The 144179-nt window shown below is 37.6% G+C and overlaps 1 pseudogene; it reads left to right on the forward strand.

The window, feature by feature from the left end:
• The first annotated feature begins 36859 nt into the window (after positions 1-36859).
• On the forward strand, positions 36860-113427 carry LOC103352044 (RNA-binding protein PNO1-like; annotated as a pseudogene).
• Positions 113428-144179: the final 30752 nt, after the last annotated feature.

Below are 144179 nucleotides of genomic sequence, written 5' to 3' on the forward strand. Positions count from 1 at the left end.
CTTGTTTGTTTCTGAAGGCAGATATACTGTGGTCTCCTTTTTAAAGCTGAGAAAACTGAGCTGCAAAGTAAATAACTTATTCTAAATGATTCCTACTTTGTCTTCTATAATAATTTCAATATTGAATACTTATTAACACATACTATAGAAATTAGTTATTTTAATAAAGTAAAATGTTGAAACATATGAATGGTTTTCAAATAAGTGTATTTGTCTTATTTTTTATTTAGACAATAGCACAAATCATTAGTCAGTAGGGATATCAAAGCTTACAGGAATTTTTAGTAAATATATTAGACATGATTATCATAGTTTGTGAGATTTTTAAAAATGTATTTATTTATTTGAAAGGCAGAGTTGCAGAGAGGCAGAGGTGGAGAGAGGAGAGAGAGAGAAAGAGAGAGGGCGAGAGAGAGAGAGAGAGAGAGATGGAAGTTGAGAGTTCTTCCCACAAATGGCCACAGTGGCTGGAGCTGGGCCAGTCTGAAGCCAGGAGCCAGAAGCCAGGATTCAGGAGCTTCTTCCAGGTCTCCCACGTGGGTGCAGGGGTCCAGGGTTGGGCCATCTTCTACTACTTTCCAGGCCAATGCAGAGTCTTAGATCAGAAGTGGAGCAACCTGGACATGGCCCAGTCCCCATATGGATCCTGGCACTGTAAGCACCATCTTTATACACTCTGCCACAGCGCTGGCCCCCACAAGATTTTAAAAATCATTCTGTTGGGGTTTTTAAAAGTCTCAAAAATACTTTGATCCCAGGAGAGAAAAAGTGTCATATTGCTAATGTGCTCAATAAATTCTTCCTTTGGCCTATCTTCAGAAATTTATATTTTTGATATAACCATTGATTAACCACACTTGAGTCCTGTGTTTTCCATAATAATTTGTGTTTTTTGCTATACCTTGAATCACCTTGTCTCTGAATATCAGAGATAGGATCCTCATTGTCCAGGATCTTACTCAGAATGCACCTCCCTTTTCTGATTCAGATGGCAGTAATTGGAAACTCACTTATGATCCCATAACACTGTGCAAACATTTCTGCTATACCATTTTAGTCTATGATACCCCAATTATTTCCTTCTGTTTCTGTGTTAAATGTGTACTCCCTCCCCGATTTATCCACTATAATCACTGCTGACAAGAATAATAAAAATAATAACTCTGATATGTTAAGTGCTAATAACATGACTATATTACAGACTATAAGAATTATCTTGTTATAACAACTCAGCTATTATCATATCCATCTTAAAAATTTAAAAAAGCTGACATTTAGTCACGTTTACACAGACACTGTAGTTCTGGGATGCAAATCCAGGTAAGCCTGATTTTATAGCCTAGAGACTATTAAATTATTATACCAGAGACTATCTCAGTACTTGGCTCTCAGGCTTTGACCAAATATTTATTGAATTCAATTAAAATTAAACTTAGTGATCACATGGGGAGCACTTTGGTCTAGTTATAGTCAAATAAGTACACATTGCAAATTAGTGACGACCAGATTAATGAGGCCTAGGCTGAGTTCTGGTGGTGCTGCTAGCAGATGCTAATATGATCTATTATTATAGTTAATAATCATCATAATTACAATCTGAACTATGTGTCTTGGTTAAATAATTTTTTCTGACTCAGTCCAGAGCTCTATACTGGACAAAGGAATGGTGTTCTCTGCTGATTGTAGTTACATTTATTTTAGACAAATTGAATAAGTGAAAGAAAACTAAAAACCTTGTATCCAACTCTAATTTTGGCAACCTAAAATGAAATATCAATAAGAACAAGGCCATTTTAGTAATTGTCTAGCCATGACTTAGGGTCGTGTCATCTAGAGGAAGACATACTTACATTTATTTAGTACCTGCTCTGTGATAAATTATTTAATTCTCAAAAAGATTAGAAGAGCTAGTAATTATTATTGCTAATGTATAAAATGAAGAAACTGAAACTTAAAAGTGAACAGATGTAATGTTAATGGGAAGAAGGGCAGATGAGAGTTGAGAAAGACTGACTGTACTGCACTGATGTAGACCACGTTGTATGTCCTTGTTCCTCTCTGATTGGAGAACAGAGCGACATGAGGGGGTCGGGGGTCATACCTCTAGAGGCTGCATTATGGAACTTTGTTTACTGATAGGCAGGGTCAGAGCGTGCCCATATATAAGCTCTATCTCTGTCTTTTGCCTTTTTTTGCATCAGCCAAAGCAATTCCTGGCCTTTTAATATTTAAAAAACAAGGCCGGCGCCGCGGCTCACTAGGCTAACCCTCCGCCTTGCGGCACCGGCACACCGGGTTCTAGTCCCGGTCGGGGCGCTGGATTCTGTCCCGGTTTGCCCCTCTTCCAGGCCAGCTCTCTGCTGTGGCCCGGGAGTGCAGTGAAGGATGGCCCAGGTGCTTGGGCCCTGCACCCCATGGGAACCAGGAGAAGCACCTGGCTCCTGCCATCGGATCAGCGTGGTGCGCAGGCTGCAGCGCGCCAGCCGTGGTGGCCATTGGAGGGTGAACCAACGGCAAAGGAAGACCTTTCTCCCTGTCTCTCTCTCTCACTGTCCACTCTGCCTGTCAAAAAAAAAAAATTAACAAACACTTTCTGTTTCCTTTTACTCAAATGGGACATGGGACAATTTTTTTTTCTTTGTCTCATTACCAATGGTCGAAAAAATTAGACTCTAGGAGAAGGACGATAATTTGCGCTTGAAGTTAAGGGACATGTTTTTGCTTAACTTGTGAGTCCTAAATTGGGAACCTTTCAACTGGCTAATAATTATGTTGCCCAACTTCTCATTTTCTGCACACACACACACACACACACACACATTCACACATGTGCAATTTGTGGAATTATTATGGAGAGCAGTTACTGATTCTAACAAGATCTAGGTGCTTTGGATCCTCCTGCAAAGGATTACAGAGCTTACTGGTTTCTAGTTTCACCTCTTGTGACCCCATCCTAATACTTGATACAACTTGAATACAAATATCCTATGAAGTGTTCTGTTTAGGAAATCTTGGATCTGTTTAGCATCCTTGTTCCTATAAGTGTGACCTTGGTTGAAGGATGGAATAAAACTTTTAAGAATATGTCAATGTCTGTGATAATGTGGTTTTAATAGGACAAGAAACAAAACTTATAAGAAGTTGAGGGATGTTTTGTTTCCATCCAAAGATTCACTTCACAGCTTGATTAATTTAATCTCTCTAATACAGATGGTAGCCTACTCCCCACTATGGTCTCTCATATCTCCAAATTTTTCTCATTTACCACTTATTCTTCTTGGCCTATGAGTGTTCACCTTATTTAAGATATCATCCAGGTATAATCTATCCAATAACAGTAACTCTTTTTGTTTCCCATGTCAGGTATATTTTACCTGCTTTTTTATTTTTTTTATTTTTTTATTTTTTTATTTTTATTTTTTATTTTTTTGACAGGCAGAGTGGACAGTGAGAGAGAGAGACAGAGAGAAAGGTCTTCCTTTGCCATTGGTTCACCCTCCAATGGCCGCCGCGGCCGGCGCGCTGCGGCCGGCGCACCGCGCTGATCTGATGGCAGGAGCCAGGAGCCAGGTGCTTTTCCTGGTCTCCCATGGGGTGCAGGGCCCAAGCACCTGGGCCATCCTCCACTGCACTCCCTGGCCACAGCAGAGGGCTGGCCTGGAAGAGGGGCAACCGGGACAGAATCCGGCGCCCCGACCGGGACTAGAACCCGGTGTGCCGGCGCCGCAAGGCGGAGGATTAGCCTAGTGAGCCGCGGCGCCGGCCCCTGCTTTTTTATTTTTAGATATGAATTCAGATTCCTTAATTTTGCGTTTAAGGTTCCATTTGTCCCTATCTCTTTCTTCAGTTGTATTATAAACGTTTTAAAATCAGGGAGCCAGAGCTGAGCTGACCTGAAGCTAGCAGCAGCCAAGAGTTCTTCTGGGTCTCCCACGTAGTTGCAGGGGCCTAAGGACTTGGGCCATCCTCTGCTGCTTTCCCAGGCACATTAGCAGGGAGCTGGATCAGCAGTGGAGCAGTCAGGACTCCAACCAGCACCCATATGGGATACTGGTGCTGCAGGCTGGGGCTTTAACCTGCTGCACCACAGCACCAGCCCCTTTCACATAACATTTTAAATTTACATTATAGTGTTTTGTCAAAATTTGTTTTAAATCTTTACCAAACAAATTAAAAATTATACACTACTACAGCTTTCATGGTCTGTGACTCTTTTAACATTTACTTTATATGTGTGAAGTTGAACATCTTTTCATTTGATTGTTGTTTATAGCCTATGTTTCTGCTGAACTATGGTCTATTTACTTTTATTTGTTGAACTCTTTCTTTAATGGAACTTTAAGATACATATCTTAAATGTTTGTATCTATTACAGAATTTTACCAAAAGGCCGACCTTATAAGATTCATAACAGTTAGCAAAATTCAAACTATTAATTGTTCATATATAAGTTATCATAAGGAAGTCACTATCCTAAGCATTAGATTGTTTTTACATGGCAAACATCAATAGCTTATAGAAGAACAGATGATTAATCATGCCTTTTGCTTCCCTTTTTCTCCCTACCTTTGTCTCTTCCCTGTAACTTGCAATTTTTGACCTTGGCACAGACCAAATTGCCTATTGGATTCATGAATAAACAGTTTCTTTAAGCTGTCAAACAATGAGCATTCAATTTTCTCTCTCTGGAATGACTTTCATATGACTTTAGAGTTAACATTAGCCTTCGTAAGTCCCTCAATTCAGATTAGGGATGTTTCTCCTAAGAAGCATCACTGATCACCAGTAGCAAACAGCATCCCACCTTTTACTATCACCATTTGAAAAACAGTAACTGTAGCAAAAAGTTCTCATTTTTTTGGCATGTATGAAAAACTGGGCAAAGAAATAGCAGCCAGCTGCAGATCAGCCCAGGATGCTCTCAGCTACCATCTCATAATTGAAAAGCGGCACTCAAGGCAGTGGCTCCAGCAGACTGGTGTTTGTAAAACTGCATCTTGCTTTTCTTTTTAGACAAGTTCCCTTTGAACGTCTTCCTTTCCTTCTTATAGATTTTCTGCTGCCTACAAACATCATGGAGATGAGTATGGCCACTTTGTTATTGAAACACCATGGTTGAAACTTCTTTCTTTATGCCTTTTTTTCCCTAAGGAGGAGAAAGCTGAACATGGCAACATGGCACACAAATCAAAGAATGTAATCCAATAAAATAACCCAACATGGCAATGATTTGTTTTTACCAAAGCTGTAGGTATTTTATTTCTGTGTGTGTTTTTTTTTTTTTTTTTTTGACAGGCAGAGTGGACAGTGAGAGAGAGAGACAGAGAGAAAGGTCTTCCTTTGCCGTTGGTTCACCCTCCAATGGCTACCATGCTGTGGCTGGCGCACCGTGCTGATCCGATGGCAGGAGCCAGGTACTTATCCTGGTCTCCCATGGGGTGCAGTGCCCAAGCACTTGGGCCATCCTCCACTGCACTCCCTGGCCACAGCAGAGAGCTAGAGAGCTGGCCTGGAAGAGGGGCAACCGGGACAGAATCCGGCACCCTGACCGGGACTAGAACCCGGTGTGCCGGCGCTGCAGACGGAGGATTAGCCTAGTGAGCCGCGGCGCCGGCCGGTATTTTATTTCTAATAAAAACTTCTAGAAGAGATATTTTTTCTTTCTTAATTTGTTTCTGTTTATGGTCCTGTAGTAGAGATTCCTACACCCATCTGGTAGAAACAGGTTAGGGAAGTCAGCGCTATGAAGCCAACAGGAAACCAAGAGCTTTACAACTTGCGTGTTTCCAAGCCTGAGTGTTGTACACAACTGTCCGCTTGCTCTTCAGTCGAGGAATGCCACAGCTTGCTTTGCCTGGAATCTACTTTGACTTTTCCTGTCTCAGGTTTTACCTTGAAATCTAATACAGTATTGATCTATTGTCTGTTCCTAATAGATGCCGATTGACCTGGATTCAAGCTTTTCTCCGTTGCTTTCTAGTTGGCTGTTAGTAGTTTCTTGTCAGCCTTTCCTTTTTCTCATGAAAATGATAACTAGCTCACAAGGAAATCAACGATAAATATTCATAGTGTTGCTCAAAGTGTCAGATGGATAATCAATGTTAAAATGTTTAGTAATGTTAAATACTAAACACAAATCTTAAGATGTTTTTGCTGTGTTGATAGTTTTTCATCTGATTATAAATGCTGTTTACTTCAAGTTATGAACGTGTTAAGTATCAAAGACAGAGCTCAACAAAATGCTCATTTTACTCTTAGTCCCCACATTATGCTGTTTTTCAGTGTTCTTTCAAAATAGATATATAGCTTTATAGGGTTATAGCTTAACTGATATCCTTACTGAAAACTGAAAATCGTGTGAGTTCCTGTACTTTTCATATTTGTTCACACCATTTGTCCCTCCTGTCATACTTTCTGAATATTTTTACCTAAATTATAGCAATCCCTTGCATATTCAGGCAAACTCCACTTCTGTGAATCATCTTCTGTTTTGTCTTTGTACATTATAGAAATCAGATAATGGTGGTAATGGCAATGATGTTGATGATGGTGGTTGTGGCAGTGATAACAGTGGTGATATTGTTAATAATGTTGTGTGTTTTTTTTTTTTTTTTTTGGACAGGCAGAGTTAGACAGCGAGAGAGAGAGAGAGAGACAGAGAGAAAGGTCTTCTTTTCCGTTGGTTCATCCCCTAAATGACTGCTACGGCCGGTGCACTGTGCCTATCTGAAGCCAGGAGCCAGGTGCTTCCTCCTGGTCTCCCATGCGGGTGCAGGGCCCGAGCACTTGGGCCATCCTCCAGTGCCTTCCCGGGCCACAGCAGAGAGCTGGACTGGAAGAGGGGCAACCGGGACAGAATCCGGCGCCCCAACTAGAAACCAGGGTGCTGGCGCCGCAGGCGGAGGATTAGCCTAGTGAGCCCCAGCGCCAGCAATAATGTTGGTTTTAATAATAGTTCTAAAACCTGAAAGCTCTAGGTCCTTAGTGGTAATGGAAGACTCACATACATCAGAAAAATGCAGATGGAAGATTGTTCAGTTACTGGAGAAAGAAGGAACACGTGGATACTAAGGATCCACATAGTGAACTGAGGGTCAGAGTCCATGTAATTCAATGTATTCTGGAGTAAAAATGGTTAAAACTGTTGCAATACATATTGCCAAAAAGAGAATCCAGAAGGCAGTAAGAGAGGCTGTGGGCATGAGCCTGATTGTTGAGGCATATCCTTACAATATTCTGGAATGGGAAGTCATGTGATTTAAGGTGGCATCTCTTAGCTTCAATTGATAAACATGAACTTGGGAAGGTACAGGACTGTATTCTGTTCCTAGTTTACTCTTCCAGATCATATATTCCCCAGTTACTTAATGCTGCTCAGTGTGTGTGTGTGTGTGTGTGTGTGTGTTCTGTTTAATGGGTAATAAGCGATAGAACTGTACATATTCATCAGACAGAAAAGTGATTACAGTCAACAATACTGTGTGATAGTAAGAAAGGCATAAGAGAGGATTTTGAATGTTCTCCTCACAAAAAAATGATAAAGGCTGAGACGCATTATCTATTATCCAGAGTTGATCCACACACAATATATAAATATACTGAACCATCATACTGTACCCTATAAGGATATCCAGTCATTAGCTGTCAATAGAGATTTTTAAAAACAAGGAACTATTGTTCATAAAGTGCTTTCTCAGGGTGCATGACACCCTATGAATCTCCTATTACGGCAGACAAACATGCTAAAGATCAAACAGCAGACGAGGCAGTATAATGAGGTCCTCTAGCAGGTGCAGGCAGCAGACATTCTTTTTAAAAAGGATACATTGTTTTATAGCAGGAAATTCAGGAATTGGGAATCATAATCCCTAATAGTCAACCAACAAAACTAGCAGGGTTTCAGGACCACAATCAAATGGATTGAGGCAGACAGCAGGAATTTAGATACATGATTAACTTTAAGATTGGATAGGAAAGCAGAGGCAGCATCCCAAGACTACAAATGGGGGAAAAAAAAAAAAAACAGAAGGGAAAACTGTGAAAAATTCAAAGCAAAACATGAGTTTTGCGAGTGTGTCCTAAACTTCAGACACCAGGTGCATATTTAAAGCAGCAGGATTCATTCCATGCCACATACTCTGGTGGGCCTGAGGCTAGCATACCATCTGCCCTTGTCAGATTACTCAGGAACTAGATGATGCCAGGTTTACAAGTGAAAAAGTAGCCACGACTTCAATTGCTTTGCCCCAAGGAAGATGGGATGTCCCCACAAAAGTGGGAAAGTGTTCAGATGGGCAGTCACAGTACCAGGCTAATTATGTTCCCTAAAGTTGGGACCAGATCTGAGGATGGTTGCAGACATGAAGTACAAACATACAAGAGTATCAGGAGCATTTTGATTGCGCCATGGAAGATGCACAGAGGAAAGAAGCACTACAGACCCACTGAGACAAAAAGTCTTGAGATCTTACATCAAATCTTGACATTACCAGTTACACCATCTTGAGAAAATGCTGAGGAAGGCCCACTTTGTCTTTATCTGCGATATTAGCAAACGTAACTGTCATGTATTGAGCAATGACCAGGTGCCGCGCTTACATTGCTAAGAACCTTGTGTATATAATCTTATTTCACTTCCATAACGAGTAATGAAAGACAAAATCTTATTTTCTCAATCCTCTGATGAGGTCAGTGAGAGCTAGACAAGGCAGAATGAGGTAAAAAGGATGAAGAGTCCAGAAATCAAAAAGATTCGTTGGAGTCTGGATTTCAATTTTTGTCTATTCAAACTCAGACACTGCAACCTTAATATACTTTACAATGGAATTCAACTTTGTATGATTTTGCTTTTTGGAGGGGGAGAGCATACAAACTTCCTTGATACATTTTACATATTAAAGGGATCCAGAGTGTTTTTGTTGAATGAGCTTAAATTGAGGACTTTTTTATTTATTTATTTATTTTATTTATTTTATTTTATTTATTTATTTGATAGGTAGAGTTACACATAGAGGAGAGACAGAAAGAAAGGTCTTCCCTCAACTGGTTCATTCCCCAAATGGCCGCAGCGGCTAGAGCTATGTCAATCTGAAGCCAGGATCCAGGAGCTTTCTCCGGGTCTCCCACATTGGTACAGGGTGTGTGGGGGCGGGGGGGGGTGGCTAAAGCACTTGGGCCATCTTCCATTGTTTCTCCAGGCCACAGTAGAGAGCTGGATTGGAAGAAGAGCAGTCAGGAATAGAACCGGTGTCCATATGGGATGCCAGTGCCACAGGCTGATTACTAAATCACCACACCACAGCACAGGCCCCAAAGTGGTGGAATCTTCCATCTGCTGGTTCACTCCTCAGATGGGTGCAACAGACAGCACTGGGCCAGGCAAAAGCCAGGAGCCAGGAGCATCATCCACGTCTCCCATGTGGTGGCAGGGGCCCAAACACTTGTGCCATTTTCTGTTGCTTTTCCCAGGCTTTAGCAGAGAGCTGGATGAGAAATGGAGCAGCTGGGACACAAACAAATCCCATATGGGATGCTGGCTTCACAGGTGGCAGCATTCCTTGCTACACTATAATACAGACTTCTAAATGATGATGTTTTAAAATTATACAAGCAGACAGCCATGATTAGCACCTTAGACTTCAGTATATGTTGTAAGTATAAGCTTGATAGTGATGTTATTTCCTGTAGAGCCACAATTCATTTTTACCCATCCCAAGATTTCTCTAGAGCAACGCTAGTAACATATTGATCCTTTATTGTGAGGGGCTGTCCTGGGCATCATAGGATATTTAGCTTCTACTTGGCCTCTACTCTCTAAATGACAGTAGCATACACTACTACCCCCAGTTGAGACAATAATCAATGACATTACCAAAGGTACTCCAGGAGCAGCAACTCACGAAGGTGATAAGAAATCTTGCTAATTTATAACCCATCTTCTGTTCGAGGGGGTTTCTCAAGAGAAAAAACAGGCACCACATGGTGGATAATTATTTTATCCATGTAAAGAGTTTGCTAGATCCTATATGTCATTCAATAAAAGATTCTAAAAGCAGGCAATGTTACGTTCTGTTGAAAAGTGTAGTCTGTGCCTTTAGTACAAATGTAACAACTAATATCACAGAACATGCTTTTTTTTTTATTTTAAGGAGATTTATTTATTTGATAGGCAGAGTTACAGAGAGGCAGAGGCACATACACACAGAGAGAGAGAAAGAGAGAGAGAGAGAGAGAGAGAGAGAATCTTCTATCTGCTGATTCACTCCCCAGATGACTTAAACGGCCAGAGATGCACCGATCAGAAGCCAGGAGCCAGGAGCTCCTTCCAGGTCTCCCACAGGAGGTGCAGGGGCCCAAACTTGGGCCATCTTCCAGTGCTTCCCCAGCCATAGAGCTGGATCGGAAGTTGAACAGCTAGGGGACTTGAACTGGCACCCACATGGGATCCTGATACTACAGGAGGCAGCTTTACCAGCTATGCCATAGCACCAGCCCCATATGCTTATTCTAATGCTAGTTCAAATCCCAGTTGCATCATTTCCTGTCAACATGGCCAAGTTTTCCAACCTCTTGCAACCTATTTTTTTTTAAATCTGTGAAATAAGCATACTAACAATTTATTTCAAGAAGTAATCTGGGGGCTGGCACTGTGGCGTAGTGGGTAAGGTCACTGCCTGCAGTGCTGATATCCCAGATGGCTGCCGGTTCAAGTCCTAGCTGCTTCACTTCTGATCCTGCTCTCTGCTATGGCCTGGTAAAGAGTGTAAGATGGCTCAAGTCCTTGGACCCTTGCACCTTTGTGGGAGACCCAGAAGAAACTCCTGGCTCTTGGCTTGGAATTGGCCCCACTCTTACTGTTGCTGCTATCTGGGGAGTGAACTAGCAAAGGGAAGACCTCTATTTCTCTCTCTCTCTCTCTCTCTCTTTCTCTCTCTTTCTCTGCCTCTCTCTAACTCTTTCACATAAATAAACAATCTTAAAAAAAAAGAAGTAATTTGTAAATTGGAGATAATGGTAAGGTTGATCTCATAAAAAGACAATAATTTAATATTCATAAAGCCCAGTGTCGAAAAGGAATAAGCTAAGTAAACATCAGTGATTACTTTTAACAGTTCTTGGCCTTATTGTATAATCTGTTGCCTTTTTTCCTGCCAACTGAGCTGCTAATGCAATTAGAAAGTAAGCTCTTTTGAACAGGGGCCATGTTGAAGCTGTTTATTGCTGAGTTCCTAATACCTAGGGCATAGCCTAGAATGCAATAGCTGCTTAGGAAATATTTGATGAATGAATCAATGGATTGAATAACAAAGCAATATTCTAAGAAGGACCAAATGCAGCCAGTATCATTAAGCACTGGTTGTAATGCCAATGATTGCTAGCAACTGAATTAGGAGGAAAAATTATATACCTCCCAAGGAGAAAGAGAAAAAAAAAATGGAACGCATTTGCAAGCTATCTTTCAAAATTGGCTGAAAGGTCATTTGAATTCGGAAGTTGATTTAGCTAGCCTTCTCCTTCCCCTACACAATGCAGATTTTAATTGAAACATACACCCCCAGCAGCAGAGAAGTAATGAGCTAAAATGTCACTGCTGTGAAGTAGAGCAAGAGTGGTCCCTTAAAGGATACCTCTCTTTGCTGGGTAAAGGAGACTTAGCTGTATCAATTAAGAGAGGAGAACTAAGGAGTGACATGGGGCATATACAGGAAAAGAATGATTTCTTCTGGGGAAACCTGAGCAGCCGTTGTGAAGAAGGTAGTATCTGACCCGAGCTCTTCACCAGGAGTAGAGAAATAGCCTAGTGATTGCATGTAGGTGTTTATAATAAACAAAGGTTATAGATCATAATTCTGCAACCCAGTCCCTAGGCGTGTGAAGTTATTTGTATTTTACTTTATTCCATCATCACTTTTAAAGCTCCAATTTCCTTATATACCAGATGGGGGAAAATAATACCATGCCCTTCATAAGGTCCTTGTGAGCATGACATGAGATAAATGCATAAAATTTTGGCACTGTTCCTGGCACACAGTAAGTATGGAATGCAAGTGTCTGTTATTGATGTTATTATTACAGGTGAGTTGGGCTTCCAGCAGATGAAGCAACATAAACTTGGGGTGTAAAGAGGCTATAAAGTGCAGAAGTTAGGGGTGAGCTTGTTTTTGAGAAAATGCAGAGGGAGGTTGTGATGGGCAATCAGGTAGGGATCAGATAGATGAGAACATGCATTATGATTTTAAATATTTGAGGCTTTTGTGACAAGGTAGAGAAAATAGAGACATTTTTGGTTTTCTGTCAGTCATAGGGGTTATGTAGGCAAGAAGTGGCCTTTCAATCCCTGTAAATCAATTCATGTAGGTGACCTGGACCAAATTCTCTGTCTAAGAAGGAAATGTTGCTTGTGGCAGGAGTTATTCCCTAGCCAATCTTCTCCATTTTCCTGCCAAAATGAGGGCCTCTTTCATTGTGTGATGGAGAGAGAATGCCACATGTAATTAGAGAGAATGAGCAGAGAGGAAGAGAAAAGGCGGTAAGCATGCCACTGCGCTGGCGGAAGTCTCTCAGGAACAGAAGGCGATGTGTTGTGACAGATGCCTTTGTTATGTTGTTTGTTAAACACCGCGTGGCTGCATTTCACAACATTTCTGAGTCTGCCCCTGCATTCTCCCGGCATTTTGACAGCAGAATGCAAACTCTTGGGGCTGAGGTCAGGAAGTGGATGGGATCATGTGAAAGGCAAGGAGGTTTCAGACAAATCGATGCAATGACATTTGTGTTCCAAATCACCCTCATCCAAATATCCTACCCCTATCCAATCACTGCCTGTTTTGGGGTCTGATAGTCATAGTTTGAGAAGTCTATTCATTCTATTCAATTAGATTCAAATCTAATGAACATTTGAGTCCCAGAATTGCAGCTAACTATTCTGAGCTCTGGGGAAAGAAATAGGATAAAACACTGCCCCTACTCTCAAGAGATCCACAATACAGTGGAGACAATTAGATAAATGCATACCATACATATGCCCGTGCCCAGACGCGTTTACATATTCGATCCAAAAACTAGGGTGTAATGAGATTTCAAAATAGTCATAATTTGTTCAAGTTTGAAGGAAAGAATGGTAGCAGAAATCATTGAGAAATGTAATAAGTCCTTGTGAATCATGAAGGAAGAGGAATAGGTGTTGATTGGTGAATAGCAAGTACATGGATAAAGACAGGGAGATGAATCCTTGGGAAACAGTGCATGATTATATTGATCTGGAGCACAGGATTTTTAGATGAGAGGGTAAGAGAAGAACATAAAGATGCAACAATGGAAAGTTTCTCTAGTATTGTGGAAATCCTTAATAGCAGAAGGGGAAGAGAAGGAGATACAGAGAGACAAAAAAGATTTGGCAAAGGAGAGTCATTGAATGATTTCTGACAATTTGCATGATACTTCAGGTTATACTTTGAAGTACAGCTGAAATTTTTCAATTATAATGAACTTTACATGAGGGGCTTTATAACAGCATGATAATCTAACTGCTGTCTTGTCTTAGTTGGTTTTTTGCTGCTGTAACAGAATGCCACAGTAGGAAGATCTTTAATAAAAGTATATCAGACTCATAGCTCTGGAGGCTGCAAGGTTCAAGATCATGGCTCAGGCATTGGGCACCATCCCATGAAGGAAGGCAGAACAGCAAGAGTATGTGAGAACGAAAGACACAGTACAGGTAATCCTGCTTTCCTAAGAAATCCACTCTCACAGTAACTCACCCAATCTCACGACAGCAACATTGATCCATGCATGAGCCAATAACCTCTTATTAGGCCTCATCTCCCAACACTGTTACACTGCGGACTAAACTTCTGAAATATGAACATTGTAGGACACATTCCAACCCTTGCATTCCATTCCCAGGTCCCAAAATTCACGTCTTTCTCACAATGTGATCTGCTTTTATTCCACGTGAATTGTTCCACAAGTCTGAACTTGTTCCAGCAGCAACACATATGCCCATGTCCAGAGTCTCTCCTAAATCAGGAATGTGTGAGACTCAAGGGACAATGTATCTTGAGGAAAGTTTTGCACAGAATTTGAGAACTGAGTAAGGATGTAATTAGCATTTATATATGAGTATAAATATCACTATGAGAAAGGCATCAAATTTTATTTTAGTTTTTAAAGATTTACTCATTTATTTGAAAGGCAGAGTTACAGAGAGAGAGGGAGAGATTTAGGAAATGATTTTGCATCCACTGGTTCACTCCCCAAATAGCCACAATGGCTGGGGATGAGCCAAGCTCAAGCCAGGAGCTTCATTTGGATCTCCCACATGGGTAAAAGGGGCCCACATACTTGGACCATCTTCTACTACTTTTCCAGGAACCTTGGTAGGCAGCTGGATCAAAAGTAGAGTAGCTGGGACTTGAACCATTGCTCACATGGATGCCAGCATCACAGCCCAGTGACTTAACCTGCTGCACCACAATGCTAGCCTCAAGAGACAGGTGTTTTTCAAAATTGAAGAATTCTAACATAAAACATGTAATTGGACTTGGAAAAACATATAAAATAGTAGGCACACTTTTTTATGAGAGAGAAGTAGAAAAGAACCTACTTAGTATGCTTTATAAAATATGTTTTATTTAAGTAATATAGTGTTTGATTATATTTTAGCTAGAAACAAATTCTTTAATAAAAACGAGAGTTAACTTGGTCCACATTTTCTCATAACAACCTAATTCCACTATAAACAAATTATTAAACAGTTGACCAAAGTATCTTAACTACTTGAACATTAAGTAAATTAAATTTATATAACCTTTGGAGCAAAGGGAAACCAAAAAAAAGGTTAAAAACCATTAGAAAGCAATATAAGGAATATAAGAAACTTATTTGCATATGTCTTCACAATTAAAGAAAATAGTGAAAAACTAGAGACAGCATTTATCTTGAGGAATTAAGCAAATAAATTTGTACAAGGAATTAATAAAGATAAAGCTTAAAATTAATGAAAGTGAATTAAAAATGGCACAAAAGGGACCGGTGCTGTTGTGCAGTGGGTTAAAGTCCTGGCCTGAAGCGCCAGCATCCCATGTGGGTGCTGGTTCTAGTCCCGGCTACTCTTCTTCCTATCCACCTCTCTGTTATGGCCTAGGATAACAGTCCTTGGGCCCCTGCACCCATGTTGGAGACCCGGAAGAAGCTCCTGGCTCCTGGCTTCGGGTCAGTGCAGCTCCAGCCATTGTGGTCAATTGGGGAGTGAACCAACGGATGGAAAACTTCTCTCTCTCTCCGTCTCTCTCTCTCTCTCTCTCTGCCTCTCCTCACTCTGTGTAACTCTGACTTTCAAATAAATAAAATAAATAAATAAATAAATATCTTTAAAAAATGACAGAAAAATACATACAAGCTGGTTGATTAAAAAGGAAGTGAGATAGATAAAGCTCTTTTTAGCTTGATAACAATTAAAAGATATATAAAATATTAAAAATTAAGAACTATTAAGGAGCTATAACTACAAACACATGTGGTCAAAGGATCACTGTATATATACATAATAGCAAAATTTTGAAAACCTAGATGTAAAAGGATGATTCCTGGGAAAACTAAATAACTATAATCGATACTATAATTGATCCAATTGATCCCAGAGACAAAGAAAATGAGAAAAAAACAAGTCCAATAAAAGATACATAAAGCATAATTATGCAGCTACCATTAAAAGTAGTCATAGGGTAGAGGTGGGGTCAGGTATGAGTGTTGTGGCTCGGCTGGGTCAGCTGCTGCTTGGGATGCCTGCCTCTCAAAACCCAGTGCTGGATGAAACACTAGTTCCTCTGCTTCCTGTCCAACTTCCTGCTAAAGCATCCTGGAATGTTGTGGATAATGACTCCAGTCCTCGGGCTGCTGCCACCCATGTGAGAATTGTAGATGAATTTCCAAGCTCCTGGCTTTGGCCTGGCCCAGTTCTGGCTATTGTTAGCGTTTGGGAATGCAACCAGAAATTGGAAGCTCTTTCTCTCTCTCTCTATCTCCCTCTCCTCATTCTGCCTTTCAAGTAAAATAAATGAATAGACATTTTTAAAAGCCACATGAAACAGATTCAAATCTGACCTTAATAAAGAATAAAATTTCAATGTTATTTACAATATGCTATTCCCTAGAAAAAGACATCATCTCAATTTATTTTATGAAGGCAGTAGGACTTTAAAATCAAGAGGTCACAAAAGATGACACAAGCACCTTCATAGATTGCAGGATTTGTGTAGAGGACCTAGAAATGGATCTGCATGTATACAATGTGTTAATTAAAAGACATTTTCTTGGAATGGGATATAAATGCAAATAATATATACGGTATACAGTTTGAGGAATTTGTAAGTGAACGCGCTCATGTGAGCACTATATCTGTTAGATTTGTCATCATTACCTCACTCCAGGAGTCCCATTTTTGCATTTTTTCAAGAACTACCTCAAATTCTTCTCCAAGAATAAACTCTATTTATAATAAAATCATAGATCTAATTTTCCATGGAATGTCTTGAGATGCTATAAGTCTTTTGGTTAAAATTGTTATTATTATTATAACTCCTCAGCTCAAATGATCCTTAGGTTATAGGTTAAATCATCATCATGTTCATAAAAATTATGAGTAGATTTCATGTAATTATTATAAGGTAAGTGTTTTACTCTTATTTTGAAATTTGAATCACATAAAACTAATCTGAATATGCACTATTATTTTGTTGAAAAAATAAAGAAATTGAGACATAGAGAAATGAAACAATTATCCAAATTAACATATGAAGGAATTGGTAGAACCAGGGCTGAACTCATTTATGGGATCCTTCCACAGGATATTTCTACACCAGAAATTATTAGTGGAATTAAGTCAAATAATAATCATAAAGTGTTTAAAACACTACTCACTACAAAATATATGCATAATAAAAGAATAATTACATAGCAATGCTAAAAAATACTCAGCCTTCACAACAGTATCAGGTGGATTGATTAACCTCCCATTTGCAGGTGAGGAAACCATGGCTCATGGTAGGTAAATTATCTGTCAAGTTCACACAACTACCTGGGAAAGACAGAGGCAACATTGGCCGTTTATTTCCAAATCTTGTGTTCTTAAACATTGAAAAGACCTAGGATCAGCTGCAACTACATTGACCTTAGGCAATTCATCTAACCTCTCTGTGTCTTGTCTGTATAATCACTACTTTTGAGAGCCTTAACTACTGTTCTAGTTATCTCAGAGTGATGGGATAAGAAAGGTGAAAGGGCTTTGTAATAATAACATCATAATACAGAAGATTATTGCCTATTCCTCCCTTAGCAGCATAAAGTGGCAGAGATAACAGCCAGGTCACCATTACTGCCAACAAATAATCATTTCAAACTAAGAAGAAAACTATGTGCTTTGACATATATTACCATAATAATTTCATAATATGTTTAATTTTCATGAAAATGGAGTTTATATTGCCCGGCAAATGGTACTTATTTCTGCATCCCACAACATTAATGGCAAAAAAGCAGAGCAAGCTATTTTCATCATTTGGGAGAACCGAGGTGGGGTGGATAACTGAGCCTTGGGGAGATAATGAGCATTGTCATGATTCAAATTGTGAATTGCCACTTAAACAAAGGCAAGAATCTGTATTCACTGATGTTCAAGATTCCGTGGGTTCTTGCAAGGAGAAGTGGGGGCTAGCACTTCAGAAGATGCTCACAGCATAACACTCTACTACTGCAGCTGCCAAAGATTCTCTACTGACTACCAGACCACCTGTCTCTCCTGTTGTCATCAGTTCTCAATTCATCCCAAGCTTTCTGTATTTGCTCTCTATTTTTCTAACTCGACTTTCTTCCCCCAATCTCTCTTTTTTTATATACACACTCTACTTATCAGTAACCATTACAAAAGTCATGCTCCTCCCAAAATTTCTCTTTTTTTCTTCATTAGGTGTCATATTTTTCATTTCCTTTAATTAAATTTTATTTTCATTGGTGGCATATTTCCAGTTTTCCATGAAAAATCAACTATTTGTCACTACAACAATAAAATATCCAGTTTATTAAGTGTGACAAATATATAATTGGTAAATGAAAGTGTTATTATTCCTACTTGTGTCCTATGCTCTTCTGCCAGAGTACTTCATTTTACTATTATTCTTTAACTTATAGTTTTCCAATTTTTTATATACATGCAAATACTCTATTTATCCTAAAGGTACTTTGAAATGAAAGCCACTGTTCTAATTATAAATATGCTGTCAAGTAATAAGATCTATAAAGAAAAATAAAATGAGGTAAGGAGATCAGGTTGATAACAATAGATTTTATGTGGGATGACATCACCCACATACATAAAGCAGGAATGTTCCTGGAAGTTATAGAAGCTATTGGAATAACTACTGCAGAAAAGGTAGATTCGCTGAAATGTGAAGTGTGGGAATTTAAGATTGTAGGAGCATGATATGCGAAGATGCAGAAGTGGAAATGAACAAAGGGAATAGCAAAGGGATTCTCTCCAACTTTCTCCCATGTCATCTGCTGCCAAGTCATGACCATCCTAATCCAATGATACCTTTAAACAATAGCTTATTTATTTCCTTATTTATGAGAGAGAGAGAGAGAGAGAGAGAAACTCCCATCTGCTGGTTCACTCCCCAAATGTCTGTACTGGCTGGGTTGGGCCCGGCCAAAACTGCAAGGTAGGAACCCAACCCAAATCTGTCATTCTTGTGGCAAGGACCCAATGATCTTAGCCATCATCTTCTGACTGCTACCTCCCTGAGTGTGTTAGGAGGAAACTGGAATCAGGAGGGAAGCCAGGGCTTGAACCCAGGGACTCCAATATGGGATGAAGTTATCTCAAGCAATATTTTAACTGCAAGGACTAACACGAGCCCCTCATTGGTACTTCTTAATTTCTTCATTCACTTAATCAACACCTACACTAAAACAAAGGCATTCAATCCCTAGAGGTGTACCAAGATCCGTGTTGCCTATCTTGCTAGTGCTTCCTCATGGAAGCTACCTAAAACAGACCACAAAGCATGTACATGCACACACACATATACACACGCATATATATATATATACATGCACATACATACAAATATATATTTATTTAAAAGTAGTGCATGCATAAGAGATGCCATTAATTTTTTTAAGATTTATTTTATTTGTTTGAAAAAGCCACAGAGAGAGGTAAAGACAGAGAGAGAGGTCTTCCATCCGCTGGTCTACTCCCCAGATGGTCGCAGTATTAGGAGCTGAGCCGATCTGAAGCCAGGAGCCAGGATCCTCTATGGCTCTCCCACACAGGCGCAGAGGCCCAGGCACTTGGGCCATCTTCCACTGCTTTCCCAGGCCACAGCAGAGAACTGGATCAGAAGAGGATCAGCCAGGACTAGAACCGGCACCCATATGGGGTGCTGGTGCCTCAGGCCATGGCTTTAACCCGCTGAGCCACAACACAGGCCCCAGTGTCATTAATTTTTGTTTTTTAAATCTACTAACATTATTAAGGAAGTTGAGGATCTACTTCTCTTTCATCGTTCTAAAAATTCCATTTCCCACTCTCTCCAATAAATATACTTATATTTTCAATGTATTTATTATTGCATTTAGTTTTACAAAACAGATGCTTTATATTAGTTCATCATTTAAACAATATACACAATTGAGCTAGGCAGTCGACTCTGTTTATTATGTCCATATGTGTTCCTCTAACAGATATCTGAGATCAGGTAATTCATAAACAACAGACATTTATTTCTCACAGTTTCAGAGTCTGTGAAAGCCAAAATCAAGGCACTGGCAGGTGTAGTATTTGCTGAGGGCGAACTCACTGCTCACAAGATGCAATCTTGTATGTTGGGTCATCAGTAGAGACACATGCTGTACCCTCATATGCTGTTAAGAGACAAAAATTAAAAGGACCTAGTTAATTCCCTCCAGCCCTTTTATAAAGCCTGAGTCCATGTGTCACACAGCATGCATGGCTTCCTTCCTTCCTTGAGGCCCTACCTCCTACACTTGATATTGGAGATTAAGTTTCAGTATGAATTTGGGGAGCACAAAATCATGCATAGACCTATGATTAAATTTCTGTACTTTTCATCTATTTTCCCCTCCTGGAATTAATAATTGCTTTTTTTTATTTCTCTTTGCTTTGATTTCAGACATTAATTCATCTACAAATTTCCAACAAAACCAACCACAGAACTCATATGGTAGCCACACACCATAGTCTGTGTGTATCTGCTGACAAATTAGCCCCTGTGGAACACTTGATCCTGCTCAATTCTGGATTTAATTATTGTCTAGCAGGAATTCACAGCTGTTTTCTGGGAATCTCTTTCATTGTAATTTTAAAATTGCATTATCCTTTCCTCTGCCCTGCTTCTGTTGGGGATTAGCATCTTCTCTTGATTTGTACTTTCATATTGCTGGATCATCTCTCACAATATTTTCTCTAGTACTTCCAGAGTCACATTTTTGAAACCTTGTTTTCGATAGTGTCTTTATCATTGTTTATGGTGTTGGGAGTAGATTGGGTGTAGGAATGCTGCTTTTCTTTCTGGGAGATTTTAGTGTTGATTCTTTCATTTTTTTTTCTGTGAAAATTTTTCAGATTTTCCCTGGTGCAGGAATTATTTTTTTCTTTTTGGAATGAAAATTTGTTGGAATTCTTGCCTAGGATCTATGGTCTTCATTTCTTAGAGAGAGGTACATTCACACACATATGATAGGTTTATGCATATGAGTGTATGTGTGTATTTATAACGTCTTTCCTGTATATCTTCCATATTCTCTTTCTTTTCATTCATAATATAATTGTCTTTCAGTATACACAGGCATTGGTTCCAGGACCCCTAAAGATATCACAGTTGGGCAATGCTTAATTCCTTTAGTTAAAAAAGGAGTAAGAATTGTATAAAGCCTCATATACATATACTTTCCCTTATACTTTTGTCATTTTAAACTTATTCTTAATATTATTACTGCTATAATTAGGGATGTAAAAGACATGAGGATAAAGAGACAGCCTACGTTTCCATCCACTGAGTCATCTCCCAAATGTTCATAAGAGCCTGGAAGTGAAGAACAGAGTCCAGGTCTCCCATTCAGTTCTGGTCTCCAACATGAGTGTCAAGGGTCCAGATATTTATACCATCAGGGGCAACAACAAGGGCAACAACAAGTTGCTATTATAGTTTGATATTATAGCTCTTCTGCCCTTGTTGTTGTTCTTTGATATCTCTCTAAGGAATATAGTGAGGTACACATTGCTGTCTGCGACATATATGGAAATGTATATATGAGTAGAGAGACAGATAAAATTATGATGCTATTGGCACTTTTGTTAATTATTCTTTAATTTTGTATGTTTGTGGTGTGTGGTTTAATGTCTTGACACATGTATACACCACAGAATGGCCAAATCAGGTGTCACTCCATCTCTCTCTCTCTCCCTCTTTTTTAGTGAAAGCACCAAAATTAATTCCTCCAATAATCAACATTATATTGTTGATAGCTTTGGTTGGCCAGTGCCACAGCTCCCTTGGCTAATCCTCTGCCTACGGCGACGGCACCCTGGGTTCTAGTCACAGTTGGGGCACCAGATTCTGTCCCAGTTGCTCCTCTTCCAGTCCAGCTCTCTGCTGTGGCCCAGGAAGGCAGTGGAGGATGGCCCAAGTGCTTGGGCCCTTGTACACACATGGGAGACCAGGAGGAAGTACTTGGCTCCTGGCTTCGGATCGGCGCAGTGCACTGGCTGTGGGAGCCATTTAGGGGACGAACCAACGGCAAAAGGAAGACTTTTCTCTCTGTCTCTCTCTCTTTCTCATTGTCTAACTCTGCTTGTCAAAAGAAAAAGAAAAGATAGCTTTGGAGATTTTCAACAAATCCCTGAACCCAGCCCTCCTCGTCTGAAATTTTACCTTTGGACAAATCACCCAGTCCTCTCACCCCCAACCTCTCGTGAGCACCAGGATATTCTCTGCTGCTGTGAATTTTACTTTAGTAGATTCCACATAAAAGTGAGGTAAGCAGTGTTTGTCTTCATGCACGGGGCTTATTTCACTTGACATCTTTTTGCACTAGATTATTTTACTTAACTCTTAACAGTAAGAAAAATAAATTGAAATAAATATGAAAGAACTGATAAAAGCAGACAAATACTTTCCACCATAAAGAGATTAACACTTTTAGTATATCAAGAGTTAAGGAAAAATTGTAACAAGAAAGTTTGAGTTCTTAATACTTAGAAAAACAATGTATGTGTGTCCATTTACGACCTATGCATCATCTCCTTCTTTGAGGAAACCAGCTCTTAATTCTCAATCGCCGTCCAGTTCTCCTCTGTCAAATGCTATTATTAGTAAAGTGTACAATGTTTACATATTCTGGTCTGAAACTATAATTCTCACTGTTGTTTCATTTAATTGTATATTGAATTAGGATCTGAATTCACCCCTGATCCCGTTCCCATGGCTTCCTCATTTCCAATTACTTTGTCATCATTTATAATTTTGTTTGCCTGATTTCATTTTCCAGAATCTTTTAGTTTTTAAAATTCTAACAGTATATTTTATTTAACCCCATCTATTCAAAATGTCATCATATCGACATATAATCCACACAAAATTATTGAGATCTTTTATTTTGTCTTAGTCACTTTATCCCTATGAAGTCCTCAATGTCTGGTGTGTGTCTTCAGTTAGAGACTTTTCCAATCACATTAACTGCAATTCAGGATTTCAGTGGCACACATGGCTAGTGGCTGCAGCCTTGGAAGCACAGTCCTAGACTTTTTCCTTTCTTTTATCCATTTCCTACTAAATTGTGATTCTACCCCTGCAGCTTCTAGAGGGATTCCCGGAGTGTCAGTTTTTTAGTTATCTGTTTTTTCTTATTTTAAAAAACTTTTCAGCTGAAGCTCCTGGCTCATGGCGTTGGCCTGTCCCAGCCCTGGCTATTGCAGCCACTTGGGGAGTTAACATGGAGAATTAACCAGAGGTTGAAAGGCCTCTCTGCCTCTGTCTCTATCTCTCCTCTCTCTGTAATTCTAACTTTCAAATAAGTAAATACATCTTCAAAAAAAAAAAAAAGCTCTCAATAGTGTTTAGTTAAAATAGCTTACATTTATTATCACAACCATGCCAATAATTATGTATTCAAGTAGTCTCATTTTTCAGATGAAGAAACTGAGCTCCCCAGTGGTGCAAACACTTGTTCACAAGATGAGTGATTTTTGAAGTTGGGTTGTGTCCCACGTTCCTCTGGTTGCAGATTCATATTCATGTTCTTTTAAATCTGTCCAAAAACATTAAAAGTTTGCCAGATGAAGGAACAAATGTAAGTAATACACTGCTTTTAATCTTCCGTTCTTTTAAAAAAGATTTGTTTATTTGAAAGGCAGAATGACACAGAGAAAGGGACAGAGTCCTCATCTGCTGGTTCACTTCCCAAATGCCTGCAATAACTAGGGTAACGCTACACTGAAGCTAAGATCCAGGAAATAAATGTGGGCAGGAATCCATGTACTTGGGCAATGATCTGCTGATCCTTCCAGGCATATTAGCCAGAAGGTGGATCAGGAACACAAAGGAATCAGGAATTGAAGAAGGGACTCTGATATGGGATGTAGGCTCCCCAGAGGGGTCTAATCATCTGTGCTGCAATACCCATACTAATTTTTCCTTCTCTAATATCTAACCCCTTCTTCAATATTTCTTAAACTTAAATACTTCTTGTATAATTTGACTTGGATATACTTCTTCCAGTGAATTTAAGCAGTTAGGAATCAACAACATTTCAATAACTTGTACATTGACTATTTTTTTTGATTGTTGTCTACATTACTCCAATTTATGGAGTAATCAGCACTCCATCCTACTATCCTACAATCCTGTGAGCTCTCCCACTGTCATCAATCATTCCTCCTGTGTGTATTTTATTGCAACCTTCACTTGGGGGCCCCAGCTGCCAAATAAAAGGTCATTTAACAGGCCTGTTATCTTTTTGAGCACCATTCAAGGCCACCTCTTCAATGAGCTCCTCAGAGAGAGACCCAGGTGGGAGCAGAAGGGCAGGTCACTGCAACAGTGTTTCCATGGTGACCCCTACATGAATGTGATGTTAGCTCATGACTTTGGACATAATGACCACTAATCACATCCTCTATGCCCCTCAGGACTCAGTGACTGCTTCGGCAATTTCCTGTGACTTCCTATAATGGCACGAGTTTCAGAAAGGTAAACTTCCTACCTCAAGCAGGCAGGGCCAACCAGCAATTACTTCGGGGCAGAAACTTAGAACAGAGTCTTTGCAGGTATCTCCACTAGGGTAGGAGATAAAAAAATCTTACTAGGATCTGAAGTGCCAAATAGACCACTCTAGATGGAGTGTTTCAGCTCCTAATTAACCTTGACTCAATTCAGTTCTGACCTACTTCCTTTCTGAATCCCACACAAAGATAATGTAGATAAAGGAAACTATTTCTAAAGTAAAATCTTTGAAGGAACAAAGAATGCTGGAATAAGTAGGAAGAGGATATACTATAAGGTCAAAGTTAACAATCTTCAAATATATCAAATATTGTCATGAGAAAGAAAAATTAAGGTGTACTGTCTAGAAGTGAAATCACTAAGAGGGAGTTACAGGCAGCCATCTTCTCCTTGGGAGGCTCATATATCATTGTGATCAGGGTAAAATATGAATCATGCTTCTGCCTTTGACCAACAGTGTGGCTGTGTGAGAATGTTGGTTTTCCTGTACTTGTATTTCCTTTTTTTATAAAATAAGGATAATATTGATATTTCTACATTTTATATTTATTGAGACCCTGTGTGTATTCATAGGGGCACTGTGAGGATTAAAGATACTGACTCATAGAAAACATTTGACCTAGTTTATGGTAAATGACACACATGCTAGAAGTGGTCAAGACTGCTGTTATTATCATCATTCAAGCAATTACTAAAAATAAATTTATAAAATTCAGAATTGCTAGAAAGATCCTAGAGGTATTCAGTATCTCATTGCAAGCCAAATAATGACAAACAAAACATGGGAAAAGTGTGTGTGTTTGCAGCATTGGGGCAGGGGTTAGCATATAGTAAAGGGTTAAAATATAAGGCAATTAGTTGAACTATAGATATTGAATTATTGGGTTGCTAATTGTGAAATACCATTACACTGTGGTGTTTGGACACCCCTCACTATTGCCAAGTGTCTATGTAGGGTTTCACTTCCTTTTACTGACAGCCAGTAGGTATGGAGTAGAACCACCACTTGTCACCAAAGCAAACTGATAGGAAAATCACAACTTTCCTTTATAAAGCATTCCTATGCTTTCTGCATCCCAGTCTCATGAATTGTATTTGATTTTTTTTCTTAGATATGTCACTGCCAGGGCATTGTATCTCCATATAGGCTCTTAAGTTCCTACCTTCATGGGTTTTCTTAATCCGTCTCTGAAAAGACAGAACATATTACGAAAGTTAAACTTTGAGTGTCATCTTCTCTTCCCACAATTCCCACTTGAATGAATTTCTTTTTCACTTTTCAATATGTTAAATCATTCAGCACATGGTTACTGACTGTCCAATGTAAATACAGAGAGGAGAACAACCTAATTAGGACCATCATGGAGATTTGGTGCTGGAGTGGGGGAAGAAGAAAATACGCAAAAAACTACATGGGTAACCCCTTTGCCAACATGAAATACCATGCAACAGAAAAACTGACTGGTCTAAATTTACATCTATTAATATGACTGCACCTTAAATACTATTATATGAGTGAAAATAGGAAATGTGATGTTAATACACAATAGTGGCACTTTGTAATAGATTTTGCAGTATAGGCAAAGAGTATTAGAAAACAAATTTAAGAGTGGTGAATCCACTATGGAGTAGAGAGTGAAAAACAGGAAAGGGATTTAGTAAGAACAAATAAATACTTCAACTTCTTTAATGAATTCTATTTTTTTCCTTTGGAAGGTAAAAATAAGGATATGTGTTTGAAGTGATTCCTAAAATAAAATAGTGCTACAAAAGGTATTATAAATCATAAAAGGGATTTTAAAATATTCTATGATATTAAATCAAAATAAGGAGTGATTGATTTAGTAGGGACATAGGACAAGACTGGCTTCTCTGTCACAGTGGCAACACCATTCAAAAATGAAAATTAATAAGGTATAGAACAGGGAAGAAGGGAAATGTGCTAGCTCTATCTATCTCCTTCAACATGAAACCTATTTCATCTCCACAATTGAAAAGGAGACTGATTAAAACTCTGATTATTGTTTACCTTTGTATCCAGTGAAACACTGAGCATTTTGTTATGTTGAACCCTAAAAAAAGTAGAATCTTGGAGCTCATGTAACCTGAGAATAACAAAGAGGTTAAGAATGCAATGCACATTTAATTTTTGTTGATACTTCTTTGGCAACTAGTCTAACAAAAAATCTTTAAAAATATTCTTATTGGGCAATTTTCTACCCTATCTGTTCCATATAATATCTCCTCTTTGTTTCCAATTAAGTAATGGATGATGTCTGAATTGCAAGCTTCCCCCTATGAAATATACTTTCCTCACTGTCCTTTATGTAGTTCACGCTACGATATTCTTTAAGGTTTTACTCATATACCTGTGCCTTCATGAAATCTTTACTAATCAGTTGACTCCGAAGACTGAAGTCACTTCTCTGTACTCCTTTATAACTTCGTGATATTCCTTAACATGAGCTTTCTGGATATAAATTAGTTAGGTTAAAATATATGAAATAAATAACATGATTCATCTATGTCTAGTGCATTAGAGAGCTCAAACTTGCCATGGTTCATGAGTCACTGTAGAGAGCAATACATTATAGTCATTATTATTATTATTATTAAAAGATGTGTCCCACCCTCAAAAATGTATATCCCATCATGAGAGATTGCAATGTTATAGGTGTAACACTATACACATTATTGCTATTCTTTATGTCTCATAGTCTAACAAATTCATTTTTGGCACACAACAGCTACTCAAGTATGAAAGAAAGAGATAAATAAATAAATAAATCCGTGAACTAACCAACATATGAATTCTGTTTATCTAGCCACATGGATATCTCATTCTTGCAAACATCCACCTTGTGCCCTAAGGGGTGGTGTTATTTATTATTTGCATAGGATAGCTCTTTGACAAATGAACAAAAGTCTGAGCTGGCTTCATTAAGAAGGATGGATATAAAACAGCAACATGTCTGTGCTGAGCCATTGAAAGTGAAATGGGATAATTGCCGTGGTTACAATGAGACTGATCAAGCTGAGAGAAACAAGTTTCAAATTGTTCCAATCAGTCCTAATCCAGCAGAGTTATTAACAGTGTTCTACCCTGGTGCGACTGCATCTGCTAACTCGAGATAATGATTTATATCACAGTTTATGAAAGTTCCAATTTGTCCTAATTCAATAAGTGAAACCCAGCAAGGCAGGCAGGAGACATACATTGCACTATGGCTGGAATCTCCATTTCTTCCTCCTCCTCTGCCACCCCCATGCAATCATAGCTGAATGTGCATCTGTTTGCCAAGCACCTGTTTTTGTAGTCTTTGAAAGTGCCAAGGGAGACAGAGCAGCAAGCTGAAGAAGTTCTTGATCATACCCTATGTAGGAAAGACCACACAGGAAGAAATGTTTAGGGCAAAATTGCCATGGTAGAATCACATGATTAGGAGGCTATGTGCATTCAAGGTAGGCAAATGCGTAGAGACAGAAAGTAAATATGAGATTACCCCAGGGCCTGCAGGTTGGAATGAATAAGGGTTAGGGAAGGATGGAAAAGTAAAATGACTAGTAATCATTATGAAGTTTCTTTTTATGAGATGAAAATGTTCTGAAGTTTATGCTGGTGGTTGCACAATTGTGAACATATTAAGAATCATTTGTGAACTATGAAGGGGTGAGTTATATGATATGTAAATTATATCTCAATAAATCTGTTTTAAAATGAATACACAAATAAATGAAAACAACAAATGGAAATGCTTTAGAGACTCATAGTTTAGAAGTTCTCTCTCTAGAAATCAATGGCCCTTAGATTAGAGAGCGGTGACTTCATCAATGATTCAATACTCTTTATTTATGTTTGCTTCTGCAGGTGTGTGTGTGTGTGTGTGTGTGTGTGTGTTTGCTTACATGCAAGTTTCTCTTTTGGGAAGAAAGTACAGAGCTTCTCTTAGATGTCAAATTGCTTCTGTGATCTAACAAGTTTATGAACCACGAACAGGTTTGATTCATTAAGCAGAAAGTGGGTTGTTCAGACAATTTCCCTAAGTCACTGTTAGATGAAGAACTAGATGGCAGGAATTCCAGAGCCAGTCAGGAAGTAATTTGCGTGTTGAGATCTCTTGGACACCAGTTCTTGGCTCCTAGTCCTCCTTTGAAGCAATGTTTTTCTCCCTCCAGCAAGTAGCTGTGTGTCTCCTTCATAGCCCAAGGTGATATATACAGACGTCAGATGACACTATGGAAAGCACACTGAACTAGCTCTCTTCCCTAATAGAGAGTTGGATATAGGATAACACAAAGTGTGTGGTTATTGAACCAATGAATAAAATGAGAGCCATGAAATGCTATCAGTTTACTTCATTGACATTAATTTTAATCATTGGAAAAATAAAAAGATAGGTCTTTAAAATGCATGACAAGAGTCTTGGGTGAATACTGACATCATAAATAAGAGTGTCAATTGTTAAATCAACAACAGGAGTCACTGTGCACTTACTCCCTATATAGGATCTCTGTCCTTAATGTGTTGTACTAGGTGAATTAACAGTATAACTAGTACTCAAACAGTACTTTATACTTTGTGTGTTTGTGTGAGTGCAATCTGTTGAAATCTTTACTTAGTATGTATTAAGTTGATCTTCTGTATAAAAAGAGAATTAAAAATGAATCTTAATGAAGAATGGGATGGGAGAGGGAGTAGGAGATGGGATGCTTTGCAAGTGTGAGGCTGGTTATGGGGGAGAGAAGGACCACTATAACATGAAATTTGTATTTCGAAATTTTGAAATTTGTATTTATTAAATAAGAGTTTAAAAAAGTGCCTGTTTCAGGGCCAGCACTGTGGCACAGCAGATTAAAGCCCTGACCTGAAGCGCCGACATCCCATATGGGCACCGATTCTCGTCCTGGCTGCTCCTCTTCCAATCCAGCTCTCTGCTATGTCCTGCAAAAGCAGTAGAAGATGGCCCAAGTCCTTGGGCCCCTGCACCCACGTGGGAGACCCAGAAGAAGCTCCTGGCTCCTGGCTTCTGATCAGCACAGCTCCGGCCATTGCGGCCATCTGGGGAGTGAACCAGTGGATGGAAGACCTCTCTCTTTGTCTCTACCTCTCTCTGTAACTGTCTTCCAAATAAATAAAATAATCTTAAAAAATAAATAAAATGACTGTTTCAATTGCCTTAATATTTGGCAATGATGGTCATTTACTTGAGACTATATTCTGCATGACAAGTTAAGGATATACCTGATTTCAAAGATTCTATCCTCTGTGTTTATGCTGAGGATGGGAGAACTTCATGTCACCTCTAACTCAAGTACACAGCTAACCACTCAGTTCAGCTGTGAGTAATGCCCTAATGACCCTCATTGCATGACAAGCAAACTCAATCTCCCAATGCTGACTAACCCAGCCGGTTATTAAAATAAATACATAACACTTCTTGAGTGTCCTTGTTAAGCAGATAAGATTTATAGCTAAGAACATACAAGTTCAAATTAAAAATGAATCCTTCCTTAAAGATCTCACAGTCTTTGGGGAAAAGAAAAACTATCTGGAGACAACAATCAAGAAGTCAGTTCAGGTGATGAGCATTTCATACAGTGATGCAGATGAACTTGGGGCACCCACATCCCTTATCAAAGTGCCTGGTTGAAGTTGAAGTTCAAGTTTCCATTCAACTTTCTACTGATGTACATCTTGAGAAGGCTATAGGTGATGGTTTAAGTCCTGAGGTCTCTGCCACCCACAGGAGAGACCAGGATTGAGTTCCTGGCTCCTGGCTTCCACCTAGCCCAACTTTGACAGGAGAGTGAAACAATGGATAGAAGATTCTGTCTCTCTCTCTCTCTCTCTCTCCATCTCTGTCTCTCTCTCTCTCCATCTCTGTCTCTGTCTCTCTCTCTCTGCCTCTCTCTCTCCCTTCCAAATAAAATAAAAATTACTTAAAAATATTTTTAGAAAAAGATGACAGATTATAACTATTGAAGTCCTGGACTGAACAGATTATTTGAACTATCTAGGGAAAGGTGCTATGAGTATTTGTAGGATTAGCAATGGTGTTGGAAGAAACCTGGTTACTCAGTCTTGGGAGTAAATAAGAATAAATTTATCAGAGAGAGAAAGTGTCCTAAATAATGATACTGTAAAAGCACATTACATATTTCTGGAATACTGATTATTCTGGAATGAGCCTAGGATAGTATCTGCTATTTAAGGAAAGCTCAACAAATATTTGTGGAGTTAATGAGTCAATAAACAGCTAAATATTAAACTATTATTACTAATGATACTAAAAATGAAAGAAATATCTATATGTATCAGCTTGGCTGCAAATACAGTGTTTGGTCAAACTTTGTTTTAAAACTTTGCCAAATAAATTGATAGGAATTATATACTGCTACAGTTTTATAGATTTATTATTTTAAAATTTATTTTATATGAGTGAAGTTCAGCATGTTTTCATTTGGTTCTCATTGCCTATTTTGCTGGACTATGGTCTTTTTTACTTTTTATTTGTTGAACTCCTTTAATAGAGTCATTAAGCCTTTCATTATAATGCAAATTAAAACATACTATTTCAAAAAATAATAAATATTAATTTGGAAAAAAGAAAAAATGATATCTGCACTATTAAATTTTAACTGGGGTTAGACTCAATATTGAACACGTTTCTTGAATTATAACCATTTTCATAGCAACTGATGAGGTAAGCTTTGCTATGATTTTTGTTTTGTAGATGAGTTTCCTAAAGCTCAGAGAGGCAGAGAACTTCTCCAGTGTTACACAAGAACTGGGCTACTGTAGTGTTCATGACTTTATATTTTGTGCACTTAATTATTTTACTATAAGATATACAGTGTGTTGAAAAGTGGGTTAGGACTCCTAACATACTTGGAAAGACACATTACAGCCATACTGTGGACAGATTTGAACATTCCATTAGAGAACTTGGGTTCACCCTAGTAGGAAAGAAAGCTGTTTAGAGTTTTTAAGAATAGGTGAGGCAGGCAGGAGCTAATCTATATTTGGGAAAGACAACAAGAGTGTTGTAAAATATGGGCCAAAATGGCAAGAGTCAATATGGTTTAAAATCAGTTGAGAGAAAATAAATAAGGCATCTTCCACATAATATTTTCTAACCTACTTTTATTTTGCTTAATAATATACCATGCATATAGTTCCACATGAATACACCAACATATATCTCAATCATCATTTTCAGATAAAGTTTTTTTTTTTTATTGTAAGAAATTATAAATGTAAAAAATGAAGGCCAGTGCCGTGGCTCACTTGGCTAATCCTCCACCTGTGGTGCCGGCACCCTGGGTTCTAGTCCTGGTCAGGGCGCCAAATCCTGTCCTGGTTGCTCCTCTTCCAGTCCAGCTCTCTGCTGTGGCCCAGGAAGGCAGTGGAGGATGACCCAAGTCCTTGGCCCTGCACCCACATGGGAGACCAGGAGGAAGCACCTGGCTCCTGGCTTCAGATCAGCGCAGCATGCCGGCCGTAGTGGCCATTTTGGGGGTGAAATAACAGAAAGGAAGACCTTTCTCTCTGTCTCTCTCTCTCACCGTCTTACTCTGCCTGTCAAAAAAAATGTGAAAAATGAAAATAAAATCCTAACTTCATGTATCTAGCATATACTTTTCACAATGATCATACTATCTAATTTTATCACACCCTTATTATGAAGCAAATTTTGAAGCAATTTTGTGTTATTTATTAAAGATTTATTTCTATGTACATTTCTAAAATAAAGAGCCTTTTATCTTCATTCAATCAAAATCCTCTAAAGTGTTATTCTTGAACTACAACCCAGACCAAATGCCACCTGCGCCAATTTCATGTGTGATTCAACCTAATAATTATTTTGGCATTTTTACATTTTGACATAAGTAAAAAGAAAACAATATTTCATGATAAGTGAAACTCTATGAAACTCAAATTTTAGTGTCCATTAATAAAAGATTTTCATTATTTAAATTTTAAACAAGTTAATTGACACATAATTTACATATTTATGGGATACAGTAATAACTCAATACATGAATACAATGTGTAATGATCAAATCAGTGTAATTAACAGTTCCATCCCTTTAAAGATTTAACATTTCTTTGTATTGGAAATCTTTAAATTCTTCTTGTTCATTATTTATAAAATGTGAGAAGTCTTAAGCATTCATGGAAAATTGTATTATGAATAAAGCTATGCATGAATTTAAACATTTTTGCTTTGAGATGAATTTACCTGTTAATTCTATCTTTCATGAATTTTTGAAATACCCTCTGCTGTGGCCCGAGAAGGCAGTGGAGGATGGCCCAAGTCCTTGGCCCTGAACCCACATGGGAGACCAGGAGGAAGCACCTGGCTCCTGGCTTCAGATCAGTGCAGCACGCCGGCCGTAGTGGCCATTTTGGGGACAATATCCTCAATTTTGTCTGTAGACCCCTAGAACCTAAAATCTTTAGTGAGAATCACTTAGAAGGCTTCTAAAACACACATTCCTGAGACCCAGCCCAGTGACTCTGATTCAGTGCGTCTGGGACAAAGTTATGAATTTAAATCTCTTTTTTTGATGTGTCTTTTTAAACATTATGTTATTATTTGAAAGCCAGAGCTACCAAGACAGAGAAGGAGAGGCACAGAGAGATCTTTCCATCTTCTGTTTTGCTCCCTAAATAGCCACAAAAACCAAGACTGAGCCAGGATGAAGTCAGGAGCCAGGAGTTTCTTCTGGATCTTCCATGTGGGTCCAAAGCCTCTGATGCTTTCCCAGGCACGTTAGCAGGGAGCTGGATCAGAAGTGGAGCAGCCAGGACTCGAATTGATCACATGAGTTGCCAGTGCTGCAGGCCTTGGCTTTAATCCGCTGAGCCTCTGCGCTGAATTTCTTATAAGCTCCCAAGTATTGATATCACTGGTCAGCACCCACATTTTCTCTGACCTGACAAGAAAATGAGCAGGGATTCAGGGCAGGGGGAGTGATGAAATCTTACTGTTCAGTCCTTCACTAAATTCCTATCCCAGTATTTCATCTGAGAGGCTCTCCCTATGCCCACAAGTCACAGCCTGAGCCTCATATGTGAAATTTCATCTCTTCTTAGAGAAAATGAGGACAGCAATCCTGCCCATGTGGATCACATTAACCAGGCAGATATTTATACATTAGATGCACAGCACACCTTAACTAGGAGTCTGGATCCTAAGCTTAAAATATAGATAATTACCCAGTCTCAAAAATAACCTCTCTGCACTGAGCCTTTAAACAAAACGAGGGAGGAGGGTCTGAAGAAATTGAAGGTATGAAAGAGAAGGACTAAAATAAAATAGTAATGAAAGCCTCTATTTTAGAAAACTTGAACATCAATTTTCCAAAATAGAACATTTAACTCCCATGTCTTTCCCAGTCTAAATCAAATGTGTTTCTTCTCTTGTACTGCCTTTTCTGGATTGTGCCATCATCTGTCCTTTGGTGTGAACTTTGGATAAGAGAGGATAAAGCTTGGCTCTGCTCATTCCAAGATGCGTGACTTTGGCCATATTACATAAACACCCTGAGTTCAGGTGCTAGAATGATCCCTTGCTGTCATTTGGCTGGAGCTATCTCTGATATAGCACTGAAATTCCCATGTCTCTGGGACCTCTTAGTCCCAGGCAAACTAGAAAGTTTGGTCACATACCACAATTGTTAAGATACAACAAAACAAATTTTAAAACCAAGCATATATATTGGCTAAATGATTAGGTTATCATGAACATTCAAGAGCAAAAAATCAAGCACTGAAGATGAGTTTATTCCTCCCTCCCTCTTCAGGTACCCATGCTACAAAGTTCAGCATACTACTTGAGTATCCACACTCAAGGACAATCCACACCACTCCCATGGCACAGCATCTTTCATTTAGCTCCTCCCACTCTTACAGCCCATTCGCCCTGCTCAATATAATGCCTCACCTGTCTGTATAGAAAGCACTAGTCATCTGAGCTTCTCCATTGGGTTTCATACCTCTATTCTCAGCATCTCCAACAAATCTCACAGGTATCTCTTTCTCAGTTCTTAGTCATACAAGTTATTTTAGCAGTACATCTCCTTCTGTGACTCTCTTTTGCCCAACTAAAAGTGATGGCCCAATTCCTCTGTAGGAGTTTGTGGTCACCCCCTTCAGTGGCCTTAACACCTATTAGAAGTCTCCACTTTGGTTTACTGATTTGTTTGCTGTTGTGAAGTGGCTTTGCTTAAACTGTTTCTTCTGCCAGAAATACTCTCTTCCTCCTTGATTCAGAACAGTGTTTCTCAAACTCAGTGCTATTGATATTTCGGATTTGCTGTGTGGGGAGGGAGGGAGATTCCTGTGCATTGTAAGATGTTTAGCAGCATCTTTTACCCCTTACTAGCTTGATGTCAGTATTGCTTCCAACTTCAGCAATTATGAAAATCAACAATCAACTTGTAGACTACGTCAGATACCTCCCAAAGGACAAAGCTGCCTGCCTTTGAGAGTTAAATATGCCTAACTCTGCCTACCACCCAAAACCTAGTTTTCATTGTCCATAAAATCTTCCAAAGGCAGATTTATACCTTGCATCAATTGTTTATGAATATGTCTTTCTCCCTCATGAACTTGAGAACTGTTGAAAGGAAAGATCTATTTTTGATTTTCATCTTTTTACTCTCTCCACTCTCCAGGATAAATGCTTTATTAACAAGCCCCCAGTAAGTATTTCTTAAGTGAACTGTGAAGCCAAGCAGATGGTTCTTTCGCTGAGGCTTTATATTTCTTATTGAAAGTTAAGCCAGGGTTTCTTAGCACACTGAGATCATCTAATGCCTTTAAATAAATATATGAGGAGATCTTCAAAAAGTTCATGCAAAATTCACATTATGAAAAATTGTACATGGCTCTCAAATATTTTTGCACCAGAATAAACTTGTCTCTGAATTTCTTTTTCAGCAAGTTTTCTTTAAGTATCATCACACTTGTGTGTATATGTACTTATTATTAAATTTTTAAAGGTTGGATTTTCCAGTATCTTCTTAAGTTTGACAAACGAAAGGTTCACCAGTCTTTTCTAATTTTCTTTTATATTTTGGCTTTGTTTGTTTTCTCTTGACTGTGCTTTTGCCTCCTTGGTCCCATTTTACACAGAGCTCTTCCTTTGCTTAGCTTGCAAGCCTTTATTGCTGCGTTAGCCAGTTATACAGTCACATTTGCTCCTCTTTCTATCCTGTCCCTTCTAATCAGCTGCTTCACTAACTGGTAGCTGGCATAAAGAAGCCGTGCTAAGTGCACATCTGTTCACATCTGGCACATAAAGGGCTGTAGGTCACATTTGTACAGGCTGCACAGATGATTTCACAGCAGTCTAGGGAAAAGAAAAGAAAAAATCTCTGGCCTGAAAGTTTTCTGTATTTGATAGACCACAGTAACTGGGGCATTTCCAGCTGGCATTCAGCTTGGCACTTGGAACAAAGAATGAAGTGGGTTAGGAACAGGGAGCTGGCTGTTGCCAAGACCTTTTTTTTCCTTTTAGTTCCTTCTGGACTTGAGCGTAAGCTAGTTGGAAAGGATTCTCCATCTCGTCTCCTCCTGCAGTGTGCCCTCTTTCAGTTTGCATGGACCAGCCAGTCTCAGACCATTGTTTTTAACTACATCCTGTCTTCAGCTTGCAAACATTAATAAAGGCAATGTTTTTACAAATAGTAGGCATTATGATTGTCTTTCCTCACTCTGTTCCTGAATCTACAATAACAGATTGGAAAATGAAAGTCAAGGTTCTGAGTCTCATTGGGAAAGTCAGAGTCTCCTTCTGAGTTAGTTGCTGGGACCAAGAAGCAAGGGGCACCTGGGAAGTAGCCAGGAAAACACAGGCTGGTGTAAATGTAGTCCAAAATGAACTGAGATTTTTGCCTACAAAAATGGAAATGAAAGTAATTTGTAAATGCTCTTTTGTGATACATTTTTTGAAAGAGCCAAATAAGCAGCTGTCAGGGGCTGCAACTAGATGTTTTATAAGGCACTTTTGAAATGCTGACAAATCTGTCATGTTTTTATCAACTTACCTACCGCTACTCCCAGATTCTATTGTTCATTTGTTTGCATTCGGTTTCCCCTTCTGTATTCTCTTCCCTCTTCTCTTTCTCCTGTCTTAACTTTTCAACAGACACAAGGCAGATGTCTCCACAGGAAGTGAGTATAACATAACCAGCAGATCACTAGTACCTTCTCTTAGCAGTCATGGAGGCTGACATTCACCATTAAGGACTTTGAGAAAACAAAAAGGTAAAACAGAAAGTTTTGATCCTTCAGTGTTCTTGTAACCTAATAAGATAATAAGGAAAGAAGCTATTAGTAAATCCTTTGCTGGCACAATAATACTTTCTAGTATGTTTAGTTCCTGGCCAACTTGTCAAGGTGTTCAATGCATAAGAATTCATTTAACTTCCACATTCACCTTGAGGTATAAGCAGGTGTGCATTATTTCATCCACTATGTAGATGAGGGAACTACTGTACCGGGAGGATGAGTGATGTATCCAAGATTATGTAGTGATGAGTGCTCGATGCAATCAGGCTGCAAGCCTCCTACAACAAATCTGATGGGATCTTCCACCATTTTATCCTCAGAGCCAGTGAATCCAGATCAAGTTGATGTTTATCTCAGCAGCAAAGGTGACTGTTTCATTCCATCATTTGTTTAAATGAAGTGATCGTTGTTGTTTGAATCACAGGCATAGATGAAACAAATCAAGTTCTGTTGTGAAAGTCTGCTTGCAGACATAGAGTGTTCATTTTTGGAAACTAAATAAAAAGTGAAATAAAAATGTGATATAAGCAAATAGTGTCACTGACTTCTGGAGGATAAAAGGAGAGGTCAGAAAATACTTCTTGGAGAAGATGGAGGATAAGGTGAGCTTTAATCTCATTTAAATAGTAAGGGGGATGTCTCAGAGAGGTAATAACATCCCCAGGAACTTAGCAAGGAAATCAATTGCTTTAGGTATGGATGTATGTATGTATAGACGGTGAAAAATATGGTTTATTGTACCAATACCACCACTTCACTCGTGCTCAGAATTAACCTCATTGTTTTGTTTTCTTCATCTTTATTTTTATTTATTTATTTATTTATTTGGACAGGCAGAGTTAGACAGTGAGAGAGAGAGAGACAGAGAGAAGGTCTTCCTTTTGCCGTTGGTTCACCCCCCAAGTGGCTGCTATGGCCAGCGCGCTGTGCCAATCCGAAGCCAGGAGCCAGGTGCTTCCTCTTGGTCTCCCATGTCGGTGCAGGGCCCAAGGACCTGGGCCATCCTCCACTGCCATCTTGGGCCACAGCAGAGAGCTGGACTGGAAGAGGAACAACCAGGACAGAATCCGGCGCCCCGACCAGGACTAGAACCCGAGGTGCCGGTGCCACAGTCGGAAGATTGGCCTAGTGAGCCGCAGCACCAGCCTTCTTCATCTTGAGAACAAAAATAATGGTACATTCTGTTTGCCAAATATTTTTAGGAGACATCAGAACAAAAAAGAAAAATATAATAAAGCCAAATTGCTCTACAAATGTGAGCCCAGTGGCTAAACATAATCACTGCTATAAGACTATGTTGTTAATAGATTATTTTCAAATTGAAATATAACTCCAAAGAATAAAATGTGTAATGCAAAATATTATATGTTTAAATAGCTGAATAAGCATATCCTACATATAAAGAAGAAAGATACGGAGAGGTTATTAGGTAGATGATGGAACATTTAAAGAGATATCTCAAGAGCAGAATGTGTTCAATCTCATTAGTTATTCAGGAAATACATATTCAAACCAAAAAGTGGTATCACTACACACACTTCAGTAGAGCACAATAAAAATAGCATCGAATGTCAAATATTAGCAAAGATATAGAGTAATAGAAATTCCCTATATTGCTGATAAGGAAGTATATTGTATCAATTTTTTTGGAAAAACTGCTTAACACTGTTTGCTAAAGCTGATCATTTATATATTTATATACCCCATGACCCAGGAATTCTGCTAGTAGGAATAACCAACTAAAATGTGTATTTTATTGCAACTTGATGCAAAAGCAAAAGATGCATGGCAGGATATTTATAGCGGTAGAAATATTTTAAATCTCAACACAACAAAATATCTCTCAATAGTAAAAGGAATAAAGTATCAAGTACTCAAACAATAGGGTGCTAACTAGTTGCATGAACACACTTTGCTCCACCCAAGAATATAGAAGAATCGAAATAAAAATAACCTGAACAAAGAACCCATATATAAACCGTTGTTAATTCATGATAACTATTTATGTAAAGTTTGAAAATATGCAAAACATTGATGGTAATAGAGGTGAAGAACAGTGGTTACTTTGGAGTAGTGGGAAGAGGGATCAGGACATGGCTGGCATGATGGTCCTCCTGCTGTGTTGATTATGTTCATTTTCCTGATTTTGGTGATAGTCCTATGTTATAAAGGTGAGTTAACTTTGTTAAAATTCAAACCATTAAATCCCAGCCTCAATACCTATGAGCAATGTAAATTTGAACATGTTTTAATGAGTTTTCACTTTTATTTTTATTTTTATTTATTTGAAAGACAGAGTTACAGAGTGAGGTAGAGAGAGAGAGAGAGGTCTTCTATCTGCTGGTTCACTCCCCAGATGACCACAAGGGCTGGAGCTGCGCTGATCCAAAGCCAGAAGCCAGGAGCTTCTTCTGGGTCTCCCACTTGGGTACAGGGGTCCAAAGACTTGGGCCATTTTCTACTGCTTTCCCAGGCCATAGCAGAGAGCTGTATCGGAAGAAGAGCTGCCAGGACTAGAACCAGTGCCCATATGGGATGCTGGCACTTCAGGCTAAGGCTTTAACCCGCAGCACCACAGTGCCGGCCACACAAGTTTCCACTTTCTAAATATCACAGGACCATTCAATTGTTGAGAAGGTATATATGTAAGACATGTAGAAAATTGCCAATAATATAGTTAAATGCTCAATAATCATTAAAGTCAAGGTTATTATCTACAAAGGGAGTGAATAAAACTTCTTACTCTATAAAGTTCTTATGAATAGTCTCTGGAATGGTCAAACCTTAACATAATTGTTGAAAACTAAAACATTTCCAAAAAATGTAAATTTTTATGAATTAATCAAGCAAATTTGTGTTTGAGTTTGAGTTTATGCAATCCCTGAGTGTATCCTAACACACCTTGGCATTCTGAGAAACACACTCACCAAGTGAAGCCTATCTGAGATATGACAGTTATACCTCATTTGGAGACATCAACTATATCAATCTCTTCTCCCTTTCATTCTGCTTATAAGTATGCATTACTATCTGCCTAACCTGTAGAGTGTGGCTTACCTGAGAAATGTTCCATTTCTAGCCATATGGAAACTATTAAAACAAGAGGCATTAAATATTTAACAGGATCATTTATTTTATTTTTTATTTTTCTTCCTTCTTATTTTCAGGTCAGCAAGGGAATGCAGAGTGTGATGCTATGCATGTAGCTGCAGACTGGCTTGCTAACTTTCTAGTCTGACAGAACTGGCTTGTTTCCTGCCACTACCACTCATCAGATGACATTGGGTCAAGTCATTTCAGCTCTTTATGCTTCATATTGTGTGCCTGTGAAAGAAGATGATTATAAAGGACCTATTTTTGGCTGGCGCTGCGGCTCAATAGGCTAATCCTCTGCCTGTGGCACGGGCACCCCAGTTCTAGTCCCAGTGGGGGCGCCGGATTCTGTCCCTGTTGCTCCTCTTCCAGTCAAGTTCTCTGCTGTGGCCCAGGAGTGCAGTGGAGGATGGCCCAAGCACTTGGGCCCTGCACCTGCATGGGAGACCAAGAGAGGCACCTTTCTGGCTTTGGATCAGCGTGGTGCGCCAGCCTCAGCACACCAGCAGCAGCGGCCATTGTGGGGTGAACCAACGGTAAAGGAAGACCTTTCTCTCTCGCTTTCTCTCTCACTGTCCACTTTGCCTGTCAAAAAATAAACAAATAAATAAATAAAGGACCTAGTTTTTAGTGTCAGCCTAAGAATTAAGTGAGATAGTATACTGAAATATTGTAAGTTCATTGGTAGTAACTGGCAGTTTTTATTTTTATTTTTATTTTCTTTTATCCTCCCTCAGTCCTGACTGTATTCCTTTTTCCATAAATTGAGATGGAATTTACATATGATAACTTCACAATTTTAAAATGTGTAATTCAGTGATATATATTCACAAAATTGTGTAACAGTTAATATTATGTCATTCTAGAATATTTTTTTCATCCTTAAAACAGTCTCATTCCCATTAGAAGACACTGTTTTTACCTCCTTAAATTCCCTGACCACTATGAATCTGCTTTCTGTTTCTATACGTGTGTTTCTTTTGGATGCTGAATATTAATGGAATCATAAAATACGTGGTCCTTTGTGCATGGCTCCCTTCATAAAGCATGTTTCCAAAATTCATTCATGTAGTAGGAAGTTAGTACTTAAATCCTGGTTGATAGCTGAATAATAGTCCATTGTGTAGGAATAGTGCATTATGTTTACCTTCGGGTATATTCAAATCTTGAAATTATATAATTTATTGCTTAAGCAATCACACTTTGCCTTTCATTTTAAGATTCCCAAAGAACAAGTTTGCATCAGACAAACATTGAGAGACGCTATTGCATATTGCATATCAAAGTTTAGAATTTGATGCCTAAGTTTAATGGTAGCTTCATCCGTTCTTTTTTGAATATATTTAGCTCAGATATATAATTTCATTTTAGCTTATTTTTCTAATTTATAAATGAGAATAGTAATGTTGCTCATATAATTTCTTTTGGAGTCAAAATTAGACATTTTCTGATGCAAAGATGCAAAATTAGGTCCTCTTTCCTAAGACATAGTCTCTTCTGTTTGTGAGGAATGCTTACTCAGATTTTCTGGGAATTTTTCTCTCCCATGTCAATGGACATAGACTTCCACAGCAACCCCATCTTTACTATTTAAGCATCATAGATAAACAAATGTTCCAGGTAACATTCGCTACCCTGTGCCCAAAATTGTATGACACAATAAAATAGTTTTTTTTTTTTTTTGGAGTATCAATGCATATTTAGAATCATAAGAACCAATTTATTCAACTGAACTGAGACTTTTTAAAAAATATTTATTTATTTGAAATTCATAGTTATACAGAGAGAGGGAGAGACTGAGTGAGTGAGAGAGAAGAGAGATACTTCCTTCAACGGGTTAACTTCCCAGATGGTTGCAATGGCCTTGGCTGGGCCAGACTAAAGCCAGAAGTTTCATCTGGATCTCCCATGTGGATAGCAGGGGCCCAAATGCTTCAGCTGTTGTTGGATGATTTTTCTGAGACCATGAACAAGGAGCTGGTTCAGAAGTGGAGCAACTGAGACACAAACTGGCATTTGTTTGGGATGCTGGAGTCTCAGATGGAGGCTTTACTTGTGGTGCCCCAACACTGGCCCCCCTGGTGACTAGCGTGCTTTCATTGGCTCAATTTTGGCTTCAAGTAGTTTTATAAAAAGGTTATTTCAATGTAGTTCAAGAAGACAGTTACTAATGATGCAATAATACAAAAGGTAATGACAGATATAGGCTAGTTTAAGCATACATAAATATGCAAGTAATATCCATCTCTGATTTTCTTCCATTCTATCTATCATCTATTTTTTCCCACCACATCCTAAATTGGAACCAGTCATCAAAATCTGCTGAAATCAATTGAAAAAAGTCATTATGCAGGAGCTCAAGAGTTGTATAGAAGTCCTTGTGCATGATGGATTCTCCGGGGAGCCTCATTCATTCCCTTTCTTTTCAGCAGTTTGTTCCATTGGTCCAGATCACCAGACTGGGAGTAGATATCCTGAAGATCCATTCTCTGCAATCATCCATGGAGGAAGCAGTCACCTGTTAAATTTAGATTTCTCGAATCTGCCAAGAGTCTGACACAATGATAAACAGCCACCATTTCTGGTAAAGATTGGGAAAGCTCACTTATTCACTGCTAATTGCTTTGTGGTACTGAACCATAAAAAACGGCAGCAACTCAGTCCACAGCAACGTGTGATCATGTAAGGATGGCCACCCATCTTGATGACACTAAAGTCATTTCATCCATCTCCAGACTGCTGCTTAATTGGTTACTACCAGGTTTAAGACACAGCTTTTTGAGTAATTGAGGGTCTGCAGGAACTTTTTGAAAAATTACTTAAAGAAAATTATTTTCTTCCTCACTACCTCTAGAGTTATATAGAGAAGAGAAGCACTCAGACTTCTTTATTTTTATCTTTAGTTTCTTCATTTTCATTCTGTTTAGGTTATTCCCAAGAAGATGACATACAAACAGAATTGATTGACTACTGGTCAGTGGGTGTAAGGGTTCTCTCTTGCTCTTTCTCTCGCTCACTCTCTCACTCCTCACATCCTGTCCTTCTCTCTGTGTGTGTCTCTACCCTACCTTACAAGGACTGGGTCATATTTATAAGATCAAAAATCTGAAAATCAGGGGGCTGGCGCCGTGGCTCACTTAGTTAATCTTCCATTTGCAGCTCTGGCATCCCATATGGGTTCTGGGTTCTAGTCCCAGTAGCTCCTCTTTCAGCCCTGCTCTCTGCTGTGGCCTAGGGAGACAGTGGAAAATGGCCCAGGTGCTTGGGCCCCTGCACCCACATGGGAGACCAGGAGGAAGCACCTGGATCCTGGCTTCGGATCAGCGCAGCGCCATCCGTGGCGGCCATTTGGGGAGTGAACCAACGGAAGGAAGACCTTTCTCTTTCTGTCTCTCTCTCTCACTGTCTATAACTCTACCTGTCCAAAAAAAAAAATCTGTAAATAATTTCTGGAGGGAAAAATGAAGGAACAGTAAGCTTTTACTAAAGTGGATGTCTCATGTGTTCACGTTGTGCTTATCAGAATTTCTGTGGTCAGAGTTCCCGCTAAGCATAAAATTCCATATTCGTTTTATACAAAATGTGTTGCACATGGAGACTTTCTCTAAGAACCTCTTTGCAGGGAGTTCCTATCTTATTGTAATATATTAATTTCCTTGCAGTTTGGTTTAGTCCCATAATGACATCAGTCCCACTATCACCCCATCATCTTACCTTTACTTCTAAAACCAGCTTCCTGGAAAGTGCCCCCAGAATATTTTATTATGATATGTTTTGTAGTATTTTATATGGATAGACAATGCAGTAAATTCAGTAAAAAATTGAGTAATGTAAGAGAAAAAAACTACTACCATTCCAACACTTATTCAAAAATATTTACTGAGCACCGACTTTCTGCTACTTATTGTTCTCGAAACTGGGATTACAATAGTGAATAAAACACATCCCTGCTATTGTGGCTGTAAAATTTTGGAGTAGTAGGCCAATAAGTAAATATATAAAACATTCAGCCTGCTGAATGATAAGGGCTATGGAGAAAAGTAAAATAAAGAAAGAGACTAAGATATTTGGGGTTCAGAAGGGAGGTGGGCCTTTTGAATAGAGCTTTCAGAGAAGATTTCACTGAAAATATGACATTTGAATGATGTTCTGGAAGAGGTAAGAAAATGAGGCACTTAGCATTATGGTCAGAAGTTATGGGGTAGTGATGCAGTGAGAAGAAACAGAAGAGCAAATCGTACGAGGGGAATAAATGCAATCAATCCTGTTTAGATATTTTCCATTTAATACTATTGAAGACTGACTGACTTATAATCAGAGGTATCTTTTTTTTTTTTTTGACAGGCAGAGTGGACAGTGAGAGAGAGAGACAGGGAGAAAGGTCTTCCTTTGCCGTTGGTTTACCCTCCAATGGCCGCCGCAGCCGGCGCGCTGCGGCCAGCACACTGCGCTGATCCGATGGCAGGATCCAGGTACTTATCCTGGTCTCCCATGGGGTGCAGGGCCCAAGCATTTGGACCATCCTCCACTGCACTCCCAGGCCACAGCAGAGAGCTGGCCTGGAAGAGGGGCAACCGGGACAGAATCCGGCGCCCCGACCGGGACTAGAACCCTGTGTGCCGGCGCCACTAGACGGAGGATTAGCCTAGTGACCTCAGCGCCGGCCAGAGGTATCTTCTTAAGCCTACAATTCTCTGAGTTTTGACAAGTCTTACTAAATTTATATTCATATATTCATCAACATAATCACCAACAAGTAGAATTTGCATTTGATTCCCCTAAATGTTCCTTGTGTCCCTTTCTTCAGCTGCAGCACCAGTAATGTCCAACCTGCTCTTTGTCACAGTAATTTGACTTTTCTACAATGTATCCTATGGTTTATAGTCTTTCATGTCAGGTTTATTTTACTTAGCAAAAAAATAAAATAAAAGAATATGCAACAACATGGATGAAACTCAAAATGTGTCATGCTAAGGAGAATTCCATTAGAAGAAGATGCTAAAATATGTGTATCTATATTCATCTACTGATAGAACTGTGGATTATTTCCAGTCTTGCATTACTAGAAATTAAGAAGCTATAAATATGTGTATCAAATTTTTATGGAGACATATGTTTTAACTTTTGTCAGATAAATACCTAAAAGTGGAATGGTTTCATTATGTGGTATATGTGTGTTTAGTATATAAAAGCTGTCAAATTATTTTTAAAAATGGAAATAACCTTTTGCATTCATACTAGCAATGCATACATTTACAGGAACACCATATATTTAAGGATGTTTTACATGGTCAGGCCTTTACTGAGATACTGGCAGTATCTAACTGTTTTTCTATGCCCATTTACATATTTACTACTGAGGTCCAAAATCCTTTTGTATGCTTACTGGAAATTTATATATTTGCTTTTTAAGAGAATTTGCAAGTAAGCTATTTTCAAAAATTTAAATAGGTTTTAACATTATTAAATTATAAAAGCTCCCTATATACTCATATTCTAGATATCAATCTTTTATCAGTATGCATATCAACTTTTAATTTTCTTAATGGTATATTTTTAATTTTGATGAAATCCGACTCACCAATTTTTCATTATTTTTGACAACTGTAAGTTTGGGTAGATTTTCTTGTAGACTTATAATTTAATTTTATGTTTAGGCCTATGATCATTTACAGGTGTTCTATTTTTCTATATATAATTTCAAGTCAGCATCAAGACTTACTTTATTCCATAAGAGTATCCATTGCCCTGAAATTTGTTGCACATACCTTAATTTCATGATCTCAATGCTTTAGCAGTAGTGTGAAAACCAGTTAGTTTTGTTAAGTACATCTCTATTCCATTCAAATCTCTCTAGCCTTGTGTGAATGATACACTTTTTCATTCACTGTAATTTAAGAACATGTCTTAAATCAGGACATTTGTTTATAATTTCCAGAATTATTTTAGCTACCCTTGAGTTTTTAGTGTCAATTTTAAAATCTGTTTGTCAGTTTTTGCTGGATTTTAATTGTTGTGGTATCAACACTATAGTTAAATTTGGGATTACCAGATTAACACTGTTGGGTCTTCCATTTTAGTAATATAACACATAGGTCTCATAGACTGTCCTTTTTATATGTTCCCCCCAGAAGTAGGTTGATAATGTTTTGCCATATTTTGTCCATATTTTGTGTGCCCCAGTACCACATTGGCATACACATAGTGACCAGAATATATATAAAGCATTGGAAAGTGAAGAACCTACTCTTGGTTTGGCCCAACAATGCTTAAAGTTGGGTAAACTGGTTTGTTTTATAATTCTCAATTTCACCATCTGGGAAACATAAAACATCCCTCCTTAACTAACTTCAAAATAGTTTAATTAATATAAGACAAAATTAATATGAATTTTTTGTAAACTTTAAGGAGATTTGAATAATAGTATAATATTACTAATATGGTACTATAAATTGTGGTGCATTAAAATCTATAGATCTTTTTTCGGAATGGTTTTCTTGCACTCCAAATATTTCCACAAACTCAGGGTAGCTAACTGGGTTTCTTGGATCTATCATAGTGAGATGTGGAAATTTGGCAGCATATGAGCAGGCACTTGGTATAGCAGTTAAAATGCCTCTTGGGAAGCCCACATCCCGTATCAAAATGCCTGATCTTAGGTTTGGGATCTACTCCTGATTTTAGCATCCTATTAAGTGCATCCTGGGGGGCAATGGGTTGTGACTCAAGTCATTGCATCCCTATCACCCATATGGGGCACTCAGATTGACTTCCCACTTCCTGCCTTCAGCCTGATCCAGTCCTGACTGTTGGAATTATTTGAGGAGGGAACCAGTGAATGGAATATCTCTATCTGTTTGTCTCACTGCTTTTCTGTCTGATATTAAAATTAATAAAATAAATTTCAAAAGCATTTCAAAAACTTTACAAAAAACTCAGGGTAACCAGAACATGCATGTATGAACATAATCAGATATATATATCTATTCATGTGCCTGGTTGCATGTGTGTACATGTATGTGAACATGTACATGTATATCGCCTGACTCAGCCTATTTGAAACGTTAATTGAAAAAATATCCATGACAATCAGAAAACTCTCTAACAGTAGTAGAGTTATTAGGAAAAAATAAGGTCAAAATATGTTTACCACTAGTCTAAATATAGAGCCAGTTGCTTAGAAAGAGCCTTGTTCATTCCAACAGAGAAATATCCTGGGGAAATGAGTTGATGATTTTTAACTATCTTGATTCCCCATGTGTTTTATAGAGACAAAAATGGAACTTTCAGTATCAGCATTCACTTGTTAGGATTTGTGGCACAAATGCAATACTTTTCTTATATATGAGTATATTATAATGAGGACAGGGAATAATTATTTCCAATTGGGACTCCTTTTGATGACCACTGGATTGTTAACAGTGATAATTAGCAGCCAGCACCGCGGCTCACTAGGCTAATCCTCCGCCTTGCGGCACCAGCACACCAGGTTCTAGTCCCAGTCGGGGCGCTGGATTCTGTCCCTGTTGCCCCTCTTCCAGGCCAGCTCTCTGTTGTGGCCAGGAAGTGCAGTGGAGGATGGCCCAAGTGCTTGGGCCCTGTACCACATGGGAGACCAGGATAAGCACCTGGCTCCTGCCTTCGGATCGGCGCGGTGTGCCCGGCCACAGCGCGCTGGCCACAGCGGCCAGTGGAGGGTGAACCAACGGCAAAAGGAAGACCTTCCTCTCTGTCTCTCTCTCTCACTGTCGATTCTGCCTGTCCAAAAAAAAAAAAAAAAAAAAAAAGTGATAATTAGCACAGTATGAAAAGGAAGGAATAATGTAGAGATTAGAATCACTGCATCAGATCCTAACATTGCCACTTACTAACTTTGTGAACATGCTAAGATAAACCTGCCTCTGGATCAATTTCTTTGACCATGGTTGGGAAGGACTGCCTAGATGGCTTATGTTCTAACCCAATTTAAGGTTGCACCTAAGCCAATGTTATGGAGAAAGTCCTTGTAAAACACGTATCAAAGAGATCTACCCCACGGTACCTAACATTCTGGGATTTTGGAATTATTTCTGTGGATTAAACATGAGTGATGCAGATTAAAACTTTTTGAGTTTTAAATGTACCATGAATGCTCCCAAGTTCCAATACTTTATTGAGTATTTGTTAAACAAAGCAAGTACTGTGTGCATTCCAGCTTGTCAAAGATTTGAAGTATGCTTCCTCCTTCTTTAATATAGACATGTGAAGGTCCTCAAATCTTGGATTGAAGCCTCACTGGAATTTTATTCACAGAGATGTTTCTGATCTACTCTACGCAGTTCCTTCACAGTTTTTCTCATTGGACACTCTGTGGCTTAAACTTAGGCATCTCTAACAGAATAGTTGTCATAGAAAAAGGGCACCACATGTGACAATAGTCAAGATGGGACATGGTAAAACTGTTACTGGAAACAAATTATGTTTTAGGGTGAAGGTAAATCTGAAGATAACACATATGTTTTATTAAACAGTGGAGAAAACCTAACATAACCTAGGTCCTAAGCAGTTTATATCTCACTATTATAATATCTCATTATATAATTTAGTTTATATGTTTTTTACTATTATGCTATAATTCTATTGACATGTCTGCATCATGATAAGCTATTGAAATAAATCACTGTAGAACAAAAGATGACATTATAGGTTAATGGAAGACTAAATGTCACAATCTGTAGACAAACCTCTTCTACTAAGAGGGGGCATTTACTGTTAAGTTTCATCTCCGTAGTACTGTCTGGTTTCTATCATGTTGTATAACTCAGTGACTCTAAAGAGTTGAAGTCTGTGGTTAACATCTCAGGAAAAAATCTTCTGAATATATAAAAAATCTGATCAACATCATCTCCAGTTCTACCACCCTGGTCTATCTCATCATTGTCTCAAATTTAGTAGCCCCTAGAATGGTCTCTGCAATTTATGGCAGCTTGAGTGAACCTATTAACGTCAGATCATGCAACACCCCTTTCTGAAGCCCACCAAGGACTTCCTTTTATGATCCAAAGAAAAGCCAAAAATGTAAAAATTCCATGCGTAATCTGGCTGTTAGCTTCTCCTTTGACATAATCTGCAGCCCCCTCTGTTAAAGCAATACATCTGCCCTGCTTGCTACCATCAAGTCCACAGGACACGTCCTGTCTCACAATGTACACTTGTTCTTTCTTCTCCCAGATTCATTATGTCTTACTTACCTCCTTAGGGTCCTGATTCACTCCGTTGAGCCTTTCTCTAACCATCCACTTAGAATTACGGTGTTTCCAACACTCCTGACACCCTTTTCTAGCTCAAGTTTTCCTCATAGCTCCTATTACCTTTTAAAGCATATATTTTATTTATTTGCTGTTTTTAATAGTTGTTTTGACTGCAAGCAATTAATGAAATGGAAAATAAACTCTATTATAGCCATAGCTTTTTGGTCTATTTTGACTATTGAGATCTATTATCTAGAAAAGTCATAAACTCATGAAATATAGCTAATGAATTTATTTTGAATAAATGAAACAATGGAAAAAAGGAAGCAGGAAAAAGGGAATTGAAGGATGGGTAGTTAGTTACAACTAGCACTTTGAATTATTCCAAGAAGAATAAACTTCATTTGGGAACATAAATTGAAATTTGTATTGGAACAGTGCCCTGCCAGGACAAAGCCAGTTCACTGGAGTCAAAGGTTAAGCAGCTTGCTTGAGATTATTCAGTGATTTATGGCCAAACCAGGCCTACAGTCAACCAGCGTACTCATTTACTGCCCCAACACCCATTCTCTCCTCAGTATATACAGAATCACTATGAACAATCACTTGCCAGCAGGGATTTCTTTTCCCCAATCATGAGTTTTCACTTAAAAAGTAAAAAAAGAAAGAAATTCAGATTATGAATATGAAGTAACAACTGAAATGAGACCTTCTATGTATACTTTTCATCCTTTGTTCTTGATGACAGAGGGTCTTTCTAAGACTCTCTTCCCAAGATTAGTAATCAATATCGAGGAAGTTGAATATGGAGACATTAAGCCATGACTGAGTGTCCCCAACTCCACAGCATGATGGAAGATACAAAGGAACTTTCTGCCATATTTCTGGCTCTTTTTATCTTATAGCTGAGCCAAAACTAATAAAACATTTTTAAGTTGTGAAAAGTACAATATACAGTCATTTGTCTACTCTCTTACAAAGTATTTCCAATATCTTTCCTTTTAGGATAAATACTACTGTGGGATGAGTAGAAGAAGGCGACTCTCTTTCATGTTCTCTAGGGAGAGAGTGTGGTATTGAGGACATAGTGAAACTAAAACATTTTTAGAACTATCGATTATCAGTAATGAAAAGGACTTTGGAGCTCTGTTCCCTCCTGCCAGTACCCTATTTCAGAATGCAGTAATAGAAGCATGGAGCAGTGATTCATCTACTGTCACACACACTGTGGGCAAACTGGGATATGAAGGCAAATCATGTGATTCTCAATTTGGAACCATTTCTTGCTTTTATGCTATTTTTGTACACTAAGCTGCATTTATCTCTAAAAACCAATATTCCATGTTACATTCAAAGAAAACCAGAAGTGCCAGAGCAAAGAGTCAAATATGTATTTTAGTGATAAAATTGTATAAACCCAAGGTAGAGAAATGGAGCTGTTGAAAGGCAACAGATGAGAGCCTAAGTAGTTGAGAGAATCAGGTTGTTTTGAGTCTAGAAACCAACACTTTGTCAATAATCATGTTGCCTACAGACAGAATTTCAAACATGGATGCTGATATTTCATTAGCAATGACTATATCTGATCAAAACACTTAGGGAGGGTGTGCAATATGCTGGGGGATATGGTCTATCCAAAAGATAACAGTGCTTTGCCACATTTGTCAGATGAGGAACCTGAGTCTCCCACTAAAAAACGGATAAGAGGATGCAAATTTGACTGTAGATCTGTTTAACTCCTATGCCCAGTTGATACAAAGAAGATTATTGGCTGCCTTTTAGAATGTACACTAGAGAGTGGAGAGAACTATACATCATTCTTGGAGACTGAACTTATCAAAAGCACACCTCACGTTTCAATTAAAATGCATTTAAATGTTTTTGTTTATTTTTTCATTTATTTGAGAGACAGAGAGACAGAGATTGAGATAGTTAGAGATACAGGCTGGCAGACAGAGCTACCATCCACTTGTTAACTTCCCAGATGCTCACAATAGCTAGGGCTGGGTCAGGTTAAACAAAGGAACCAGGAATTAAGGGTTTCCCACCTAGGTGGCAGAAACTTAATTATCTGAGTCATCATGGTGACCTCCCAGATTCTGCATTAGCAGGAAACTAGGCAGGAGCTAGAGCTGAGTATTGACTCCAGAAATCCTGATGAATACAACCAGTCTGATCTGGAACTTGCCCAACTTAATGTGTGTCTTAATTGCTATTCTAAATACCTGTCCCTGCATTACATAAGTTTTAATAGAGGTGGTACCTTTCATAGTCAGGTAGATAACTGTTGTATTCAGCATATACTAAGTGATCAATTAATAATTTTAAAATTCAATTATAATAATGCTATAATTACATAATTTTACTGTAAAAATTACTCATTAATATTTTACAAATTCGTTATAATATTAAGTAATTTTCTTTTTTTTATTTATTTTTTTATTTTTTTTTTGACAGGCAGAGTGGACAGTGAGAGAGACAGAGAGAAAGGTCTTCCTTTTGCCATTGGTTCACCCTCCAATGGCCGCCCCGGAGGCGCGCTGCGGCCGGCGCACCGCACTGATCCGATGGCAGGAGCCAGGAGCCAGGTGCTTTTCCTGGTCTCCCATGGGGTGCAGGGCCCAAGCACTTGGGCCATCCTCCACTGCACTCCCTGGCCACAGCAGAGAGGGGCAACCGGGATAGAATCCGGTGCCCCGACCGGGACTAGAACCCGGTGTGCCGGTGCCGCTAGACGGAGGATTAGCCTAGTGAGCCGCGGCGCCGGCCATATTAAGTAATTTTCATATACCTCAGAAAATTACCTCTGGAACCTAAAATCATGCTATTAATATTATTTATTTGTATATGTTTCTCTCTTACTAAACTTGAAGACTCTTTTTTTTTTTTATTTTTGACAGGTAGAGTTATAGGCAGTGAGAGAGAAACAGAGAAAGGTCTTCTTTCCGTTGATTCACCCCCAAAATGGCCACCACAGCCAGTGCTGCGCCTGCCCAAAGCCAGGAGCCAAGTGCTTCTTCTTGGTCTCTTATACAGGTGCAGGGGCCCAAGCACTTAGGCCATCCTCCACATCCTCCACATCTCCTGGGCTACAGCAGAGAGCTGGACTGGAAGAGGAGCAACCGGGACTAGAACCTGGAGCCCATACGGGATGCTGGCGCCACAGGCGGAGGATTACTTAGTGAGCCACGGTGCCTGCCCCAGAAGACTCTTTAGGGGCAAAAAGAATGTCATTTCCTCTCAAGTGTGGTTCTGTGAGAAGCTTTCATCCACTGAAGGGTTAAGAAAAAAAGAGTTCATGACTCTTTGAGGCAGAGTAAATATTATTTCTAGAAAATTAGGGCTCTGAGTGATTAGCTTTCTGCTAAACTACCATTGGTGAAATAGGCATTAGAATTAGAGTTTTCCTTAGTAAATTCAATTTTTCATTATTTGTATTTCATATTTCAGTATACCTTAAGTTTCCTATCTAGGAGAAATTAGAGTACTTCTCTTTTTCTTATCTGGTGATTCTAACTTGTAATCACTTGGGTAATATTTTTTAAAATACGCCTGGACACTATGCAGCATTTAATTCTTTCTCTTTCTCCTTTCCAAGTCTCTCAGGTCAAAGATTTCACAAAGTCCCTATAATTGTCAGATAAATAAAATCACATTGCTCATAATTACCAGGAACAATTCTGTGTAATTAGATGTTAACTCTAGTGTCCCCTCTCCTTATGACTCTAAATAAATACCTATTCCTGTCTCAGTCTGGGAAAAAGCTTGGTTGAAAATGTAACTGCTTTTTGCTCTCCATGTAATTAACTACCATTAAAAGCTACTAATTAGATCGTAAGTTTTAAATAAGTTGCCCTAATTACCTTTGGTACACGGTGTATTGAGTCAGAAGGGCAAGTCCTTCAGAGCCAAGAAAACTTGGCTCTGTCACTAAGAGAATTAACAGGGCTATTGGGCTTCTGTTTTTCCTCCCATTCATAAATGGGTAAATGAGAAGATGGGGGTGGGATGGATAGAGGTGGGGTAAGAAATGTGGGTGAGATATGCAAGGCTTGGCAAAGCCAATCTCATACCGTCATCCTGGAAATTCGCTTACCTGTGTGCAAGGTGGATTGATCCTTAACACTGCTTTTGGACAGAGCCTACCACGTAATAACTGTTCTTGAGTCCTGAATGAATGAATGGCTGAATAAACAGGTAAGTGTAAAAATGAATTAGAATCAACACAGGATGTCATATAAGATTATAAATTTTGAAATATAAACAATTTATAGAATTGAGTTCAATACTGATAATTACTCTTAGAAAAAGTCTCCAATGGTAATTTTAATAGAGTAATAATTTTTACTAAGACCCAGTTGTCATCATTTAATGATTCTGATTGGTATTTCCACATAATAATCACTCAATAAATGGTGATGAATATAGTGACGATGATGATGATAATGATGATGATGATGATACAGCAAAATGTACAATTTAGATTTCAGTGGTTAGTGCTGTGGTAATAGGCTAAGCCTCCACCCACGATGCCAGCATCCCATATAGGCACCATTTTGCATCCCAGCTACTCCTCTTCCTAACTAGCTCTCTGCTTGCGGCCTGTGAAAGCAGTGGAAGATGGGCCAAGTGCTTGGGCCCTGGCACCCAAGTGGGAGAACCAGAAGAAGCTCCTGGTTCCTGGCTTCAGATTTCCCCAGCCAGTGGATGCACGACCTTTCTCTCTGTTGCTCCCTTTCTGTATAACTCTGCCTGCCAAATAAATAAATAAAATAAAAAAGAAAGTCCACCACAAAGAAGCATCTCCTAAAAAAAAAAAAAGGCAAAGTTGCAAAGTTTCAAATGAACAAATGAGCTCTATTGCTGATATTATGATGAGAACCATTTTATTTTTATCTGTTACATTATTAAGTCACTCCTAACAAACTCACCCTAGAATATTTTCTATATCCTTAATTGGGTCTGGAGCAATTAAAGAAGAAAATTCAGTTGTTGTTGTGGCATAGTGGGTAAAGCCACTGTCTGTAATCTAGCATCCCAACTGGAGACCAGTTCAACATCCTGATGTTCTGGTTCCAATTCAGATCCCTATTAATGTGCCTGGAAAGAGCAGCAGAGGACGGCCCAAGTTGTTTGGGACCATGTCACCCATGTGGGAGACCAAGATGGAGTTCCATGCTCCTGATTTCAGCCTGGTGCAGCCACATCTGTGTCAGGCATTTTGGAGTGAACCAGTGGATGGAATCTCTGTCTCTCATTCTCTCTCTCTCAATCTCTCTGCAACTGCATTTCAAGTAAAATAAAGAAATCAGGCCGGCGCCACGGCTCAATAGGCTAATCCTCCGCCTGCAGCGCCAGCACCTTGGGTTCTAGTCCCGGTTGCTCCTCTTCCAGTCCAGCTCTCTGCTGTGGCCCAGGAGGTCAGTGGAGGATGGCCCAAGTGCTTGGGCGCTGTACCTGCATTGGAGACCAGGAGAAGCACCTGGCTCCTGGCTTTGGATCAGCGCGGTGCACTGGCCGCAGCGGCCATTGAGGGGTGAACCAACAGAAAGGAAGACCTTTCTCTCTGTCTCTCTCTATCTCTCACTGTCCACTCTGCCTGTCAAAAAAAAATAATAAAAGAAAGAAAGAAAGAAAGAAAGAAAGAAAGAAAGAAAGAAAGAAAGAAAGAAAGAAAGAAAGAAAGAAAGAAAGAAAGGAAGGAAGGAAAGAAGGGAGGAAGAAAAAGGGGAGGAGGAGGGGAAGGAGGAGGAGGAGAAAACACAGGCTACTCTCTAAGGAGCAGACATTCTGATGAGGCTACTAGTGTGTAAAAATAACACCACTGTGCAATAGCAAAAACCTTTACAAAGTACTGCAAGAAGTCACCTCATAGAACACATAATATCATTGATCCATTTGTTCAATCATTTCTGTCTTAAACACATAATTTAATATGTAACAGTTGTGACAAGTAGTGTAACAGCAATAATAAGAAAGTGAAGATAACAGCTAAGGTTAACTTAGCATGTATTTATGTGACACAATCTGTTCATAACGTTTTATGGAGATTAAGTATTCACCACAGCAAACCTTCAAGTAGAGACAAAACTGGGGACCCACAGTGATTTCTTTACTAGTTCACATTAATGCAGTATATTAAAATTTGAAAATGGCAAAGTCAGCACACAAATATGATATTCTTGTTACAAAACTAAAATTCTTAAGTATTGGATAATATGACCATGTTTAGAAAGGAAATAATTGAGGTTTCTTCTACTGTGACCTGAAAATCATGAGTAAACTTTTCTACATGTATCTCCTTTCACTTTCTTTCTCTTTGCATCTTCATTCCATCATAACAAAGGAAGGAATAGATTATCTATCAGGATATTTATAACTACACATTTACCTAGTTGATATTTCTTATAGCACTAAGAATCTGATTGAGTGGGACTGGCACCGCATAGTAGGCTAAGCAACTGCCCACGGTACTGGCAATCCATATGAGCACAGGTTCCTGTCCCAGTTGCTCATCTTTCTATTCATCTCTGCTTATAGCCTGGGAAAGCAGTGGAAAGATGGACCAAGTGCTTGTGTCCCTGCATCCATGTGGGAGACCTGGAAGAAGCACCTGGCTCTAAGACTTATATCAGCCCAATTCCAACCATTGCAGCTAACTGGGGAGTGAACCAGTGGATGGAAGATCTCTCTCTCTCTCTCTCTCTCTCTCTCTCTCTCTCTCTCTCCTTTTCTCTATCTGTAACTCTGTCCCTCAAATAAATAATAATAATAAATATTAAAAAATAATCTGAGTGAGTAAGCTAGACTTTCAATATGTATCAGTCTCTCTGACATCAAGGTCAAGTTTTCTTAGAGTTTCAAAATCACCTGGCATAAAGTCAAATTCAAAATGATGTCTTCTGCCTCTGTCTCTGCCATTGTCTCTCTCCCCATTTCTATGCCTATGTTTCTCTGTCTGCCTGACTGCCAAACCGGTGAGGAGACTTCAAAACTCATGGAAAAACAGAGTAAAAGGATAAATTTAGTGCAAAAACTTTTGAAATTCACACTTAGTTTTATAATATGAATTTTCCATGAATTTTTGGAAATCCCTATATGAGATACATATGAGAATAATATACAGTTATAAATGTATCTATGCATTTATGTGTACATATAAGCATACATATGGTAAATATATATACATACACATACATATACATATACATATACAAATACATATACATATAAATATATATATGGATGTTCTAAAATGTTCCTGGAAAAATTAAATTAAAAAGATTAGTTTATTTTGGTGCAAAAATATTTTAAATTCCATGCCCAGTTTTCATATGATATGCATTTTCTATGAACTTTTTAAAGATCTCTTGTATTTTTTATAATTTTTTGCACCAAAATAAACTTATCTTTCAATGTCCTTTCAACAAACCTTTTGAAATATTCTTGTAGGTGTACAAACAAATATGAACATTTAAGTGCACACATACACATAATATATCTATATAATTAAGATGTTTGTACTTATTAAAATAGTATAGGAAAATTATATTTATACATGAATTATATCTTATAAAACTACTATCATTAATATCAAAGTGATTAACAGCACAAAACAGGCAAAGTTTTTTCCCTAAACTCTAAAAAGCATCATCTTCCTCTGAATAGTAATGCATTCTTTTCTTACCCTGAAGTTTATTTTTATCACGACATGTAATTGCTTTATAGTTACTCACTTTTGACAGAAAAGAATCTATTGAATTCAGTGTTTTTTCCAAGATGTGCATGCATTACCCTTTATCTTGTTCTCTTTCCACCTGTGTTTTGGTTATCCCATATCTCAGATTTATAGTATAAAGTTAGATTTATGCACAGAACCCCTTCAACAGTGCTCACAGTTAGACACATTTACACCTACTTTGGCTCTATGGAGATGAAAGGATACTTTTTCCTATACCCACTGGCTGGCACTCTGACATTCTAAACAGATGGAGAGCACTGAGCATTTTCATTATTCTAAATTGCCTATTAGCCAATGACTACTAGTGCATTACCCAAAGTGCTTCAAAGAGAACCTAGGAAGGCACAAAGTTTCCTACCTATTTATATATGTGTGATTACAGATGTCAAAATGGGCGATGGTTTGAGTCCCATCCAGCTCTCTGCTATGGCCTGAGAAAGCAGTGGAAGATGGCCCAAGTACTTGGGAACCTGCACCCACGGGGGGGGACCCGGAAGAAGCTCCTGGCTCCTGGCTTTGGTTCGGCCCAGCTCCAACTGTTGCAGCAGTTTGGGGAGTGAATCTGCAGATAGAAGATCTCTCTCTCTCTCTCTTTCTCTATCTCTCTCTTTCTTTTTCTTTGCTTCTGCTTCTCTGCATCTTTACCTTTGAAATAAATAAACAAATAAGTCTTAAAAAAACACAGCAGTATTCTGAGTTCACAATTGGAGTGTGCTATGAGAAATTTTGTTTGTAAATGCCCAAGTTTCTAATACAGATAATCTAAGAAACTCAATCTGATCAAGATGGGACGTGGGCAAGAAAGGTGTTATGGAAGATATTAATGCTAACGTAATCCGTAATGAAAAATGATAACTAGTCTGGCAGAAAAAGTTGTAGGGAAGAAATTTCAGACACAGGAAAAAGAATTTGCAAAATAGATTAGCCAATGTTTAGTTTTAAAATATTGGGTATAACCTTATAAGATAGGAAATAGAATCCAGCATCAGCCTCTAAGATATATACATTTATTTATTTCTTAGTGTTTTATTCAAAACTATGAATGGACATCAAATTAGCTTGGTCTTTCTTATGCAAGTCATCTAATAGTAGGAGAATTCTGACATGAGAAGGAGGTTTTTGGAATCGTCTACATTTTGTTTTACAGCAAACATATAACTGTTTAAAAATGTTAAATAAAAGGAGGTATAGATGACCTACAGTGGTTCAATATTAAAGCAATTAAAAGCTTATCTGTTGGGGAAAATACTACTTTTTGCTGTGAATATCAATTCCCATCCAAATAGAATGATTCTGTCCAGCATGAAACAGTAAGATGTTTTCTGTTTCCTGATTCTTCCTCACTTTGGGACTTAGAGAAAAACTATGGGGGTATTTGCAATGGTCTATCTGTCTCTATCCTTTTCTAGGTCTGAATGACAAGTCAAGCAGAGAAATTGAATTTTTCACTTCTCTAAACACTTTTGGCCCTTAGGAACGCTGGAAAAGGTCAAGAATTTTGCAGTATGTTCCTCCCTAGGCTACAGGATCAAAGCTTCTTTTTTAAAAGGTTGCTGCAGGCCCAATGAGACAGTCAGTCGTGACGGAGAATATAAACAACAGTTTGTGTCTTTCGTGGCAGTGCATGCTACTCTTGGGGGGTTGACTGTGAAGACAATTTCTCCAGAGAAATGTGTTGCTCTCATTAGGGAAACAATAGGAACAGAAAACAGACACATGGGCAGTATGTGGGTAAAGATTTGTGTTTTGCATTCCATATCCCCATTTTTTCTTTTACTTTGCTCTCTTATTTCCCTTTTTTCTGTCTTTTTTTTCTATTGGTCCTCTCCACCAGTTGCCTTCATAGTTTTTCTTAAATTTTAGATCAATCTCACTTATAAATTTTCTCATTGTATTGTGCTTACTGTTGTTATAGACATTCTTCAAACTGGCTCACTCACGTGGGGTATTCCTGTCCGTGTGCAGTTGCCTCCCCTCTATTGTAAGCTGCAGATACTGACTCGCTTTTAATAAGCACAATAGAGTAGCAATTATCAGATGTCATTCCAAGATGAAATTACATAAAGCAGACATATTTCATCTTGCTAGTCTTTTTGTTATCAGTTTGGAGCCATCTCTCTGCCTATGAAGAGGCTCAAAAGGCAAGAGATTCATTTTCTTTTTTAACCAACAGCCATGAGAGTGTCCTTAGATGAGGGTCCTTCCCCAGTAGAATCTCATATTGACAGAAACCTTGTTTGGTATTTTTTTACGGCACTGGAAGAGACCTTGTGCCAGAAAATCTTAAGTAAACCGCCTTTGATTCCTGACTTACTAGACACTGTGAGATAATGGTTATTGTGTTAGGTCACTATGTTTTGAGACATTATGCTTTACAACAATAGATAATTAATGCAATTCATATCCTTCAACATCCCCCATATTTATTGAATCTTTTTGGAACCTCTTTTGTTCCCTGTTTAGTCTCTATCTAAGTTCCAAGCTGCCCAGATTTCAAGTTTGTCCATGACACAGAAAATTAAAAGAATCAGAATGGTTTATTATTAGTAACTTTCAAACTAAATTAGATGTCTGCAAACATACCCTGCATATTGGACAGGTCAGCTTTTCTGGCCTTCCTTTAATTATACTATTTGTTAAATATACATCCATTTGTCACTTTGGAAAACTATTTAATGGGTACCTACTACCTTTAATATATTGTTTCAGGTGCCATATATAACAGGGCAAGGATATACATTTCCTGTCATCAAAAATATTTTGAATAAAATTTTAAAAGTAGTAAATGAGGCATTTTATGTTTTAGGAGGGAGAGAATACCTTCTACCTGGAAGATCAGGTAAGGCTCTCTAAGGGAACATATTGTGCTGAACTTTGAAGACTGTGCTTGATTTGTATATGCCCATTCCAAATTTTGTTCACTTCTCTCCATTTGAGAGTCCATCTGTCTTACACTGTGTCTATAATCAACTCCTACATAATATGCAAAGACTTAAACATGATAGAAAAGATTCCCTTTGGATGTCTGCATCACACGTTGGAGTGCTTGTTCTGAGCCCCAGCTCCTCTGTTTTCAATCAATCGAGTTCCATGTTAATGTATCTCTCTCTCTCTCTCTCTCATTCTTTCTGCCTTTTTTTTTTTTTTGACAGGCGGAGTGGACAGTGAGAGAGAGAGAGAGAGAGACAGAGAGACAGAGACAGAGAGAAAGGTCTTCCTTTTTCTGTTGGTTCACCCTCCAATGGCCGCTGCGGCCGGCGTGCTGCAGCCAGCGCACCGCGCTGATCCAAAGCCAGGAGCCAGGTGCTTTTCCTGGTCTCTCATGTGGGTGCAGAGCCCAAGGACTTGGGCCATCCTCCACTGCACTCCCTGGCCACAGCAGAGAGCTGGACTGGAAGAGGAGCAACCAGGACAGAATCCAGCGCTCTGACCAGGACTAGAATCCGGTGTGCTGGCGCGGCACCGCAGGCGGAGGATTAGCCTATTGAGCCACAGCGCCAGCCACTTTCTGCCTTTCAAATAAAAGAATGCAAGGGCTAGCCTGATTTCTACTTTTATTCTACTTCATCCTCAATATTCTTACTAGCTAGCTATGTTTATCTTTTTAATGCTTCTACATCCTTCAATAGCTATGTATATTCAAGCATTTTATGAATATTTGACTTTTCCCTTAACAGCAAAAACAGTATAAATCATGGTGTAGGGACAATTCACCATGTTCCTGTCTTAGGACTAGTGTATCTAGATAGTAGAGGCCATGATGGTTGGCAATATTTAGAATAATAAAAAATTATTTGTTGTGAGAGAAACAAACCATTGGTGAGACAAAGTGATTTCTTTCTATAGAATGCACAATTGTTTGTTTGCAAAGTGGAATATCAGAGTGATTGTAATTTCCCATTTTTCCTTCCTTTGTGACTTGGAGTAAAACTAAGGCAATATTTGAAATGCCTATTGAACCATCGTACTCAGTCCTGTATCTTCATTTCAGTTTAAAATGCATGTTTCTTTGAAAAATTAGAGGGCCAGCATTGTGGCATACAGGGTAAAACCACTGCCTGAGACGCCATCATTCCATAGGGGCACCGGTTTTTATTCTAATAGATCTACTCTGACCCACCTCCCTGTTAATATGCCTGGGAAAGCAGCCAAAGATGGCTTGAATGTTTGGCCCCTCATTCACATAGAAGACCCAGAAGAAGTTCCAGGATCCTGGCTTTGGCCTGGCCTAGCCCCAGTCATTGCAGCCATTTGACGAATGAACAGTAGACGGAAGATCTCTCTCTCTCTCTCTCTCTCTCTGTATCTTCCTCTCTTGCTATAACTTTATCTTTCATATCAATAAATAATCTCAAAAAAATTTAAAGAGCTATGTATAGCACTCTGGAGTTATTCTCTCTTTTTTTTTCAAAAATAAATATATTTCTTCAGATTAGAAAAAGGTATATCATAGCAGATTTTTTATTTTGTTCTTCCAAATTGTACTATGTGAGATACACAAGAGATAAGTAGTTAAATTTGAGCTATGCCATTGCCATCTATATTTTTTTTATGGGACCTTCCTCAAATTCCCTAAAAGATGTTCAAATTTTTAATATTAAATTTGGAACCCAAAGAATTCAAAACAATAGTAATGATGACACAATAATTTGCATCCCAGAATATTTATCATAAAAAAAATCCTTAAATTAAAGGAATGTTTTGGAAAGAACATACAAGATAAACAGCACAAATATGGTGCTGTATATTGCAGTAGATCAACCCAATGGATTTTTAGCCAGCCATTAAAATGATGACTAGTAAAACATAAATGTAAGTGCGGAAATGTTTAGAATGTGACATTAATAAAAAGAGAATACTAAGTTACATGTAAATCATAATTATAACTATAATTTATATTTACTTATGAAAGAAAATAAAAAATAACAGAAAATAAAACAGCTGCTATGTTAGAATACACATCCTTTAAATTTTAATATGGGTTTTCTTGACACTGAATTTAGGGTCTGATCATTTATTTGGTGGAATGAAAGGGCATCTTATCCATGGTAGAATGTTTAGTCATATCCTTGGCATCTACCTAGTAGATGCCAGCAGCATTTTCCTGGTTGAAACAAACAAAAATGGTTTTAGACCTTGTGAAATGTCCTGGGAGGAAAGAGGACACACACAGTTACTTCCAGGTGTAAACCACTGTTTTAATGAAGGGTTTATCATTATTTTCTTTTGTTTTTAGAAGATAGAACATGCATAAATAAAAATGATTTAAAAAATCTTTGCCCTTGACCTGGCATTCACTTCAGCAACTTACCTAGAGAATAGTTGATATCAGCAATGTTCTGGTTTTAACAGACAAGGGAGCAAAGCATTAATGCATATTGACCTGCTTGGGGATGTCAGCAAACCCCTCCAATCCTCTGAGTACTTGAAATTGGGGAAGAGAAATCAGTGCACGTTATATAAGAATATCTTCTACTGACAGTGCAGAGTATTTTTATCCTAGTGGAATTTGCCTCTGGGCTCTGAAGCCCTCTGTCAGGGAGTAAAGAAAACTAATTGCAGTGAAATATCTTTTCAGGCAACCTGCCCATCACCAAACTCTATATGTAGGGGAAATACACATTTCCTTTAAAGATGTTTCAATGGAAGTCAAACCCCAGAGGAGTCTTTTCAGTGCCAGGGAAACTTCTACACAGTATAGGACTTTAGTTCAATTGAGGAAATGCAAAAATTTCAATAAACCATTAAAAATTTCTCTAAGATTTCAAGAACCCATATTACCCAATCACCTGTCTTGACCTCTTATTTTATATTCAGGGAAACTTGAATCTAGAGGAGCTAAGTCACATACCAGTTCAACACACCTAATTGGGTGCACAGCACACTATTAAGCCACGTATATCTAAACTTTCTTAACCTTCAAGCAAACTTTGTCTTTAGTATTTTCTATTTCTATAATTGTTTATCATTGGAAAATCATCTATTTCTAGGTAAGTAATGTCTTCCACTGTTTGGCATATGGGTTGATCTTAAAATAGGATATCAAATTCAAGCACTTACTGAATAAACATTTGTTGAGTACTGTGTGCCAAATGCTGTGTCACAGAGTGCGTTTGCAAGATTAGAATACCAATGTTTTATACTTTTTCTGCTGTTTTTTTTTTAGATCTGCACATTATGCCACTCACACAAAGAACATTCAATCAATGCAGACTGGTGATCTGTACAGTTTGGCACACATTCCCATGGACTTACTGTGAAGGGTAAAGCTAAAAACTTGTCATGGGACTCCAATCCCATTAGGCTGGGTGATACTAATGTTATCTTTTATGTTAAAGTCATGATATTAAGTGTTCACTTACTTAGAGGAGTCACTGTACATTTACTCCCCCTGTAGGACCTCTGTCCTTAATGACTTGTACTATGAGAATTCACTGTAAACCTTGTTTTCAAACAGTACTTTATACTTTGTGTGCGTGTGTGGGTGCAAATTATTGAAATTTTTACTTAGTATAGAGTTGGTCTTCTGTACATAGTTAATTAAAAACAAATCTTAAAGAGGAGGTGGGACGGGAGTGGGGAGTGGATATGGGGGTAAGAACCACTATATTCCTGAAGTTGTACCTATAAAAATTGTATTCATTAAATAAAAGTTTTCTTAAAAAATAGAATAGCATTAACTTGAATCTCTATTCTTGAGACCCTACTTCCATATGCCTGGGAACAACTCCTGCAATCTTTCCTTTCTATGACCTTCTCAGGCTCCTTCACTATCCATATATATTGATATGTGTTAATGCATACACAGTAACCCTTCCATGGAAAAATATGCCATTTTTAAAAAAAAATTGCTTTGTTTATTTGAAAGGCAGAGTTAGAGAGAGAGAGAGAGAGATTGATTTTCCATTCTCTGGTTCACTCCCCAAATGGTCTCAACAGCCAGGGCTGGGCCTGACCAAAGGCAGGAGCCAAGAGCTTTTTCTAGGTCTCCTACACTGGTGTAGGGGCCAAAGGACTTGGACTATCTTCCATTTCTTTCCCAGGTGCATTAGCGGAGAGCTAGAGTGGAAGTGGAGCAGCCGGGATTCAAACCAGCACCCAAATGGGATGATGGTATCTGGTATCCTGGGCAGCAGCTTTATGTGCTATGCCTCAATGTTGGCCCCAGAACTTACCATTTTAATTTTGAGTAAAGGAAATTCTAGTATCCTGTGTAACAACTGTAGCAAATATAAACAATTCCAACTTTGCACAAGAAAGGAAGTGTGAATTTAAAAAGTGGCTTAATGCCAGAAATTCTTGAATGTGCTTGGGGTTTCCATGGGAAGAATGTTTACTCACATAATCCTCATGGAATTTTTTTCAGCAATTCATATTTTTTCTGTGAACAAATGGCCGTTTTACTTTTGGCAGTTGCTCATAGAAATCAGGCTTTTGGACTTGTCTTAACTATTTTGTGCATTGTTTGTTTGTTTTCCATAATGCCTTTGGGATAGCAAGACCTAAAGTTTCTGATTTGCTGGGATAGCCAAGTAGGGATCAAAATGCTTTCTCACTGTGAATCACAGAGGGAGAAAAAGAAAAAAACAAGAGAAGACAAGAAAAGAAAGAATTGGCAGCAAGGACTCTCAGCATTTTCCTCCCCAGTGGGTTAGTGGAAAGCAAACCACATGTGGCTGAAAATCAAGGTATTTTAATTTGAATTCTGGTTCTATGATTGTGTTAGAAGACTCATGGACATCTTAGTGCTACCAATTTTGTTGCCTGTTTTACAGAGATGTAAATACGTTCCTTAAAAGCAATATGCAAGAGCAGGAAAGTGACATTAAGTTAATATGCTATACTATTTCTTGGATTGGCCATAAAATTTTATATATAATTAAAGCCATAAGATTTTAAATGCAAATTTAAATATGTATGTTATTAATGCAATAAGCATTCAGTTTGTCCTTTAAGATGCATAGATGCAACCAGATCAAGTAATCAGTGCATATGCATGATAAGAATTTTATGATGTGTGCATTTAAACAATTGAATTCCAGTTGAATGATCTTTATTCCAATCAGAGGACACAAACTAATTTTTAAGTTATGGGAAATGACTGGATTAGAGGAAAGAAACAGAAATAAAACTTAGAGTCAGTAATGCATAAGTCAGGAAAACCTGAGATGAGATTGATGTATAAGTTGCTTACTGTGGGAGATATCACAGGGATAATCTGTAAAGGAATAGAGGAAACAGGAGAGGAAATATTATTCATTAAAAAAGGTGTCTTTTCATCTGAATCTATCCTGGGATCTTGGGAGTGTGAATATCATCACAAAGCTAGGTCCACATTTTGGTGGGAGTGTCTGATATTTTTTCCCAAGAGTCCTATTATGCATCAAGGTGACTACAGTTAATGATGAGATATTATATTCTTAAAAATGCCTGCCATTTTATCTCAACATATCAATCAGTGATTTTACTCAAGCCACTCTTGGGGGAGATGTCTTTCTCTGTTTCTTCAGGCTGTGTGACTTTGAGTAGCTATTATAAGAAAACCAATGACAACAGGAGTCACTGTGCACTTACTCCTCATGTAGGATCTCTGTCCTTAATGTGCTGTGCATTGAGATTTAATGCTATAATGAGTACTCAAATAATATATTTCACTTTGTGTTTCTATGGGGGTGCAAACTGTTGAAATCTTTACTTAATGCATACTAAACTGATCCTCTGTAAAAAAAAAAAAAAAGAAAAAAAAGAAAAGAAAAGAAAAGAAACTATCAACTCCCAACTTGACTCTCACTGGGATTAAACATGACAATAGGTCTGATCTGATTTCATCATCATTAAAAAAATCATCTATTATTTTTCACTTTATGTTTCTGTGTGGGAGCAAACTGTTGAAATCCTTACTTAATGTATACTAAGCTGATCTTCTGTATATTAAGATAATCAAAAATGAATCTTGATGTGAATGGAAGGGGAGAGGGAGTGGGAAAGGGGAGGGTTGTGGGTGGGACGGTATGGGGGGGAAGCCATAGTAATCCATTATTCGTACTTTGGAAACGTATATTCATTAAATAAAAGTTAAAAAAAAAAAAAAAAAAAAGAAAACCAATGAGTCATTAATGGCCCACACTAATGGCATCTGTAGAAAGCATGCACTAGCCAGGTCACAGCTTTGTGAGTTTGACACCGATAACAACTCTTAGTTACAATAAGGCATACCTATACCTGTTTCTTCCACATCTAAACCCTTCCCCTTACTAATATTGAGACTTCCCGCACATTCTTACAGACTCAAGACAACCTTCTTCCTTTCAACCACAATGTGAGCTGAATGTACAAAGGTTCTCTTCCCTTATTCTTACTCAACATTATAACCCACAAAAGTCAGTTCTCGACCTCCCAACCCTGTAATTGCTGTCCTTCCTCTCAAGACCAGTGCCTGTTTATTCATCCATGTTTCCCAAGGGACTAGAAGAGTGATTGGAATATAGTTGCCAATAAATGATACGTTGTCTTCAGATAGAACAGAAGCATGGATATTCTAATAACTAAAAATATTCTCTCCAACTCACCTTCACTGTAAGAGGTGAAGACAGTGACTATGCCAGATGTAGTTCTCATCCTCTCCAATACCTAGGATATTGTCTATTGCGTAATGGGCTCTTAGTAACTTCTTATTGATTGATTAATATTGATATTGTTACCTTGAATTAGTCCACAATTTTCAGCTAGGAAAGTAAATTGATTAATGGATTTTGCTCTAACTCCAGATTTGAAGTTATGAAGCTTTAGGACTGAAAATCATCAAAATAGTCCTCATCATTCATAAATGAATTGTCTTTACATCACATTGTGGGTGTAATTGTACCGTGTCCATGTGAAATTCTCTCATTTTGGAGAACTTACTACAACTGAGGAGAGGATTCTCTGTTATTGAAAACGCAAGAATTTCAGCACATTGTTTCTCATTGAATTGAGATCTGCTAGGCAGGGAACTTAGGGTGCTATCAGTAATTCAGTGGAGGGCAAGCTGACTTTATTCTTGCTTTACTAATCTGTGTTTCCCCTCCCTGAATTCTAACTGAAGGACCTTTGAAAACCTCTCACCTTGGGAGGAGTTGGCACAGTGGGGGTGTCCGGAGGGAATCTCGATGCCTTGCTTGAAATGTCCCTCATAGCAATCATTGTCCAGTGTTTTTGGCTTTAGCTCAACCTGCCTATGTGATAGTCCATTCTCCCTGACTCAGCCTTCTGTGCCCAGACAAATGATTCACTCCCACTGCATTTTTTCTGCTCTTGCTAAATAGGCCCTCGAACCATCACTGTATCTTTCAATTCCAGCTAACAGCTTGGACAGCAGTTTTTAAAAAATGTTACTAAGCAAGCATGCTCAGCCAAAGAAATCATGCAGACTCCTTTCCAAATGCTTCCTCATTCCCTCTGGGCTCACAGAGATTGCTGTCTTCTCTGAACTCAGTACAAAGTCCACTTCACACATTGTATTCAATGACACATTGTTTACCAACCTGAGCAATTTTGTGAATCTTAGCTAAAATTTATCACATATTAGCTATATGCAAACAGTTTGCAAAATCCTTTGGACACATCATCTTATTTAATTTCTACTAAAAACCTTTGAGCTTACTACTGTTTGAATTCAGATTTTACAGAGGAGAAAATGGAGGCACAGAAAAAGTAGGCACAAATAATTAAGTCGCTTGCCAGAAAGGGCAAGGTGAAAAAATTTTTTTGACACCACACATCTGACTACTGTGTGAAACTTCTGTCCTAACCCTATATTTTTATGCTAAGATGTCTTGAATAGCATAGGTTGATTTCTTCCTTTAAGTTTTTCAAGAGCAGTGACATAACACCTGAACTCTCTGGAGTTCATTTTCTTCATATTAACAAGGAAGAATATTGAGTTCAGTGCTTCCCAATCTAATAAATTCCACATAACAACTATATCATTTCCCAAAGGACAAGTTAGGTAAGAAGATAAGGAGATTGGATGGAAAAAACAATTGCTTACCATGGAAGACATAAGAGAATGATATGGGCCATGGATGGGACTATACCCGATTAATATTTCTGCAATAGGAAAGACAAGGATTAAATCAGCAAACTAATTCTCATCCATCTGCAGCTAGAAATACTCTCAGAGATGACATGTATTTCAGTTATCAAACTCCCCAAAACTCTGGACTTAGAAACTGAGTAGAATTAAAAATATTCCATTTTCCGCCGGCGCCGCGGCTCACTAGCCCAATCCTCTGCCTTGCGGTGCCGGCACACTGGGTTCTAGTCCCGGTCGGGGCGCCGGATTCTGTCCCGGTTACCCCTCTTCCAGGCCAGCTCTCTGCTGTGGCCAGGGAGTGCAGTGGAGGATGGCCCAAGTCCTTGGGCCCTGCACCCCATGGAAGACCAGGAGAAGCACCTGGCTCCTGCTATCGGATCAACGCGGTGCGCCAGCCGCGGCGGCCATTGGAGGGTAAACCAACAGCAAAGGAAGACCTTTCTCTCTGTCTCTCTCTCTCACTATCCACTCTGCCTGTCAAAAAAAAAAATAAATAAAAACATAAAAAATAAAAAAAATTCCATTTTCCTTGGGAAAAGAGGGAAAATGAAGGTAAGCAAACTGTACCAGGCTGGTATTTGTGAGTGTGTGTTTGTGTATGTGTGTGTGTGTGTGTGTGTGTATGTGTGTTTAAAAAGGCAGCTCCAGAAACTGCCCATGTGAGTGAATGGTTGCCTATGTTGCCATCCATCTTACAGTCTCTATTTTTTGCCTCCTGAAACACAGGTATGATATTAGAACTCTAACAGATTTCTTGGTCTTGGGAACAGGGCTTTCTTTGCCACAAACCAGTTATGGCATAATGGTGGGCTAAAGAATGTTGAATTACAGAGGACTTTGTGCATTTTCCATGCCAGTTCTGGCTGCCTAGCTTCAACATCTCTATGTGAAATGATAAAATTTAAAATTAATAATCCAATAAACATCAGAATTTGGATTTTCTTTTCTTTGAGGATGCTAAATTGACTATTAAAATGCATTAAAGAGGAATTTGAAACTAAGAGCTAATATAGCCATTTGGCCTTCCAATTAAGATGTCAGAAAGGATTCCCCTGTTCCATATTGGTACCCGTGAATTTGATACCTGGCTCCAGTTACTGCTTCCAGCTTCTATTGATGATGGCCCTGGGAGGGCACAGTGATGGCTCAAGTACATGTGTTCCTGCCACACTTCCAGCGGGAGAACTGGACTGAGTTCCCAGTTCCTAGATTCACCTCATTCTTTCCAGTCTTTTTAAGTGTTTCAGGAATGAACCAGAGATGGGCTCTTGTTCTCTCTTTCACTTGATCTTGTTTTCTCTCTTCTTTCTTTTGACCTCTCTCTCTTTTGACCTCTCTCTCTCTCTGTCTCAAATAGTTTTTATTATTTTTTAAAAAGTATTTAGAGCTGAGTTTTCTGGCAGCCAAATTAAGGAAGGAATGACAGAAGTATTAATGAATTTTCTGCAGAAAAACAGAAATAATTGTATGTTCTCTGTGTGTATGTGTGTGTGTATAATTAAAAGATAAATGCCACGAAATTCTGAAATCTCTCTCTCTGTGTGTGTGTGTGTGTGTGTGTGTGTGTGTGAGAGAGAGAGAGAGAGAGAGACAGGAAGAGTTTTTTAAGTAAATTGACTGAAATAAATACATAGGCCAGGAAGTTCCACAATACGCTGTCTGCAAGTTGGAGAACAAGGAAAGCTGGTGCTACAATTCAGTCCATGTGTGAAGATCTGAGCCAGTGATTTAAGTTCTAGAATTCAAAGTTCCACAAACCAGAAGCTCTGATGTCTAAGGGCATGAGGAGGTAGATATTCCTGCTCAAGAAGAGACAGATTTGGAATTTGACCTTTGTTTGACTTGTTCTATTTGGGCACTAAGCGGATTGCATGATACTCTCCCACATTGATGAGGAGAGATCTTCTTCACTCAGTCTAAATATTCAAATATAAATCTCTTCAATAGCTGCACAGACACACCCAGAAATAATGACACAAAATTAACCTCATGAGGATTATCAGAGAATGAATCCTGGATTAGATGAATCTGATACAAGATTATATATCTTTTTAAAATGAGAAAATGATGGATGAGGGATTACATGAGTGCTACAATAGAAGTTTCTAAGCATCTACGCTCCATATCCAATACTGAAGATTTTTGTAATTAAGTTCAGTGTCCCCATGCTGAGTCACGTAGGAAAACTACTTGTTAAGACAGGAGCTTGCATGCCCCTACATCTCTCATAACCTTGCCCATATCTTATTTATTATTTATCTCATGGGCTAAATGTATCACAGTCATGAAGTGTGAATCTTTGAGATACTCCATGCTTCAATATTGACATTTAATTCCTCTATGATGGTAAAACCACAGATTACCTTTCCTGCTTGTCATATGCCACTCATTATCCCTTCAGCTAGACAATGTGTCCTTTGATAGAAAGTGGATGTAAGTAAGAAACACGGGGCATGCAGTAGGGTCCATAAATCAGGAATTATGACCACAGTCACATTACTAAATAATTAATTTTATTTTCTTAGGATACTCCTTTCTTCTCTCTCTGCATAAAGGCGTATGTGATCACACAATTCCTAAACTTTAGCCTTCTCAGGATCCTTCAAGTCTATCTAGCTTATATCTCATACTTAAAATTTCACAAACTGGACCTGGAGGGGAGAAGAGACAGATTCTAGGAAATATAGAAATAGCTAAAAAAAAAAAAAAAAAAAAAAAAAAAAAGGCTTAGGACTTCTGAAATCAAACTTGAAAGTGCCAAAGTAAGAGGATTTCCATATGACATGGATGTTTTGCTTCCTGTCACATTGCTTTATGATACTCTTGGGTTTTCTTTCTAGATTTCACATGCATTTGATCTTGCAGTTTTATGAAATTTAGACAAATGTCAAAGAACTGAACAGTTCTCCTTGATGATCACACTAGAAGACACAGAGTGGGTTCATTCCATCAACCTCCCCAGACATGGTCTCCCTTCAGAGGAAACAATGCTTGCCTTAAGGAAACAGGAACATGTGAAATTAAAATACTACCATGGCTCAGAGCAAGAGATCCAATTTAGATTATGTCTTCTTCCTACTTAATAATTAAGAAATCTTGGTTATACTCATGAACTTCGCTGAGCCTGAGTTCCCCAATATGTTATTCTAAAATGAAACAAACTATATATCATAGGCTTTTTATAAGTACAAATATCATAGCATTTGTAATATGCCCAGCAAAGGTTTTTCATATAATTTTTTGATGAAATTTCTTTATTTTTCAATAATATTCTCATCTTTGGGGACAGTGAAAGGACAAAAACTAGAATAATTTGGTGATTCACTCAAAGATAATGTGGTCATACAAGAATAATTAGGGCTCAAACATTCTGAATTGGTTCATTTCTGACACCTCAGATGAATACTGTGGGACACATCATTGATACACTAACTTCAAAGAGGGTATCACTGAATACAGATGTAAGAGTGTAAAATATCTTCATGAATGAAACAAGATAGAAGAAGAACCTGCAAGAGTGTAGTTTTTGCCTGGAAGAAAACAAAAAACTCTTAGTAGGAACAATCTCAGGCTAGCAAGGGGTAAGACATTTGAGTGGTCAGGGAATATACAAATAGTCATGGAAAGATGGTCATAAAGCATTAGTTGGACTTCCACCCATTAATTTGATAAGGAACGTAAGGAGATAAGATATATATAAGGAAAATGTTTTCCTGGTTCCTAATTTCTGACTCATAGTATGAAAACATAATATGGTTACTGATAAAAAAAATGATTTTTTTTAGTTTTTAAAGCCTCTACAGATATTTTTTTTTTTAACAGGCAGAGTGGACAGTGAGAGACAGAGAGAAAGGTCTTCCTTTGCCGTTGGTTCACGCTCCAATGGCAACTGCGGCTGGCGTGCTGCAGCCGGCGCACCGCGCTGATCCAAAGCCAGGAGCCAGGTGCTTCCCCTGGTCTCCCACGTGGGTGCAGGGCCCAAGCACTTGGGCCATCCTCCACTGCACTCCCGGGCCACAGCAGAGCTGGCCTAGAAGAGGGGACAGAATCCAGCACCCAGACCGGGACTAGAACCCGCTGTGCCAGTGCCGCAGGCGGAGGATTAGCCTAGTGAGCTGCAGCGCCCGCTAACTTCTACAGATATTTTTACAATGTTTATGAAACATTGTAAATGCTCAGTAAATAGGATGACAATATAAATAGTTGCAAAAATCCAAATGAAAGGGATTTATACTGAGAATTATGCAAGGATGACTTGCGTACACCATGATTATCACAGGTAAGTGGAGATGTACTTTTTTCCAAGGAATAAATACATCTCTCTTACCTGGATACTGATTGAAAATTATCCTGCCAGTCTTAATATTCCAATCTCAATTTGATTTTCTTAGATTTCTTAGAAGATCTGGTGATTACCCTCAATAAACTCTTACTTTTTTAAAGATTAGGGCACATTTTTAACATTCTCAGGTAACTGACACATGAGATAGATTAAGCTTGGCATTGATTAATCTTCATGACTTAAGTCAAGGTCATTTTCCACAGACCTTTTGCCCTCTATTACTAAGCCTACGGTAAAATATTTATCCAATTGACTGTTTCTCTACCAACCCCCTCTACATTAACCTTATGGATTAGTCTTTTATGTGTATTGTACCAAAAGTCTACTAGAAGTCCAAGTGAATTATATCTATCGTAACAGTCACCTTTCCTGGAAAATTAATCAACTTCGTTAAGCATGTGCTGCCTATAAATGTCTATTGTTACAGGACTGTGCAACAGAAAGAGAGACTTCAGACTGCTATTATGGAAAGCTCTCTGGTCTGCAAACCAAATTTCTGATTCTTTATTTCAATCCTGGCTCTGACTGGCTGTGATGACCTTCAGCCATCTGCACACAATCTTTGTGATGCTGAAGAATGTATGTAGTAATAAAATAAATATCTTGAAATCACAGATAACTTGAACTACCTATTATATGTAATTTAGGGTAGGTTATTTAATTCACCGAAACCTCAAGATTTTCTTTTGTAAAATGTAGACAATAATAGTATAATCTATTATTTAGGGTACACATATGAAGTTCCTAAAATCCTATGGTTAAGTTATACATTGGCATTTTTCTAGAATTCCTTATTTCATGTTTTTTAGTAGATGCCTCTTATGTGTTGAATTTCACCCTCTGTCAAAGGAGGAGGTAGAGAAAGTATTTGAAGTCCTAAGCCCAAGTACCGCAGAATGTGATCTTAATTGGTAATAGTGCTTTTGCAGATAATCAAGTTAAGATGAGTTCATTAGGGTGAACTCTAAATGAATATGGTAGGTGTGCTCATAGAAGGGGAAATTCAGATATTGATGGTTCTAGTCCCAGCTGGTCCACTTACAATCCAGCTCTCTGCTGTGGCCTGGGAAAGCAGTAGAAGATGGTCCAAGTCCTTAGACCCCTGCAGCCCCATGGGAGACCTGCAAGAAGCTCCTGGCTCCTGGCTCCTGGCTTTGGATTGGGCCAATTCCAGCCATTGTGGCTATCTAGGGAGCAAGCCAATAGCTGGAAGACCTCTCTCTCTCTCTCTCTCTCTCTCTCCCTCCTCTGTCTCTCTCTGCCTCTGTGTCTCTGTAACTCTACCTTTCAAATAAATAAATAAATATTTAAAATAAATAAATAAATAAATAAATAAAATAAAACCCTTTCTGTCTAAAGACAGCTGGGATAAAAACAGGGTATTTCACATACCCTAATGAAAATGATTGATCATCATCTCTTTTTTAAAATTTTCATTCTTAATTAGTTTTCAACAGATGCAATATAGTTCATAGATACAGTTCTAAGTGGGTAACAATATTTCTTTCATCTCTTTCTCCATTATGCTGTCTCTCTAACCCTCCTTTCCTAACCCTTTGTTTCATTTTTTCAGTTTTTGAGATAATATCTTTTATATTTACATTACAGCAAAAAAGCTTAATACTTCACTATGTAAGATTTTAACAAGAAAAAAAAAACTGTAGTTTAGCAGGAATATAGGAAATAGCTATAAACAATAGTTGACTGGAAAGATGACCATTTCATCCAAATACAGTAAATTTTAAAGTAATTACAAATCATTAAAACTATAATAGTATAACATGCTTGATCATTGACTTGACAAAGTTATAAAACAAAGTTTTGCACCACTATATTTGCAGAAATACTGATGTGCATACAGGCATTTCTTTATTTTTAGTTTTGTTTTTTAAGCTCCCACTTATAAGAGAGAATATGAAGTATATGTCTTTCTGAGTCTGACTTATTTCACCCAATGTGATGTGCTTCAATTGCATCCATTTTGTTGCAAACGGTAAAGTTTCATTCTTTTTTAAAGTTGAACAACATTCCATTGTCTATATATACCACATTTTCTTTATCCATTCCTATGATGAAGGACACCTTGATTGATTCTATATTTTGGATATTATGAACAACACTGCTATAAACATAGTGGTGCAAGTATCTCTTTGAAACAACGTGTTCATGTCTTTTGGGTATATATCCAGTTATAGGTTCGCTAGATCATATGGCAAGTCTATTTCTAGTTTTAAGAAATCTCCACACTGTTTTACACAGTAGCTGCACTAATTTAAATTCTCACCAGTAATTTATACTCCATATCCTCACCAGCATTTGTTACTTTGTGTTCTGGATTTTAACCATTCTGACAGGAGTGAGGTAGTTTTGATTTGCATTTGGAGTGGACATTTTTGGGGGGTTTCAACAGATGATTAATTTTTGTACTTATTCATGTCTTTGTTCTCAGACTTGATTTGCATTTCCTGATGGACAGTGATATTTAACAATTATTTGTAGTATTAAAAATAAGCACAAACATAATCACAAGCAGAACTGCATCAGCCAAGAGCCAGAGCAGGAGGCAGCTTGGACACGGAGGTGAAACCAGACTGCAGCAATCCGTGGTGATATAGCCAGAGGGAGAGTATGATGTGAGTCCATACTGGAGCCTTGGGGCTAGCAGTTAGTAGCAGTTGCCATAGACTCAATGGAAGTAGAGGGGACATGTTTATCTCACCCTAACTTCCCCACAACAGCACCCACTGCTGGGCCGAGAAAGGGTGGGCCCATTCTGGGTTTGAGCAGGAACTGCAGAAGACTTGTGCATGCACAAAGCAACTGGCTGAGAAAGTTGTCATCTTCTTGGCAGTACTGATGTAGTGAGATCTCAGCCAGTGGTTCTTGTGTACGCATGTGATATAGAGGTTCTAGTAGAGGAGATAATCTGCAGTCCCCATTGAATTTGAGCCTGGCTGTTAGGTGGCTGGGCAACCATTCAGGATAGTCAGGTGCCCACAGCTGCCCAGGCAAGAAGCCTGGATGGAGATGTCTCAGGAAACATCTGCCTCTCTATTGACTGGACAGACTAGAAGGGCCAAGAGAAACCTTTTCACCCAGTGACTATGGGTGCCTTGTGTGCTGAGAGCAAAGAGAATTATGGTTACATGAGAAGGTGCAGAGTGTAGCTGGGTTTCTGGAAAATCACTGGATTAAGCTCTACACATTCAGAGCTCCTTGGTTGCCTACAGTATATCATTGCACTGAGAACTGTGCTCACAGTGAAGACTGCTCTGATCTTTTGAGTGGTTCATATGGTGGCATGGATTACAATGAGAGCTAACACTGGGCATTGAGTTCTACCATGCTCAACTTGGGTGTGATACTCAATACTCACCCTACCTCCAAGCACTGAGCAGAGCTCCCTGGCCACAGTCACCACACACTTCTTGGTGTTCAGAAAGTTCAGACATTATATTAAGCTACAGAGGCATAGCTCAAACAAAAACACGATCAGAGGAAAAACAAACAAACAAAAAAACACAAAAAACAATGGCACAAATGCCTAAAAACAAATGCAGAAATTTAAGAAATAAGAATAAGGAAGACACCATTACCTCCCTACCAAGGAACACAAAAACATTTCAATAGTGGAATATGAACATGAAGAGATTGAGGTAATGCAGGAAATAGAATTCAAAAACTAATCATAGGATTACTCAAAAGCAATCAGAAAAATATCCATGCACTAAACAAATGCTACATGACATGACTGAAAATTTTTCCTGTGAAATTGAGGTTTTAAATAAAATGTTAAAAATGAAAAATTCAATAGATCAAAAAAAATGTGGAAAGGCTTAATAGCAGACTTGGTGGGGTAGAAGAAAGAATATCTGAATTAGGAGATAAATCTTTGGAAATCTTACAGAAATACAAAAAAGAAAGAAGAAGAAAAAGGAGGAGGGTGGAGAAGAAAAAGAAGGATGATGATGAGGAAATAGAAAATACAGTGTTGGAAATTTATGGGATATTATCAAATGACCCAACATGCAGGTCTTAGGAGTTCCTGGAGGTTTGGTATGAGAGGATGGACTAGACAGCTTATTTAGTGAAATAATTACAGAAAACTTCTTCAACTTGGAGAAAGAAAGGGACACCCAAGTACAGGAAGCACACAGAACTCCTAACAGACATGACCAGAAATGATCTTCACCACAAAATATTATAGTCAGACTTCCAACAGTAAATAAAGAAAAGATTCTAAAATGTGCATGAAAGAAACACCAGATTACCTTCAGAGTAAGGTAAGCTCAGCTGACTTCTCATCAGAAACCCTACAGGCTAGGAGAGAATGGTGAGATATATTCCAAGATTTAGAGAAAAAAAAAAAAAACTTCTCATTTATGAGTGGAGGTGAAATAAAGAGTTTCCATAATAAACAGGCATTGAAAGAAGAACAAAAGTTGCTTAAAGGTGTGATACACACAGAAACACAAATAGATAGGCATCATTATGTAAGAAAGTGAAGGCAGAAAAAACTCCAGTGAAAGTATGAAAAAAATCCCAATAAAAACAGGAGTAGGTATAGGAAAATGGCAGGGTCAGGTTGTTACTTAGCAATAGTAACCTTGAATATAAATGGACTCAACTCTCCAGTTAAAAGAAACAGACTGATAAATGAATTAAAAAACAAAACCCATCTATTTGCTGCCTACAAAAAAATCTCAATAATGAAGATACATGCAAACTGAAAGTGAAAGGTTAGAAAAAGATATTCCATGCTAACAGAAAGAAAAATGGGCACATGTTGCCATCCAAATAGGCTTTAACATAAAATCTGATAAAAGAGACAAAGAAGAACACTAAATAATGATTAAGGAATCAATTCAATAGGAGGATATTACTATAATAAATGTATACACACCCAATTACAGGGCAACTGGGTATTTCAAAGAAATGTTAATAGATATTTAAAATACATGTTAATGGATCTAAAGAAAGACATAGACTCCAATATAATAGTAATGGGGAACTTCAACACCCCACTGTCATCAATGGAAGAACAACTAGACAAAGTCAACAAAGAAACAATGGAGTTAATCAACACTACAGACCAAATGGACATAACTGATATATACAGAACTTTTCATCCCACAGTCGTGGAATACACATTCTTCTCATCAGTGCATGGAACTTTAAGATAGATCACATGTTAGGCCATAAGGCAAGTCATACTCAGAAAATTTTTTAAAATATTGAAATGTTCTGCATCTTCTCTGACCACAATATAATGAAGCTGGAAATCAACAACTCAAGAATCTATAAATCATATGCAAACATGTGGAGACTGAATCTAAAAAGAAATTTTAAAAAAATTTTGGAAATGAATGAAGACAACAATACATCAATTCAAATCTTATGGGATACAGCAAAAAAGTTTTAGTAGGAAAGTTTATAGTTAACAGTGACTACATGCAGACATTGGAAATATACCAAATAAATGAACTATCAATGCATCTCAAGAACACAGAGCCGGCGCCACAGCTCACTAGGCTAATCCTCCGCTTTGCAGAGCCAGCACACGGGGTTCTAGTCCCAGTCGGGGCGCAGGATTCTGTCCTGGTTGCCCCTCTTCCAGGCCAGCTCTCTGCTGTGGCCAGGGAGTGCAGTGGAGGATGGCCCAAGTGCTTGGGCCCTGCACCCCATGGGAGACCAGGATAAGTACCTGGCTCCTGCCATCGGATCAGCGCAGTGCGCCGGCCGCAGCGTGCTGGCCGTGGCGGCCATTGGAGGGTGAACCAACGGCAAAGGAAGACCTTTCTCTCTGTCTCTCTCACTGTCCACTCTGCCTGTCAAAAAAAAAAAAAAAAAAAAAAAAAAAAAAAAAAAAAAAGAACTTACAAAAACAACAAAAAGGCAAAACCCAAACTAGTAGGTTAAAAAGTTATTAAAATTATAGAAAAAATAAGTGAATTTGAAACAAAAAATACAAAAGATCAGGGGCCGGCACCATGGCTCACTAGGTAAATCCTCCGCCTGTGGCGCCGACATCCCATATGGGTGGCAGGTTCTAGCCCTGGTTGCTCCTTTTCCAGTCCAGCTCTCTTCTGTGGCCCAGGATGACAGTGAAGGATGGCCCAGGTGCTTGGGCCCCTGCACCCAAGTGGGAGACCGGGAAGAAGAATCTGGCTCCTGGCTTTTGATCGGCCGTAGCGGCCATTTGGAGAGTGAGCCAATGGAAGGAAGACCTTAAAAAAATAAATAAATAAATAAATACAAAAGATCAGTGAAATGAAGAGCTTTTTAAAAAAAAATAAACAAAATTGCCTCAATATTCAAAAAAAGAAAAAAAGAGGGAGAAGACACAAATCAATAAAATCAGAAGTGAAAAAAAGATAGCAACAGATATCACATAAATGAAATATCATTAAGAGTTACTTAAAGAGCTGTATGCCAATGAATTAGGAAACCTGGAAGAAATGGATAGATTCCTAGACATACAATCTACCAAAACTGGGTCATGAAGACATAGAAAACCTAAATAGAAGAGTAACCTAGATGGAGATTTAATCAGTAATTAACACCCTCCCACAAATAAAAGTCTAGGACTGGACAGCTGAACTGCTGAATTTTACCAGAATAAGAACTACTCCAATTCTCTCAAGCTATTCAAAACAATTGAAAGGGAGGGAATCCTACAAAACTCCTTCTATGTAGCCTGCATCACCTTAATACTTGATGCAGAAAAAGATGCAACAGAGAAAGAGCACTATAGATCAATATCCCTGTTAAAAATAGATGCAAAAATCCTCAACAAAATCTTACCTAATCAAATCCAAAAACATATCAGAAAGATCATTTACCTGGACCAAGTGGGATTTGTCAATAATATACAGAGATGGTTCAACATTTGCAAATCAATAAATGTGATATATCAGATTAACAAACTGAAGAACAAAAACTACATGGTTATCTCAATTGTTGTAAAGAAAGCATTTGACAAAATATAACATCCTTTCATGAGGAAAACCTTATGCAAATTTGGTATAGAAGGAACATTCCTTACCATAATCAAGGCAGTTTATAACAAACCAATGGCCAGCTTCCTATTGAATGGGGAAATACTGGAAACATTCCTATTAAGATCTGTAACCAGACAAGGATCCCCACTCTTACCACTGCTATTTAATAATGTCCTGGAAATTGTAGTCAGAGCCATTAGGCAAGAAAAATAAATCAGGGATACAAATTGGAAAGGAAGAAATCAAATTATTCCTATTTGCAGATGACCTGATTCTTTATATAGAGGCTCCAAAACTCTCCATTAAGAGTCTATTAAAACTCATAAAATAGTTTGGTGAAGTGTCATGATATAACACCAACACAGAAAAATCAATAGCCTTTATATATACAGACAATGTTATGGCTGAGAAAGAACTTTCAAGATCAGGCACATTCACAATAGCTCCAAATTGAACTAAACACCTTGGAACAAATTTAACCAAGGATGCAAAGTATCTCAACAATGAAAATTACAAAACAGTGAAGAAAAAAAGATAAGACATTTAAAAATTTGAAAAATCTTCCATTCATGTTCATGGATTGGAAGAATCAATATCATCAAAATGTCTTTCCTACCAAAACAATTTACAGATTCAATGCAATACCAATCAATATAACAATGACATTCTTCACAGATCTAGAAAAAATGTTGCTAAAATTAATATGGAAACACAGAGACCCTGAATACCTAAAGCAATCTTATACAACAAAATCAAAGCCGGAGGCATCACAGTATCTGATTTCAAAACATATTGCCATGCAGTTATAATCAAAACAGCCTTATACTGGCATAAAAACAGACGTATAGACCAATGAAACAGAAAAGAAACACCATAAATCAATCCATACATCAACAATCAACTTATTTTTGACAAAGGAGCTAAAATCAATCCCTGGATCAAGGACTGTCTCTTTAACAAATAGTGCTGGGGAAACTGGATCTCCACATAAAGAAGTATGAAACTAGACCCCTATCTTACACCTAACACAAAAACCCACTCAAAATGGATCAAATGTCTAAACCTATGACCCAATATATGACCCAATACTATCAGAGTATTAGAGAACATTGGGGAAACTCTTGGAATACACCCCATAAGCACAGGCAAACAACACCAAAATTGACAAATGGGATTACATCAAATTGAGAAGCTTCTGTACTGCAAAAGAAACATTCAGCAAAATGAAGAGGCAACAGAGAGAATGGGAGAAGAAATTTGCAAACCACACAACTGATAACGGGTTTAAATTCAGAATCCAGATTCAGAATTCAATACAACAATCTCAAAACAAACAATCCAGTTAACAAATGGGCAAAGGACTTAACAGCCATTTTTCAAGAGAGGAAATTCAAATGGCTGACAAGACAATTGAGAAAATGCTCAGGATCACTAGCCATCAGGGAAATGCAAATCAAAACCACAATATGGTTTCACCTCAGTACAGTTAGAAAGGCTCTCATAGAGAAATCAACAAATGAAAAATACTAGTGAGGATGTGTGGGAAAAGGTACCCTGGTTCACTGTTGTTGGGAATGTAAACTGGTGCAGCCACTATGGAAAACAGTAGGGAAATACCGCAGAAATCTGAATACAGACCAGCAAATTGATCAAGCCATGCCACTCCTGGGAATTTCTCCAAACCAAAATAAGTCAGCATATGAAAGATTGATCAGTACCCCTAGTTTACTGCAACTCAGTTTACAATAGCCAAGATATGAAATCAGCCCAGATGTCCATCAGCTGTTGACTTGATGAAGAATTATGATATATATAAATTACATAGTACTACTCAGCTATAAAGAAAAATGAAATCCTGTCTTTTGCAACAGTATGGACACACCTGGAAAACATTATATTTAGTGAAATAATCCAATCCCCAAACACAGATATCATATGAATTCCTTGAACTGGGGTAACTAATAGAGTACCTGAAATGTAATGTATTGGGATGAAATAGACATTTCAAAATTCAATGATTGTTTTCAGCCCATGTCTTGAGGAACTGTGCTTTTTGTCTGTTTGTTTGTTTTCTTTTTTTTCTTCATGTTATTTGTTGAACTCTTTTACTATGTGTAGGGTAACTATATGATTGTTAAGTAAACTTAAACTAGATCTCTGTAAAAATTAAAGTGGGATTGGTGTCATGTTCTCCACAAAAATAGAAAATCTGATTTCCTCTTTTACAGTTCTGCTGCCATTTGTTTCCTTCTCCTTAATAGTTGATCTTGATAAAACTTCAAAAACAGTATAAATAAGAGTGGAAAAAGTGAACATCCTTGTCTTGTTCCAGATCTGTGGGGAAATACTTTTAGCTTTTCCCCGTTCAGAATGATATTGGCTGTTGCTTTGTCACATGCAGTCTTTATAATTTTGAGGTATGTTCCTCATATACCTAATTTGTGGAAGATTTTTATCATGAAGGGGTATTGGATCCCCTCAAATGCTTTCTCTACATCTATTGAGATGAAAATATGGATTTTGTTCTTCATTCCACTGATGGGATTTATCACTTTTATTGATTTGTGAATGTTGAACCAACCTTGCATTTCTGGAAAAATCCCAGTTGAGCAAAATGTATTATCATCTTGATGTGGTTTTGGATTCCATTTGCTAATATGTGTTGAGAATCTTTGCATCTATGTTCATTAACAATATAGGTCTGTAGTTTCCATGTTTTGTCTTTGTTCAGTTTCTTTAATGATGCTGGATTCATAAAAAGGGTTTAATAGTTATATCCTATTCAATATTTTGGAATATTTTGAAAAGTGTTACTCCTCTTCGAATGTTTTATAGAATGCTGTAGTAAAACCATGGAAGACTTTCGATTACTGCTTCAATTTCTGCTTTCTATGGATCTCTTTAGATTTTCTATATCTTCTTGATTTAATCTTGGTAGGATATTTGTTACAACGATTTTGTCCATTTCTTTAAGGTTTTACACTTTATTAGTGTATAGTTCTTCGTAGTAGTCTGTTATGATCTTTTGTATTTCAGTATTTCAGTGTTGTTAGTGGTAATGTCTCCTTTTTAATTTCTAATTTTTTTATTTGAGTTTTCTTTTTTTTTTCTAGTAGTCTGGCTAGATGTTAACCTATTTTGCTTATTTTTCAAGAAAAACTTTTTGCTTTGTTGCTTTTTTTGCTTATTTGAATTTCAATTTCATTTGTTTCTGCTCTGAGCCTTATTATTTCTCACTTCCTGGTGATTTGGGGTTTTATTTGTTCTTGTTTTTCTAAATCTTTGAGACACATCATTAGATCTTTAATTTGAGACATTTCTCTTTTTAAATGTAAACACTTAATGTTGCACAATTCTCTCTCTCTCTCTCTTTTTTTTTTTTTTTTTTTGGACAGTGAGAGAGAGATCTTCCTTCCATTGGTTCACTCCCCTAATGGCCACTATGGCCAGTGTGCTGTGTCAATCTGAAGCCAGGAGCCAGGCACTTCCTCCTGGTCTCCCATGTGTCTTCAGGGCCCAAGACTTGGGCCATCTTCCACTGCATTCCCAGGCCACAGCAGAGAGCTGGACTGGAAGAGGAGCAAATGGGACAGAATCCGGCACCCCAACTGGCATCGCCGGCAGAGGATTAGCCAAGTGAGCCATGGCACTGGCCACAATTCTCTCTTAATACTGCTTTTGTAGGTTTTCATATATTGTGTTTTCACTTTCACTTATTTTGAGAAATTTTTTTATTTCATTTTTAATTTTTTCAGTTACCCATTTAACTGTCACTAGCATGTGTAATTTCCAAGTATTTATGAATTTTCTATTGTTCTTCTTGTAGATTTCTAGCTTTATTCTTTATGGTCTGAGAACATGCATGGTGTGATTTCAAAGCTTTTAAATTTGCTGAGACTTGACTTGTGGTATAAAATCTGGTTTATCCTGGAAAATGTTTCATGTGGTGATGAAAAGAATGTGTATTCTAGAGATGTTGGGTGAAATGTCCTGTAAATATCTGTTAGGTCCATTTGTTCAATGGTATATTTCAACTCTGATGTCTGTTTATGATTTTCTGTCTGGATGATCTGTCCACAGATGAGAGTGGAGGGCTGAAGTCCACCACTATCATTGTTTTGGACTCTATCTCTCCCTTTAGGTCTAATAGCATTTGCTGTATAGATCTTTGAGGTCCTGTGTTGGGTGCATATGCATTTATGATTGTTATGTCTTCTTGCTTAACTGAACATTTTATCAAAATATAATGTTCTTATTTATTTCTTCTTACAGTTACTGATTAAAGTTGGTTTTATCTGATTTCAGGATAGCTACTCCTGCTAATTTTTGGTTTCCATTTGCCTGGTATATCTTTTCCAACCCATCACTTTCAGTCTGTATGTATTGTGTATCTTTGTGAAGTGTTTCTGGCAGGCAACATATATTTTAGACTTGGTTTTTTATCAATTCAACCAACCTAAATCTTTTGGCTGGAGAATTTAATATATTTACATTCAGGGTTAGTATTGATCGATTAGTTAATACTAGTATTGATAGATAAGAGCTAAGACCTGTCATTTTGATGATTAGATACTCATTCTACTTACCCTTATAATGAAATTGTTGGTGCCATGTTTTTTCATATTTACTTCTAATGTCAGACTCCATTTAGAATTTTTTGTATGGTTTTGAGTACTCTCAGTTTTTGCTTATCTGGAAAATACTTTATTTTGCTTCACTTTTAAAGGATAGTTTCATTGGATATAATATTGGGGTTAGAAGGGTTTTTTTAGGGTTTTTTTCCCCAGACTTTGAATGATTTTTTGTGGTTTAATGAATGTCAGTTGTGTCTATAAGTGACACAGTGGTCTAGTCTGCTTTAGGGTGAAAAGATAAAAGTATGGCTTTGAGCTGAATATGGGATTCCAATGGTGTATTTGGTCCACAGAGTTCAGTGTCAGTCTCTCTGTTGATTGTTTTAATCAGGACCTTGTTCTTGGTGCTGAGGGAGACAAAATAGACTGTTTCCTTGTCTCACTAGCAAGCCTAAGTGGTGCCAGGGATTGTGGCATGAATTGCAGTGGTTCTATGACTGTGTGATGCAAATGTATCTTCCTCATGTTCTGCCAGGAATGTCTAACTAATGTTGTGGCTTATAACACCAACAACCCTAGACCTGGGACTAGGGAATGTGAACTGAACTCTGTTCCAGTCCTACAGATTGACTACAAGGTATTCAGGAGATTGTTTCTCTAGAGGGTATGAGTCCAGAGAGGTGAAATATAGGTAGGTTCTTCCTACCTATATTTAGGTAGGAAGATTTAGAACTATTTGTTATATTCCTGATGTTGCAGGGAATAGTGGAGTCATAACCCAGGTGGGGGTGAATTTTTATGGGTTATTTCTATATTTAGTCCAGAGTAGCTAAAGCGAGTCCCATGGCTCAGGGAGAATATGTGTGCATAGTTCTGGGGCTAATACCTCAAAATTCCCACAGCAGCAGGATGCAGGGGATGTGTTTTTGTTCTACACATTGCTATGACTCTCTCATTCTGGTAGGACTGGGACAGAGGCACACTGTGTAAATTTTCACTGCCAAGTTTGGCACTCTATGGGGTAGGGGAAGGGAGGGAACCAATGCAACTTCCCTGCTCCAAGCTCAGCAGTTGCTTAGACTCCAGTCAGCTCCCCAGGCTGAAGTAAAAGTCAATGAATGACTGGGTTTCCCTCTCAGCTAAAATTGCAAGCAGTGGGGCATGCGGCAATTTCTTCCTACCTTGACATAGTAAGATAGTGACTCGCAGCTAGGAGATAGCTGTGCAGTGTGGCTGACTACCACACTTTCTTCTCTCCTCTTTTTATAGAGACACTTTTTCACTTCTTCAACAAAAATTCCCACCAGTCAGAAACCCTGGAAATGTGGTTCTTCCTTTATTCTTTTCCAAATCAGCTCAAATTAATATGGCTATACCCTATTCAGTCATTTTGCATCCTTCCCCTTGAATGGATTTTTGCACAGGGTGAGAGGTAATGGTGTGGGAGGCAGGAGTCAATTTTCCTTTACAAATATCCACTTGTTTTAGCACCAGTTGTTGGATAGAATGTCATTTCTCCAGTGTATGTATTTTGCATCTTTGCCAAAGATCAGTTGGTGATAGATGCATGCATGAGTAATTTCTGGGTTCTCCATTTTGATATATTTTGCTATGTAGCTGTTTTATGCCAATAGTATACTATTTTGATTACATTAGCTACATAGTTTGTTTTGGAATCTGCTATTGTGATGCCTGTCTTTTCTTCTTGTGTTCAACATTGCTTTGGTATTTGCGTTATTTTGTGCTTCCATATTTTTCCTTTTTCTGTGAAGAATATCATTAGTGTCTTAATTGGGATTTGTATATCATTTTGAGTGGTATGGACATTATAGAAATTTTTTAAGATTTATTTTTGTTTGAAAGGCAGAGTTACAAAGGAGGAGAAAGGAAGAGAGGGAGAGAGGGAGAGAGAGAGAGAGAGAGAGAAATTCATAATTTGAATTTTCCTGTCTGACTAAAAGGTGATGTATTATACTGAATAAGAACAGCGAGAACAAACATTCTTGCCTGGTCCTAGCTACTAGAGAAGATATTTGAAGCTTTCTCACATTCAATATTGTGTTGAAAACAGACGCAAAAATTCTCTTTTATTTTCTTAGGTCTGTTTGATCTTAATTTTTTTAAAAAAATAGTTTATTTGAAAGGAATAACTCTGAAGAGAGAGATAGGGAGAGATCTTTTATTTGCTGGCTCACTCTCCAGATGGCCATCACAACCAGGACTGGTCAGGCTGTGGTGCAAACACTTGATCCATCTTCTGCTGCTTTTCTCAGAACATTAGCATGAAGCTGGATTAGAAGTGGAGCAACTGGGACACAAATTAGAGTCTATAAGGGATGCTGGAGTTCAGGTGGTGTCTGATCACTACTCTACAATGCTGACCCTTTGTTCCTTCTATTCCTAAATTTTTCAGTTTTTTTTTGTTTTAATCATGAATAGATGTTGAATTTTATCAAATGTATTTTCAGTGTATTATGTTTATTGATTTGCAAATGTTGAAGCATGCCTATATCCATGGAACACTTCATAATGTTAAATGATCTTTTTGATATGTTGGATTTGATATGCTTAGTACTTTCTTGGCAATTTCTGCATCTGTGCTCAACAGGAATATTGATCTACAGTTTTTGCTTTTTTGTTTGTCCTTACCTGGTTTTGGAATGATGGTAATGCTGGTCTCATAGAAATTGAGATTTGGTGCTAGTTCTTCAAAATTTTGGTAGAATTCAACTAACGCCATCTGGGACTGAACTTTTCTTTGCTGGGAGACTTGACCACTGATTGACTCTCATTACCTGTTACTGATAGACTTAGCTCTGTTTTAATCTAATTTAATCTCATTAATTCTTTCTTACTTACTTCTTTCTATGCCCTCATGATTCAATTTTAGTAGCTTCATGTATCCAAAAATGTACTCTTATTCCAGTTTGTTAGTATATAGTTGTTCATCATTCCTAATGATTCTTTGTAGTTCTGTGTTATCAGTTGTAGTATCACATATTTTGTTTACTCAAGTATTTTCTCTGAATTTCATAGGTTAGAAAAAGGCTTTGCACTTTTATTTATTTAAAAAAACAACTGTGTTATGTTGCTGTTTTGCATTTTCTTTTTAGTTTCTACTTCATGTTTCTTTGGTATTTGCTTTTTCCATCTACTGATTTATCATTTGGTTTTTTCCTTCATTTTCCATGCTCTTGAGATGTATAATCAGTTACTTTCTTTGATGTCTTTATTTTTATATTTCATGTATTGCTATTACCTTCCTTACTAATAATGCTTTCCTAATATTGGGATTTTGTTCATTAATTCCATAGGTTTTAAGGAATTTTTATATTTTCTTTTTTATTTCTTCAATGACTATTTATTCAGCATCAGGTTGTTCAGCATTTATGTAATCCTTATACTTTCTGACTTGCTAATTTCTAATATGATTAGGTTGTGGTCAGGGATATACATATGACCTTGAATTTTTTTCATTTTTGAAACTTTTTCTATTGGTCTATCCTAGAAAGCATACAATATGCTCATGAAAAGAGTTCTTTAGCTACTGAATGGAATGCTCTGTAAATGTCTGTTAGGTCCATTTGCTCTATTGTGTAATTTAACTATGCTATTTGTTCACTGATTTTTTTTCCTGATGATCTGTCCATTGACAAAAAAGGTATGTTGAAATACCCCATCATTATCATATTGGAACCTATCTCTCTCTCTCTTTTTAAATCTAATGATATTTGTGGATGCATATACATTTGCAATTGTCATACCTTCTCATTGAATTAATCTCTTGATCCCCTGATCATTTTACCATGACTTTGTTTCCTTTTACAGTTTTTCTCTTAAAGTCTGTTTTGTGTATTATAACAACTCCTGCACTCTTTATTTTTTTAAAGATTCATTTATTTATTTGAAAGGTAGAATTACAGAGAGAGAGAGGAAGAGACACAGAGAGAGAGGTCTTCCATGCACTGGTTCACTCCCCAGATGGCTGCAAATGCTGAAGCTGTGCCAATCTGAAGCCAGGATCCAGGAGCTTCTTCTGGGTCTCCCATGCTGATGTAGGGGCCCAAGGACTGGAACCATCTTCTACTGCTTTCCCAGGCCATAGCAGAGAGCTGGATTGAAAGTGGAGCAGCCAGGACTTGAACCAGTGCCCATTCCTGCATTCTTTTAGTTTCTGTTTGTGTAGAATATCTTTCACATTCTCTCACTTTCATTATGTTTTTGTCCTTATTTGTATATTGAATTTCTTTTAGGTACTATATCATAGGATCTTGTGTTTTTTAAATGTTAGAGTTTTATTTTCTTGTATAGAAACTGAGTTTTTCAATAAGATTTGAAAAAGGAAATAGAGTTGTTGAAATCTTGTTTCCTGCTAAGTTTGAGTAAGGATATAAACATCCATAGAATGACTACTCAGGTGAACAAATGGGCACTGGCCATTTCAGATGTCTTCCTAATTTCCTATACCTCTGTCCCCTAGATGACCAAGCTCTAATTCTGTTTTTATGCTTCCCACCAATTATTTTCTATTTCTCCCAACACAGGGTTTTGCTTGGTTTTACATCTTCTAATTTTTGTTTAATAAAAAGATTTATTTATTTTTATTTGAAAGTAAGAGCCCCATAGAAAGAGAAGAGGCAGAGAAACGACAGGTCTTCCATCCAATGGTTCACTCTCCAACTGCCACAATGGCTGGAGCCAGGCCAATCCAAAGCCAGGAGCCAGGAGTTTCTTCTTGGTCTCCCCCATGGATGCAGGGGTCCCCAAAGACTGGGGCCATCTTCCACTGCTTTCCCAGGTGACAGCAGAGAGCTAGATAGGAAGTGGAGCAGCAGGGTCTCAAACCAAAGCCCATAAGGAATGCTGGCGCCGAAAGCCAGGGCATCAACCCACTGCGCCACAGCGCCAGCCCCACATCTTTTAGTTTTTCAAGACTTTGATATAAGTAATTGTCAGTATTAGCTAAATTGAATAATATGAGTAATAGCCAGATTGGGGGAAAAAGAAATTGATGTCACTCCAAGTGCTAGAAAGTCAATAAATAAATAATTACACATGCATGAAATGTTAGACATATAATCTATTTATTGTGCCAACACTTCCTTGGAAATTTGAATTTATCCACTATCTATAACCTAGCAATATTTTTTCCATGATTTCAAGAAATATCACAAGGGGTTGTATAAATAAAACAGCCTGATACTTGTGAAAAAATTATAAATGTGGACCAACGAAGCAATATAGAAACATCAGAAACAAATGCACACATTTAAAACCAACCAATATGTGATAAACAAGTAGAATCACCCCATAAGAAAGGACAATCTCTTCAACAAATTATGTAGGGAAAACCGGATCTCCACCTGGAGCAGTGTGAAACAAGATCCCTACCTCATACCTGCCAAATATAAAAAAAGAAAAAAAAAAGGCACTGGGTTCTAGTCCCAGTTGCTCCTCTTCCAGTCCAGCTCTCTGCTGTGGCCCAGGAGGGTGGTGGAGGATGGCTCAAGTGCTTGGGCCCCTGCATACACATGGGAGACCAGGAAGAAGCACCTGGCTCCTGGCTTTGGGTCTGCACAGCACCGGCCATAGTGGCCATTTGGGGAGTGAACCAATGGAAGGAAGACCTTTCTCTCTGTCGCTCTCTCACTGTCTATAACTCTACCTGCCAAATATATATATATATATGTATACAAAAATAAAATCACAATGTACTTGATACAATAAAAAAAACTAGGAGAAAATGGTGTAAGAGACTGTCATAAGTAACGACTTCTTGGAAAAGATTCCAGAAGTACAGGTAAAAATAGACAAGTAGGATTACATCTATCAAAGAAACTTCCACAGGGAGATACACATCAGACTCACAGAATGGCAGATGTTTTAAACCGCACTCTGGCCTCAGAATCAGCCCTTAAGGCATTCGGATATGGCTGAAGAGCCCATGAGAGTATTTCAGGCATGGAAAGCCAAGACACTCTGGCAAAAAAAAAAAAAAAAAAAAAAAAAAAAAACAACACACCACCTAAATGAAAAATCACTGTGAGTGAGAACCCAGCAAAAGAATGGGCCATCAAAGAAGGAGATACCTTTCTCTGAAGGGAGGAGAGAACTTCCACTTAGACTATGACCCTGTCTAACTAAGATCAGAGTTGGTGAACTCAAGAGGCTTCCATAGCCTTGGCAACTCATGACAAGAGCCCCGGGTGATTACTGAGGCCATAAACAAGAGTGTCATTTTGTTAAGTCAACAACAGGAGTCACTGTGCACTGACTCCCCATATAGGATCTCTGTCCTTAATGTATTGTACAATGTTAATTAATGTATAACTAGTACTCAAATAGTACTTTATACTTTGTGTTTCTGTGGTGGGTACAACCTATTGAAATCTTTACTTAGTATATACTAACTTGATCTGTATATAAAGATAATTGAAAATGAATCTTGATGTGAATGGGATGGGAGAGGGAGTGGGAGATGGGATGGTTGTGGGTAGGAGGGAGATTAAGGGGGAAAAAGCCACTATAATCCATAAGCTGTACTTTGGAAATTTGTATTTATTAAATAAAAGTTTAAAAAACCCCAAAGAAGTTTCTGCACATTAAAAGAAACAACAAAAAGGGGCAATCAACAGAATGGGAGAAAATATTTGCAAATTATGCATCTGAGAAAGTATTTATATCCAGACTATATAAGGAGCACAAGAAACTGAACAACAACCAACAATCCAGTTAAGAAATGGGCAATAGAAACACATACTCATCTTTCAAAGTATTAAATATAAATGGCCACCAAACACACACACAAAAAATGCTCAGATCACTAGTCAGCAGGGAAATGCAAACGGAAACCACAATGGGGTATCATTTAACACCAGTTAGGATGGCTATCTTCCAAAAATCAATCAATCAATCAATCAATAAATAAATAAATAAATAAATAAATGTTGGTAAGGATCTGGAGAAAAGGGTACCCTTGGTGGGACTGCAAATTGCTACAACCAATAGGGAAGACAGCATGGAGATTCCTCAGAAATCTGAAAATAGATCCACTGTTTGACTGCTATCTCACTCTGGGGAACTTACACAAATGAAATGAAATCAGCATATGAAAGAGTTTTTTGTACCTCCATGTTTATAGCAGCTCAATTCAAAATAGCTGAGACAGATATGGAATCACCACAGATGTTCTTCAACTAATGACTAGATAAAGAAATGTGATAAATACATACAATCAAATGCTACTCAACCATCAAAAAGAATGATGCAACTGGAAACCATTATGCTTATTTGTTCCAAAAAGACAAATATCATGTATTTTCCTTGATTTGTAGTGGTGATTATATGGAATAAAGAAACAAACAAATAAAAAGTTTAAGGATTAAACTGATGTCTTATGATTTGATTATTGTTGATAGCACTTGTCTATATTCCTGTAGAACAGGTGACTCTACTTTTTGCTTGTTGAGCATGACAATGATTAATTAAGCCTGAGATAATAAACTAATTTGGAAGTATGTTATTGCCAAAATTAAAGGAAAAAGAAGGGAGGAAGAAAGAGGAATTGAAGGAGGAAGAGGGAGAGAATTAAGGTTATGTTCTCAGAATTCTATTTATTAAATATGAGAAATCTGTTCTGCATATATTAATAAAAATAAAATGTTAAAAACAGAAAAATTTACTGTGAAGAGGCACATGATACATATTGTCTCTCTTTTTTTAAGATTTATTAATTTATTTATTCGAAAGGCAGAGTTTCAGAGAGTCAGAGGTAGGGCTAAAGAGATAGAGAGAGAGAGGGAAAGAGAGAGAGTCTGTCTTCCATCCTTTGGTTCATTCACAAATGGCCACAATGGCCAAAGCTGGGCTGATCAGAAGCCAGCAGCCTGGAGATTCTTCTGGGTCTCCCACAAGTTTGCAGGGGCCCAAGGACTTTGGCCAACTTCTATTGCTTTCCTAGGCCATAGCACAGAGCTGAATCATAAGAGGAGCAGCCAGGACTTGAACTGGAGCCAATATGGGATTCTGACACCACAGATGGAAGCTTAGCACACTCCATCACAGTGGCAGTCCCAACATATTGTCTCTAACATCAAAAAATAAACTTGAAACAAGCCAAATTCCATAAATAGTGGGAGCAGAGGGTGAATTGCCAAAACCACAACCTAAGCCAACAGGATGGAGACGTAATACTGAGGCAAAAAAGGAAAAAGAAAACAAACAAACAAAAATTTGAATCATGTCTTTTAATCCATTCAGTCAATTTCTATTATTCAAACTGGAAACAATGTATTTATACTCAAGGTTATCACTGATAAGTAATGGTTTTGTCCTGTCATTTAAAATTATTTATATTGAATATTCTTTTGTTTTGTTTTGTTTTTCTTATGGGTTTTATGCATTCACTTGTTTTTATGATGGCTATCTTTCTTTTGCTTCTATAAGTAGAACTCCCTTAAGTACACTTTTGTGAGACTGGTCTGATAAGTTATGAATTCCCTAAACTTTTGCTTGTCTAGGAAAGTCTTTATTTCTCTTTCAGTTATGAAGTGTAACTTCATTTGGAAAAATAGTCTCTATTGGTAGTTATTTTCTTTCAGAACTTGGATGGTGCCATTCCAATCCCTCTTACCTGTAAGGTTTCTGCTTAAAAATCTACTGTTAGTCTAATGAACATTATATTTGTAGGTTCCATATCTTTTAACACTTAAAAATTCTATTTCAGTTTCTTTTTTGAGGAAGCATAGACTGTGATCTCATTTTTATTAAAATATTTCAGTAGCAATAATTATATATGTTTATGTGGTATAGTATGACTTTTCTGTCCTTCGTTTTGTGCTCCTAGAAGTATTTTTAAATTTGTTTTAATATTTAGTAACTTTTAGCATTTCTCCATATCTACTTCATATGTAGATATTACATACATACATACGTTTACAATTTTTTTCATGAAAAAAGGGATTTTGTTACCACATAATTTTGGACTGATGACAATTGACACAAAGTGAGAAAAGAAAGGTATATTGCTATGTAGATGATATAATTCAGCAAAAAAGCATGCTGCATTTGTGTTTTTCTGTCTGTCTTATTTCACTTGACATAATGATCTCCAGTGTCATCCATTCTGTTACAAATATCAGGATTTCACTCTTTTTTATGAATGAGTAATATTCCATCAGGTGTATACAACATATTTTATGTATTTTGTCACCAACTGATGGCCATATAGGAGTTGATTCCATATCTTTGAAGTTATTGCATAGCAAGAATGAAATGATACTTGTCAGCAATTGCAAATATTCTTTCTACTGGTAGAAAAGTAACTTTCTGTTTTCGGCTCTGATTTTTTTCTCTGGGAGAGTATTTGCCTAGTGTCCTGTGTGGTCCATGACCTTTCTCTCTAAATAATTCTTACTTTTCTAATTTTTCTTGTGGTCATATATGCAATGAAAATGGTAAAATATTTTCGTTGACTATAGCTGATTTTGTTACTTTATTCTTCCTGCTACAGGATTACGGCCTGAGGTGCTTATTTAGGGTCATCCTTTGGTTTTGATTTCTCTGGCAATAAATATGAAATGAGCAGGGGATAGAAACTGTAAAGTATACATTGGTTATAAGATTACGTTTAGTTGGATATGTGCATATCCACAACCAAGTAGTCCTTATGTTCATTCTTCTCTTCTATCTGTTAGATCAGGTGTGACTATATTATGCCATTCTCCAACTATGGAATATTACCTTGAAGTCACTAAAATAAAGGAGTGTATAAGAATGGTCAGGCATCTATTTAAAAAAAGGTTTATTTATTTATTCAAAAGGCAGAATGATGGCATGCCTCCCCGTCAGGGAACCGAACCTCAAATCTCAGTTAAATATAAGAGTGAGAATAAGAGAGGGAGGAGATGTACAGTTTGGCACATGCTCAATCTGACTTGCCCCAAATGGTAGAGTTAGAAATGTGACAGGGTATTCCAATTCAATCCCATCAAGGTGGCATGTACCAATGCCATCTCACTAGCCAAAGTGATCAGTTTCAGTTCACAATTGATCAAAATGATAGGACTAAGAGTCAAAGGGATCATATAAGCAAGACAAGTGTCTGCTAATACTAACTGATAGAATTAAAAAGGAGAGAATGATCCAACAGGGGAAGTGGGATACACAGAAGACTCATAGAATGGCAGATGTCCTAAACAGCGCTCTGGCCTCAGAATTAGCCCTTAAGGCATTCGGATCCTGCTGAAGAGCCCATGAGAGTATTTCAGACATGGAAAGCCAGGACACTCTGGCAAAAAAAAAAAAAAAAAAAAAAAAAAAAAAAAAAAAAAACAACAACAACAACAACAACAACAAAAACCCTAAGTGAAAGATCTCTGAGAGTGAGAACCCAGCAAAAGAATGGGCCATCAAAGAAGGAGGTACCATTCTGTGAAGGAAGGAGAGAATTTCCACTTAGACTATGACCCTGTCTAATTAAGATCGGGGTCAGTGAACTCAAGAGGCTTCCATAGCCTTGGCAACTCATGACAAGAGCCCCGGGTGATTACTGAGGCCATAAACAAGAGTGTCATTTTGTTAAGTCAACAACAGGAGTCACTGTGCACTGACTCCCCATATAGGATCTCTGTCCTTAATGTGTTGTACAATGTTAATTAATGCTATAACTAGTACTCAAACAGTATTTTACACTTTGTGTTTCTGTGGTGGGTGCAAACTGTTGAAATCTTTACTTAGTATATACTAACTTGATCTTCTGTTTATAAAGATAATTGAAAATGAATCTTGATGTGAATGGGATGGGAGAGGGAGTGGGAGATGGGAGGGTTGCAGGTGGGAGGGAGGTTATGGGGGGTCAAATTCCACTGTAATCCATAAGCTGTACTTAGTAAATTTATATTTATTAAATAAAAGTTAAAAAAAGAAAAAAATAAAATAAAATCAGGGGATTGATTTACTCAAGATAACATGGTTGACTGACATGGTGAAAATGGTCTTAATGTATTATTTTATATTACTTGGTCACCAAAAATAGTTATAAAACAGCATGTCAAGCTAATGCTAATCTTTTTAAAATTTAATTAAGTGTATAAAAAGGCTCTAAATTTGTTTAACAAATAAATTTTCAAAAATCAAAATAAAAAACAATGCAGAATGATACAGAGATGGAGAGAGTCAGAGAGAGAGAGGGAGAGATATCGTCCAACAACGGGTTTATTCTCCAAATGGCGCTAACAACCAGGTATGTACCAGGCTGAAGCAAGGATACAAGAACTCCATCTGAGTCTCTCACATGTCTGTCGGATGTCCTATCATGCGGTCCATCTTTCATTGCTTTCCCAGGTGCATTAGGAGGAAGCATCAGAAGTGAAATAACCAGGACTTGAACTGGCATTCCAGTATGGGATGACAGCATTCCAAGCATGTATGTTAGGCCAGGATATTGACCCAGGCATTTATTTTAATGACTTTTGCTGATATAAATGTGCTTAGTGAAAATCTTATGTTATTTAGGATACTGATATGGTTGACTTTTCAACACTGAACTCTTCACTATCCAGAATGTCAATTTGCTTGCATATGGTAGGTGATCTATAGGGACATTATCCAATCAGCAGAAAGCCCTTAAGAACAATAGTTAGGGTTTTTCTGAAGAAGAAATTCTTTTAATGGGTAGAAGCTTTAGCTAATGACCAAAGATCCTATCCTGCCTTTCCAGGTAATTTCGAGTTTCTTGCTGGCCTGCTTTTCACATTTTCACTTTTCAATCTCCCAAAGTTGTACAAACTGCTTATTTTCAATGAGTATGTGAATATATATTACCTAATAACTGTTCTTCTCTTCTTGGGCCCTGACAATCTCCCTAAGCTGACAAACAAGGCAAGACCATAAAATATTAATTTAAAAAAAACTGTAAAATGATATAACAATATACTGTGTTCATGGATTAGAATGATAAATTTCAAAATCCATTCAGAATGGTATTTAGTTTCAATGAAATCAATATACATTACAGCAACATTTTAGTAGGAATTGACAAAGTGAATATAAAATTGTACAGATAACCAGTGAGCCCATAACAGCAAAAATTCAAACAATAAAGTAATTAGTTGACTGGTAGTACATGATTCTAAGTCTTAACTCGTTTTAAGACTTAAGTTTAGCTATATTAACAAAGATAATATAGTCTTGGTGAAAGGGTAGACACATGAAACAGAGAAACACAATTAGAAAGTCTAGAAACACCTCTACATGTATAAATTCCATGTATTTTCAGCAAAATCTCAAAGATAATTTTGAGAAAAGGTAGTACTTTTCTCAGTAGATGTTAGAAATATTGCATATCTATACCCAAGAGAAAAAAAAAACAGAATTTGACCTAAACTCATATCTTAATTGTATTAAAATATACTCAAAATTCACAACCTAAAACTAGAAAAGTAAAACATTTGAAGAAATCTAAGAGAAAAACCCTGTGACCTTGGGTTAGGCGAATACCTGTTGGATAAGATACAAAAATTATTAGCACCACAGAACAGTATTACAAATTGGAGTAAATTAAAATGTCAAATTTTATCTCCTCTAATGGCACTGTTAACGAAGTGAAAATTCAACTCTAAGATTGACAGAAAAAGATTTTTCAAAACACACATATAGAGATGTGTTATCTGAATCTGTAAAGAATTCTTCCAACTCAATAAAATAAGCAACATTACTATAGAAAATCAGCACAGATTTTGAATAGCTATTTCATCAAAGAAGAGACACAGATAAAAAGGAAGCCCATGCAAATATGCTATACATCTTCAGTCAGAAAAATTCAGTTCAAAGCACAATGAACTACTATTCTACACATATTAAAATAAATTAAATGAATAAAATTTATGGTATCAGGCACTGGAAAGGAGGAGAAGTGACTGGAACCTGCATGAATTGCTGATAGGTGTTGATACTTAGGAAAAACTTTATTGCCAATTTGTAAAACTAAATATAAACTTATCCTGTGATATAGCAATGTATTTACTCCAGAGAAATGAAGAAACATGTTCACAAAAAAAAAATGCCTGCACATATGTTCATAGCAGTTTTGTTCATTATTACTAAAAACCAAATGTTCATTAATTAGAAATTCTTTATCTTTGTGTTGGTAATGATAAGATCATCTAAGTTTTTTCCAGTTTAATGCAACTATGCATGTTATATATAAATTTTATGTATTTACTGTACAAAATACTACTCAGTCTTTCAAACCCTGAAATTGAAAAATTAATGCCAGATGAATTACAATGTTAACTATGAAAGTCAAAGCTTTAAATCATTTAAATAAATAATTTGTGAGTATCTAATTGTTCTTTCCCAAGGAGCAGCATCATAAGAACTAACCAACATTTTTTAAAAGACTGATCATTCAACTATAATAAACTTAAGAATTCCTATTTATCAAAAGAAATAAAGATGTTAAGTAGCAAGTAAGAACCTGAAAGAGATATCAGCTGAGACTAAGTGGTCTTCCTACATAAAGTATCATATATCATGAAGAAATAACACAATCAGCTCAGTAAAATAATTGGCAAAAAATGAGCAGGCATTCTACAAAAGAGGAAAAAATAAAGTAAAAATAATCTGTGTTAAGATACTCATTCTGAGCAACAAGAAATCAAATCAATGGGAATACTGACATACTTTAAGTGGAGATGTAAATTGACATAAGCTCTTTGAGAAACAATTTGACATTATCTTGTAAAGTTGAACCTACTTGAAAAGTACTACACAGATATTTCAGTCCCATTATACACAACTGACTTTTTGTAATATGATGTTGAGTGAGGAAAAAAATGGAAGAAAATCACATAGACTATGATAACATGTTTGGTAAATGGGTAAGTAGATGCTCCTCAAATTTTAGTGGGGTTATATCTCAACAAACCTATCATAATTTGAAAATATCATTAAGTTTATACTTTGTTTAATATGCATAATTTATCATGTAAGCAATATACTAAGCTACAGAGTATTGGTTGCTTACTCTCATGATCATGTGACTTACTGGCAACTGCGGAATACTGGCACTGCCCAGCATCACGAGAGAGTATGGTACTGCATACCGCTAGGCCAAGCAAAGATCAAAATTCAGAGCACAATTTCTATTGGATGTATATTGCTTCTGCACCAACATAAAGTAAAAAAGTCATAAGTTAACCATAATAAGTCAGAGACAATCTGTATATTTAATGTGTGAAAAAGAAAGCAATAGATAACATATGTATGATTCATAAAAGGAGTTACTTTGGGGTAAAGAAGGGAAAGAGGAGAACAGGTTCATGATGGAACACAGTGTTACTTTCAGTGATTTTGTAAGTTCTGCGTATTTATAGATCAGACAAAATGGTCCTGAATATTATCTTTATCATGTTTCATACCTTTACGTGTAACATGTAATTTGTAGCTACCAAGGGCTGCATAATTTTTTTAAAAAACTAGTATAGTGAATGGATTGAAAATATGGATGAGTTCCATTGATTTCAGGAGTAGGAATAATTAGAGCAGATGAACTGGAATTATGGAACATAAAAGCCAGAGAGTGATATATTTAATTTCTAGATTTAAAAGCTGGAGTGATAGGTTGGCTATTGTTGATGACAATGTTTATGGTATATTCTTATTGCAGAATCATTAAATAGTGGCAGAGGAGATTGAGGAAGTCAGTGAAGTTAATGAACTGAGAGTTTAAGAGTTTGGGTAGAACTCCATAGCTGATGAAGCTACCCAAAATAATTAAAGCAATAATGGTATAAGAAAATGAGTAAGCAAGATACCAAAAAGCAATGAATATATGGTTGAGTAGCAATAAATGATAGTAACAAGTAGAAACAGTTCCAAAATCGGCTGGTGATTTTGCACAATGAAAACAGCTTGTGCACAATGAAAACATGGGCCTTTGTTCAAATAAGTATCAAAAATTTGTAGAAGATAATAAACATAGCATGAAACTAAGGATAGAGCTCTCGAGACCCATGAAGCTGACCATGGTAGTAGGAAATACTAATGTATAGTGAAGTGTCTGACAATTCACTTTCATGGAATCATTTGGAAAAATGTGGAAAATGGAGAGCAAGGGGTTGTGTCAAGGATTAGAGATTAACTTTCAAGAGAAGTTTAGGAATAAAGAGGAAGCTGCTTATGACACACAAAGAAGTCCAGGCAAAGTGAAAGGATTTTGGAAGATAAAAAGGAATGTATAATGAATAAGATCAAGGATTTATGGGACCAAGGATATCCATTTGATGATATTTGTTTATACTTGTGATGGTGAACAAATAATGATATAAAGTGCAATGAAATTGGATCTTGAGGCTTTTGGAAGAAAATTGGATGTTATTTACTGAACGTGTATATTCCCAAAGAACTTATAGTTTGAAGTCCTAACCCACAGGTTGGGTGTATTTGGAGTAAGGAAGTAATTAAGGTTAAATGAAGTCATGTGAACGAGACTCCTATAATGGCAGTGTGTGCACTTTCTCCTTCTCTCTCTCATCACACACGTGCGCACGCACACACACACACACACACACACATTAGCGCTGAGGCCGTGTGAGGACATAGTGAGAAGGAAACCATCTGCAAGCCAGGAAGAGAGCTGTCATCAGGAACTGCTTTGGCAGATAGCTTGCTCTTGGACTTCTGGTCCCTAGAACTGTGAAAAATGAATTTCATTCATCCTGTGGTATTTTGTTATGGTGGCCTAAGAAAACTAAGATAGTAGGTCATCAGTTGAACTACAAGTACATATCATTTACCAGGGGCCTTGGAAAAATCTCATTCTTGTAGATGAAGATACTGTGAATAGCTGATAGATGAACAGGAAGCTGGTCTTCAAGGAGAGCTTTCTTAAATAGCTTAGTAAGTTGAGTTAGCTCTTAAAGAGACTCCTTGCCTGCTTGTCACCTCCTCCAGCTGGAAGTGTTGGTCATCTTGGACATAGAGGGAGGGTAACATTTCTGGGTGCTGGGGCCAGCATTTTGGCACTGTGGGTTAAGCCACTGCCTGTGACCCTGGAATCCCACATGTGCTCTGGTTTGAGTCATGGTTGCTCCATTTCCCATCCAGCTGTCTGCTAATGGCTTAGGAAAGCAGCAGAAGATGACCCAAGTTCCTGGACCCTTGCACCTACATTGAGATCTGGAGGAAGGTCCTGGCTCCTGGCCTCAGCCTGGCCCAGCCCCAGTCACAGCAGCCATGTGGGGAGTGAACCAGCAGATGGAAGGTTTCTCTCTTTCTGTCTCTCATTCTTTCTCTGTAACTCTGCCTTACAAGTAAATAAATTTAAAAAAAAAAAGATTTATGGGTGCTTGTTCACCATTAACAGAGGTGCTACTTTTTTTCAAATGCCGGGTGAAAATTCAATGCAGCCTGCTATGCCTCTCCTCCCAATCTGCTCCTGTAGCCAGGAAACAAGTGAATATCTGTGGTTTGTGTTCCTTCTGCATGCAGATATTATTACAGCTTGAAACAGCAACATGGCAAAGAAGCAGGGCGGCCACAAGAAGACCCATATGAAAACCTGCTGACATCCATTAATGAGCTGAACAAAAATATATGAATTATATCAAGCTTCTTTTGGATTTCTGTCCAGTAGTCCCAACTGCTTCTTGGGTCCAGCAGAAATATCCCCAATCTCTCAGCCAGAGACAGCATCAGACATAACACAGAAAAGCTCCCTGCTCTTTTCCAAGTTAAATGTCTCTAATCTGTTCAGGGAGAAACCTAAGGGAAAATTAAAATGTAGAGTCTAGATCTTACCAGAGACCTCTGACCATCTACCAATCCTGCTGCTGTAATGGATCCTTCATCCTCCTGCACTGGTAGTTTAGTTTTCATGTGCAAATATGGCCACATTTCTTTCTGTAAAACTTTACTCTGCAAATGAAGTAGAAATGCCTTACTACAAACTACCCTGATCCCTGTTTACCTCCTTAACCGCATTCTTGAACTTGACCTTATTACGCATACTGTGCAGAACCTTACTTCACATGTAATACATTTTTTGGAACTTCTCTCATATTGTTCTCTGTTACTGCCATGTCTTCGCACATTTTTTCCTGTCTGGAACATAGTCCTCACATTCCCCATTTCATCCATAGCCTGAGAAACATACACAGTGTCTACTTTGCCAGTCTATCTCCTATGTATCCTGTGGGGTTCAGGTTACTTACAAGTAATAGGTAAGTGCTTTTTTATGAGCAACATGTAATACACATGCACTGTGACTTCTTGCTTTATCTTCCATCTCTCTTACTTAGCATAAACTCAATAAAGGCAGTAACTGTATCTTTCTTGCTGATCATTTGATGAATTAAAGCTTAACAGTTTTTGGCACAGAGTAGATACTCAATAAATATCTAGAGAAGGAAGGAAGGGATAAAGAAAATATGACAGAAGGAAAGAAATTATTCAAAATTTCATACTTCCTGGCAGGCTAATAGGAAAATGAAATCTGTGGATTTTAAACCTCATCATATGAGTGTAAATGGGTCGTCAGTGATAGTGTCTAGGTCCAGGGCTAAAGTTACTGACTTTGTATGAAAATACTGTTTTTTTTCATTATTCCAAAATTCTGGAGTAGAGCCACCGGTCCTGTTCTATATCTTGAATATTGGATTTCATTCTCTTTATCCCTCTCCGGCATCTGCAATATTGGTTCTTTTAAATTTCTTCAAGCTGATTTTCCCAAAAAGAAAAAGAATATGACTACTGTATTTCTAATAGTTTACAATTAACAATTTCAATTTTCATTATGCTAATGGAGTTAGATGGCGAGGGAAAGGCTTGTTTCATTATATTCATAATCCATTTAACTCATTATCATTTTGAATAATAGAGTCACATAGAGGCTATAAGTTATGATTGTGAGCTTGGTTCACATGTGAGCTCCAACCCCAAGAGGGGACCATGACTTGATCTGGTTGAACCCCTTTTGCTAATCTCTGAATAGAGATTTTGCTTAACCCAAAATATACAAAATAAATAAGAACAGTAAAGGCACAACACTTAGGTCATAATGCAGAGGCATAAAAGGAAGATATGATGAAATTCATATTAAGTTTTCCTTCTGTGTTTGTCAATATCCAGAAACTATTATACTGTTCAATCAGTTTTCTTAAAAGTATCAGTATTTGGTAATATGGCAGTAATTAATGTGAAGTAGGCTCCATTTTTTAATGATTTTCTAAATTTTCCATTATTTATATCTATTAGGATGCAGTTTAAAGCTAAGAAACTATAAATTTTTAATCATATTCTTTAAGAATATGTGTAGTAATTCTTTAAGAATTAAGTGTAGCTTTGAGTTTGTACCTCTTATTATAACATTTTTTCATTGAGAATGGTATTTGTGTTTCTCAGCCAACAAATTTTGGACCACATACAAGCTATTGGCAACTTAGAGTTGAAAATATTATTAAAACGTCAGCCCTACTATTTGGAGAAAGATAATTTTTTTCTAATTAAATAAATGAGACAAGTAGAGTCCTAATAAATTTAAGTGAATTTTTGAAGGCTGTGAGAAAAAAATAAGTGTTCCCTGAAAACCTATGTTTTTGTCTTTTTTCCAGTCACTTCTATATGGCCATGAGAACTAAGATTTATTTAGCACTTGCTGTGTGGCAGGCACAATTTAATAAGATTTGCATTTAGGAAACCATGTAAAACCCAAAGCAGGCTGAGGTAGTTGCTGGCATACAATATCCCATAAACGGAACATGAAATACAAAGGCATTAAGCAACTTACCCGATGTAGTGTGGATTAGAATCGATGTTGGCCGGCGCCGCGGCTCAATAGGCTAATCTAATCCTCCACCTAGTGGCACCGGCACACACCGGGATCTAGTCCCGGTCGGGGCGCTGGATTCTGTCCTGGTTTCCCCTCTTCCAGGCCAGCTCTCTGCTGTGGCCAGGGAGTGCAGTGGAGGATGGCCCAAGTCCTTGGACCCTGCACCCCATGGGAGACCAGGAGAAGCACCTGGCTCCTGCCTTCAGATCAGCGCAGTGCGCTGGCCACAGCCTGCCAGCCATGGCGGCCATTGGAGGGTGAACCAATGGCAAAAGGAAGACCTTTCTCTCTGTCTCTCTCTCTCACTGTCCACACTGCCTGTCCAAAAAGAAAAAAAAAAATGATGTCTATATCTGATCCATGAGACACTAGAGCATACATTTTAAAACAAAACTCAATACTTCTTCATGGAAGTTCTATTTCAAAACAGATTGAAGTTAGCAAAGATGAGAATACTTAGTAATTTTGTGCAAATTTCAACTGCAAAATGTACAGTCAAAATATTAGCAGGGCCCAAGATGTTCAAATTCAGTGCTCTTTCTAAAACATGACGCTTTATTCATCTATTTTAATGATGTTGTTCTCTTTTTTTTTTTTTATTTGACAGGTAGAGTTATAGACAGTGAGAGAGAGAGAAAGAGAGAGACAGAGAGAAAGGTCTTCCTTTCATTGATTCACTCCCCAAATGGCTGCCATGGCTGGTGCTGCGCCAATCCGAAGCCAGGAGCCAGGTGTTTTCTCCTGGTCTCCCATGTGGGTGCAGAGTCCCAAGCACTTGGGCCATCCTCCACTGCTCTCCCAGGCCACAGCAGAGAGCTAGACTGGAAGAGGAGCAACCAGGACTAGAACCCGGCGCCCATAAGGGATGCCAGCCCTGCAGGCAGAGGATTAACCAAGTAGAGCCATGGCATCGGCCTCCAATGTTGGTCTCTTTCAATCATGTTGCAAACAAGGTAAGAAGATAACAATAGATCTAGACCTTTAAATTCTCAAGGATTTGTCTCTTTGCTCAGTCAGTCAACAGATAGAGAACCTCACTGAACATCAGGGACCATCCTAGAGACCAAGTTAAAGCTAAATCAAATAAACAACATTTTACCTCCTATAACTTCTTGCTTTGTATCCTAGAGGGACTCATTCAATTCTATCCATACTCAGCTATAACATTGAGTTAGCAATTCTCCAGCTATTAACACTGGGAGAGCAATGGTTGTCTAGTGACTAATCAAAAGATTGTTAGCAAATAACATCTGATGCAGGTCTGACATATGATTGTCATTGATAAGCAAAAACTAGTAAATAAAATGAGTACCGTAGGTAATTAGTTTTATTGGTGTACTGAGGACGACTGTGTCATATCTGGCTTGGAAAGTCAAGGAGGCATTTACTCAGTGTCCTGTGTTCACTGGGAGAAGGCTTCCAATATCTACGGGAGAAAAGAAGGATGTTCCAAGAAGGAAAAGGTGTGAAATCAGAGCAGTTACTGACTCTATGTTAATGGGACACTTTTTCCCTATTAATATAAAGGAAACATAATAAATAATTGCTGAAAAAAACTGATATTGTCAGATCATTGGGACGGGATGGCAATATCTTAATTGTCAGACTTAGGAGTTCATATGTTTTTAAAAATGTTATTAATACAAAGTAACAGATTTTATGTATAACATAGATATAATTCCAAGAAGATAGCCATAAATACCTTTCTTTGATTTTCTCTCCCTCAATCCCTCTCCTTCCTTTCTTTTCTTTCCTTTAATTTTTGCAATAACATTATTTCAATTTGCTTTGTAATCACAAGCTTAATGCACCGCTAACCATAATGTGCAACAAGTAAAAAGTAGATAGGCTACTGTTCCATAGGAATATAGATGAGGGCTTTAAACAATAATCAAATCATAAGACATCACTTTCATTCTTATGCTTCTTTGTATTCTATATTACCTACCATAATTTCGAGAAAACATGACATTTGTTTTTTAGTGTATCTAACAATGATGCAAATTACAATTTGTATGGTGGGGGCTATTTGGGAGCAGCTGACATAGGAATGTACAGATTAAGACATGTTTCTCCTAAATATGCTTGTCTTCATCCAAACGTGTGTGCATTTTTCAGGTTCTAATGTCACCATTTGTAGAGTTACTGTGGCCACCCTGGTTTTGTCGTCAGATGACTTAGTTCCAGTTGAGCTCCTCTGCTTACTCCGTTAAACAAATGAAAAGCCAAATTGTCACTTTTAAATAGAGTCCACACATAATCACATTTTGAAATGGTCCTTCTCTGGCAGAGGAGAAGCTGTGTGCATTATAATATTGAATTTTAAATAATATATTACACAAAATAGTTTCCAATTTGATTTGGGGGATATATTTTCATGAATTATTGAATATCTGATTATTGTAGAAAGCTTTAGCCATTATGCACTGAAACTGTCATTCTCTCAGCTCTGTGATATATGAGCTTTCTTATCAATATTTAAAGTCACAGTTAGCTCACCATGAGGTGTCTAAAAGCTGAGACAAGGATTAATCAGCAGTGACGAAGGCAAAATGCCTTCCATGCCCAGTGATGCTCTGGGCGAGTTTCCTAGCCTGCTTTCTGTGGATGTATCTCAAGTTCCAGCTCATCTTAGAGAAACTCACTTGGCAAAAAGAAGTTCTTAGTGAAAAATGAGAAGCTGATCCAATATAAAGAAGAAATTTATATGTACTTAATGTTTATATTGTCTTTCAAAAACTTAACATTTTTGCATTATATGATGTTTAATTGCAGCTCAATTGACAAAAAAAAATGCACTCAAGTTTGGCTTATTTGATTCTCCAACTCTAATGTTAGATCCCAGAAGGGAGGAACATTTCTTGTCTTGTTCATGATTATATCACAAAAATTATCTCTTTGGTATAGAGTACCAAAGACAGTTATTTTATGTATTGTTCTGTTCAATTAATGAAATATGTTTTATTGCCTTTGAAAGGAGAAATGAGTAAACAATGAATGAATGAATGAAAACTTAGTGTATGGTGTTCATTATACACTTTTGTGTAGAGTAGAATATGGTTTCTTTATTTTACTCAGAATATATATTTGTATGTTTGTGCCAGAAAACTATATACTGCGTACGTGTTTGTCACTTTACTTAATATTGTTAGCATCCTTTAGCACGCTAAACACATTTTTCCCTTTGTAGCTTTCATGTTTTTAGCAAATTGACATAGAGGTTAGTTATTTATACATACGATGAAGTATGCAAGCAAAGAAAAGACTAAATGTTTTAGAAAAACTTAATGAAAAAAATTGTGTGGCCGGCGCCGCGGCTCACTTGGCTAATCCTCCTCCTGCGGCGCCAGGAACCCGGGTTCTAGTCCCGGTTGGGGCGCCAGATTCTGTCCTGGTTGCTCCTCTTCCAGTCCAGCTCTCTGCTACAGCCCAAGAAGGCAGTGGAGGATGGCTCAAGTGCTTGAGTCCTGCACCCTCGTGGGAGACCAGGAGGAAGCACCTGGCTCCTGGTTCAGATCCGCGCAGCGCCAGCCATAGCAGCCATGTGGGGGGGTGAACCAATGGAAAAGGAAGACCTTTCTCTCTCTCTCTCTCTCTGTCTCTCTCTCTCTCACTTTCTAACACTGCCTGTCAAAAAAAAAAAAAAAAAAAAGTGTGGTCCATGGTAGAAAAGATCAGCCTAGGAAAGTAATATGAAGCTGATCTGGTGATGAATAAGAATAAGCTAGGTAATGCACATGGGACTAAAGAAGAAAAAGAATAGTGTTCCAGGTACAGGGAACAGCACTTTGTGAGGGCCCCCACCATGCAACGTAAATGATAATAAACAATAATGCATTGCGCACCACTTAAAAACTTAAGAGTGGATCACATGTTGTGTTCTATTAATTAATTGAAATTTCAAAAAAAAAATTAAAAAGTAAATGAAAGTAGGTGAGTTGTGGCATATTTGAAGAATCCCAAATCCCTGTCTCCTATATTGATAAACTATTGTCTGACTTTTCAACACAATTGCATATGTCTATTGAAAAAGCAAGTGATGAAAGAAAGAAAAGTTTCAACATTCAGAATCTTAAGACCCAAACACATTTGACTCTCTCTCTGTATCTCAAGGTCTCTCTCTGCTTTGCTCACACATGCCAATATGGACCTTCCACATACAATTTTGCAAGATAATTCAGAGATTGGGAGACTCTTCATTTTAAATCTCATGTTGATTTCATTCTTCATGCGTGCAGCTCTGTGTCCCAAAACATATATTTACCATAGATAACTATCATGATGCTTTATTTGACAAAAAGCACTCTATTTCAAACCATGTATGATTTTGGCAACTCAATTGTAAAACATTTTTTATTTTCTTTTTTAGCAGATCTACTTATTTATTTGAAAGACAGTCAGCTTGGAGATTCCTCAGAAACCTGAATATAACCCTACCATACAACCCAGCCATCCCACTCCTTGGAATTTACCCAAAGGAAATTAAATTGGCAAACAAAAAAGCTGTCTGCACCTTAATGTTTATTGCAGCTCAATTCACAATAGCTAAGACCTGGAACCAACCCAAATGCCCATCAACAGTAGAATGGATAAAGAAATTATGGGACATGTACTCTATAGAATACTATACAGCAGTCAAAAACAACGAAATCCGGTCATTTGCAACAAGATGGAGGAATCTGGAACACATCATGCTGAGTGAAATAAGCCAGTCCCAAAGGGACAAATATCATATGTTCTCCCAGATCGGTGACAACTAACCAAGCACCAAAAAGGAAACCTAGAAGTGAAACAGACACTATGAGAAACAGTGACTCGATCAGCCCTTGTCCTGACTGTTGATGAACAACTTTATCCCTTTTAGTATTTTTTGTCATACTTAATACTATTGGTTGAACTCTGTAATTAACACACAATTATTCTTAGGTGTTTAAATTTAACTGAAATGTGATCCCTATTAAACATAAGAGTGGGAATAAGAGAGGGAAGAGATGTACAATTTGGGACATGCTCAAGCTGACTTGCCCCAAATGGTAGAGTTAGAAACATACCAGGGAACTCCAATTCAATCCCATCAAGGTGGCATGTACCAATGCCATCTCACTAGTCAAAGTGATCAATTTCAGTTCACAATTGATTATAATGATAGGATTAAGAGTCAAAGGGATCACATAAACAAGACTAGTGTCTGCTAATACTAACTGACAGAATTAAAAAGGAGAGAATGATCCAACATGGGAAGTGGGATACACAGCAGACTCATAGAATGGCAGATGTCCTAAACAGCACTCTGGCCTCAGAATCAGCCCTTAAGGCATTCAGATCTGGCTATAAAGCCCATGATTGTATTTTAGGAATGGAAAGCCAAGACACTCTGAAAGGAGAAGAAGGAGAAGAAGAAGAAGAAGGAGGAGGAGGAGGAGGAGGAGGAGGAGGAGGAGGAGGAGGAGGAGGAGGAAGAGGAGGAAAAGAAGAAGGAGGAGGAGGAGCAGGAGGAGAAGGAGATGAAGACCTAAATGAAAGATCTCTGCAAGTGAGATCCCAGTGGAAAGAACAGGTCATCAAAGAAGGAGGTACCTTTCTCTGAAGGGAGGAGAGAACTTCCACTTTGACTGTGACCCTGTAACATAAGATCAGAGTCTGTGAACTCAAAAGGCTTCCACAGCCTTGGCAACTCATGAGAAGAGCCTCAGGTGATTACTGAGGCCAAAAACAAGAATGTCATTTTGTTAAGTCAACAACAGGAGTCACTGTGCACTTACTCCTCATGTAGGATCTCTGTCCTTAATGTGTTGTGCATTGTGATTTAATGCTATACCTATTACTCAAACAGTACTTTACACTTTGTGTTTCTGTGTGGATGCAAACTGTTGAAGTCTTTACTTAATATATACTAAATTGATCTTCTTTATATAAAAATAATCGAAAATAAATCTTGATGTGAATCGAATGGGAGAGGGAGCAGAAGATTGGGAGGGTTGCGGGTGGGAGGGAAGTTATGTGGGGGAAAAAGCCACTGTAATCCATAAGCTGTACTTTGTAAATTTATATTTATTAAATAAAAGTTAAAAAAAAGAAAGACAGTTACATAGAGAGAGATGAAGAGACAGAGAGAGGAGAGAGAGAGAGAGAGAGAGAGAGAGAGAGAGAGAGAGAGAGAGAGAGATTCCATTTGCTATTTCATTCACCAAATAGTTGTTATCAGTAAGAGTTGGGGCAGCTTAAAAGCATGAGCCATAAACTATCCAGATCTCCAACATCTTGTGGGGGCCAAGACAAGACACTTGGGCCATTATCTGCTGTTTTCCCAAGCACATTAGCAGGTCAGTGGATCAAAATTGAAGCATTCGTTTCTCAAATCAATGTTCATGGGATGCTAGAATTGCATCTAGAGACTTAACCTGCTGCACACTACATTGGACCCCATATTTTCAATTTCTAGACAAAGAGTTTATCATTTAAATAGAAGAAATATGATATATTTTCTTGTACATGTATAGAAACACACACACATTCTTGATCTGTTCTCAAAACTCTGGAATTTCCTACCCCTCTGACACATGGCTGCCTTCCTGTATCTAACTTGTTTACCTTCCAGTCTTGACATCAGTGAAGCTCATATTCAAAACTATTTGTCAAGGAACTTAGTTTCTGTCTTCAAACAAACATGTAACAGTCCAGCTCTCTGCTGTGGCCCAGGGAAGGCAGTGGAGGATGGCCCAAGTGCCTGGGCCCTGCACCTCTGTGGGAGACCAGGAGGAAGCACCTGCTTCCTGGCTTTGGATCAGCGCAGCTTGCTGGCCGTGGTGGCCATTTTGGGGGGTGAACCAATGGAAGGAAGACCTTTTTCTCTCTCTCTCTCACTGTCTAACTCTGCCTGTAAAAAAAAAAGAGAGAAAAAAAAAGAAAAAAAAGCTGCAGTCTTCCAACTCACTCTCCCCAAGATTCAAACCAATTTGCTACCACTTTCCACTCCAATGTTTTCATCACTTCTAAATAATGTGTAGTATTTAATGATTCTTTCTGTTATCTCCCACCTATAAAAGTTGTCAATTTAGCCTTTTTGTACAAGTTACCATACTCATATGAATGGATTTCAAAAAGTTTTGCAGCAAAATACATTTCACTTTTAATTGTGTTTTGGTGAATTTTCTGAAGTACCCTGATATAGTTCACAAGCACATACTCCACTGTCATAATAAATTAACCTTGTATATCTGATTGCAATCTATATCCAGTTATTATGTTAATATAATTATGTATATGTTTTGCACTTAACGTACTGAAGTACTCTTCCATTTGTCCAATTATTTTTGTTTAAACTGCTTAATAATTATATCCTTCTGTTACTTAGTTTTCTGTGTACTTGTAATTATCCTTTCCATTTACAAACAGAGCTGTCAATCTGGTTACACACAAGTCCCACGTTTTTCTTAGAGCCTCCTTTTTTTGGACTCCTTTGTACTTTTGCCCCAGTGTGATTAAAACAGCCCATATCTATGAATTCTGGCCTATCCTTCATCTTAATTTAGGGAATTCCTGCTATGGTTCTCCAGGGTTACATGTCATTCTTTTTGTTTAGTTCAGTTCTTGACACATATTTTCTAGTAACTTACAAAAAATATTTTGAAGTTTACCCTACAATAAAATTTACTTATAATAAATGTATTATATTTATTATATAAAATTTAATTAATAGTTTGACTTGATTTGTCAAGTTCAAATCCCATTCCTTCAGTTATTTGCAAGAATTCACCTATTATCTTCTAAGAAGCCTGCTATCATTCCAAGCCCTGGTTCTTTCATTAGTTTTTCCTCTGCTTAGGAAGTTATGAGAAGTTATCTAAGGCATAGTAGAGGAGGAAACACTTCTAAACACTTGTAGCAAAACTAGCATTAAGCTAATACCATAGCTACACAAGAAAAATTTGAGAAAAATAATGAAAGACCAATATCTCTGACAGATATCAATGCAAAAATATTCAACAAAATACTAATAACTCTAATGAAACAGCACATTAAAAGGATTTTATACCATAATCAATTAGGATTTATCACCGATATGCAAGAGTGATTCGATATTTGCCCACCATTATATGTGACACATCAAATTCACATACATGTATGGACACACACACACACAATGGAATATTGTTCAGTCTTTAACATGAAGGAAATTCTTCTATTTTTAATGTGGAATAGGCTTGAGGAAGTTATACTAGGAAAACTGACAAATACTATATGATCTCACTTATATTTGGGATTTAAAAGAAAAGCCCAACTCACAATGAAAGAGTGTGAAATGATGGTTACCAGGAACTGATGAGTGGCAGCAAAAGGGACCTATTAGTCAAAGGCACAACTCTTCATTATAAAATAGGTAAGTACTGGCAACCTAACATGGTGACTATAGTTATGATAATGTATTGTAAACCTGAAATTTCCTGAGAGTAGATCTCAAATATTCTCATGACACGTAAGTGATAAAAACATTGAGATAATATATTTGTTAGTCTTCTTGATTGTGATAATCATTTTTATATGTATACATATACCAAAACATTCTGTTGTACCCCTTAAGTATATACATTTTCTTTTTTGCCAACCTACCTCCACAGAGTTAGGAGGAAAAAAATTCTAAAAGCTAGGAATAAAGACAAATGTTCAAAAAGATTTTATCTTTAAATTCAGAATTCTGAAGTTTTATGCTACTATTGGAGGGTACGGAGCTTTAAATTTTGCTTTGCTGGGGGCTGTCATTGTGGCATCATGGGTTAAGCTGCCATCTATGACAAGAGCATCCCATAAGAGAACTGGTTCAAGTTTCGGCTCCACTTCCAATCCAGCTCCCTGCTCTTTCTCTCTCTCTGCCTTTCAAATAAGCAGTAGAAGATGGCCCAAGTATTTGGGTCCTTTAACCCATTGGGAGATCCAGATAGAGTTCAGGCTGCTGGCTTCTTTTGCACTAGGTCCAGGCATTGTGGGCTGCAGGGGCCCAGGTATTTGGACCATCTTTCATTGCCTTCCCAGGCCATTAGTAGGGAGCTGGAAGTGGAACAGTCAGAACATGAACTGGCACCCATATGGAATGCCAAGGCCTCTGGGGGCTGCCTTACCCACTAAGTCACAACACTGACCCCACTGGGGAATACTTTAGATCATATGCATACAATCATTCCATCGTATCAGGCAATTACGTTTTTCATTTCTTTGTGTTTGCTTTGTATTTGGAGTGTACCAGTTTCTCTGGCTCAGCTCTTTAGAGAGGATATAATACACTTTCTTGAACTAGGCAATGCATTGTACTGAAAAACAACAGAACCTGTTATATGTAGCTACTGTGTGCTGGTGCCTATTATCCACCCCCTCTTCACACAAACACTACCTTTCTTAGTCTCTTGTAATTACTGTTTTTTGAAAAGATTTAATTATTTGTTTGAAGGCATTAGCAGGAAGCTGGATCAGAAGGGGGGTAGTCAGAACTGGAAAAGGTGCTCTAGTGTTCAATGCCAACACCACAAGCTGCAACTTAAACCTCTGCATCTCAATTCTGGCCACCTATAATCACCATTCTAAATGCACTTAAAAACACCAATTTTATTATCATTGTTTAACTTCCTGTGTATGAAATATAACGTGTGATATTTATCCTACTGTGTCTGGTTTATTTTGCTTACTACAATTATCTTCATTCCATCCATATTTTGCTGCTGCAAATATCAGGATTTCATTGTTTCTTATGTTTGACTAATATTCCATTGGGTGTGTACATCATGTTTTCTTTATCCTTTCCTCCAGCAGTTGCTGCCTAGATTGTTTCAACGTCTTGGCTATTGTGACTAGTGCTGCAATAAGCCTACAAGTGCATTTATCTAATGCTGATTTCATTTCCTTTGAACATACACCAAGAACAGGAATGGATAGGTCATGTGGTAGATCGATTTCTAGTTTTTTGGGGAACCTCCATATTTTCTCCATAATGGCTATACTAATTAGCGTTGCTACCAACAGTGTATTAAGGTTCTTTTTCTTATACATCTTTGCCTACTTTTTTAATGTTTTGTCTTTTTCACAATAATAATTCTAACTGGAGTGTGATAATCCCTTGTTGTGGTTTTGATTTTAATTTACTCCTGTTGTAGAATTTGGGACTTCAGGTGCACTTTTACTTGAAGTCAAGGACTGTAGCGATCAGGACTTGTAAAGAAACCAAGCATGTCAGTGCTCCGACCAAAGCTTCTGACTCTATGAAAGCCTTCCTCCTTGTCTTCTGGGTGGTTGGATGTGCTGGCCCTCCTCAGATTGCATGACTTCATCCTCGAGTCTTTTGAAATAACTAATGTTAAGCCCCTTAAAGGAGACCACCTGTTCAGTGCAGTAGGAAGAATCACCAGCAACAGAGGTAAAACCAAATTCACCATAGAGAATGGGACATGGGCATGGATAGTTTTGGCTGATGTGAAAGTTCATACCCTTGACTCTTTCCAAAACATCAAGATGGAGAGAACTGCCATCTGCAACCTCACCCTGGGAAATCCTCCCTCAAAGGTTTATGGCAGGGGCTATTGTGGTGTAGCGGGTAAAGCTACCACTTGCAGTGCTGACATCTCATATGGCCACCGGTTCAAATCCTAGATGCCTCAGTTTGGATCCAGCTCTCTGCTCTGGCCAGAGAAGGCAATAGAAGATGGACCAAGTGATTGGGCCTCTGTACTTGCTTGGGAGACCCAGAAGAATCTCCTAGCTCCTGGCTTTGGATCAGCTCAGCTCCTGCTATTGTGGCCATCTGAGGAGTGAGCCAGCGGATGGACTCTCTCTCTCTCTCCCTCCCCCTGATTCTGCCTCTCTATAGCTCTTCTTTTCAAATAAATAAATAAAATCTTTTTAAAAAAGTGGTTTATGGCAACATTCGAGCTGTGGCTAGCAGATCAGCAGATTGATTCTGATGTCAACTCTGAGTCTCTTTATCTTGTCCTTGGACTCCAAAGAAAAAGACCTGACAGTCTACAGGCCATCAAAAGAAACCATGTCATTTTGCACTTCAGTCACTTCTTCATTTTTAGCCAGAAGCATGGACACTAAGGTTTAACAGTTTCACCCTCAGTAGCTTTCAGAGCAATATAAATGTCAATATCTAACACTGATTATATGTATAATCTTTTCTTTTCTCTTTAAAACACATGTAGCAGATTTGCATGGAATGTAAATCTTTTATTTGGTGTAAACTTCTGGCTTAAACAGTTCTGTATGAATGTGTTAGTTTTTATTTATAAATTTATAACTTTTTATGAATTTACAAACATTTTTTCTGTATAAATTGTAATTAAAAGAACCATCTCAGAAAAAAGGAATAACATCTCTATGTATAGTTATTTTTTCTATAACTGTCAAACATTGATAACGCATTGACAACCATAATTATGTTTCTGTCATTCTCCCTATATTTTGAACAGTTTTCTCTTTATGTATTATGAAGTTTTATTTCATCCTTTTGAAGTTATCAATGCTGCATTATCATCTCCAAGAGTTCTTGTTATCACTGGGCAACTTTTGCATCACATTTGAGCAATTCTGAGTATATATCTTCAGCACTTTTACCATAAATTTGTGAGAGTTTATTTGCCTATTTTTATTGCTATCATTTCTGTAATTTTTTTGGATTAGAAAAACTACTGGTAAGAAATGAATAATAGAATATTCTATTTAAAGCCACCATACCCATTGCATCTTGATTGGAGGAACTTAGGATATCATTGTAGAATATTGTAATACTATGTCAATTATCATCCCTTTTATTGAGCTAAAATTTATTTTATTTTTGTTTATTTTTATATAATTGCATGTATAGATCTTGTTTGTTTCATGTTCTAGAACAATTTGAGAATAAATAATTTTTGAATTATTAAACATTATTTCAAAATCACTGATAGATATTAACATAAAATATAATAAGGGCATACACTCATTTACGACTTTAAACTATTTGACATTTTATCTTTTCCTTTCTCTACATTTCCATAACAAATTAATATAATTTGAAAGCAGATAATCATATTTTTCAAACAAATTTTATTTGGTTAGAGTTAAAAGGAGCATTCATAGTAGCTATGTATTCATTAATAACTGCTCCATAAATATTTACTTTTACCCCATTATAGCAATTATTTTATCTTTTAAAATGCATCACATTTTAATAGGTATTAACTAATGATTCTATTTAAGAGAACACAGCAAAATATACTCCACAAAAATAGGAGAACAAGAAAATGAACAGGCTTGAAACAAAGTATGCCCAAAGCCAGTAATGAATAAAATCATAGAGTGTTTTTAAAAAAAATTTATTTATTTATTTGAAAGTTAGAGTTATACACAGAAAGGAGAGTTAGACAGAGAGAGAGAGACAGACAGACAGACGACAGAAAGTCTTCCATCTGCTGATTCACTCTCCAATTAACCGCAATGGCCAGAACTGTGCTGTTCCGAAGGCAGGAACTAGGAACTTCTAGGTCTCCCATGTGGGTGCAGGGACTCAAGGACTTGGGCCATCTTCCACTACTTTTCCAGGCTCTAGCAGAGAGCTGGATTGGAAGTGGAGCAGCTGGATCTAGAACAGGTGCCCATATGGGATGCTGGCACTGGAGGCAATGGCTTTACCTGCTATGCCACAGTGCTGACCCCTAAATATACTCTTAAAATTACCAACAGTCCCTTAAAATCAAATATCATGAATTATTCTAATGGAGAAAGTCCATAGAAATCCTTTTCGAATTTATAAATAAAACACCATGTCCATAGAGTACTATTCAATTTTATATATTTTTAGAAATGCATTAGCACAAGAAATGTGAGGAGAGTTTTAAGGGAAGATAGGGTTAGGCGAGTATATTGATGTATATGTTTGGAGACAGAAATTTATTTGCAAGTGCCAAATCAAGATCTGCTTTAAAAAATTAAACTAATAAAGTAGATAAACAACAAAAATGTGGACATCAATTTATGATAGCTAAAATATACAGAAGCCTTACCACATGTCAGTTACTATTTTAAGTGTTTCTCTTTGGCTAACTCATTTAATATTCATAACTATTTCTTTTTCAAAAATTTTATTTATTTATTTGAGAGGCAGAGTTACAGAGAGAGAGAGAGAGAGAGAGCCAGAGTTGAGCCCTTCCAAAGCCAGGAGCCAAGAGTGTTTTCTGGGTCTCTCAAGTAGTTGCAGGGGCCCAAGCACTTGGACCATCTTCCAGTCCTTTCCCAGGCCTTAACAGAGAGCTGGATTGGAAGAGAAGCAACCAGGACACAAACCAGTGCCGATATGGGATGCCAGTGCCGCATGTAGAGGCTTAGCCCTCCCTCCATACCACAGCGCCCACCCCAATATTCATAACTATTTCTAGGATATAGGTCCATTTTCCAGATTAGGGCTCCGAAGCACACAGGCAAAATTTAATTGCTAAGGACATAAAAGTAGGTAGTGGCTGATCCATGATTATATCCAGGTGGTCTCCTTCCAAGGTTCTGTGCTTCTGAAATCTATTCTAAACTGCCAAGAAAAATATTAGCATAATAACAATTACCACTTGGAAAACATGCTTAAAAATCCTTTCATAATAGCAATAAGATGTGAAATATTGAGACATCAATAGAATAGGCAATATGCAGCCATGAGTAAATCTATAAAATATTATTAGAGAGAATTTTAAAAGAAGATTTGATTAAATGGCTGGATACAGTATGTTCTTGAATGGAAAGAACAATATTGGAAAATTGTCTATTAACCTTGATTTTAGCTTAAATTGAATTCAAATAGAAATCCACCATCTTATATTTGAAACTCAATTAAATTATTTTATTTTCATTTGGAAATGTAAGTAGATGGAATGTCCATTATTCAATAAAAGAATATCAATAAGAGTAGTCTAATCTTACCAGATAAAAGTTATGTTATATAAAAATAAAAAATATAAAACAATACAATTAAATGAGAGTATATTAACACATGGTTAATATGAGTCTATTATGCTTTTGGTTGATTGTTACTGTGACTAACCACTTGCGACCAGCTTCAGTGATAAAGAAGGAGCAATTGTTTCACATAACTGAAAAAATCAGAAATATATGGGCTCAGGGACACTTTAATCAAAGAGTTAATTTTCATTTCTTTGAGGTTTTCTTTGCCTTCTCCTCAATTTCAGCTTTTTTTTTTTTTTTTTTTTTTTTTTTTTTTTTTTTTTTTTTTTACAGGCAGAGTGGACAGTGAGAGAGAGAGAGACAGAGAGAAAGGTCTTCCTTTGCCGTTGGTTCACCCTCCAATGGCTGCCGCGGCCGGCGCACTGCGGCCGGCACACTGCACTGATCCGAAGGCAGGAGCCAGGTGCTTCTCCTGGTCTCCCATGGGGTGCAGGGCCCAAGCACTTGGGCCATCCTCCACTGCACTCCCTGGCCACAGCAGAGAGCTGGCCTGGAAGAGGGGCAACCGGGACAGAATCCGGCGCCCTGACCGGGACTAGAACCCCGGGTGCTGGCGCCACTAGGTGGAGGATTAGCCTACTGAGCCGCGGCGCCGGCCCTCAGCTTTTTTTTATTTATTAATTTATTTCAAAACAGAGAGAGAGAGAGAGAGAGTCATGCAGAGAGTTCCCATCTGCTAATCCACTCCACAAATGCCAGCAACAGCCAGAACTGGGCCAGGAACTCAATTCATATCTTCCACATGGGTGACGGAAGTCATTTGTTGGAATCATCACTGCTGCCTACCAGAGTATCCATCAGCATGCAGCTGGGATCAGGAGCTGGGCACTGAACTGGAGCCATTCTGATATAGGATAAGATTGGGTGTTCTAACCAACAACTTCACTTTTGGCTAAATGCCCATTCCCAGTTTTCTTGCTTGCTTCTTTCCTTCCTTTTCCTTTGTTGGTTTGAAAGACACAGACAGACACACACATGCACACACACACACACACACACAGAGAAAGAGAGAGAGAGAGGGTTCATCTATCTTCTGGTTTGCTTGGCAAATACCATCAACAATAGGGGCTGGGCTAGTCAGAAGAAAAACACCACAAACTCAGTCTGGATTTTTCATGTGAGCAGCACAGATCCAACTACTTGAGACATAACTGCGAGCCAGAATAGGTATGGAACAGTGATACAAACTCAGCATTCAAATGTGGGATGCAGGTGCTTCAGGCAGCATCTTCTCCACTGTGCTAAGTGCCCACACTCGTCTGCTCTTCTGCTTTATTTCTAACTGATCTTCCCTCTTAATATTGCAAGCTGGCCACCATTAGCAAGTAAGCTTCCATGTTTTATTATTATAACAATATACTAGACCTCGTAGGGTTCCACTAGCATTGAACAAAACATTTTATTTAAGTTCTACATGGGTCTTTATGAATCAATATGACGAGCAGGGTTGCCCCATGTTGTGCACTAGATTAGGGTCCTACTGTCTACTGGGATGTGGTTTTGGCTTTCCAGGGGGAATATCTCACTGCAGTTGTTTGGAATGGTGAGATGGAAAGGAGGCTGCGTAGGCAAAGATGAAACAGGTACTATATAAGGGATCTTCATGAAGTTCATGAAAATGAAATGAAAAGACTAGTTTATATTTCATGGAAAACATTTATATCCATGCATACTACGGATTATCAAAAAGTTCATGGAAATATATACCATGCAAATACTAAGTACATAGAGATAGTTATGAAATCACAACTGTGCTAGAATATTACTTTATGAATATTTTAAAAGTAAAATAATAGTCATGTTCATTATTATTTTAATCATTAGTATTACACACTGAGAATTCATTTAATTCAAAGCTATGGTATTATAGCTAACATGGAAACATTGATAAAGTGAGCTGAAGAGATTGGTCTGAAATAGATAAAGCTGCATTTTAACACATGAGCTGATAACAGGTGGTTATTTATCAAGCTTTTGATACCAAGCAAAGAGGAAGCCATTTTAAATTGGCTTAAAAATAAAATGATTTATTATTTCTTCTAATTGAAAAATGTGGAAACATTACTATTCTCATTTTATAGATAGGGAAATGGAACACTAAGAAAGTTTAAATAAGTTTCCTGCAGGCTGTGGATTCAAGGGAATTTTAATCCATATTTCTGACTCCTTAGGTTTCATTCTTCTGTAGGATTCCATTATCATCTTATTTTCTTACTAGGAAAAATTCACTCAAATTTCTGTAATATAAGCTGTTCAAGGAAAAATATGATATGATTTTTTATAGAAGATTACAACAAGGAAATAAATGAATGCTCTCTTACTATCTGAAAATGTGATTCCATTTGTGAAAAAAAGTCTGTGAAATAACTGAAATACTACACAAAGTAGTTCAGGTTCATTTTTGAATATGTCAAGGCATTAAAAAGAGAATTTATTTGCTAAGGAAGAGGAGGATATTTTCTTTGGAACTTCTGAGATCAGGTAAGGGACACTTGTGAGAAGAAAAGATATTTGAAAAAATAGCATGGAGAGCTGGGAGAAGATGAAAGAGAGTGTTACAGCACATATTTGGAGGAGAAGAGGTAGTCATGGCAGAGAATAGGGAGGCCAGAGGCTTTGCAGGGTGCTCTGCTACTGTGATATAACCCTTCTCTGACTCCTCCTAACACTTTAAATCTTAAATAAGATTGGCATCTATATATTTACAAAACGAAAGAAACAAAACTACCTACATTTCAGCATGATACAAAGGAGAGGAAAAGATCTAGAAACAGAATGAAGGATGATATTCTCAAAAAACAAAAGTACTTTTTAAAAATACACTGAAAAATTCTGGGTTGGGGTGGGATATAAATGGTTATGGACCTCCAAAATCCTTGAAATTAGGGGTTCTTGTTAATTCTTCTCTGAAGGCCAGAGATTCCTCCTGCTGTTCTTATTGATGCATTTGTAAATGAAGTCCAAACGAAACTGATGCACTCCTTAACTCCCCCTTTAATATTCTTTCAAGCAATTTTTACTGATCCCTTGGCATCTTATCAAACTCTGGGGATTCTAACCCCAAAAATCAGTTTCCCAGTTTTGTGGGGTTGGCACTATATAAGAGAATTACAACCATCAGTAAGCAACAAATTCGATGATTTTTATTATTTTAACTAAAATTATTAGATGTGATACCAAAGAGAAACATAGGAGCTAAGAGACCATATGCTCTGCATGGCATTGTTGTCCTGCTCTGGGCACAGCTTCTTGAGGAAATGGAATGTTGGTGGGTCCTTGATGAGTGTGATGGGAGAGTGTATTCAGAAGGCTGGCATGGGTGATTAACTGGGAGATGAGCAAGCAGTGGAGGGAGATGGGCAGGCTTAAAGGTCTATAGAAGCCAGAGATATACATCATGGCAGGTCCTTTACCAAAGTTAGAATTTGCTGAAAGAGTTTTGGAAGCAATTAAAAAGTATTTGTCCATCATGAGTGGAAGAAAAAGGAGTCCAGTGGTGTGCATGACATTAACATAAACGTATTCTTAAAAGGACCGTGCAGGTCGATGATTCAGACTTCAATTCTTTGTCCTGGACTGGAAACAATTCTTAAGCTGTCTCCATCAGCAGCAGCTAGAAAATAGCACCATTTAAAATTTGTATTTAAAAAGTCACGTGACAAAATAAACTCTCAAACTCAGTCTCACTTGCCCCATGCTTCAGAGGACCCTAAAAGAGATAAAAGAGGATGTGGGAGCAGAATGAACTAACTTCATTAGAGAAGAGAATGAGAGGTGCTCAAGGAAGTGGAGACTAGTTGAGGCTCCAAGAAACTGTGGTGTGCGGCCACCTTGAGAACCCTTGCCCTCATGCTGAAAGAATGCTATTGATGGAACACCATGGACATGCATGAGGCCATTATCCTCATTCATCAACATCCTCCACCACTGCCACCTTGAAATGCCTCTGGTGCTGACTTAGTGCATTTGCTCTAAGCCACATTTTCTCTCATTGATGATTGTAAAGCTGCGCACGTGTCTGGGAGGCTCAGTGACTCAGAAAACTTGGGTGTGGGGGCCGGATTGAATCTGGAGAAGGATTACCTCTCGGCTAGGTATTTATTTATTTATTATTTATTTATTTATTTCCACTGGCCCTTGTCTTTTTTTTTTCCTGTTTTGTTTTAGAGGAGAAAACAGATTCCATAGAGACAGAATCTTAATAAAACCTGAAATTTCGAGGTGATGGAGAATACCTCAGGATCACCAAAATAACTCTCTCTTATTCTAAGAATATGTGGCAATTTTCTTGACTCAAGATTCAGACTCAGAAGTCAGGAACTCAGTCTTGGAATCTGTTCCTCAATGAATCCACAGAAGATTGGAAAACAGTGATAGAGATGGCAGGGTGGCAATAGGGGAGAAATGTTATAAGACCAGGTGGTAGTTCCTTATATGGGCAGCAATTGAGAGCTCATTACGTTTGTCAATTGGTTTGTGATCTGGGTTGTTTTTAAGAATCCGGCTCCTAGAAGAAGTTTAAGCTATTTTAGAAATTATTTTATTTTGGGTAAGGAATACAATTTCATGCATTTAATGTCTATAGACTTGGGAACATGATGATTCCTCCCCCCCAACAAACACACCTCCCTCCCACCCATGCTCCTGCCCTTCTTCCGGTTAACATCACGGTTGAGTGACAGGCATGGGTAACAATTGTTTTCCTACAGGAAGTTGCTGTTGTTTTCAGTCATTTTTACATTTATGTAGTGCTTCCTAAAGGATCTTCTCAGATCCTACCCACTCTTATCCTCAGAATAGCACTGTGAGTTTAACAAGACAGCTTTGAAAGCGGAAGCTCAAAAAGATCAAGTGAGTTTCCTTAAGCTACCAGCTGTTAAGTGTCACAAAAAGGTCTTAAAATGTGGCTTTTCTGTCCTCAGGTCTATATTAAGATTCCTAACTTTAACTTTAGCAAAAAAAAAAAAAAAAAGACAAAATAAAATAAAAAGAGAGAGTGAGAGAGGAAATGTTTCAACATCTATCCTAGAAAAGAACACTGGCCCTTCATGGTTAGGTCAGAGGCTTAAATTATCTCATTTGGAAGTTGTATCCAAGTCACTTTTTTGGCTGATGGCTAATTTTCATCCTTTACTTCCTAAATTAAGGACATATTCTTATGTATCCACCTGTATTTTTCTCTTCTGTGACATTCAATCATGAAATTCTACCTGTGTTTATTTTTATTTGCAGATTTATTTATCTGCTATCCTACTAATGTTTTTAAGGTCCATGGTATAAGAGTCTATATGTGAACTGCTCATATAGAACTAAAACTACATAGAAAGTTGCTTGTCTTCCAAGACTGTAAGTTCCATGTTGTATTTTCCAACGTATGCTCAATTGTAAGCAAAGAGAAAATGCTCGGTTAATAACTTGTCACATGAGTGAATGGAGAGTCACTAACTTCTCTGAAGTTCAATTTAAGATGGAGTTCTTGGGGCCAGCGCCATGGCTCACCTGGTTAATCCTCTGCCCACGGCACTGGCATCCTATACGAGTGCTGGGTTCTAGTCCTGGTTGCTCCTCTTCCAGTTCAGCTCTTCTGTGGCCCGAGAGGGCAGTGGAGGATGGCCCAACTACTTGGGCCCTGCACCCTCATGGGAGACCAGGAGGAAGCACCTGGCTCCTGGGTTCGGATCGGCGCAGCGCTGGCCATTGCAGCCATTTGGGAGGAAGGAAGACCTTTCTCTCTGTCTTTCTCACTGTCTATAACTCTATCTGTCAAGAAAATAATAATAATAAAAAAGATGAAGTTCTTAACATCTGCCTTAAAAATTGTGTTTTGAGAGAAAATGTATGAAAAATGTCTAGCACATTTCCTCGCATATGTCAGCATTCAAAATATCAGATCCCTGATACTGGTGATATCCACGTCAGAGTTTCAGAGTTTCCACTTACACCTAGCACAGCTCCAGAGAACTTTCTGGTGGCTGCTTTGTATGAGCTAGATGTGAAGGCATGGGTGGAAGAATTGCGTTCTTAGCAGTAAGTATTAATTCAGCGGGTAGCTGCTGCTCGCTGTTTTTGTATGGCAGTCTTCCAGCTGTTGAATGGAAAATGCCCGACCCTCAGTGTTTAAAAATACCCTGAGACTGATTCATTGTTGGTTGCTGACAGGCAAGGGGCATGTGTGCTACTTTATACCCTGACCCTGCACTCAAAACAGAATAACACAGCAATTGATTTCCTCTCCCTCCCATTAACAGTTCTGTAGATGTTGTAATTGTATTAATGAACATTTTTATAACACTTTAGGATTTAGAAAGCACTTTCACATAGATTCTCTCATTTCAGCCTTCACAATCTTTCAAAGGTTGGAGTGAGATTCATGTGAGCAAATAAATGGTTGTGTACTGACTTAGAGCCTTCTGTAGTAAAAGAGGATAACCACACTTTCCCCATTAGTGTTCCCATCTTCCACATATGGAAATAGTTTTGGAAAATCAAGGTCAATTTCCCAAGGACATTGAGCTAATAAAGGTGAAAGCCAGTCCCGTATGAAAGATATGGAATTCTGGAGCAAGTTGCGTTGGTCAGTGTGAGCTCTATAACAGATATATCATAGACTAAGTGCTTTAATCTATACTTTCATTTCCTACAGTTCAAGAGGCTGAATATCCAAGAATCCAGGTAAGCAGATCAAGGTGAGAGTCCAGTTCCTCATTGCAAGTAAATGTCATGTCCTTAGAGACTCACGTGACAGCAGGAAAAAAGGACAAAAGTTCTCTTATGTTTTAGTTTTGTAAGGACACAAGTTTCATTCATCAAAGCCTATTCCTAACTGTCTGTCAGTGGCCCCACTCAGGATTTAATCCCATTTAAAATTAGTTTTCACTGTATGAATTTAAGGGTTGGGGGCACACATATTCGGGCTACAGTACCAGTGGTCATCAAGCTACTTATGGTTAGCAGGAGGTTGGAGTGGGATACTTTCTATCTAAATTTCCCTCATGGAACTCTGTTAGTTTGCTAGGATGGCAATAACAAAATATCACAAACTGAGTGGCTTAGTCACAGAAATGTGTTTCCAAAAACTTCTGGAGGCTAGAAGTCCTGAATCATGATGGCAGCAGGAGTACATTCCTGGTGAGGCCTCTCTCCTGCCTTGCAAATGATCACCCTCTTGCTGTATCTTCACATGGTTTTCTCTTCATGCACACTTGGCATCCTTTTTTTGTGTGCAAATTTCACTTTTTGTAAGGGCACCAGACAAATTGGATTAGGGCATACGCTATTCCTTTTACTTGATGTAACTATCATTCTATCTTCAAACACAATCATATTCTGATAGGCAAGAGGTTAGTATCCAAAACAAGTGAATTTTTGAGAAGCACATTTCAATCCACAGCAGGACCAACAACCAAAAAAGTGTGCAATCAGTCCTCATTATGCAGGATCATTTATTTTTTAAGGATTTATTTTATTCATTTGAAAGATAGGGTTACAGAGAGAGGTAGAGACAGAGAGAGAGGCCTTCCATCCGCTGGTTCACTCCCCACATGGCCTCAACGGCCAGAGCTGCGCCAATCCAAAGCCAGGAGCCAGGAGTTTCCTCTGGGTCTCCTACGTGGGGTACAGGGGCCCAAGCTTTTGGGCCATCTTCTACTGCTTTCCCAGGCCATAGCAGAGAGCTAGATTATAAGAGGAGCAGCTGGGACTTGAACCGGTGCCCATAGGGGATGCCAGCGTTTCAGGCCAGGGCTTTAACCCACTCTGCCACAGCGCCGGCCCCTAATGCAGGATTTATAAAGTAAAGGGTTCCACAAGTTTTAAACCCTTCAAGTAGAAAGACATCAAAAAGAAAGCATAGGAAGGAGAGACCACTGCAAAGAGATGTGTTGGAAAAAAAAGTATAGAAATATATCCAAGACTGTTCATAGTAGGATTATTCACAGTAGCCAATCCCTCCCCGCAATAAAAAGTTAGAAGCAGCCTAACTCTTCCAATTTATGAATAGAAATATTATATTTGAATAGAAATGGCAGAGTACTATTCAGTCATTAAAAGAAATGAGGTACTGGGGGCTGGTATTGTGGTGTAGCAAGTAAAACTGCTCCCTGCGACGCCAGCATCCCATATGGGTGTCAGTTCATACCCTGACTTCTCCACTTCCATTCCAGCTCCCTGCTAATGGCCAGGAAAAGTTGGTGGAAGAGGGCACAAGTGTTTGGGCCTCTGCTACCCACGCGGGAGACCTGGTTGAAGTTGCTAGCTCCTGGTTTCAGCCTGGCCCAGCACAGGTCACTGTGGCCATCTGGTGAGTGAACCAGCATACAGAAGATTTTTCTCACTTCTTCTCTTCCTCTCTCTCTGTAACTCTGACTTTCAAAGTAAATAAATAAGTCTTTGAAAACAAAGGAAATGAGGTAGGTACATAATATACAGAAGAACATTGTACTATTTAAAAGAAATTAGTCACAATGGGCCATATAATGTATGATTGTATTTCTACGAAATATTCAGAATATATATGTATATATATATTCAAAGGGATTGAAAGAAGATTAGTAATCTCCAATGGATAGGGAGATTGGGATATGGGGAAAGACAGCTTAGTGAATGTGGGGTCCACTTTTCTTTTTCATCCAGCTCTCCTACTCATTGACTAAGTTATATGTGTAATAAGTTAAAATAACACCTGTGTGATACAATGGTCTGAGAATTTTTTCTTTGCTACTACAGGTACGTGGCTTGAACCAGCATCATTGTCATCCCCTGGAAGCATGTTAGGAATGTAAATCTCAGGCTCCATCCTTTGTTTACTCAACAGAATCTACACTTGATCAGGTCACAAGAGATCCATTTACAAATTAAGGTGGAGAGACACACTTGATGAAATGATATGATGTATGTTACATTGCTTAGTGCAGCACCTGGCCTATTTCAAAAAACTCAATGAAAGTTTGTTCATTCATTCAACAAACATGAATATGTACAGATTTAGTTGGGGCCAGGAGTCATTTTAAGCATTGGGACTATAGTAGTTAATAAAACTGCTGGGGACCCTAAATTCATGGAGTTTATCTTTTAGGGGAGGAGATGGACGATAGATAATCAAATAAATATGTAAATTAATTTCCGAATAGTTAAGAGTCACAGCCAATCAAACTCAATCCAATTATCTATATGTATATATATGTGTATATATATATATATCTGTGTATGTTTCTACATATATATTATACATATATGCATATATATACATGTTACATATATGTATATATAATGTAAACATGAGTTACATGGAATTTTGTAGGTATCTGTAGGGGATAGAAAGAGAACAGGTATCTGCCCTATTAGAATGGCTCTCTTTCCAAAGTGCCATGCTGATTTCTTACTTAACATGAGTGAAGAATAAATACTTCATTAGGACCAGAAAAAATAGGAAATCACAATACATTTTATAAAAATCATTATTATAAGAACACTTCAAGGTCTCTGCTTGAAGAACCACAGGCTTACATTTGTCTGTATGCACAAAACAATTGCTGGTTGAATGCATTTTTTCCCTTCACAACACAGGGTAATTGTAGAATCCTCCAAGCAGATGAGAACTTCGAAGAAGTAAGTGAGGTCCATCCCCCGAGGGTTAATGGTTATTCTGGAGAATTCATAACACACAAGTTTTGCTCACATCACTAACCTCATCCAAGTACTCCTGTGTTTTAACTGAAATCAAATTTATTATAGAGAATGAAAGCTTATTGATGAGTACATGGGCACATAAAAACACATGAACATGTACACACTGCAAATGTACAAAAGCAAATGTGTGTGTAGGGTGAATGCACAATGTACTAGATAAGGAGAACAATATGAGTCTTAAAAGAGTACTGACTTACATGCTCAGGGTATATGTGTTGATCTGGGGTGGGAGAATTCCTGTGTGCTTCACTTATTTTCTGATTTTCCATGCCATCTGATTGTGCATGAGATTTGTTCCTTCTTAATGGACTTTCTGATCCAGTGGAAAGGAAATCACTGCCTTTTTATTCCCCATTCTGGTGCAGCACGATGGCATATATGTTCTACTCTAAACTAGTAATCCAGAAGAAAATTGAATCCAAATATACAAATGATCCCCTATGTGGCATACAAGTGTACATTGGATTAGCCTTCACTTGGGACACATTCATCCTACGATTAATTTGAGACCTTTCTCTATTCCTGGTTATAGCTTTCTGCTAACTCACATCCTGGGAAGCTCAAGTAACTGGCTGAGCTTACCCACATCTAAGGCTCAGAATCAATCTGGGGCTCCCAGCTATACTCTGACCCCAGCCCTTGCCGTTGAAGGCATCTGAGGAGTGAACCAGTGGATGGATGATACCTCTGTCTGGTGCTGTTTCCAAATAAGTAAGTAAGTAAATATTTGAAGAATCTCTTCGATGTAACAAGCTAACTTCTATCCTATTTCACTAGAATTACTTCTTTATATATAATCTTTGGAATAATTTAGAAAATCTTTACTGAAGTCATTGTTGCAATCCATGGTTCAGATGAAGAAATATAATTGGGAAAAATGGTATCAGGAATTCTTAACAAGTTCACTTATATTTCTCTGTTGTCACTGTACTTCTGCTCATGATTTCACTTCTCACTTATTGTGTGTTGTCTCACTGAATAGCAAATCTAGACTGAAATAGATTATTATCAGATTTGTCATTATGTACTGTGATTGGACGATGAATCTGCCCCCTCCATCAAGGGGACAGCAGAGAATTGAGAAAATTATGAAGTACCTAATTTAACTTCTCAATTTAATTTTAATCTGTATCTGTATGCTATAAAATTAATTGTTCTGAGTGGTTATTTTGTGTGTACAGTACATGGTTCTTCAAACAGCAGTTGCTTTGGGTGTTTTTATTATTAATAGTGATGCAATCATATTTTGTGTGTGCTCAAGTACAAGAATAATTTTCAGCCTGCGGCGTGGGCACACCAGATTCTGTCCTGGTCGCTCCTCTTCCAGTCCAGCTCTCTGCTGTGGCCCTGGAGTGCAGTGGAGGATGGTCCAGGTCCTTGACCCTGCACCCGCATGGGAGACCAGGAGAAGCATCTGGCTCCTGGCTTCAGATCAGCGCTGTGCGCCGGCCGCAGTGGCCATTGCGGGGTGAACCAACGGAAAAGGAAGACCTTTCTCTCTCTCTCTCTCTCTCTCTCTCACTGTCCACTCTGCCTGTCCAAAAAAAAAAAAGAATAATTTTTCAGAGAGTACAAAAATCCATGCTGAGTTTAAAGATGAAAAAGAAGAAACATCAGTTGAGAGCTTGCTACATACTAAGTAATGAAATGCGTCAATGTGTGGATAAAGTTTGAGTGTGTCTCCCAAAGATTAAGTGTGGAAGCTTGTCCCTGATGTGGTGATGAGGAGGACAATACAACCTGTAAGTTAGGGGACCTTGTGGGCATTGATGCAGTTACAGAGGTCATGCCTTCAGAAGGAAGAAATGTAGTTCTCATAGGACCCTGGTGAGTTCTTGTGAGTGGGCTGTTTGAAAAAAGCAAAACTGGATCATTCCTACTTTCTGGATTTCAGTTTCGTGATAGAGTCTCTACCTCTCGCACTCCCTTCAATCACTGATATGCCAGCCACCATGAAGTCCTCACCAGGTCTGAACAGAAACTGGCAACAGGCTCTTGAATATTTAAAACTGTGAAGTAAGCCTCTTTTCTCTTAACTATACAAGCAAGGTGTTTTCTTACAGCAATAGTAAACAAACCTCTTAACTCACTAGGTACCAAGAGATAGGTTTATATTACTGTCATTTTCAAAATGAAGAAACTAAGGCACACAATGTTTGAGCAGCTTGCATAGTATTTCTTGGGTAGTATTTGGCTACATCAGTCAAAATAGATGTTCAAGTTAAGTATCTGAGATATTTAAGGCTCAAAGGGGTTGTTCCAGGGTAAGAAAGGAGGGCAGGATAGGACAGTGACAAATTCTGAGCCTCTACCTCCCATTAAAATAGGAGACCTACTTTAATGGGTTTTATGATTTAGACTTCCAAACTACTTTTCACAGATAAATGGCTTCTAATGTTTTAAAAATTGTGGAAAACCCCAAACTCTATTACTCTGTTTTGCCTCATCCAGACAGGATAAAACTTAATATATCTAAACTATCTCTCCCTTCCCTTTACAAATAATGAGATTAATAATCATAAATTCATCCGTTTTCTTGGTGCTGCTTCTACTTGCTGCGTGTAATGAGTTTTGTATGTCTGCTGCCCTTCTTTGAATGAAGTTCAATTATTACACAAGTATCCTATTCAAGCCTCAAGGGAGTCCCCCATTCTTTCTGGGTAGGCTGGGCTGTATGCTGTCTTGCTCCCTCCTCACCTCTCACCTTTCTATTTTTTGTGATTTTATAGAAGCTAAAATGAGTCCACGCATCTAGCTTACTTTCCCTGGGCTTTGCATTTTCCTATCAGTGAAAGGCAATTGGAAGTAGGAAGACCTTATTTCCTAATCCAACTGTCTTCTTTAGCATTTGGCCATAATAGGGACCCCCTCCTCAACTTCAGTAGCACTTTTCTCAGAATATTTAGGGCTATTACAATATACTGCCACTGGAGAGCCTGAATAGGGAGCTCATTAGCTTTGTGAGCCTGCATATGTCCAAAGAGAGTTTATGTGTAATCCCAACAATTTTCTTTTATTTGTTCTTTATGTTGCACTCTCTTTGGATGAGGTTGATTACACTGAAATCATTAACTCACACAGAACTGGAAATAACCCTGCAGGGAATCATCTCAGTTCAGACCCCAGGGAGGAGCAACACAATAGTCCCTCTCTATCTCCAATGACTCTGTTTCTAATTAATGACAGTCTCAATGCTGCTTTTTATATGTTCTTACATCACTACAACATCAGCTCCACAAAGAAAAAGAGCTACTTACAACCTTCGTCATGAATTTAATTTCCTATTCTTACTCTCCTACTTGCTACTGAAAATTGAACTAGCCCGTGCCTATCCTTTAGCATCAGAAAGCCTAAGGGTACTTTTGGGGCTCAGTAAATGTTTCTCCAAAGTGCAGGCCTCAGAACCAGGCTCAGAAGCAAAGTTTCTTTCTGAGTTTCCCCTGCTCCCCTCACTCTTTTCCATAAAACTTCCCCGAGACAATCCATGGAAAGCAGAATTTGTCTTCCCAAGGCAGTTCGTAGAAACAGGAAGCCCTATTCTCCAAAACCAGTCACAAAACTTTTAAGCAGACGAGTTCTGCTGTTTGCCTACTCAGACTATCGCTATTAGACTATGCCCATTTTTTCCCATCACGTGCAATTAAATCCAAGCATATAAATAGTATTGCACATTTGCCCTTCTGATCTTCAAGCTGAAGGTTTCTGTCATGAAAACTTATGATCAAATAACTTTATTATGTTTTTCTGTTGTTGACATATCTTCTGTTATATGGAAGATGGCCATGACCCTTTATGATCGTCAGGAAAGGCATCACCTTCTTTTTTGCCCCCTACAGTACCATACCTATTTTATTCACTGTCTTTCTTTTTGAAACATTTCTTCACATGTGGACTAGTTCCACAATAAGAATATAACTCTGTTTTTGAGTAATTTTATAATTAATCTTTTGATTCCTTTTCAGGTACTTTGTCAATCTCTTCATCTTCACAGTCTAATATTGGAGTATTATTGTGTTCCTTTGGGGTGTCATATGGTCTTTTTGTCCATGTTTCTGGTATTTTCTACACTTATTTTTATGTACCTAGGGAAAAACTTGTTTGTATTTCCTCTGAAGTTTTGTCCTGGCAAATGTGACTTTACAGTTTACAGGAATGCCTGTTCCTTTGGCGGATATACAGTGGTGTGGGCTGGGTGGATGAAGAATTCAATACATTAAATAAAAACATTTTGGAAAGCCTTAAGAACAGATTAAGTGAGGCAGAAGAAAGGATGTCTGAACCAGAAGATGAATCTTTGGAAATATCTCAGTCAGACAAAAGAAGGAGAAGGAGGAGAGGAGAAGGAGAAGAAAAGCAGTAGCAGCAGAAGAAGGAAATAATAATTAGAGAAACTGAAAACAGTGTTTGAGATCTATGGGATACCATCAGACAACCAAATATATGTGCCTTAGGAGTTCCTGAAGGAATGGAAAAACAAAATAGCTCAGAAGACTTATTCCATAAAATAATAGAAGGAAAGTTCCCTAATATGGAGAAAGATATGGAAAACCAAGTCCAGGAAGTGCATAGAATCCAAATGGATATGATCAAAAAAGATCTTCACCATGACACATTATAGTCAAACTTTCAAAAGAAAAAAGATCCTAAAATGTGCAAGAAATAAAAGCCAGATTATCTTTAAAAGAGCTCCAAAAAAATTGACAGAAGACTTCTCATCAGAAACCCTACAAGCTAAGAGAGAATGGAAACATACATTCCAAGACCTAAAAGTAAAAAAAAAAAAAAAAAAAAAAAAAAAGAATAAATCCAGAATACTGTTCCCAATGAAACTCTTATTTATAAATGAAGGTGAAACTAAGAGCTTCCAAATCAAATAGACATTGGATTTGTCACAACTTGGCAAGTCATACAAATGATATTTAAGGATGTTTTAAACATAGAAACAGAAAAAGATAACTCGCATTATGAAAGGATGTGAAGAAAGAAAAATTCCAAGTAAAAGCACAAAGGAGATTTATAAAATGCAAAGTTTATGGGAAAATGACCATAAAAAGACCAAGTCATTACTTATTAATAATAACCTTAAATGCAAATGGACTAAAGTCCCAAAGAAAAGATACAGACTGGCTGAATGGATTAAAAAAACAAAGTGATCTATGTGCTCCCTTCAAGAAATACACTTCATCAACAAAGATACACATAGATTGAAGCTGAAACTGAAACTGAAAAAGAAATTCCATGCAAACAGAAATCAAATCAAGCAGGAGCAGCCATCCTAATATCAGAAAAAAATAGACTTTACAACAAACTGCTACAATAGACAAATAAGAGCATAATGCTATGATCAACATATCAATTCAAAAGGAAGATGTAACTATAGTACATGTATATGCACCTTATGTTAGGGCACACAGTTATTTAAAAATGTTAATGAATCTAAAAAGAGACATACAATACAATAATAGCTGAGAACTTCAATATCCCACTTTCATAAATAGATCAACTAGACAATAACTCAACAAAGAAAACACAGAACTAAGCTAAACTTGCATCAAATGGAGCTAGTTGATATCCATAGAGCACTTCATCTCATGACTACAGAATCCACATTATTTTCATCAGTGCATGGAGCTTTCTCTAGGATATACCCTACGCTAGGCAATAAAACAAGCCTTAACACATTTTTTTAAAAATGAAATTGTACCATATCTTTTTGACCACAATAAAATGCAGCTGGAAGTTAATAACATAAGAAATGAAAAAATATGCAAACACACAGAGACTGAACAACATTTTCTTGATTGAACAGTGAGTCATAGAAGTAATCAGAAGAGGAAATTAAAAATTTCTACAAATGAAAGAAGATGACAACAAAACATACCCAAACGTATGAGATACAGCAAAAACAGTGTTGAGGAAAGTTTATAGCAATTAGTCCTTACAAAAAGAAATGTGAAAGACATCACAAAAATGATCTAACAGTGCATCTCATGGACCTAGATAAATAACAACAAACAAAACCCAAAGTCATGCCTCCAGCTTTGTTTTTGTTGTACAAGATTGCTTTAGCTATTTTAGGTCTCCTGTGCCTCCATATGAATTTCAGCTTCATTTTTTCCAGATCTGAGAAGAACGTCTTTGGTATTTTGATTGGTATCACATTGAATCTGTAAATTGCTTCTGGGAGAATGGACATTTTGATGATATTGATTCTTCCAATCCATGAGCCTGGAAGATTTTCCCATTTTTTGGTATCCTCTTCTATTTCTTTCTTTAAGATTTTGTAATTCTCATCATAGAGATCTTGAATGTCCTTGGTTAAGTTTATTCCAAGGTATTTGATTGTTTTTGTAGCTGTTTTGAATGGGATTGATCTTAGAAGTTCTTCCTCAGCCATGGCATTGCCTGTGTATACAAAGGCTATTGATTTTTGTGCATTGATTTTATATCCTGCTACTTTGCCAAACTCTTCTATAAGTTCCAATAGTCTCTTAGTAGAGTTCTTTGGATCCCTTAAATAAAGAATCATATCATCTGCAAAGAGGGATAGTTTGACTTCTTCCTTCCCAATTTGTATCCCTTTAATTTCTTTTTCTAGCCTAATGGCTCTGGCTAAAACTTCCAGTACTATAATGAATAGCAATGGTGAGAGTGGGCATCCCTGTCTGGTACCAGATCTCTTGCATATTGTTATGCCTCCAGTTTGTTTTTATTATTTAATATTGCTTTAGCTATTCAGGGTCTCTTATGTTTCCATATGAATTTGCCACAACTTGGCAAGTAATACAAATGATATTTAAGGATGTTTTACACATAGAAATAGAGAAAGATAACCATCATAATGAAAGAATGTGAAGAAAGAACCTTCAAAAAAAAATCCTTAAGTGTGCAAGAAATAACCCAGTTCGGTTTAAAAAATGGGCAAAGAACATGAAAAGGCATTTTTCAAACGATGAAATAAAATAACCAATGAAAAGATGAAAAGATACTCAGTATCACTAGTCATCATGGAAATGTAAAGAAAAATCATAATGAGATTTCACCTCACCAAAATTAGAATGGTTGTCATCTAAAAATAAAATTGCAAATGATGGTGAGGATATAGAAGAAAAAGTTACACTAATATCTACCTGTTATGGGAATATATAAACTAGTACAGCATTATGGTAGACAGCATTGAGATTCTTCAGAAACCTGAAAATTGATCTACCAAATGACCCAGCCTTCACACTCCTGGGAATTTTCCCTAAGGAAATGAAATTAGCATATAAAAGAGTTATCTGTTCACTCATGCTTATAGCAGCTCAATTCCTGATATTGAATCAGCACAGAAGTTCAGCAACTGATGACTAGATAAAGAAAATGTGGTATATATACATATTGGAATACTACTTAACCATAACAAGTAATGAAGTCTATCTTTTGAAATGAAATGGATGCAACTGGAGACAATTGTGATTAGTGAAATAGATCAGACCTAAAAAGACAAATGCTGTATGTTTTCTCTGGTTTGTGGTAGCTGATATATACAGTACAGAAATATAATATATAAAAGTGAAACTAACACACTGAAATTTTATTATTTATAGTCCTTGTTTATTCTCCTACAGAACAGTGATCTTTCTACATTGTACTTGTTGAACTTCTTTATTTAGTGGAGTATCAAGTCTGTGATTATAAAGTAAATTGAATTTATGTTATTGCAAAAACTGAAAGAAAAATAGAAAGGAGGAGGGAAGAAGTGTGGGAAATACATTATGTGCTTAAAATTATATATATGAAATACATAAAGCTATTTTCTTTATATAAATAAATAAATAAAATAATATATGTTTCCACAAAAAAAATCCACATTACTTTCTTTTTTTCTTAAAACCTGATTTTATTTATTTACTTGAGAGTTAGATTTACAGACAGAGTGGAGGGGAAGAGAGAGAGAAAGAGAGAGAGAGAGGTCTTCCATTTGCTGGTTCATTTCCCCAGATGGCTGCAACAGCCAGAGCTGAGTGGATCTGAGGCCAGGAGCCAGGAGTTTCTTCCAGGTCTCCCACACAGGTGCAGAAGCCCAAGCACTTGGACCGTCTTCCACTGTTTTCCAAGGCCTTAGCAAAAAGCTAGATCAGAGGGGGAGCAACCGGGACTTGAACCGGCGCCCATATGGGATTCTGGCACCTCAGGTGGAGGTGTATCCCACTGAGCCACAGTGCCAGCCCCCTAGTTACTTTCTAGGTTATGAAACTAATAAATATGTATTACTTTCAGTAACAAAGAATATTACAGTGAAGTTTTGCTTGTTCAGTCTTAGCTTTTGTTTTCTGAGGGTTGAAAATTAAAATTTAATTTCAAGTCTTGTAGCTTAAAAGCTGTAACAGGCAGCTGCTGTATAGTAGTTACACATAGACACAAAAAGGTTGCTTTTCCTTTTATTGGATCTCCAGGATGTCACTATCCTATGATTTGATTTGAATTATTGTTCTAGGACACTGTAGACATTCAAATGTCCCAAAGGGCAAGTTAGATAGAAAACTCTAAGACATGAATTCAGGAGGAAAATAATAATTTCATTGGTGACTTTTTTTTATCACATTTTGGTGTAAATGCTATTGCTACTATTAATTCTACCACCGTTTCTGTGATGATCATCACCAAAATCAATTATATGCTTATGAACCACATATGCTGCCAAACCCTTAATGTACATCATTTCTTTTTTCATCCTCCAACAATCCCTATTAACTCTGTTTTTAAAACAAATAAAATTAGACTTGGTAAGGTTAAGTAAATTAACCAGGATCACAAACAGAAGTAATGAAGCCAGAATTAGAATCAAGATTTTAAAACTGGAGTACCTGTAAATGCAATTGTTCTGCCTCATCTACTCACCCACATTAACTCTCTCCTTTTCCTCTTTCCTACCCTTTTTCTTTCTCTGACTATGTCATTCATCCGTTTTGCTGGACATTAGATCTGAATGTATTGTGGAAATGAAAGCCAATGTGAGGTTAATAGCAAAATATTAGAGGTTTTTATTGATCAGAAGTAGGAAGCCTATGTGGTTATACAACATAGTTGAGACAGGATCTCTGGGGAATAGGATGCTGGTGTTAACCATCATTAACTATGTTCATTTCCTAGGAACTGTAATAATATATGGTCATAAAACACTGAGAAACACTCTACCTTCATCATTAAGGATCTTTTGATTCATAGAAAAAATGGGAAGGTAAAAATTTTATTATTTAGAAAGAAATGTTAAAGCTAAGTGCATCATACTTCAGTAGCCCAGAGAGGACCATCTAATTAAATCTTAGGCATCACAGAGAAATTTCCAGAAGAAATAAAATATAGAATGATTTTTAGAAGCATAAGTGTGAGATAGGTAGTCTAGAGTTTGCTGACCAATAAGAGATCAATTAGGGACAAGGAAGCATTGTAGGTAATCTGAGAATTTCTGAATGTAAAATACATCTAGAATAAAAATTTATAATGTCCCAAAAGCACAGCACATAACACACCCTAAGAAATTGTAGGTGCCCTGTAAATATTTCTGTCTTTTTTCTGATATTAATGGCTAATAAATGGCCCTATAAAGATGTGGATTTTTATTATAAGTAACAATAAGATTAGTGGAAGTTGATTCTAATTTGTTATTGTTGCATAATAACCCAACCCAAATACTGGAGTGCAACATATCAGTCACTTAATTATGCTTATAGATTAAGTAGATCAAGAATTCAATTATATGCTCATACAACTTAAGTTCATTATTGGCTAAAGCAACCACTATTGGACTTCAATCTCAGCTCTATTGTTTAACAGCTATATTACCTTAGGCAGTCAGTCATACCCTGTGTAAGTTTCTGTTTATCATCTGTAAATTGGGAATATGAAGAATATTGCATAGCATATGTTACTTTAAAAAGTAAATGAACAATGAGTTATTTCTGTAAATCTTTAATCACAGTATCTGAAAAGTAGTAAGAGCCAGTAAATATTAACTGTCATCATTTAGAAAAAGGAGTACAGTGGAAATAGCTGGCCTCTGCTGAGGGCTCATCTGGTAAGCCTTGAATGTTTGATGGTAGGATTCACCTGGAGGCTTCCTTTCTTGAATGGCTGGGAACTGAGAGGGATAGTCTCTAAGTTGTGGTTTCGCTGGAACAGTAGATGACATGATAATGTACATGAGTCTCATCGTGTAGTTTTGGGTATTCTTAGCATGGCAGCTAAATTCCAAAGAAAGTGTTGCAAAGGTACCTCTTTCTTTGATGGCCGGTTCTTTCCACTGGGATCTCACTCACAGAGATCTTTCATTTAGGTCATTTTTTTTTTTTTTTTTTTTTTTTTTTTTTTTTTTTTTTTTGCCACAGAGCCTTGGCTTTCCATGCCTGAGAAAATCTCATGGGTTTTTCAGCCAGATCCGAATGCCTTAAGGGCTGATTCTGAGGCCAGAGTGTGCTTAAGGCATTGGCCATCCTATGAGTCTGCTGTGTATCCCGCTTCCCATGTTGGATTGTTCTCTCCTTTTTAATTCTATCAAATATTATTAGCACACACTGGTCTTATTTATGTGATCACTTTAATGCTGAACACTATCATTTTGATCAATTGTGAACTGAAATTGATCACTTTGACTAGTAAGATGGCATTGGTACCTGCCAACTTAATGAGATTTGGAGACCCATGGCACATTTCTAGCTTTACCATTAGGGGTAAGTGTGAGTGAGCATGTGCCGAACAGTGTACTTACTCCCCTTGTAGGATCTCTGTCCTTAATGTGTTGTACTATGAGAATTAAAGGTAAAACTAGTCTTCAAACAGTACTTTATATTTTGTGTGTCTGTGTGGGTGCAAACTATTGAAATCTTTACATAGTATGTACTAAGTTGTTCTTCTGTATATAAAGATAATTAAAAATGAATCTTAATGAAGAATGGGATGGGAGAGGGAGTAGGAGATGGGGTGGTTTGCAGGTAGGAGGGTGGTTATGGAGGGAAAAACTAAAAAATATTTAAACAAATAAATAAACAAATAAACCCCCCAAAAATAAGGAAGTATTCCAAAGAGCAGCAAGCAAGGTGCATATGAAATTGGAAATATTTTATGGCCATCTTTGGAAATTAAAATCTGGTTATAAGGCCATCCTAAAAAGGAAGTTTCATATTTTGAACAATATCACCTTGTCTTAAATGTTGAAGCATAGGACTTAATTGCAATCCTAGCTAAGATCTTGGGAGTAATATATATGCCTTAGTCATCATTGCCCTTTTTTGCCTGTTAATGTGGCTGGTCCATAATAAGTGTTCTATTGATGTTTGTTAAGTGAACAAATTAAGTCATGTTCTATTAAAAGAATGTCAAGTAGGGAATACATATATAAGACTTAATGTGTTTTCTTGTGCTGAAATTACGAAAAAGAAAAAACAAAAGTGCTGTATATGGCCATAGTTTTCCTCTCCCCAAACAGTAACTATTGTGTCATTTCTAAAGCTATAATAACAGGGTAGAAAATGCAAAATATTTATGAAAAAAAGACTTTTCCAATACTCTTCTCCCTGAAGATCCCATCATTTTTCCTAGGAGAAATTTTTCCAGTACAGAAAAATAATATAATTTTCATCAAAAAAAAAATAGATACATCTCTTCTGTTGATTTGTGCTATTGCTGTGCCTTGGGAGACTAATCATATAATTATCAGTATAGAGCCTAAAACTAGAAATAATTTTGTTAATGACTCATTGTATGACCTTGAACCCATAGTGTGCTTTTGACATCAGCTTCCCTGTTACTTAGGCAGAACTTAACAGCCAGAAGACAGAGCAGCAAATGAGCCAAAATTTTGTCCAAAGTGACAGCATAAGGAATATTACAAAAATAATGTGATGATCATAAAGACATTCTCCCTGTGTCTAAACACCCCCTTGACCATAAGTTAGGTCTCCCTGGAAGATACATTTACTCTCTTAGACAATTAGAATATATACACTAAATTGTGCCTCTGATGCAAAGCAGCTGGGAGAATTTGGCACCACTAACTTTTTTTATTTGCTAATATCATTTGGCTTACTCCTTAAATGAAATTTAAAATGAAACAGTTTGGCAATGCACATTAGCACCATCCAGCAAGAGTCCCATGTTGTTTCTACTGCAGTTTGATAATTTACAGACTCATTGGACTGAAAGGGACTTGGCCAGCTTATCTAATTCAATGGTTCCTAAACCTGGCTGAATGTCAACATTTAATGTGGGCCTTTAAAAAATACAGATTCCTGGGCACAAAGCCCTACTGATCAGTAGGTTAGAATCTGCACAAATCGGACATAGCAATTTTCTTTATCACAAAGCTTTCCAAATTATTCTTACGATAAACTAAGATTGGAGAACGCCACTTTATGTCTCATCCTCAGCTGAAACTTTGAGAGTGGTTTTGTTCAGTTGTTTGTATGTTCATTCATTTGTTCATTTATTCATTCATTCATTTATTTTAGGAAGGGCTATCCAGTAACAAACCTTCCAATTCTCTACTGGTAATTTTCAGACCCCTCACAGGTGAGTGCAGGGTGTGTTATGATCAATTTCAGAGACAAAACACTGGAAGAGGTTCTTCGGAGCACCGGTGCCTTTGAGAGCTTACCATGCAACATTTCTTCTTTGGTAAATCCCTCACAGTGAGGTCACTCTCTCCCCTTTCTAATTTTGTTTGATCTATTACCAAATTTGCTGATGTCTGTTGGACATTGGTGCTTCCTCTAAAGCAAGGATTTTATCATACTTTGTTCTCATCCAAATCTTTTTAACACAATCATTCTTTTTTAACTTAGACATACAGATTAAAAGAAAATTTATGTGATTGTCATATCTCTCCCATTTAAAAATTCTAAAATATCTCTCATCTGATGAGAAAATCCAGAGTTGTTACTATGTCCTTGATCCTCTGGACAATTTTGCTATTGATGGTCTTTTTGATCACACAATGCCTGATTTCCCTTCTTGCTGTCTGGTCTCAAAATCTCCTTTCTGTATATAAAACTCACTGCCTCTGCAGTTCAACTTCTTTTGCTCTGCCTTGAAAATTTTCTTAACAGATCTCAGCCCAATTTTCAGATTGAGCTTAATTATCTCCTTTCAGAGCGAACTGCCTGAGTAATCTACTTTGTCTTTTACACCTTAATGCTCTCTAATTTATCACCTAATGCATTTCCTGTGCAGCAACAATCAGAAGCTACTATAGTATTGTTTATTAATGCATTCAATGCTATGTTCTGTCACATATGAGAATCTATGCTTCCCAAGGGGAGAGACTTTCTACCTCTTCTCTGCTATATAATCTTTGGCTCTCAGAAGAGGGTTTGGCACAAACCAGGCAATCTATCTATATATGTCTATATCTATATCTATATATATGGCATATATATATTTATACATATATATGGCAGCACTTTAAAATGTGGAAAATGAAGTGAAAAAATCAGTTTATTTTAGTAAAAAAATTGAAATCTGTTTTTATTTTTCATATTACACACTTTCCACTAGCTTTTTGAAGGCTCCTGTGGGCATGGGTTTCAAAAGTTTTTTTTTAATCCCAAAATAAACATATATTTTGATTCCATTTACCACACGTTTTTTGAAATACCCTCAAATCTGTTGAATGAGTAAGAGCATTGTGACTTTCCATACTAGTTAGGGACTGCTAAAATCAGAAATAGATTCTTGCCCCAATTTGCAGTGTTGTGAGACTTTACTCTCTCAGTATATCTATCTGACTTAAAAGTAACAATTGTACTTAGAGTGGCTTATAAATTTTTATAACCATCTTATTAACTAACTTGAATACTGTTTTTCTCCAACACACTTTGCACATTGGTTTCAGAAAAAAAAATCAGCATCATCCTTACAGTGTGTTCTCAGTAACTTAATTTTAGAAAATAACACCATTAGTTTTGAGAAACAACCTAGCCTAGCAGGGACCACACTGTAACACAGCAGGTTAAGCTGCTGCTTGCTCTACCAGAATCTCATATCAGAGTACCAGTTTGAGTCTCACCTGCTCTGCTTCAGATGCAGCTTCCTGATAATGCATTGGGATGGCCGCTGGGGATGGCCCTGCCACCAATGTGAGAGACATGGATGGACTTCCTGGCTCCAGGTTTCAGCCTGCCCCAGCCCTTGCTGTTGTAATTTGTGGGGATATGAACCAGTAAATGAAAAGTCTCTCTGATATCCCTCTGTCTCTGTCACTCTGCCAAATAAATAAATAAATAAATAGTTTTTAAAATCTACCATGGAAATTAAATAATGTACTGAACGATGATGTACAATCATTTCATTTTTTATATACAGAAAACATATATTATCATGAGTAATAAGTGTGGCAGCATTTAGAATCCCCTTAACTTTCTCAGCTTTTTGTTTGTAGGAGTCTAAACTTGAAATATTTCATTATGGGTCAGCGCCACGGCTCAATAGCCTAATCCTCCACCTACGGTACTGGCACACGAGGTTCTAGTCCCGGTAGGGCGCCAGATTATGTCCCGGTTGCTCCTCTTCCAGTCCAGCTCTCTGCTGTGGCCCGGGAGTGCAGTGGAGGATGGCCCAAGTGCTTGGGCCCTGCACCCCATGGGAGACCAGGAGAAGCATCCGGCTCCTGGCTTCGGATCAGCGCGGCGCTCTGACTGCAGCACGCCAGCCATGGTGGCGTGAACCAACGGAAAGGGAAGATGTTTCTTTCCGTCTCTCTCTCAATGTCCACTCTGCCTGTCAAAAAACAAAAAAGAAATATATCATATGGAACAAACTTTGGGGTAAACAAGACTTGGAGTCATTATTTCATCTTCTTCTATGATCCCAGAAGTGTCATGTCTCATATATGAGCCTAAATTTATTCCTTAATAAACATGAAATAATAAATCCTGACCCATGCAATTATTGTGACACTCAACATCCTGATATTGGAAAGGGATATACTTTATAAAACCTTATTTATTCAAGCTTACAGTAATATAATAGAAGTGTAAGATGCTAGTCACTTATCTAAAAAGACTTACTGGACATCTAACATGTCTGATCATTTTGCTAAGTGCAAGAAACACAATTAAGAAACATGAACAGAGTCTATGTCCTCGTAGAGCTATAAGTTGAAGTGAGAGACAAATATTAAATACTCATAAATAATCATATCACCTCTACTTTTGATAACATTATAAAAGAATACCATAGAAAATTGTCAAGGTGTCATAAAATTAATTTCCTCACCAATAAATCATAGTATAGTTATAAAAGTGATATTATCCTAGGACATTCTGCTATTATGCCAAAATTAATCTTTGAAATTATTCAATCATGAAGGCACAAAAACAAGTAATAGACATATCAGAAAAGCAATAGTTTTGTCTATTGTACATCAATGAATGCATTAGAATTATTTGTAGTTCAAATTAATAGTTTAGGGCAGTATAAAAAAAAAAAGGAATTTTCTTCGAGAAAATGTATGTGCCAACTTCCAGTTACATCTCCATACTAATCTTAGAATTTTACTTTATTTAATTTTCACTCACCTCTACTCTCCCTTATCTGTGCTAGTTTTCTGAAGAATTATACATTTATTTTCCTCCCTATTTCTTTACACTTACAGTAGTGACTTGACCATTTATCAAATACATGGTACTATCCTTTAATTCATGAGTCTATTTCTAGTGTGCTTCTTACTAATATAAGTGAAATCTGCTCTTAGGAATCATTTAGTCAATAATCGTTCAATGTATACAAGTCATAAAAATAATTGGAGCTTTGAAGAAATGATACTTAACAGCCAACTGTCTACACATAATCAAAGAAAATAAATGAAGAAATTAGTTGCATCTCATAATGCAGAGAAAGGAAGATATTATTTATGCAAAGATCTGTTGAAAATCAATGAGAGAGCCGGCACCGTGGCTCAATAGGCTAATCCTCCACCTTGCGGCGCCGGCATCCCGGGTTCTAGTCCTGGTAAGTGCTCCGGATTCTGTCCCGGTTGCTCCTCTTCCAGTCCAGCTCTCTGCTGTGGCCCGGGAGTGCAGTGGAGGATGGCCCAAGTCCTTGGGCCCTGCAGCCGCATGCGAGACCAGGAGAAGCACCTGGTTCCTAGCTTCTGATCAGCACGGTGCACCGGCTACAGCACGAACCGCAGGGGTCACTGGGGGGTGAACCAACAGAAAAGGAAGACCTTTCTCTCTGTCTCTGTCTCTCTCTCTTTCTCACTGTCCACTCTGCCTGCCAAAAAAAAAAAAAAAAAAAAGAAAGAAAATCAATAAGAGAAAGCCAAATGACTTAATAGGGCAATATCAAAAAAGATGAATAAGCAGTCAAAAAACAAAGAACAATAGCAATAGCAAATAAACATTAAAGGCAGCACAATTTCACATATAATAAAGAAAACTAAAATTAAAATTTTAATGACATATTTGTGATCTGCCAGAATGGTATAGTTTAGAGTTTGAGATTTCTATAGTTTGGCAATAGCTAAGAAAACCAGATCTAGTATAACTGTGTGTACAAAATGTATATTTTTTAAATATATCATAAAAAATAGAGTTCAATCTGATTCAGTTTTTTGAAAAATAAATATTTTTCATAGAGTAACTACTTTTCTTAATTATACTCTTCAGACGTGCTGCATTTATTCATTTGTGAAAGTGTTTTTACATGTTATCTGTGGTTTTTTAAAAAGGTACAACTATAAATAACATCAACCGCCCATGAACAAAGATTGGTTAACTAAATTTCCTGCATTAGTATGTATTGAGTCTTTGACAAAGTGCTCAACAAATAGCATAACATATTCATTCCTGAGCTCAGAATCGCTTGCAAAAAAATATAAAACTAGCACATGTGGAGAGCAAAATATCCTCTTTTAAAAATGAGCAAAGGCTGTGTTTGAGAATGTAGATAATATCTAGTCAGATTGGCTTCTTAAAACACCCACTGCAGCCTTGAATCATTCCAGGACAGAATATGTTCCTGTAAGACCTGCTGCATGGGACAGCACTTTCTAACATAAAGGAAGAGTCTGATATAATGTGCCATGCATGGATAAGTTCAGCAATCATATAAACCCTTCCCTTACAGAGATGTGAATTAAACAAAGACCCACAGGAATACAAACATTCATCTACTAATTTAATTCCATATGTGAGGTAGCAAAGAAATTCAGACCTGGATCAAATCTTCTCCCCACCCATAAAATACAGATAGCAAGAAGTATATACCCAAAAGAATACCAAAAACTGCTAAATATGAAGCAGAGTATAACAACTGATTCTATTTTATTACAAATCATCTAAGCCTTCAACACATATTTGAATAACTGAAATTCTTCTGGAAAAATGAACTCTTATTATTTTTTTTAAAAAATTACTTATTTTGAAAAAGTTCAAGAGAGAAAGAGAGGGAGAGACAGAGAGATCTTACATCCACTGGTTTACTCCCCTTATGGCAGCAATGGCCAGTGCTGGTCTAGGCCAAAATCATTAGCCAAGAGCTTCATCTGGGTCTCCCACAGTGGTAGGGGCCCAAACACTGGCTCTATCTTCCTCTGCTTTTCCCAGGCCATTAAGAGGGAGCGGGATATGAAGTGGAATAGCCAGGACATGAACCAGTGCCTAAATGGAATGCTGGCATCATAACTATGGCTTTACCTGCTATGTTAGGATGCCAACTTCCAACTTCCTTTTAATTAGTTGGATTTGTGAAAGAGAACTGGATCCAGGATTGGGGCAACCACTACTCTTCATTATATACCATCTACATTCTTCATATTTGCTTTTATTATTGGTAGATATTATCTTAATAATAATAATAATAATAGTAACACAAGAATTAAAACATTAGTTTCTACCTTAATGTTGCTAATGAAAAGCAATTCATTCTTCACTCACTCACTCCAAACCTCCTTTCCTGCTTTGTCTCTAACACCTAAGCGTGCAGCCTGAATACCACCAAATGTTTGTATTATCTCAGCTAAGGTTACTGGGCCAATGAAAAAAATATTCCCCCT

The sequence above is a fragment of the Oryctolagus cuniculus genome, chromosome 1 (genome assembly GCF_964237555.1).
Source record: "Oryctolagus cuniculus chromosome 1, mOryCun1.1, whole genome shotgun sequence".
Lineage (NCBI taxonomy): Eukaryota > Metazoa > Chordata > Mammalia > Lagomorpha > Leporidae > Oryctolagus > Oryctolagus cuniculus.